At 56.8% G+C, this 135548-nt stretch overlaps 6 protein-coding genes across 9 annotated transcripts; 4 read left to right on the forward strand and 2 right to left on the reverse strand.

The window, feature by feature from the left end:
• The first annotated feature begins 361 nt into the window (after positions 1–361).
• Positions 362–25854, forward strand: RUSC2 (RUN and SH3 domain containing 2). Its single transcript, XM_077346646.1, is given in 14 exon segments — positions 362–514; positions 10314–11781; positions 11783–11995; positions 11997–12276; positions 15462–16223; positions 17691–17891; positions 18926–19069; positions 19629–19705; positions 20320–20494; positions 20994–21099; positions 21764–21810; positions 22905–23784; positions 23880–24050; positions 24658–25854. Coding segments are annotated over 13 exon segments (4599 nt in total). The 5' UTR covers positions 362–514; positions 10314–10419; the 3' UTR covers positions 24839–25854.
• On the reverse strand, positions 25773–35697 carry CIMIP2B (ciliary microtubule inner protein 2B). Of its 2 annotated transcripts, none has more exons than XM_077346650.1 (6): positions 35561–35697; positions 33994–34193; positions 32985–33142; positions 31190–31316; positions 30787–30946; positions 25773–27086 (listed from the first exon to the last, which is right to left on the reverse strand). In XM_077346650.1, the coding sequence occupies exons 1-6, from the start codon at positions 35617–35619 to the stop codon at positions 27041–27043; spliced, it is 750 nt and encodes a 249-aa protein (XP_077202765.1). In that variant the 5' UTR covers positions 35620–35697; the 3' UTR covers positions 25773–27040. The 2 variants fall into 2 exon arrangements, with proteins under 2 accessions (XP_077202765.1, XP_077202764.1); XM_077346649.1 differs by having other exon boundaries at positions 30787–31014.
• Positions 35698–46073: 10376 nt separating this feature from the next.
• On the forward strand, positions 46074–67389 carry TESK1 (testis associated actin remodelling kinase 1). Of its 2 annotated transcripts, none has more exons than XM_077346647.1 (10): positions 46074–47006; positions 56591–56712; positions 58006–58054; positions 58199–58345; positions 58486–58568; positions 60895–60985; positions 61154–61237; positions 64033–64122; positions 64866–65007; positions 65546–67389. In XM_077346647.1, exons 1-10 carry the CDS (start codon positions 46773–46775, stop codon positions 66484–66486), a joined length of 1983 nt encoding a protein of 660 aa, XP_077202762.1. In that variant the 5' UTR covers positions 46074–46772; the 3' UTR covers positions 66487–67389. The 2 variants fall into 2 exon arrangements, with proteins under 2 accessions (XP_077202762.1, XP_077202763.1); XM_077346648.1 differs by having other exon boundaries at positions 46869–47006; positions 56428–56712.
• A 15170-nt stretch (positions 67390–82559) lies between these two features.
• Positions 82560–88811, forward strand: CD72 (CD72 molecule). Its single transcript, XM_077346651.1, has 7 exons — positions 82560–82728; positions 82800–82889; positions 83040–83135; positions 83334–83627; positions 83967–84133; positions 86196–86281; positions 87356–88811. The coding sequence occupies exons 1-7, from the start codon at positions 82638–82640 to the stop codon at positions 87498–87500; spliced, it is 969 nt and encodes a 322-aa protein (XP_077202766.1). The 5' UTR covers positions 82560–82637; the 3' UTR covers positions 87501–88811.
• Positions 88812–93966: 5155 nt separating this feature from the next.
• Positions 93967–105006, forward strand: LRPAP1 (LDL receptor related protein associated protein 1). The gene is made up of 8 exons (XM_077346652.1): positions 93967–94163; positions 94402–94546; positions 98737–98861; positions 99278–99398; positions 100970–101128; positions 102151–102233; positions 102668–102844; positions 104146–105006. The coding sequence occupies exons 1-8, from the start codon at positions 94011–94013 to the stop codon at positions 104209–104211; spliced, it is 1029 nt and encodes a 342-aa protein (XP_077202767.1). The 5' UTR covers positions 93967–94010; the 3' UTR covers positions 104212–105006.
• A 1968-nt stretch (positions 105007–106974) lies between these two features.
• Positions 106975–128660, reverse strand: TMEM8B (transmembrane protein 8B). 2 transcript variants are annotated; one of them, XM_077346654.1, is made up of 13 exons: positions 128292–128660; positions 122395–122584; positions 119358–119565; positions 118511–118644; positions 117655–117926; positions 116933–117120; positions 116618–116714; positions 116304–116427; positions 115848–115990; positions 114979–115157; positions 113339–113485; positions 112919–113035; positions 106975–112292 (listed from the first exon to the last, which is right to left on the reverse strand). In XM_077346654.1, the coding sequence occupies exons 1-13, from the start codon at positions 128515–128517 to the stop codon at positions 111942–111944; spliced, it is 2376 nt and encodes a 791-aa protein (XP_077202769.1). In that variant the 5' UTR covers positions 128518–128660; the 3' UTR covers positions 106975–111941. The 2 variants fall into 2 exon arrangements, with proteins under 2 accessions (XP_077202769.1, XP_077202768.1); XM_077346653.1 differs by having other exon boundaries at positions 116933–117279.
• Between the last annotated feature and the right edge of the window lie 6888 nt (positions 128661–135548).

Consider the following 135548-nt stretch of genomic DNA (forward strand, 5'->3'; position numbering starts at 1 on the left):
GGGCAGGGGCGTCTAAATCGGGCCGGCGCGGCGGGCTATTTCGATGCCGCTCGGCGCGTGTTCCGCATACCGGCCGCGCCCAGCCCGCCGCCGTGTCTAGGGCGCCCAGCTGCCGCCCGCCCGCCCGCCCGCCCGCCTTGCAGAGCAGGCCGCCCCTGCTGGCTTTGTCTGCCGGCGCGCCGCCGCGGCGGGCCCGTGCTGGGCGCGCCCCCGTCGCCAGCCTTCTCCGGCCTCTCGTGGCCGGGCCGCGGCCGGGTCAGAGCGCGCGGGGTTTGCAGGCGGCTCCGCCAGGGCCGGCCACGGGGGTTGGCGCTCGCGCCGCCGCTCCGCCTCCCGCCCCGCCGCCGCCGCCGCCGCTGCCGCGCCTCGACGTCACGGCCACCGCGCTGGCGCTGGCATTGCGCAGCCCCTCCGCAGTGCCCGCGCCGCAGCCGCCCCAACAGCCCGCCCGCCCGCCCGGCGGCCCCAGCCCCAGCCCCAGCCCCAGGAGCAGCCCGGACGGCGCGGCCAGCAGGTGAGCAGCGGCGGCCGGCGCGGGGGTGCAGAGGAGCCGCCCGGCCCGGCCCGGCCCGGCCCGGCCCGACCCCCGCCTGCCCTGGCTGCCTGGCTGGCTGGCTGGCTGCCTGGCTGCCTTTGTGCGCCCTGGGCGTGGCTGCGGCGGGCGGGCGGGCGCTGGCGGGGGAGATGCGCGGCGGGCTGGCCGGGAGGGGGGGGGGAGGAGGAGAAGGCCTCGCTGCCGCTCGCCCGGGCGCCGCCGGTCTGTGGGTCGGGACTGGCGGAGGTGGCGAACAGCGGGCGGGCGCTACGGCGAGCCGCTGCCTGACCTTGCCCGGCCCAGGAGGCTCCGCTGCCCGCCGCGGCCCCCGCCCTGCCTCTCCCGCCGGGCACGGCAGGCAGGCAGGGTCCGGCTTCATAGCCCCGTCGGCTGCCGGGAATCCTCGGGGCGGGGCCTGCCCGTTGCCCTCCTCCTGCCTTGGGTGCCACCTTGAGGGGCCTTTGCAGACCCCCCCCCTCCCCCTCCCCCTCCCCAGGGGCGGCCTCTGGAGGAAGGAGAGAAGCGAGTGGCTGTGCGGGAGGGGCCCCGGGCATGGTTGGGGTGCGCGATTGGATCAGGCGGTGGGTTTCGGTGCTCTCTTGCGCTTGCCCTGGTTGCCGTGGTTGTTGAGAGATATTTTGCACAAGTGACAGATAAATGCAGAGCGGAGCTGGGGTGGAGGGTCTGTGGCAGGCAGCCTCCAGCCCCCAAGAGGAGGTAGCCTCTGGTCCCAAGAAGCCCCCCCCCCACCCTCATGGCACTAAATCCCAGAAACAGACAGGCCGGCATCCCAACAGGGGGAGGGGGAGGGGGAGGGGGAGGGGGAGGGGAGGTTTCCACTGCAGCCCTGTCTCTTCATGAGAAGCCTTGTGCATCTCCAAGGGGATGTTCGATCCCACTGGCCAGATGTGGGGAGCATCATCCGCGCACCCCTCTCCCCCCACCCCCAGCCGCTGTGGGTCTGCTCCGCTGGGCTCCTAGCGGGCCAAGGAGGTTCTTCACAGGGTGCCTCAGTGGAGTGCGGAGGATGCCTGGCTGCTGTGGCCTGTGGTCCAGGGCGGGAGAGGCGCCTGGGCTGCTTGCAGGCTGGCTGGCTGCGGCCTTCTCCTCTCCTGCCACCGCTAGGACAGGTTTGCACCCTTCCCCCTCCCGGCCGCCGTCCTCCGGCCTGCTGGGGCTCCATCGGCTGTGTGTCAGGCGGAGTGGAGGGAGCTCCAGCTTGCCGGGCAGGGATTCTGGCCCCAGCGCCCTCCTCCTTTCCGCTAGTCGGCCGGCTGGGCCGCCAGGAGAGGCCTCCTTATATTTTCATGCAGACAAGCCAGAGGGTGATCCTTCATTTTCTCTCTCTTGCACACAAACACCCTGCTTTGTGCAGCCTGACTGGCAGTTCCGTGGCAGATTTGGAGGCGGTTGGTGGGGCTGCTAAGTGGCGGGACGGGAGCGCAGGCCAAGGCCGAGGCGTGGGAGTTCCCTTGGGGCATTTCCAGCCCCTCCCTCCTCCCCCTTCCCAGCTCTGCCTTGGGAGAGAAGATTCCCGGCTGTGGCCTCTGCTGGCTCGCTGTGCATCAAGCTCAGGAAGGCTTGTGCGCCAAGACGGGGAGGGCGAAGCATGCATGGAGCTGTCCTTCCTTCCCCAGCCCCCAAGGAGCTCCTGAGCCCCTTTGGCCCTTTTGGCTCTGTGAGTTAATGCTGCTCCTTGGGGAGAGGCCGTGGCTCAGTGGCAGAGCCTTGGCTTGGCATTCAGTCCCCGGGGGCTTCTCCAGTGAAAGGCACGAGCAGGAGGGGATGCCCTCGGTGAGACCTGGAGAGCAGCTGCCTGTGTGAGTAGGCAAGATGGACTGCAGGGGGTGGGGGGGGAGTCTGATTCAGTCTAAGGGAGGGTCTTCAGTGGTCCATGTGCAGATGAGTCACCCGCCCTCCACAGGGAGAGGTCTGGGCCCTGTGCTTGGCACACGTGGCATCGTGTGAGGGTTTGGCTGTGAAGGGCTGGGGCCTGCAAGCGGCCCTGTGGTCCCTGTGCCTGCGTCCGGAGGTGTGTAGAGAGAAGGCGTGGTCCGGGGAGAGGCATCTGATTGGAAAGTGTGAGTTCTCTCTACTGCAGTGCTACAGGAAATCAGTAGGATAGCAAAGGTGAAAAGATGAAACAAATTTAGGCAGCAGCTGAGGCTAAAACATCACCTTATTTTCTAAAACAGTATAAAAGCAAACCAACAATAAGAGGTTCATGCAAAGGTACAGGTCCATGTTGAAAACATGCCTCTGCATACGACCTGGTCTTTTGCTTTAGAAGTACTTAAGTAAGTGAACATTTTAAAGCAATAAATATCCAATCCAAAGGAATGAAAATAATTCACAATCCCTGATCAGCAAAATCAGCAATAAAAAGTGCCAATCACCACCTCCAAATCACTGAGATCCCACCAAAATTACAACTTTAAGTCTGAGAAGTGACAACAAAAGTCAAGATGCAGAAGAATAAATTGTATTGAAAATCAATGGCACAACTCCAGAAGGGTAAAAAGGAGGACCTGGGTAACTACTGACCTGTCAGCTTGTCTATAGCTGGCAAAATTTTAGAACAAATCATCAAACAGTCGGTCCCTGGCCAGCTAGAGCGGATGGCTGTAATTTCTAAGAGTCAGCATGGCTTTCTCAAAAACAAGTCATGTCAGACTAACCCTATCTCTTTTTTTGAGAAAGTGACTACCTTGCTAGATCAGGGGAATGCTGTGGACATAATATACCTTGATTTCAGTAAGGCTTTTGATCAGGTTTAGAGACCAAGACGTATGAAGAAAGGTTGGGGGAGCTTGGTCTGTTTAGCCTAGAGAGAAGACGACTGAGAGGGGATCTGATAACCATCTTCAAGTATTTAAAAGGGTGCCATATGGAGGATGGAGCAGAGTTGTTCTCTCTTGCCCCAGAGGGACAGACCAGAACAAATGGGATGAAATTAATTCGAAAGAAATTCCATCTTAAACATCTGGAAGAAGTTCCTGACAGAGCGGTTCCTCAGTGGAATAGGCTTCCTCGGGAGGTGGTGGGTTCTCCATCTTTGGAAATTTTTAAACAGAGGCTGGAGAGCCATCTGACGGAGAGGCTGATTCTGTGAAGGCAAAGGGGTGGCAGGTGACAGTACATGAGTGATTGGGATGTGAGTGTCCTGCATAGTGCAGGGGGTTGGACTAGATGACCCATGAGGTCCCTTCCAACTCTATTATTCTATGATTCTAACCATTCACTACTGCATCCCAGTCATGGGAATCATTCCATGAAGTCTCAGACACACATATGATCAGTACGGGATCAGTACACAGTATATTGCAATTATACAAAAGAAAAAAGATCCACAGTGTAAAGATAACACACATAAACAAGAATTTGTACAATATAGAGTAAAGCTTTGTCCAGTGCTTTGAAAGCACAAAGACATTAAGAAGCTGTCGGCATGCCCCTGGAAAATCTAAATCCAAACAAAGGCCAAGTCCTGCCTTTGCTCGTGAATGCTTCCTCACAGGAACCCAATAAGAACTGTACTGCACCTGTGCCTGGAGGGCTCTAGATAATGTTCATATCCTAATGAGTTTCTTCATCGTTTAATTGCAGGGTAAATCTCTGAGGGGAGGGATTAGCCTCCCCCCAAAAAACTGTATACCCGCTCATTAAGGGGCAATTCAATCTCCCCTCAAGCAGGCCAACTCCTCCCTCCCTCCCTCCTGGGCAGGGGTGGCAACCAGCAGCAGCTCTCCCTTGACTGGACTGAGCCAAAAGTGAGCGGTCCTTGTCCAGCCCACCAGCATTTCCCCACATCTATTCATCTATTGTGTTTATTCACAATATTTATATCCCGCCTTTCTGCTCTTAAAAATGCTACCAAGACAGCTAACAATTTAAGACGTGCAAGATCAAATTACATTATAAAGCCATTATAATAAAAACTTACATAGACATAAATCATTAGAACAATTTAAAAAGGAGTTAAAAAAACAGACTTGCAATGCCTACAAAGCAGTTCAAGCACCCTCAAAGCATAAAGCATTGATTAAGAAGGAGAAAGCATGGGGGGGGGGCATGCCAAATGAAAGAAGCCTGGTCCCTAAGAAGGGGAAAGGTGACTCTCCCTGGAAAGAAAGCTCTAGAGTTTTGGTGCTGTGGTGAGCTGGGGGTTGCCCCTCACACTCCCCCCTTTGGTCCCTCACACTCCCCCCTGTCCTGTTGTTGCACCTCTGGTTGCTGTCTCCAGTAAGACCCTCTTCTTTAGCCAGGAGGAGTCTGACCCATTCCTGGGGAAATAGGAGGGGTGACAACTGTCTGTCTGTCTGTCTATCTATCTTTCTGATGGATAAGTTGAAGGACTGCAATCTGGATTTTCAGATCGTTAGGTGGATAGGGAATTGGTTAGAGAACCGCACTCAAAGAGTTGTTGTCAATGGTGTTTCATCAGACTGGAGAGAGGTGAGTAGCGGGGTACCTCAGGGCTCGGTGCTCGGCCCGGTACTTTTTAACATATTTATTAATGATCTAGATGAGGGGGTGGAGGGAGTACTCATCAAGTTTGCAGCTGACACCAAATTGGGAGGACTGGCAAATACTCCGGAAGATAGAGACAGAGTTCAATGAGATCTGGACACAATGGAAAAATGGGCAAATGAGAGCAAGATGCAATTTAATAAAGATAAGTGTAAAGTTCTGCATCTGGGTCAGAAAAATGCAAAGCATGCCTACTGGATGGGGGATACGCTTCTAGGTAACACTGTGTGTGAACGAAACCTTGGGGTACTTGTGGATTGTAAACTAAACATGAGCAGGCAGTGTGATGCAGCGGTAAAAAAGGCGAATGCCATTTTGGGCTGTATCAACAGGGGCATCACATCAAAATCACAAGATGTCATAGTCCCATTGTATACGGCACTGGTCAGACCACACCTGGAGTACTGTGTGCAGTTCTGGAGGCCTCACTTCAAGAAGGACGTAGATAAAATTGAAAGGGTACAGAGGAGAGCAACGAGGATGATCTGGGGCCAAGGGACCAAGCCCTATGAAGATAGGTTGAGGGACTTGGGAAAGTTCAGCCTGGAGAAAAGGAGGTTGAGAGGGGACATGATAGCCCTCTTTAAGTATTTGAAAGGTTGTCACTTGGAGGAGGGCAGGGTGCTGTTTCTGTTGGCTGCAGAGGAGAGGACACGCAGTAATGGGTTTAAACTTCAAGTATAACGATATAGGCTAAATATCAGGAAAAAAAATTTCACAGTCAGAGTAGTTCAGCATGGAATAGGCTGCCTAAGGAGGTGGTGAGCTCCCCCTCACTGGCAGTCTTCAAGCAAAGGTTGGATGCACACTTTTCTTGGATGCTTTAGGATACTTAGGGCTGATCCTGCGTATGGCAGGGGGTTGGACTAGATGGCCTGTGTGGCCCCTTCCAACTCTATGATACTATGATTCCCCCTCACTGGCGGTCTTCAAGCAGCGGCTGGACAGATCCTTCTCCTGGATGCTGGAGGCTGATCCTGCCCTGAGCAGGGGGTGGGACTAGATGGCCTGCATGGCCCCTTCCAACTCTAGAATCCTAGGAGTCTAGTTCAGCAGTGGAAGGGGCTGTCTAAGGAGGTGAGGAGCTCCCCTTCCCTGGTGGTCTTCAAGCAGCGGCTGGACAGATCCTTCTCCTGGATGCTGGAGGCTGATCCTGCACTGAGCAGGGGGTGGGACTAGATGGCCTGTGTGGCCCCTTCCCACTCTAGGGCCCTATGGGTCTAGTTCAGCAGTGGGATGGGTTGCCTCCAATGGTGGGGAGCTCCCCCTTACTGGTGTTGTTCAAGCAGCGGCTGAACAATCCTTATCCTGGATGCTTCAGGCTGATCCTGCATTGAACTGGGGGTGGGAATAGAGGTCCTGTGAGGCCCCTTCACCTTCTAGAATTCTATGATTCCCTCCTAAGGAGGCCATCTTCCAAGTGGGGCCTGGGGTTCCCTTGGAATTACTACTCATCTCCAGAGATCGGTTCCCCAGTAGAAGATGGAGGCTTTGGAGGAGGGCAGTACAACGCTCTACCCCACTGAGGTCCCTGTCATCTCTGAGCTCCATAGAATCATAGAATCCTAGAGTGGGAAGGGACCTCCTGGGTCATCTAGTCCAACCCCCTGCACTAGGCAGGACACTCTCAACCCTCTCAGTCGTCCACTGTCACCTGCCACCTCCTTGAGCCATCACAGAATCAGCCTCTCCGTCAGATGGCTTTCCAGCCTCTGTTTAAAAATTTCCACAGATGGAGAACCCAGCACCTCCTGAGGAATCCTGCCACGGAGAAACCACTCTAACAGTCAGGAACTTCTTCACCCCCAAGTCTCCAGGACTTCCCCCATTCTGATCTAGCAGCCGTCTTCCCATCCACTTCCCTCTCCATGATGGCCACCCGCTTAGTCTCTGAAGGGTGTAGCACCTGAAAGGGGGCAGGTTCAGAAGATCTGCTTGGGATGATTAGAGAGGACAAAGCAGAGAGGGAGAGCCTCAGATGCAGACTAGAAGTTGGGCTGTTGTGGAAGGGGTGGGGTGGCTTGTATTTTGGAACCCAAGAGCACCTGGAGTTGCTCAGAGGTCTCCTGAATCTGGCTCATGCCATGGAGACCAGGGGCTGTTCCTAAGACAGCCCTCCTTTCCCGAAACACCATGAAGGCATCCATCCATCCATACATCCATCCATCTTTTGATTGCCTTTCTCACCAGGATCCAAAGCAGACTGCACAGTGTAAACCCATAAAGGTTCACGTAAAGAGAGGCCTAGTGAACAGTGGAGGCTTTTGCAGCCAGCAGGAGAGGGTGTGGATGAGCAGGACCCTCCTAGCATGGCCAAATGCCAGGTTAGCGTTGGGTATTAGGCATGATGCGGAGTGTGGCCATAAGGAAGGAAACTGGCATTGCTCCAGTAGAAAACAAGGACAGGACAAGAGAGCAACACATTCAAGGGACGGACGGCTTGCCCTTGATACCGTGGGATGGTCCACAGTCCGTTTCTCTTCCTTGAAGCATCTTTCCAAAGCAGTCCGTAATTAGATAGACCTATTTATGACCGTATGACCAAAGCCCTCTGGACCAAATCCGTTTTACGTAATTTGCAGAACGATGGGGCTCAGGGGGCGTTTCAAACCCCTTTAAGTACGCCTGCTCCCCAAGGTGGGGGCTGCAACAGAGAGAGAAGGTGCCTGTGTGGGCAGTTACTGATCTTGCCTGTTTGCAGGGTGGCTCCCCAGAAGGCCCTGCCGAAATCAATGCACCTGCTGTGGTGAAGCAAGGGGGGTGAAGCGGGTATCCTGCAGATGAGGAGGGTGAGGCCGTGGTGAAGGCCAGTCCTTCGGATGGGGATGGGGCTGCAGGATGGGCCCCCCCAGCCCTCCTGCTCAGCCTTGCTCTGGGTTTGAACAGAGTCGTGGCATCCTTTCCTCATGTGTGGCTTTCTGTGACATTATGCAGTCTGTGACATTATGCAGTCTGTGACATTATGCAGTCCACCTGCGTTGAGCAGGTGGTTGGACTAGATGGCCTGTATGGCCCCTTCCAACTCTATGATTCTATGATTCTATGATAGCCCTCGAACCAGACCGCGTGGGAAGGGAAAGGTCCCATATAGGGACTGCAGGCCTGTGTGTGGCAGAGCACCCCCCCCCCTCCCATGCAGAGGCAGCCTCATTTGACTCCCTCATTGGGGCTCCAGGTGACTGCATTTTCAGTCCATGAAACAATGAAGAGGGAAGAGTTAACCCCCCCCCCCATCATGGCCCTAACCCCCCCCCTCCCCAGCATTGTGTGGTGTCTGGCCCGGGCAGTGAGAGAGGAACAGTCTTCCCTGGCAGGACACAGAGGGCCTTTGTGCTGGGCGGATTCCTGCCTGGATTCCTTGCTCCCGTGAGTGGGGAGAGTTGCAACTCCATGATTGGCTGCGGGGAGGGATCTGGAGCCCTGGTGGCTGCTTTTGCAAGGCGGAGGTGGGGGTGGGGGGTCTGTTGCTCTTGGAGACCAGCAGATCCCCCCCCCCCGCAGATTGCTGGCAGCCACTGGGTGGGTGGGTCTTTGTGAGCAGGAACGATGGCCTTCTGGCAGCTGCTCCAAGTCTCCGGTCACTCCAGGCTGGGGAAGGAAAGGGGGCTGGGCTGCCCAGGGGCCAGAGGAGGGGGCTGGGTGACTCAGCAGCACGAGGGGGATGTGGCCTGGCGTGGACAGGCTGCGAGAAAACGCTGCCAGCCAGGAGAAGGCAGGAGGGGCGGGTGGGGCGAGAGCAGGTTCCCAGGGCTGGCGCTGAAAGTGGTCAGAGATCCTGTTTGGGGCATGGCCTAGACCCCCCTCCCCAGCGAGGACGCCCCCCAGGCCTTCCCTTCTGAGACCACCCGGCAAAATGGGGTCAGGTCCACAGGCTGCCATCCAATACCCTGACTCTGGTCCTCTTAAAGTTATCCGTGATGTGTTGATTTGGGTCTCTATCTAGGCTGCCTGCCCTTCGTTAAGCCCATGTGGGAGGGAATGCGGGAGTTGCCCCCAGGTGGAGTCCCCCAGCATAGGTAGGTCACACTCCCTTCCGTGGCCAAGGAATTCAGCTCCTCTGTCCTCCCACTCCCCTGAGGGTCTGTCCCCTTCCTTTCTTGCCCAGGCAGAGAGAGAGGCTGGCCTTGGGCCTCCCCGCATGCACCTCCCTTACCTCCCCCCCCCCCCCAGGGACAGCCTTCCTGCCAGGGCAGGGATCTCTGCTGCCGGGAACATTTGCATGACCACATCTTGGGAGAACCATCTCCAGCTTGCTCTCCTCCTTGGCCCAAATGTGGGTGTTTTTGTTTGGAACACAGAGAACACATCTGGCAGTACATATATAAGTAAATAAAGCCGGTCTGGGATGGTGGGAGGAGTTGGGACGCTTTGCGTACATGATTGTACCTCTGACTGTCCAACAAACGGCCAGTCAGGGAGGTTGTCCCGCCCCTGATTTGAACTCGTAATTCATTTCTATCTTTGGCCAGTTTTTAGACTCCTCAAGGTTACCCTCTGCGTCTCAGCCTGGTACTGCATATGCAGCTGACAAAGCTAAATTATGTTACACTGCTTGTAAACATTTAAATTAGAGCCTCTTGTGGCGCAGAGTGGTAAGGCAGCCGCCTGAAAGCCCTGCCCATGAGTCTGGGAGTTCGATCCCAGCAGTCGGCTCAAGGTTGACTCAGCCTTCCATCCTTCCGAGGTCGGTAAAATGAGTACCCAGCTTGCTTGCTGGGGGGTAAACGGTGATGACTGGGGACGGCACTGGCAAACCACCCCGTATTGAGTCTGCCATGAAAACGCTAGAGGGCGTCACCCCAAGGGTCAGACATGACTCAGGGGATACCTGTACCTTTAAACATTTAAATTAAATATTTTTTTCTTCAGTTCTTATTATGATTTTATTTGTCTTTATGGCTTTTCCATTTTGATGTTTTGTTGATGTTTGTTTTGCCTGTCTGTGATGCGCTTGAATAACAAAATGAAAGACAATTCTGGATGCAAACAGAACCCAAATCGCATTCGGCCTCCTACAGGTGCACTCAGGGACAACTCACACTGTTTCTCACGCTGTGCTCAGGAATGTCCTTGGGGCACATGCTTAAGAACGAGTCAGGAAACACGGCCACTGCTAAATCCTTCGCCTCCCTCCCTCCCTCCCTTTTGCACCACCCAGACGGGGCAGCTGAGTCGAGACTCTTGACTCAGAGTCCTTTCCCCCTTTCCAAGGGGGTGACTCTTTCTGTTGCTTCTTGTCTCCCTCCAGGTCTCTGAGGGCCCTCCTGGGCTGTGCCTATGGGGCATCTCCTGCCCACGCCGGTCCTTCCATGGGCAGTGGGACACAGCGGCAGGGGTCGTGGTGAGCTCTGCGGATGATGGATAGCCCCCCGAAGCTGAGCGGAGAAACCCTGATTGTTCATCACCTCCCGCTGGTGCACTGCCAGGTCCCTGACCGCCCATGCTGCAGCACCAGCCAGCGGACCACGCCCTTCTGCCCGCCCGAGGTGGGCGTGGGGTGCAGCACCTCCCTCCCGGAGTGGGACCTCTCCCAGACCGACTCCCTGGTCTACAGCAGCTTCCTCCAGGCTTCAGACACACACCTGGCCCAGGGGGAGCACCAAGGAGGGAAGCCCCGAGGGGAGAGTGCGGCCGGGGCAAGCAAGCGGCAGAACCCGTTCCTGCTGGGGGGCGGCGAGGTCCCCCGGGACTGTGACGCGGACGACTCGGGACAGAAGCCCTTCCGCCTCCATGGGGGCAAGGGTGGCTTCCACCTGCACGAGCTGGCCCTGCCGCCCTTCCACCTGCATGATGCCAAGCCCGTGGTGAAGGCCTGGAGTGCCACCAGCCGCCTGAACGTGGTGGAGGGCCAAGAGGACAAGCTGGCCGGCGATGAGGCCTGGAAGAGGAGCCGCCTGGCCTCGGACTGCATGGACCTGGACGAGTACAGCTGTCCCCGGGGAGACCCCGCCAGTTTCTCCCTCGAGCAGGACTGGGCCAGCGACGCTGACGAGCTGCTGCCTAGCCAGGATGCGTCGCGCGGCCGAACGTGCCGCTGCTCCACTTCGGAGCTGCAGCGCTGCCGGTGCCGCAGCCTCTCGAGCCACTCGGAGCCCACCGACCAGCAGATGGGCGAGGTCAGCGACTCGTCCTGCAACAGCTCCGATGGGGTGCTGGTGAACTTCAGCACCCTCTACCAAAAGATGAACGGCCACACCCACGGCAACCTGAACGCAGCAGCCCACCTGTCGTGCGACTCGTCCTCGGACAGCCACTCAGACACGGGGGCTTTCTACCTGGACTTGCACTCCTCGCCCCTGGGGTCCGAGATGTCCTGCCAGGTGCCCCACCCGGAGGGCTCTGGGAAGACCTGCGGGTGCCACCACCCGTCCTCGCCCGTCCTGGATGCCAACTGCAACTCCTACCTGCCCCTGTGCGAGCCTTGTGCCTCGGAGGGCTCGGATCTCACCGCCTGCTTCCAAAGCCAAGCGAGGCTGGTGGTGGCCACCCAGAACTACTACAAGCTGGTCCCCTGCGACTTGTCTTCCCAGTCCTCGCCCAGCCCGGCCGGCTCCTCTGTCACCAGCTGCTCCGAGGAGCACGGCAAAGCCAGCCCCCCCCAGCCCACCGAGTACTACCTCTTCCAGAGGCCTGAGGAGGAGAGCAGCGGCCCGGAGAGCTCGCAGGGGGAGGCGGAGAGGAACGCCATCGAGGGGCAGGTCTACGTCAACGTTTCCCCCCCCCACCCTGGCCGGGGGCAGGCAGCGCTCCCGCAGCTACGACCGCAACCTGGACCGTAGCCCCACCGGCCGGCTGGGCTCGCTGGAACGCATGATGAGCTGCCCGGTCAAGCTGAGCGACAGCCCCGCCCTGACCCTCCAGGGCTCCGCCCCCAAGCGGGTGACCTCCTTTGCCGAGCTAGCCAAGGGCCGCAAGAAGGCGGGCTCCTCTCCCCCCGCTGCGGGCCAGCAGGGACCCTTCCCTGGAGTTCTCCACCCTCTCCGAGCGCCAGAAGGATGGCTCTGCCAGCCTGGAAGGTGGGGAACGGCCCAGCCAGAGTCTCCCCCCCATGCCCCTTCTTCACCCCGAGCAAGGAGGAAGGGGCCCCTCCAGAAGGGACGGGGCACGCAGGGAGGCGCTGGAGCAGCCGTGTCCTTCCGCCTTGGTGGAGGCAGGGGCCGGTCCCGTCGGCAGCAGCCTCGGGCAGAAGGACATTCGAGCCCGGGCAGATGGTAAGGGCTCCCCGGAGGGAGGCATGGGCTTGTTGCAGCGGGGAAGGAAGGAGACAGCCAGGATCGGGTCCCTTTGTTCAAAAGGGGGGGTGTCTGGAGAGGGCCAGAGAAACCAGCGCCGGATGGGGGGCGGGGGGCTGGAGAGGAGAGCTTTGCTTTCCAGACTGGGAAGCGTCTGCCTGCCTGTCCGCGTGGCAGCAGAAGGGTCCACCAAACCGCCCCCCTGCGCTTGCTTCCCCTGCCGCCTGCCCAGTGCTTTGGGAGACTGGGCGGGGGCAAGGAGATCTTTTGCCCCACAAGACCTGTGATTGGCGGTGATCCTCACTGTGTGGGGGAACCGTTCTGTGGCTGTGCCCCCAGGATGCCCCCAGGCTCAAAGTGGTCCTTCAGGAGGTGGGGGTGTGGCTTCTGGGGGTTGGCCAGTCACCCCTCGAGAAGGGAAGCTGCCGTGCCCTGGTGGGAACCGGTTCCGCAGGGACCAGTGTGCCAGCAGCAGCCCAGGGGAACGACCCTGAGGCTGGACAGCACCAAACACTTCCCCGCAGGAAAGGAAGGCGTAGGGCTTAGGGGTTGATGCTGGAGACGGGGGGGGGGGCGTCCTGGCTTTGGGGTCCCAGCAAGGCCCTCTGAGCGTATGGGCTGGACTGTTGCAGTGCCGGCTGGGCTGGGCTGGGCTGGGCTGGGCTGGGCTGGGCTGGGCTGGCCAGCCACTATGGGGGCTTCTGCTGAGGGGGACGGAGGGTGGGCTGGCAGCCCCCTGGGATTTACGGGAGCAGCAGAAGGGAGATCCCCCTAAGCAGGGCCCATGGCCTCTGGGAAGACTTTGTACTGAGGGGGCTTGGAATAAGACCCTTCTCCTAGGAGGGCAGATGTACCCACAGCACACTCCCCCTGCCTAAGCCTGCTGGGACAGAGATTGGGTTGTTGGTGTCTCGGGGGGGGGGGGGGGCTACTGACTTTGCAGTGCTTTCAGCAGCTTGCCTGGGAGGAGTGAGGGACGGGGGGGGGACTTCTCCCCTTCAAGCTCCCTTTCCCTCGTCTGCTGCTTGTTTCCAAAGCTGTTTGACCAGAGTCAGGGAGTGTGGTGCCCGAAAGGAGCATGCTTGCTTAGCTCCCTGGCTGAATGCTGAGTAGGTGCTATTTGGATCAGAGCCCAAATTTGTATCTGGTTTGATATCAGGAAAACATTTTCACAGTCCGAGTAGTTCAGCAGTGGAATAGGCTGCCTAAGGAGGTGGTGAGCTCCCCCACACTGGCAGTCTTCAAGCAAAGGTTGGATACACACTTTTCCTGGATGCCCTTAGGATGCTTTGGGCTGATCCTGCGTTGAGCAGGGGGTTGGACTAGATGGCCTCTATGGCCCCTTCCAACTCTATGATTCTATGATTCTGTGATTCGAGGAGTGCCTGAGTGGCCACAGTCGGGATCAGGGTGCTGGAGTCACTTGGGCACCACTTGGGTCTGATCCTGCAGCAGGCGTCTTGAATTCTGGGTGCCACAGGCCCCCCAGTGATCCGTGTGAACCTGCCTGGCACCGCCCCCCTCTCTGCCACGGAGAGAGCAGGCGCTCCTGTCCGGAGATCCCTTTGTGGCGATTGCAGCACCAGGGTTGTGCCCAGCAGCCTGATCCTGAGCCAGCCTGTTGAGGTCAGTCCTGTCTCCAGGATCCCTCCCCTTTGCCTGGATCCTTTGCACGGGAGAGGAGGGGAGACTGAACCGCGGTCCCTGGGCCAGAGCCCCCCTCAGGCCGGCCCAACAGCATCCGCTGGCATCTCTTTTGCCCACGGGCAGAGAGCCAACTGCAGCAGCTTCTCTGCCCTGCTTTGCAATAGGAAGGCCTTCCTCAGTTGGGCCACTGCCTGCTTGGCATCACTTCCCTGCCAGGGGGGAAGCCCCAGCAAGGAGCCTGACCTGCAGAGGGTGCTGCCCGCAGCCCACCCTGCTGCTGCTGCTGCTGCAGAGCTGAAAGCGAAGAGGGTTGTTTTGCTCCGTGCCCCAGCTGGCAGGGCATGTGATCCCTCCTGCGTAGCTGCCCTCCTCGGTGGCCTGGGACACGTGACAACTCCTCCTTGGTATTCCTGATGCGACCGGCCAGCCAGCCAGCCAGCCAGCGGGATGATCCCTCCCCCCCCCCCCGGACACAGGAGGTGAAAGGCTGGGCGGGGGGGGGGGGTGCTGTGGGTAGGGGGTGTCCCCTTGTGTCATTGGTGTATTGGGAGGTGGGCACTGCAGGCCAGGGGGCGGATGCTGCGCCTTCCCAGGCATGTGGGGCTTGTCCGTGGTCCCATGGGGTCTCTGCTGCCCCTGCGGTTGTCAGGAGGGCCAGTTAGAGATGGGGGAGACACAGCCCCCCCCCGCCCCTCTCTTGGCAGCTCTCCTGTGCTATTGAGCACTGCTTGATGAGCCCCGGGAGCTCCTGTGGCCCCTCCCCTTGGTCTGTGGCTGGCCCTTCGCTGGAGCAGCACGTTCTGCTCCCAGTGCCCCCCCCCCAGGCCAGCCCAGAAGTGCTGGGAGCAGCCCTCCAGAGAACACAGCCTGGCATTAGAGAGTATTTGGGGGATGGCTGGTGCACTTCGCCCATGCTCTCGGCACTGGCCTCGCGAGGACCCTGTAAGGTAGGCCTGTGTGGGGCTGACAGAGCGTGGCTGTTTCTGCACCACCCAGTGAGCGAGTGGTAGATGAAATTTGCACCACTTTAGCTGCAGGACCAACCCCGAGACGCTGGCTCAGAATCAGGCCATGTGGCTCAACCCTGATGCTGTGGATGCAGGCCAGACCCGACCTCCCGTGACTGGTGGGTCTGGCCCCACTTGCTGAAGGAGGGGCTCTGCGCTCCCAGCTGCACTGACACCCCTTGGGTGGTGGCCTTCCTGGGCAGAGCTGAGGCAGGGCTTGGCTCCCCCTGTTGGGACTGCCCAAGGGAGATTTCTCTGCCCTTTCCCCTTCACTTTTGCTGCTTAACGTCTTGAGGGGCCACGCGAGCAGACCGGCTTTCTTTTCTCCCTCCTGGGCCTGGCGCTTTGTGGCCCTTGGAGTCTCTCCTGGGGGAGGGCTGAGATCCGTCAAGCACAGAGGGGGAGGGGCCAGGGGGGAGGGCTGTCTCTGGCTTCCTCCCCCCTGCTCCCTGGGGGCTGCTTGGAGCCCCCCTCCCCTCCCTCACTCCTCCTCTCTGCCTCCCCCTGCAGGTGGGGCCGCAGAGAGCAAGACGGTGGTGCGCTACAGCAAGGACCAGCGGCCGACCACGCTGCCCATCCAGCCCTTCGTGTTCCAGCACCACTTCCCCAAGCAGCCCAAGGGGCGGGCCCTGCATAGCCACTTTGCCACCAGCCTCTCCCAGCTCTACAGCCTCTCGGCCGCCGGCCGCTCAGCCGGACAGCAGCTCTCCTCCACCTCGCAGTCCTCAGCCTCTGCCACTTCGGCTGACCAGCCCATGGGGGTGGGCCCCCGGGGGCCCGGGCAGCGCTTGGCGGATGGGGCCGCTTCCCTCGGCGACAGCTGCTCCAAGAGACCTCCTCTTCCCGAGACCACTCGCCCGTCCCCGCTGGGCAGCTACTCCCCCGTGCACAGCAACGTGCCTTTCTTCCAGCACATGGACTCTTCTTCTCCCTCTTGCTCCCCGACTCCTGAGAGCCACCCTCCCCGGAGCAGGTCTTGCCCCGTCTCCGCCAACCTCCTGCCCACCAGGCCGACCCCGGCCCCCCACGTCAGCACCCACGCCGATCCTGGGCCCACGAAAGAGAGTCCCCAGCCAGTCCCCAAGGCACTGGCCAAGCAAGACGGCCCGCCGGATGAGTGCCAGCTGCACGGTGCCTCCCTCCTTTCTGTGGGGGCTGAGGGGCTGAGCTCGTCCAGGGCCGGGGGAGGCGCTGACCCCACGTGGAAGGCAGGCTGCAGTGAGGCCATCAGCATCGGATCTCTGGGCGGCATCGCCCCCCGACCCCTGAACGGTAGGTGATCTCTTTAGGTGTAAAAACGCCTCCGAGCATTTGGGTCAGCGTTGGCATCCAGGTATGTTGCAGGTTTTGATTCCTGAGTTTGTTTCTTTGCTGGGTGGTCCATTGTTGGAGGTGAGAAGCTGTTCCAGGTTTGGGATTCTCTCTTGCTGCTTCTTGAGGACTCTTCTAGTCAGATGGCAACATTGGCCCTTAGCTACAAGAAAAAAGCGAGAACCCTAACCCAGGGTGGTCTCCTCTTGACTGATCTCAGAAGCTTAGCAGGGTGGGATCTGGTGAGTATTCGGAAGGGGGCCTCCCAAGGAAGTCCAAGCAGGGTCCCTGTGCAGAGGCAGGCCAGGGCGAGCCAGAAAGTCCCCTCACCTCAGCAGCCCAGTCCCGGGATCATCCCATTGGGTGCCCTCGGGGCCCTTCTTCTGTCTCCACTGGACCAATGAGTTGGCCCCTGCCTGCCAGAATCACCAAGCCAGGCGCTCTGCTGCAGCTCTGAAAGCCTGTTCCATCAGTTGGGAAAGCAACGCAGAGGAATCTACAGGGTGAAAGGGCTGTATTAGAGCCCCCCAAACAGCGCCCTGGGGGGCATTAGAACAAGCGCTGAGTCCAGGGCCCCCCTAAGACCAGCAAAGTTCAGTTCTGGGATCAGCTTTTGGGTGCTTCAGCTGTGCACAGAAGGGGCTTCGTTGCTCACTGGAGTCTCTACCTTCTCTGCAGGAGCCACTGTGACAGAAACTGCAGTGGGCACTCTGTGGCATCTTGGGGCGTGCTGTAACTGTTTAGGGATGTCACTTATTTTCTTGATGCATCAGACTGCTTCTCCCTTGGCTGGTTGCTATTTTTCCTACTTAGTGAAGCCTCTGTCCACCTGGACCAGGCGGGGGAGAGGTTGGAAGCTGTGAGTGGTCACGGCACCAGCGGAGTGTCCCAGCCCCCTCCCTCCCTCCCTCCCTCCCAGGCGGAGGGTCTGCTCCCTGGGCCCCCTTTCCTTTCGGCAGCTTCCTTTCCCCTTCAGTCCACCTGGAGGAGGGAGCACAGGAGGTGTGGTGGTTGCCACAGGCTGAGGACAAACCAGCCCCAAGCGTCTGTGGAGGGGGGAGGGGGGCTTGCTCCAGGAGGGCCATCAGGGAGGCCAGGGCGGACCGTGGGGGGAGCGAGGGGGCATTTCTCATGGGCACGGTGCCCCCAGAGGCTGCCAGGGTTGGAGGAAGCCGCTTTGGCTGCAGGCAGGGAAGGACCCCTGGGGAAGACACCTGTGGCTCAAGGGGAGGTGGAGGGGGCGGGGCGGGGTGGTCTCAGATTGTTTCTCCCACATTTGTAGAACTCGCACCTCTCCGCATGCCAAGGGGCAGCTAATGCTTGCAGGATTGCTACTAATCTGGTGTCTTTGTTCTTGTCTGTCTCCTCTCTTGGTTTCTGTAACTCGCTCCGTCTGGTGGGCTTTTGCCTGGGGGGCGGTCTGTGCAGCCCACCACCTCTCTCCACAAGCCCTCAAGTGGCGGGAGTATCGGCGAAGAAACCCCCTGGGGCTGGACCGCGTCTCTGGGCTGGCAGGGCTGGCGGGCAGCCTGGACTGGAGGCGACAGGAAGGTCGGCTGGCCTGGAGGCAGCCCGTCTTTGAGTTCCCAGGGGCCCTGAACGCAGGACGCACCACCTGCAAGCTCAACGGTGCGCCCAGCCCCAGACAGGACGCCTTGGGGCCGTGGCCCCCCCTTCCCTTGGATCCTTGGGGAGGGGGAATGACTCCACTGGGAGGCGGGGGGGGGGGTCTGCTTGTCGAATGACAAAAGGGAGGCCGAGTCTCCTCTCTCTGGGAAGTCAGCCGCAAAAAGGTCCAGCTGAAATCCCTGGCTTCAGGGGGAGGAATGGAGGTCGCCTGGCAGAGCAGCCCGGAAACCCTGCCTGGGAAGGGCATTACTGGCCCCCTGCTTCCCTTGGCCCACACGGAGCACATGCCTGCAGTACCCCCCCCACCCTAGTGCTGGCTGAGAGGACCCTCCTCTGGCAAGCCCCACGGGGGCCCAGTGCAGCCCCCATTGCAGGCTCTGGCTTGTCCTCCCTGAAGCTCAGCTTTCTCTCGCTCTGTGCTCTTCCCCAGAACCGTGGGGCCAGGCTGTGGGAGTGTGGCTGGCCCAAGGACACTCGGCAGGCTTTCAGGGCAGCATGGGGATTCGAACCCGGATCTCCCAGCTCCTAGTCCAGCATCCTGAACTCTTTACCTGTTGGGGCTCTTGACTGGGCACTGATTTCAGAGAGCTGACAAGTTGTGTCCCTTGGGTTGAGAGGGCACCCTCATGCCCCGTCCCGTCCTTTCCTCAGTGGGGACTTACTTCCCACCCTTCCACCCAAATTCGTGCTTTTCCCATTCCTCCTCCCTTATTTTGAGGCAAAGTCCGGTCCTCGGGGTGTGTGGCCACAAGTGGATTTTGCATCTGGGGGAGACGTGTGAACCAGCCCTGGACCAAGAAGGTTTCCTTCCTTCCTTCCTTCCTTCCTTCCTTCCTTCCTTCCTTCCTTCCTTCCTTCCTTCCTTCCTTCCTTCCTTCCTTCCTTCCTTCCTTCCTTCCTTCCTTCCTCCCTCCCTCCCTCCCTCCCTCCCTCCCTCCCTCCCTTCCTTTTCCGTCTCCCTGCTTGGACAGGTGGTCCTGTGTCCACCAGGATCCAGCTCTGAACCCCCCTTTCTCTCTGCCCCCCCCCCACAGGGCATTCTGTGAAGCCTCCGCCCCTCAACTATTCCGACTTCTTCCCGGACTATTTCTCCCTGGCGGAAAAGCCCCCGGCGGAATTCTGCCTGTCGCCAGATGGGAGCACGGACTCGGTCTCCATCGACCTGTTGCAGAAGAAGGGTAAGGCCTCTTGTGCTGCTCAGCGCAGGCCGAGGGGTTGGCTGCAGGCCGGTTGAACAGGTGGAGACCCAGGGGTCACCTCGCTCCGGCCTGGCTCTGGGGGGCTTCTCGCTCTGGGCTCTCAGGCACCAGTGGCTCCTGGCATACCTGCCAGAGACCCTTCTTGCTGGCACAGTTGGGGGTCCTGCATGCCCAGTCTGTGCCCTGGCCCCTGAGTAAGTGAATGGTGAGGAGGAGGAGGGCCGGAGGGGCTGTGGGCTGGGATGGGTCCCACTTGCCCCCTTTGTCCGCTGATGCGCACCTGCCTGGTTGTGGAAACAGGCCAGAAGGGTGCGGGAGAAAGCTTAAAGGGGCAATAAGGCCTCGCCCGCTTTGAGGAGCTCCTGGCCGTGGGGTTGCTGGCGATTCCTAGAAGTGACCTGCTGCTGTGCCTGACTCTTGGTGCCTTGGAGGACAAGCACCCTGCAGATGTGGCCAGCCACTGAAGCAGACCTTTTGGGACGGGGGGGGGGGTTGCCTCCCCACCCCCATCAGTGCTGCTCTGTCTCTTCTCTTCCAGGGCTAGTCAAGGCAATCAACACTGCAGTGGACCTGATAGTGGCCCATTTTGGGACCAGCAGAGACCCTGGAGTGAAGGTGAGTGGGGAGGGAAGAAGTGGGCAGCTGGCAGCCCCCCTGGAGTGCAGAGGGGGAGAGAGAGAGAGAGAGAGAGCAGCCATCCTAACAGTGGAGGTAGAAGGCAAAAGCTAGTTCATTAGTCTGCGGGAGAGGGCTTGCCCTCGAAAGCTCCCGCCTTAAATCAGTCTCGGTTGGTCTTCAAGGTGCTCTTGGACTCTGTTTTTGTTGTGCTCCTTCAGACCAACACGGCGGCCCACTTGTCTCTCCCGTCTTCAGCATGTCTCCCTGTGGGAGGGCCGTGTGCCAGGCAGTGTCCCATGGGCTTGGTGTCCCTCCTGAAGTCCCCCCCCCTGCAGCCTGGGGGTCCGGCCCATCCCCTGCTGCCTGTCCTTGTGACGTCACTTCCTGTCTGCTCTGAGTTCTGTATTTGGGAGGCCCGGAGGTGGGGGAAGGACTCCCAGCCCTGCCTCAACCCCCCTCCTTCTCCCCAGGAAGCCTTTTGGGAGAAAGCACACGGGGGAGGGGGACTACCCTGGAAAACTCTGCCCCCCCAGCGCCCTCCCCAAGAGCTCAAGCCCAGGGCGCCGTGGCCAGCAGTAATGCGTCCCCCCCCCGCCCCGCCCCCTTTCCAGGCTAAGCTGGGGAACAGCTCAGTGAGCCCCAACGTGGGACACCTTGTCCTGAAGTACCTGTGCCCAGCCATCCGCGGCATCCTGAGGGACGGGCTCAAGGCCCACGTGCTGGACGTGATCGTTGGTCAGCGGCGGAACGTCCCCTGGAGCGTGGTGGAGGCCTCCACTCAGCTGGGTAGGAAGTAGAGCAGCGCTTTGCAGGGGTGGGGGGTCCCTTAAAAACTGGCTTTTCGGCTGCAGTGGGCCCGGCCGCCGCATCTGCGGTGTTCATCCGGCACACGAGTGGCTTGCTGATGAGGCTGCCCTCGAGGGGACTCCCCTTGTGCCCCCGCCAGGAGAGGGCGAGGGGGACCCTGGAGGAGGGCCTCCTACTTGTCTTGGGAGGGCCAGCATGGAGATGGATTTGGGTGGAGGTGGTAGGGGGGTGTCTGGTCTTGATGGTCCAAGTGAGGTGGGGCTGGAGGAGACAGAGATCCGGTTCCCCTGGACTCTTCTCTCCCCCTGGGGCACCGAACCCTCACGAGACGTCCCAGGCGAGAACCAGATCTGCAGGTGGCGCCAACCTCCCTGGGGCCTTTCTTGCTGGAGGAGGGAGGAGGGAGGGGGCTTGGAGGGCGAGGGCTGCTCCATGCCTGCTGCACACCTGACCCTCTGCCCCCCCCACTCCTCTGCAGGCCCCTCCACCAAAGTCCTCCACGGCCTGTCCAGCAAGGTCAGCCAGTACGCAGAGCTCACCAGCCACACCATGCGCCTCAACGCCTTCATCCTGGGCCTCCTCAAGTAAGCCTCCGTGGTCCAGGGCAGGGGACGGGGGGGGGGGCTTGAAAGGGAGGGGGAAGGCGCCACTGAGCCCCCTTGCCTGCCCACTGCCTGTGGGAGGGGGCGATGCGCAGGACCCTGGGCCATTGCAGGCTTGAGGAAAGGGGGTGTGCCCTTTCCAGCCGAGGCCCCTTTGGGTCTGAGGCAGATGGGAACGGCTGCTGTGGACAAGGAGCCCCTCGTGCAGGTTTTCCAACCCAAGACTGCCAATCAGAGGGTGGGGGTGGGGGTGGGGGTGGGGGTGGGGAAGTGACTTGCTCCATTGGGGGAGGGCCGTGTGCCGACTCTGGGTGGCGATCCCAGGGCTGCTTCCTTTCTGGGAGAGGAGAGGGGAGCCTGTTGCCAGCCTGTTTCCCCTTGGCAGCTAAGAGCGTGGAGTCAGTCGGTCGAGAATCTGGGAGATGCGGGTTCCAGTCCCAAGTCAGCCTTGGGGGCCATGGGCCAGCCGTTCTCTCACTTCCCTCTGCCTGACTACCTCACAGGGTTGTTGTGGTGACAAAACCTAGGAAAGGGGGCTGGGTGTGCTGGCTTTTGGCCCCTGGGAGGGAGCAGGGCCAGGCTGCCTGTGTGGGGATGTGCCTCCAGGCCCCGCTTCACCGCCTTTGCCTGTTTCCATCCTTGACAGCATCCGGTCCCTGGAGCTCTGGTTTAACCACCTCTACAACCACGAAGGTAAGAGCACCTGGCTAGATTTCGGGGGGGTGGAGGAGGTCTGTGTCTGTGGCTACGGCTGGGTCTGGAAGCGTGGAGATACGGGAGACACTCCCACTCAGCCTCCTGCCTGTATGGGTGCTTCATGGGCTGGGGATGCCAATCTCCAGGTCATGGCTGGAGATCTGGGGTAGACCTGGTTCAGCTGGAGAAGGGAGGCTCCAAGGCATCGTACCCCAACAGAACCTCTCCCCTTGCCAAGCCCCGACCCCCTTTGACTTCACCCCCAAATGTCCAGGTATTTCCCGTCCCTCGAATGGCAGCCCTCTTTGCAGGGCCGGAGGGGGGCTCTCCGGACCGCTGTCCCCAAACAAAAGCACTGGACCCTGGTGAGATCTTAGGAGGCTGGAGATGCCCCCCCCCGGGACCTGTTGGGATGCTCCTAGGCCAGGCACTCTGACCTCCAAAGGGTCTGTGGGGGGAGAGGGAGGGGCAGAAGCTGGAAGCTGCTGGGAGCCTGCTTCGGGCAGAGAAGAGGGGCTGTGCAGACCTCCTCTCCTGGGGTGGGGGGAGTGCCAGAACGTGGGGGCCTCCTGCCTGCTGGATTGGAGGAGAGAAGGAGCCCTCGGGGGGGGGGGGGTCACTAGGAAGCCAGCTGGCTGCATGGCGGAGAGGGAAGGTGTCCCTCTGACCGTCTCTCCAGACTGGCCATCTCTCGGCGGCGGGGGGAGGAGTTCCCCGCGTTGCCAGTCTGGATGAGTGCCTTGCTTCCCCATCGCGGGGAGAAGGGACTGGAGATGTTCACAGGCAGTTTGGCCCGGAGTGAGTCTAGAAATGTGCCCCGAGTTTCAAGACCAACCAGGTGCCCAGGGTGTTCCCGGAGGAGAGGGCGTGGTCTCCCCAAAAGCTGCTGCCGCCCTGGAAATCTTGTGAACCTCGAATCCAGCTCTTCTGTGCCAGACCAGCACAGGCATGAGGGGTGTGCATGGCTCGTCCCCAGAGCCCGGGTGGGGGGGGGTGCTTCTCGGTGCCTCTGTGTGCATGTGTGGGGGGGGGGGAGAGAGAGAGAGAGAGAGAGAGGGGTCAGTGTCTGACGCAGGGCCGTCTCCCCGCAGACCTCGTCCAGGCGCACTACCAGCCGGTGGGCTTCCTGTCGCTGTCGCATGGCGTGTGCCAGGGCCTCTTTGAGGAGGTGCTGCTGCTGCTCCAGCCGCTCTCCCTCCTGCCCTTCAGCCTGGACCTCCTCTTCGAGCACCGCCTGCTGCAGATGGGCCCTGAGCAGCAGCAGCGCAAGGAGCTGCTCCGCACCCAGCAAGGCCTGGTCCTCTCCGCTCACTCCACCCTGCAGCTCATGCGCAGCCGGGGCAGCACTGGCGGCCAGAGCTGGAGGGACGAGGAGGACCAAGCCGAGGGCCCTGCTGGAGGGGGCCGGAGACAGGAGGAGGAGGGGGAGGGGGGCAGGGAGGCCCCGGAGGCAGCCGCAGAGCTGAAGAAAGACAAGCAGGCCAGCTGGTGGTATCAGCTCATGCAGAGCTCCCAGGTCTACATCGAAGGGTCGGCGGCAGAAGGTGCTCGGTTCATCCGCTGCGACCGGAAGAAGAAGGCGGGCACAGGGCTGGCCGTCAAGCAGCAGCAGCAGCAGCAGCAGGCCCCAGCCAGAAAGAGGCCGCCCCCGAGGGAAGGGGTGGTGGAAGGGGCTGAGGCCTGCCCCATCCCCGAGGGGCCCCGTCCAGAGGCCGCCCCAGACGCTGCCCGGAAGCAGGAGCCCTCTGCTGTGGGAGGGGTGAAGGAGAAGAGCCGCCCCTCCTGGATGGGCAGCCCGCCTGGCTCAGTGCTCACCGAGCTGAAGTGCACCCAGGAGAACGAAGGGGAGCCGGCCTCAAGGCAGGGGGGGCCCAGGCAGAGCGGTGCCTGCAGCCCCGAAAGCCACCCACCCAAGTGGGGGCACCTCTTTGGCTCCCGGAAGGCGACTCAGGAGCCCAAGCAGGCCAACAGGTGAGCGGCGGGCCTAGAGGCCAACAGGTGGGGGGGGGGCTCTCAGTGGACTGGGTCTCGGGGCCCAGGGGCTTGACCAGCCACCTTCTTCCCAGGATGCCCTCTGGCTGGCTGAGCCTGGACCGCTCCGTGTTCCGGCTGGTGGCTCAGACCGTGGGGGCCAGCATGTGGAAGGAGACCGCCTCGGAGCCACTGGACTGCCCTGCCTCTGGCCTCCTGCCACAGCTGCCGCCGCCAGAGAAGGCCCTGCCCCCGGAGGTGCCCTGGTGAGTGGGGGCTGTCTGGGGGTGGGCATGTACTGCGAAAGAGCTCCCGTCCCCCTGGCTCAGGGACCAGCTATTGATGGGCCTCCTCCTTGAATCTGTAGTCCCTTCCCAGCCATCTGTGTCCCTGGCCATCACCGCTTCCTCTGGCACATTTTCATCACTCTCTGCGTAAAGCAGTGTTTCCTGAGCCTACTGCCCATTAACCTCATGGCCTGCCCTCGAGTTCTAGTCTTTTGGGAGAGGGAGAAAACATTCTCTGGGCAACTCTGCCCACCCCTTGGGGTGGTCCTTTCTCTCCTGGCAAGTCCCAGGCCCCTCAGCCTGTCCTCGGAGGGGAGGGGCTGCAGCCCCCCATCATCCTCCCTCCCCCCCCCACTTTCCCCCACTGGGCAAGGTCCTGCTGGAGTTCCAAGCCCCAGAATGGCTGCCCCACCCCCGCTCTGTACACGGGCCTTGCAGTGGTGGACCCCCCCCCTCGGCTGGCTGGGCAGGTTTGGCTGGGTGTGGCTCTCCCGCCTCCCTGGCAGCAATGGCCGATACTTACCCCCGTGCCAGACCCACCGGTGGGCTTGGGCCCTGACGCCTCCCTGCTCTTCCTTCTCCCCAGGGAAGTGAAAGCCCTCTGCCACCACATTGCCGCGGAGGCCGGGCAGCTGAGCTTCAAGAAGGGAGACGTCCTGCGTGTCTCGGGCAAGGTGGGCGCCGACTGGCTGCGGTGTGGCCGAGGAGCAGAGAGCGGGCTGGTGCCCATCATGTACGTCACCCACGTGGAGGACGAGGACTATTGATGGGAGGCGGCACAGGCCCTCCTGCCCCAGCGGACCAGACAGGCCTTCTCCCTCCTCGCCCCAGCCACCTCCCGTGCCCTCGCCCCTGCCCTGCTCCAGGCGAGGGGCTGGGCGAGGGGCTGTGGGGCTTGTGCATGTTCCCTCGTGCGCTCTCTGGGGCCTCTTCCTCCCCTCCTCTGGCTCCAGCTCCTGCTGCCGTCCCTCCCTCCCTCCGGGGCAGGATGAGGTTTGCCGGACCACAGTCCCCAGCATGCACTGTTCCTCTCCCATCAGCGGGTGCCTGCGAGGGCCCCTCCCCTGCTGGTGGCTGGAGGCTCTGCTGGAGAACTCTGTGCTGACTTAGATTCACCTGGCGGGTTGGGGGGTTCGTCCCGCCCGTGTCTTTGTGTGTGTCGTGGTTTGGTAGCAGTGGACAGCCGTTCCGTGGTAGAAGTAGTGGGTGGGTTTGTGGGACTTGCCCCCCAGGGTTGGACCAGGGATGTAGGGGGAGGGGCCATGTTGGAATGGGGGAGGGGCCAGTGCTGCCAGCCAGAGTGGGCAGGCTCCCCCTCCCGTTCTGAGCAGAGGGCTCCGGATTTTAAGGTTTTTAAGTGACGGACAAGCACAGCAGCTGGAGGGTCCTGGAGGCCACCAGAAGGGTGGAACTGCCCACCACGTGATTTTGAAGGAAGCTCTTCCAGGGGGTTGGGGGTCATCTACCCATGCCCACTTAGGAGACGAGTGGTGTGCAGAGGGGGGAGGTGCAGCCCTCAGGCACACAACCCCCCTTCCAGTTTCCGTGTAGCCAACGCAACAGTGTTATTGCAAAGCCAGGCAGTGTGCGGTGCATTGGGGGGGCCCTGGCGAGGGCCCCCCTGGCGCTGCAAAGATTGCTCCTCTGTGTACATAGGGCTCTTGCGGCTGTGGCGCCATTATTTAATTTGTACTTCTGGCGTTAGAACAGGGTGTCTCGCCTTTATTTATTTCTTTATTTATGATTATGATGCACATTAATTAAAAAAGGGTGCTGACAACAAGCCGGCCTCTGAAGTCGTGACTGTGCTACTGCCCTGTGTGCCCCACCACACGTCCAGAGCATGAATGCACATGCGGGGGAGCTCCCGAAAGCAATGCTGGGTGCAGAGTGTGTGTGTGTCTGTGGGGGGGGGACCTTGCGGAGGCTGCTCACTGGGCCCTGGGGGGAAGGGACACTTGCAGGCTGCACCGCCCGAAACCCGGCCCTAGGGAGGCCGCCAGGGTCTGAGTTGCTTGTCCTCCCATAGCCCCATTGGGTGCCCTTTTCCCTGATATGCCACAAAAGGGCGTTTTGAGAGCTTTAGGAAAAAACAGTTGTTGCTCTTGTGCCATCTCCTAACCAGCGGTTGCAGCTACTTGCTAGTTGCTTTTAGAGAGAAGACTATTGACCTTTTTATTGCTGAGATACAAGAAGAAAGGCATAGGCGACTTTGAACGGAATGAGGAGTGGGCGCTGCAAGATCTCTGCAGACCCTGTAGCCCAGACTAAACATGAAAGGCCGCCCTGGCCCAGAGGCCGAGGAGAGGAACGCAGGGAACAACCGGGAGAGCTCAGCAGTCAAGCTCCACACCCAGGCCGACATGGTGTTCTTTCTCCTCTCTGCCGTTTGGGTGCTTTCCCTTCCTCCACCTGCCTGACCCCCTCTCCCCGGCCTCCCGCTTGCTGGGCTGCTTGGGCCCAGGGCTGTGGCATGACTCTGGGCCAGAAGTGGGGCAGCTCCTCTGAATGCCAGGCTGCAGTTCTCCTTTGAAGGGCCACAGGGGCCCGGGATCCCTCTGCCTTGCCCTCAGTTGGGCTCCTCCTGTCTGGCCTCAAGGGCTGTGCCTGCCCATGGCCCCACGTGGAGTGCGTTGCATGAGGGCCCTGCTGCCCCCACCAAAGGGAAACTGTTCCTTCCCCCCAGCAGGTCTTCCAGGGCAGCGCTGGTGGGTGCTGAATCCAGCGGCTGAGTATTGCCTGCTCTGGCTGGAGGCTGCTCTTCGGCGTTTCTGGGAATGTCTTGTTGTTTCCTGACACCTCAGCCCCCCCTCCCCCCCACACACCTGATTCCCCTCAGCGCTTCCCAGGAACCGCCTCCTCCTGGTATGAGTTTGGGGGCTGCCTCCCAGCCCAAAGAGAGGGGCTCCGATCCCTTCTAGGGCAGGCGATCCAGTGTCAGCTTCTCCGGCTTGCTCCGGCCCAGGGCATCATAGGTGAGGTGGCCGTAGGTGCGGCCAAACCGGAACTTGTAACCTAGAAGGCAGAAGGCATGGGGGGAGCCTGCTGAGGCCTTGGTGCAGGACCCCCTCCCCCCCCCCAGCTGATCTCTGCCAAAGCCTTGAGGGGGGGGGGGTTGTCCTGTGAAGCTCTCCTGCTTACGATTCAATCTGGGGGTGAGTTCTTGCTGCTTGCTGGGCTTCCCCACAGAGATTTTGCTCCAGTTTAGCAGCCAAGACTAGAACCAGGGGTGGGGAGTTTGAAGAATCAGTACCACAGAGTCATCGAATAACAGAGTTGGAAGGGGTCTCCTGGGTCATCTTGTCCAATCGTCCACATTGCAGGGTACTCACAACCCTCTCAGTCATCCACTGTCACCTGCCACCCCCTTGAGCCTTCACAGAACCAGCCTCTCCGTCAGATGGCTATCCCGCCTCTGTTTAAAAATCTCCAAAGATGGAGAACCCACCACCTGTTCCACTGAGAAACAGCTCTGTCAGGAACTTCTTCCTGATGTTTAGATGGAATTTCTTTTGAATTAATTTCATCCCATTGGTTCTGGTCCATTCCTCCGGGGCAAGAGAGAACGACTCTGCTCCATCCTCTACATGGTACCCTTTTAAATGCTTGAAAATGGTTATCAGATCCCGCCTCAGTCGTCTCCTCTCCAGGCTAAACAGACTAAGCTCCCCCCACCTTCCGCATACCACCTTTTAAGCATTCACTTTTTGTGTTTATCCCTCTCTACATGTGATCATTCTCTTGCTGCAAGGTTGGGGGGGGGGGGATAACCCTCCAAAATTATTAAATAAAAGAAATAGTACAAAAACTACTCATTGAACCAGTGAGTACACGATAGATAAATAACACAAAAAGTTTTTAAAAATTAAGGAAGTGTGAGAAAGAGCTAATGAATAAGTATAACAAATGTTTTGGGATGTATTGTAAACCCCCCCCCCCCCACCCCCAACTTTAAAAATCCTGTGCACGGATCCTCCTGGGTGGATAACTTTCTTTTCAGAGAGAACACAAATCAAAACACTTTTGTACACAACTCGGACAGGCAGTGCGCCTTCTCCTCAGACCTGCTCACATTAGCGCTGTTTTCTTGGCCCCCTTCTTGTTCCTCCCTACATGGAAGCACTTCTGTAAGATTTTTAAAGTCAGTTCTTGTTAGATGGCTACAGGATGATAACGTCAATGATAATCCGCGGTCAAAATCTACTGGCCAGATTTCCAGTTTTCATTGTGGATGTATAAGGGGAAAGGTACAGTACCTGAAATGTAATGGGCCAGAAGAAGCTGGGGATTAGGGATGACGGCCATGCAGCGTTACTTGGCTGCAGCGATCTTGCAGTGGTCCTTTTTTGTGGAAAAGCTAAAGAGCTGCAGAGGGCCGAGGAGAGGATGGCAGCCCCTGCCGGGGCAAGAGGAGGAGCAGTTCACAGAATGATGGCTGCCTGGAATGTTGTGTTCAGCGCTGGTCAAAAAAGGTGATTTCGCCTCGGGGAAGATGCAGAAAAGGGCAACTGGAATGTGGAAGGGGGTGGGACCCCTTCCCAGTGAAGAAAGATGAAAGGAGTCGGGGCTCTTTGAGTTGACTGAGGGGAGACACAGGACAGAGAAGGCAAAGAAAAGTCCTTTTTCCCTCTCCCAGAAGACACAGACGCAAGGCCACGCGATGAAGTTAAAGAGCAGGAGGCTGAGAACTGGTGACAGGAAGTGAGGTAGGAGCAGGTGAGGCTGCCTGCTGCAGGGAATGATGGCAGCTGCGTGCACAGGCAGCTTCAAGGAGGAGCCATGAGTGGCCACTGGCCACAGGGCAGAGGTGGGACACTGCTTGGGGCAGGCATGCTCATTCTCCTCGATGCCTGGGAGCCTTCTGGAGTCCTGGCCCCGCTGGGGGACCTCCTGGGTGGCCTCTGGCCTGGCCCAAGGTGGCTTCCCTCCTTATCCTTTCTGGGACACGGACAAAGCGGCCGTTTTGGGGTCTGGAGTGCCGAGAGCCACAGGCACGAGATTTCCTGCTTGGGAAGCCACTGGCAAAGGCAAGGGAGGCATCTCCGTCAAGAGCCCAGAGGCAGCCTCCGGGTAGCCGTGGTTCAGGCAGGGGCAGGCCCTGAGTAGGGAGCTGGGTTTGGTCCCTAGCCAAGGCCCTTCATTTCAGCCTGCTTTCCCCCCCCCCCACAATCCACCTGACAGCCGGCCCGTGGGAGGTTGAGCCCTCCCCAAAGCGCTGGGCTTTCTCCAGAAGATGATCACCCAAGAGAAGGGCGGTTTGTGCCCAGAGACACTTTGAGGTGGGAGACACAGGTGGGGGTCTTCATACCCCAGGCCTCCTGGAGGCCAAATCAGAACTGAGGCCAAGTTCTGTTCTAGTGGGAAGCCCACTAGGACAGGAAGAGCTGCTTCAGGGATGTGAGGAGCAAACCTAAGGGAAATGAGGCTCACGGTTGGGGGAAGATGGACAGGCGCTGACAGAGGACAGAGAGGAAGCAGAAAGGCTCTGGACCTATTCTGCCTCCGTGATTTCCCAGAAGAACGTGGGCACATCTAGGGGTGGGAGTGGGCAAGAGGTAGTGTCTGGGTGGCAGGTTGACGAGGGCAGAGAGGTTGCCGAGAGCACCTGGCTGCACTGGAGGAGTCTAAGTCCCCTGGGCCGGATGGTGGGGGTGCCCCAAGGGTCTGTCCTGGGGCCTGTGTGGTTCAACATATTTATAAATGATTTGGATGAGGGATTAGAGGGGATACTTATTAAATATGCAGATGATACTAAACTGGGAGGGGTCGCAAACACAACTGAAGACAGCTACAGAACACGGGATGATCTTGATAGGCTCGAGAAGTGGGCTAAACTGAATAAAATGAAGCTCAATAGGGACAAAGGTAAAGTTCTCCATTTAGGTAGGAAAAACCAAATACACCAATAAAAGATGGGGGAGACTTGTCTTGGCAGTAGCATGTGCAAAAAGGATCTAGGAGTCTTAGTGGACCATACATTGAACGTGAGTCAGCAGTGTGACTCAGTGGCTAAAAAGGCAAATGGGATTTTGGGCTGTATCAAACGGAGTATCGTGTCCAGATCATGGGAGGTGATGGTACTGCTTTACTCTGCTCTGGTTCGGCCTCACTTGGAGTCCTGTGTTCAGTTTTGGGCACCCCAGTTGAAGAGGTGTGTTGACAAACTGGAGCGTGTCCAGAGGAGGGCAACAAAGATGGTGAGGGGTTTGGAGACCAAGACATATGAAGAAAGGTTGATGGAGCTTGGTCTGTTTAGCCTGGAGAGGACATGACTGAGAGGGAATCTGGTAACCATCTGGTATTTAAAAGGGTGCTATATGGAGGATGGAGTAGAATTGTTCTCCTGTGCCCCGGAGGGACAGACCAGAACAAATGTGATGAAATTAATTCAAAAGAAATTCCATCTAAACATCCAGAAAAAGTTCCTGACAGTTAGAGCAGTTTCTCAGTGGAACAGGCTTCCTTGGGAGGTGCAGGGTTCTCCATCTTTGGAAATTTTTAAACAGAGGCTAGATACCCATCTGACGGAGAGGCTGATTCTGTGAAGGCTCAAGGGGGTGGCAGGTGACAGTAGATGAGTAATTGCGATGTGAGTGTCCTGCAAATGCAGGGGGTGGGACTAGATGACCCAGGAGGTCCTATGATTCTAGGAGTCTAGTTCGGGAGTGGGATGGGCTGTCTAAGGAGGTGGGGAGCTCCCCGCACTTCAGCTCACCTGGCACATAGCCCTGGTAGTGGGGCAGGAGGCCCTTGTCTGTGGGGTAGGTCTTCGCCAGCGGCGGGAAGGCTTGGCCCTGATGAGTCCTGTGAGCACCGTGCTGCAGAGAGTTCTTCTGCTGTTGTCTCCAATGCATCTGCCGAAACTCCGCCCAGGCCTGGTTGGTAAGTGTGGGGTAGCTTGCCCCAATCAAATAGCGGGCACGAGGAACAAAGCCTGTGAATCCTGCAGGGGCCATGCAAGGGTTACAGCTGGCATGGAAGCCCACCACCCGCTCCCGCTTGGCACCTGGGCAGGCCAGGGTAAGCCATGCTTCTGGGCCCAGTCCTGCCCCTCGCGGTCCCTGCTGGAGAGTGACGTGCTGTAGAGATGGTCTCCCCCTGTGGACCCAGAGCCTCACCTGGGACAAAATATTTCTGGGGAGCACCGTCCTCCACTGCAGCAGGAGCTCCAGGTGACTGAAAATCACAGCTGGGCGCTTGGGGGGGAGAAGCTGCCGGCTGAGGTGTCTCTTTGGCATGGAAGGGCTGTGGGCAGAGATGTGGGCAGGCTATGCATCAGGCCATTCTGGTTTCATAGAATCACAGAATCATAGAATCATAGAGTTGGAAGGGGCCATACAGGCCATCTAGTCCAACCCCCTGCTCAACGCAGGATCAGCCCAAAGCATCCTAAAGCATCCAAGAAAAGTGTGTATCCAGCCTTTGCTTGAAGACTGCCAGTGAGGGGGAGCTCACCACCTCCTTAGGCAGCCTATTCCACTGCTGAACTACTCTGACTGTGAAAAACTTTTTCCTGATATCTAGCCTATATCGTTGTACTTGCAGTTTAAACCCATTACTGCGTGTCCTCTGCAGTTTCCAGTAGGACAGCTAGATGCTGGGCCCAGCAGCACCGCAAAGACCAAGAAGCATTCAAAAGGCTTAGTATCTCATGAGCGGCCCTTAGTATCTGAGGAGCAGCCTCTTCAGAGGGCGGGATTTGACTTTCGGAAGCTTCTACCCTGAAAGACCTGCTGGCCTCTAAGGCCTATAAGATTCCAGTTTGGAGTGAGTCCCAAGATCCTCTGGGGTGCAGGATGGGGCCCATCAGGCCCCTCCCTGCCCCCTTTTCTAAGCCTTTGTGCCTACACAGCAGGAGGGGGAGGGGGTACATGACTAAAATGGCTCCCACTGGGTGGGGGAAGGGGCATGGCTCAGGGGCAGAGCGTCTGACTGGCGAGCAGAAGGTCCTGGGCTCAGTCCTTAGTTTAAAAGCACCCTGGGTGTGTGTGTGTGGGAGGGGGGGACGGAAGAGAGCTGTCCCTTCCTCAGACCTTGGAGAACTGCTGCTGGTCTGAGGAGACCAGGCTGACCTTGACGGATGGAGATCTGCTTCAGAATGAGGTCGCTCCAGGCCTGCGGAAGGGAGAAGGGCTGCCCATGCCTGTCCCCTCCGCTTGGATTACACCACCGCTTACTCCACGCCGAGCTGGGAGGCTTCTGCCCTGCAGACCATTTTGCCTCTAAGGACCGAGGGGGTGTGGATCTGGCTGCTGTGCTGGCCCTGCTGTTGGCAGCGGAGAGTGAGCCCCACTGGCGGAGGGACACCACCGCCCTCCTGCTGTGCAGAGGGGGGCAGCCAAGGGGGCAGGAGCATGACAGCAGATGGCTGTGAGTTTCCCAGGCTGCGTGGCCAAGGTAGTCCGGTGGCTTTGGACCTTGGCTTTTCACCAGTAGCTGCGGCTGGCATCTTCAGAGGTAGGGCAGGGCCAGACGGGGATCTCTACATGCCAAATTCCAGGGCTGAGACAACCAGGCAGTGGCTGCCCAGCTGCGGAAGCCTTTGACCATTCCCTGACACCCTCAAGCTTGTCAGCAGCCATGATCCCTGGGGGCTGAGGGGAGCACTGTCTGCAGGGGCTGGATTTCTAGCCTGATCTGTGGGGATGGGCAGCGGGGGGGGGGGGGATGTTGGCTTCCTGCCAGGACTGTAGGCTGTCCAAGGGCACCAGCCTGGCTGCCCACTGTCTGGATCAGGCTGCTGGACAACAGGGACCCTGGGCGTGGCCTGGCCAGGGCCCACTTCCCTTGATATGCTGTCTCCAGGCCTGGTTCCCAAGGCCCTGGGTTCATGTCAGAGGCCTTCCTTGGCCAAGGTCCTGAGGACCACCCAGCAACCCACCCCACCCCACCCCACCCCAAAGCTTGACTCACTTCAAACACCGGCTGGACGTCCTGTGGAGACAGTGGCCCTTGGCAGGGCAGGCTCCCAGCAGCGGCCCTCCCCTGCAGCCGGGCAAACTCCTGCCCAGCCTCCCTGCAGATCTGGCTGTGGGTCTTGGCAAAGTGGTTCTGTGCCCGGGGGACGAACCCTGCCACAAAACAGGCAAGAGGTTGCTGGGGGGGGGGAGCTGGGGGGGGGAGACGGAGGGGCTTTCCCTCGTGGGTTGACAGCCCCCCCTGCTACTGGCATGAGATGGGAGGGCAGTTAGGATGTCCAGACTCAGGTTAGGAAACCCCTGGAGATCTGCAGTGGAGCGGGTGAGGTGGGGCAGGGACCTCAGTGGGGTCCACTGCTATAGAGCCCACCTCCCAAGCAGCCCTTTTCTCCAGCCAGGGGAACTGATCTCTGAAGTCTGGAGATGAGCTGGAATTCCGGGGGACCCCTAGGCCCCACCTGGAGGCTGCACCCAAAGCTCCAGCCCCACCTACCGGGCACACCATGGCTTCTGGGGGAAGCTGCAGGTTCTACTCTAGAGCAGCCTCTCCTCTGCCTGCTTGCCATTAGTTGACTGGCTGCAACAGCCTTGTCTCCTCCCCACTTCTCCATCCCCGCTTTCCTTCCCACGCACAGTTGCTGCTGGAAATGCTTCGGCAAGGAGGGAGCTGGGCAGGAGCCCCAGGGCCGAGGGAGGAAGCGGCCCGGAAGGCCCCGGCGCTTCAGAAGCAGCAGATCCTCGACTGCAGGCCGGCCGACGGAGGGACGGGAGGGCGCCCTGGGAGGGCACGGGGGCTGCCGCAGAAAAGGCCACGACAGGCGGACACCCCTAGAGCTGCTCCCCTGGAGGAGTGGGGCTCCTCCCATCGCGGCTTCGATCTCCATGGGCTCTTCTGCTGGCCTGGTCAGGTGGCCGCCCTTGGCAGCTGCCCCTTTCCTCCCTCCCTTTCTTTGAGCCCATCCTGACGGGGGTGGGGGCAGACTCGTCACCTGCCCTGCCCTTACCTGTATATCCTGGGATGGTGCAGCAGCTGAACAGGCCCTCGCCGGCCGCCTCCGCCGGGAGGTCGAGGCGGGCAGGGCGGCCCCAGGTGGGCTGCGGCAGACGTCGCTGGCCAGGGCGCGCCCCCTCCAGGCCGGTGAGCACTTGCGACGGGGAGAGCTTCCCGTGGGCGGGCTTGGAGCGGGGGCAGTGCCCGCCGTGGCTGCAAAGACCCGTGGGGTGAGAGCGCCGCCCGCGCTGGGGCCGAGGTCTTTGCGCCGCCTCCTGCGCCCTGCCCGCCCCCTAGGCTGGCCTGGCGCAGAAGCCTCTGTGGAGAGAACCGACGGCTGCCCGGCGGCCCCACAGGAGGAGCTGCTGGACAGCGGCCGCTGCGAGGGGGGGAGGGGGGGCTCCGTGCCGGGGGCCAGAGGGGGGCCGTACCTCGGGGTGGGCGGGTGTGGAAGGAGAGGTCGGGCTCAACCCTCCCCGGGGATCCGCGCCCCATCAGCCTTTCCTTGGTCTCCTGCTAAGACCGCCTTGGGGGAGGAGGCGGACAGAAGCCAGCCACGCCGGCCGGAGGACCTTCGGGGGCAGTGGGGCTCCCGGCCAAAGTCTCCCCAAGAGCTGCAAGGACCCCTCTGGGCGGGCCTCGGGCCGAGCAGGGCCGCCCCCACCCCACCCCCCTGTTCTCTGCCGCCTCGGCCCCCTTCCAGCTCCGCAAGAAGCCGCGAGGGGCCCCCACGGCAGGGAGAGCCAAGCTGGCCGCCCCGCGCGGCGTCCCCGAAGGGACCTGGGAGCCTCTGGGCTCCGACTCGGCAAGCCCTCCCCTTCCTTGGCCAAGGCAGCCAGCTCCATCTTGAGGCATTCCGGGAGAGTTGGCCTCTGCCGAGGTGATGCCAGAGAGTCCCCCTCTCAAAGCAGCCCTTTCCCCCAGGGGATCTCCAGACCTCGCCTGGAGCATGGCAACCCGACATCTACTCCAAACCCACGCAGGGCGAGGGTAACTCAGCCAAACAGCTCCGGGGCGGCTTGGCCCCTCAGGCTCTGCCTGTCCGAGGGGATCTGCGCTTGGGGAGGGGCGGGCAGCGGGCAGCAGGCAGCGGGCAGCGGGCAGCAGGCAGCGGGCAGCGGGCAGCGGGCAGCGGGCAGCGGGCAGCGGGCGGGCTCCTCCCTGGTGCGGCTCTTGGGGCTGGGAGGTGCTTCCTCCGAGGGTCTCTCTCTCCCTGCCATGCCACAGGGCCCCTCTGCGCTGCCTTGCTTCAACCCCCCCCCTTCCCCAGAGGGGAGCTTTGCTTCCCTTTGGGTTGCCATGGAGCTCCCCCCCCCTACACACAAACACACAAACACACACACACACAGAGCGAGCCAGGCCAGAGCTCAGCCCTGGCCACCCCCCTCCGGCGCACTCCTCAGGCCGGGGCCTTGCTGGGGTGCCCATCACTGACCGGAGAGAGCGGCCTCCCGCTCTGGCCTCCCCTGCCGATGAAATGGGGTGGGGTCACTTGGGGCCTCTGGCCAGCAGCCAGCACTCCCCAGGGGCTCACCCGCCTCCTCCCAGCAGGGGGGGGGGGTGGGCTTCTGGGCACTTACCCCAGGAGGTAGTGTGGCTCCAGGGTCTGACTGCCCAGGGGGGCAGAGGCTACGGCCATGGCTGGCTGGCTGGCTGGCCCAGAGCGGAGAAGCACGGACGGGGTGGGTGGGTGAGGGTGTGGGTGTGGGTGTGCCAGTGTTGGGAAGGCTGGGGCAGGGGGGCGGAGCCTGTGTCCAGGGCAACAGACAGCACAACAGAACCTGCGTGGCCTGCTGGGGGCTGGCTGGCCTCAGTGCCCCCTCCTGCTGCCGGAGCCAGGCTTCTCCCTGGGCTTGCCTGGACAGAGTGGCAGCTGGGTGGTCCTCTCCCCCCCCCACTCTGAAAGGGTGCTCTGTGCAGGGGCTTCTAGCAGCACCTCTGAGCTCACCTTCCAAGCGGAAGGTCCGGAGGAGAGCATCAGCTCACCACCTCTGAAGACCATCTGGCAACTTGAGGAGAGCCAGCCTGGGGTCCTGCTGCAGAGCGGCCCAGTCGGATCTGGAACTTCCCACCCCCACTGCTGCTTCCCACCCCCACCCCAGAGAAGCCTGCCCGTTGCACCTGCCTCCCAAGGCACCCGTGGTAGGGAGAGGAAGGGAAGGCCCTTGGAGACCCCTTTGGCCAGAGAAGGAATTTCCTCTCCTTCCCTCTATTCAGCTGTTTCGTGGTGTGCCATGCATGGCCTTGGCTGAGCTGGAGGGCCTGGGGGCAGCGGAGGGCAACCTAGCCCGACATTTCCCCAGGCAATTCACAGGCTGACCAACAAGCAGGAGCCCCCCCTCCATCTGGCTTCCTGGAAGGGATGCCCCCCCCAGGGCTGGGTCCCCCCCCCCAGGGCCCATGGGCTCCTTTTGGACCCAGCAGCGAGAAAGGAGACAGTGCTCCCCCTGCCAGGCTGCCTGTGGTGTGCCCTGGGCCTCTCCTCCTCCCAGGGAGACCCTGCAAGGTCTGAGCCCTGTCTGACTGAGGCAGGGTGTGTTGAAGGTCTCTCTGGCTGGCCCCTCCCCTCACAGGACCTGGCCTGGCAACATCAGAGACCCCCTCCCCATTTGGGTAGTTCAGATCAATCCACCACCTCACCTCTGTGGCTGTGCTCTAAAAACACCCCCAGGAAGGGGTATAGCTGGAGCAACCCTTGTGATGGATGCAACCCCTGCCCTTCCCCTTCCTTCGTAGGTTCAGCCCCCTGTGCGGGACCCCCTCTGTTGGTCTTAAAGGTGCCCCTGAACTCAAGCGACCCTGGAGGCTGAAACCGGCCCTCAGGCAAGCTCAGCAAGGCTCCCCCCTCCCCACCCCCCAGTGTATGGTGTCTATAGGACTTATGTCCACCACTGCACAGAGAGAGAGAGATCAAGACACCAGAGCCCGGGAGCACCTTCGAGGTGGCCGGAGGAGCGCCTGTGAATCGGGGCCCTCTCCGCAGGCCCTGTGAGGCTGCCTCTGAAGGTGGGGGGAAGGCTCCCCAGCCACAAACCTGTTTGTCTTTAAAGAGCTGCTGGACCTTGCTCTTTTCTACTGCTATTCTACATACATATATTATTTTTAAAGTTTCCTATGTTAAAATAATTATTATATTTTGATTTCTAGTCCTCCCCTCTCTAGCAAAAGTCTCGGGGTGACTCATAGCAGTTAAAGGTTCATACATGATAAAAACCATTTGCATTTAAAACAATCTATTTACAACAATATTAAAACAAAAGCCAACACCAAAACCTCCAAAAAATATGCTCCTGGAGACAGATGAATCAGAGTTTCAGTAGGAAATGGGGGGGCGGAGCGGCAAGCCCAGGGGAAGGGCACCAGGCTACAGGCCCTTTGGACCGCTGCATTTCCTCCAGGCCAGCCTGGATTCTGGGGATTTGGGGGGTGGGAGGGGAATCCCTGGGGCCTGGAATTGGGGTCACTGTGGGCGGGCGGGTAGTTGTGAGTGTCCTGCACAGTGCAGGGGGTTGGACTAGATGTCCCTGGAGGGGCCTTCCAACTCTAGGATTCTGTGATTCTTTGAAAAGGGCCCGGATCTCTGCTGCCAGCTCACTCCCCCAGGCTGGAGCCATGGCCAAAATTGCCCTGGTTCTGGTCAAGGTGGACTGCTCTGGCTCCAAGGACCACCAGCAATTTGGTAGTGGGAGAGCAGAGTGCTCTGTGTGTGTGTGTGTGGAGGGGACTTATATAGAGATGCGGTCCCTAAGATGTGCCCGTGCTTGCTGTTTGGCAGCTTGGGGGTCTTATTTGGGGGGGGGCAAGTAGGACAGAAATGTTTCCTATGAATGAAAATAAAAGCTGGCCACTGTGAGACAGGATGCTGGACTCACCTGAAGGACCCTCCCTGCTCTGACCCACGGAGCCAGCAGGTGTCGCTTGGTCCCTGCCAGAGAAAGCATTGCCCAGTGGGAAGGGGTGCCTTTGGCCTAAAGGATGGGGAGGGGTGGGGGAGGCCCTGTCCCTCCACAACAAGGCCAGAGGGCTGCCCTCCTACCTTCCTTTAGGATGGAAGCTTTTGGCCCTGCTCTATAGCAGTGGGAGACAGTCGCAGGAGAGCCTCTTCTCCCTTCCCCAAGGAAAAAGAAAGGGGGAGGGGAGCTGAAGCCTGCACTGTGTGGGGGTGGGGGTGGGGGGAGTGTCTGGTGCACGAGGAATCTTTGCCTCGGTGTGTGCAACAGACCCCTGGACACTCTGGTGGCCTCAGTCCTCTGCTTGTAGAGAAGAGAAGCAGTCTTTGAAAATGCTGAACCCGAAAGATGTTTCCAATACAGAAAAATATGCTGAACCCTTCCCTAGAATCAGGGAACAGGGAAGTTGCCCAAAATACCCAGGCTGAGCAGGAAACAGATTAAGGGGGAAGGAAGTGGTGCACAGATGGGGCCCAAAAACTGGGTGGGTGGGGGGCAGAACAGCAGGTGGGAGGGGGAAAGGGGAAAGAATCTTTCTGTCTCTGCAGTCTCTGAGTGGCCCTTTCCCATGTGAGTCTCTCTCTCCCCCCCCCTTGGGAACGCCAGCAGAGACGCCCAGACCAGCCACACACGCCACGGATGCCGCCGCTTGCCAAGGCTCTCTACCTCTGAACAGTAGACAAGAGCAAGGATCCAGTAGCACCTAAGAGTGGCAACATTTGGGGCAGCTTTCATGAGACACTGCTCCCTCTGCACATGGAGGCTTCCTGCAGTCACAGGGACTAGTCACCACTGACAAATCTCTCCTCCATGAATCCATCTCATCCCCTTTGAAAGCTGCTGCTGTCTGTGGCCCTCACTCTGTCCTCTAGCTCCAAAATCACCCCTTTCAAAGTCAAATCAGCTCTGCCTGTTTCCTTTATCAACTCATTCTTCAGATCATCTGATGCCAAATGTCCACTTTTTTGCCGTTTTGGTAGTTCTTTTCCCACTGTGCATCAGTTAATAACCAATATATCTGTGAACCCAACTTCTACCTGTTTTGTAACAATACATTTTCAAATGTTATCTGTTTCTCAGCCCTTTCTCTTATTTCTGTGGGTGAAAAGGATCTTAATCTGTAAATACCAAAAATGTAGGATCTTGTTACTTCCTAATGAAAGATGGGCATCAAAGGAAGCCATGTTCTCCCCAGGGAATGGCTAGCCCACGATCGCTCCCTGGTACGTCTCCAACTCCCTTTGGTCAGAACCAGGTTGAAGCTCCTACCCCTGAACCACAGGAGGCAATGAGGATGTGGGTGGAGCCAACGGGCATTAATGTGCTCTGCTGCGGATCAGGGAATCAAGAATATGCTTCCACCCATATAGTGCTTTTCCTTGCCCAGACCCAGGCAGCGACAGGGATTCTAACTAAACTCTGTCCACGGCAATCCCCTCTAGGCCAAGCCTCAAGGCTGACCCTACAACGGCCAGACATTTGGACAGCCAGGCTTTGAGGGGGTTACAGCTGCTGGCTTGACTGCTCTGTGCAGAGCCCTCCTGCCTATATTCTGAGCATATCACAATCCACCCGGAAAGCTGCAGATGTGACAAAGCATGAATAAGGGGGAGGGGGCTTTTCGGCTAATGAAAATTGAGTCCAATCAGGCACCTTCAAGACCAACCAAGATTTATTCGAGGCGTGAGCTTTCGTGTGCAGGCACTCTTCCTCCGACAAAATGGAACAAGAATCAGGAGAGTCAAGTTATATAGAAAAGGCAAATCAGTGGCAGATCAGTAAACTATGTCATAGTATCCAAATTATGCCAGCTGAGCTGATGCCATATGATAATTCTTTGGTGAAACAGCTAATCAGCCCTTTTGAGTTCTGTTGTAGTTCACAAAAACATTGGAGAAAAACCCTGTCCATTTGAGTCATCAATGCAGGCACTTTCCCAGTTGTGAAAAGAAACAACTAAAAGAGACTCCTGGTTGCCAGCCCCCTCCGTCTCCCCCCAAGCGTGGGGCATCCCTGCAAGTGAGAAGCTGTGCTGGCCAGTTATCTTGCCCGGAGAGAGACCGGAGAGTTAGATTCTGAGTTACATTACATACTACTTATATCACATTACAGTCACATTGCCCCAAATAAAATAAAATAAAATAAAATAAAATAAAATAAAATAAAATAAAATAAAATAAAATAAGAGGGGATTGTAAGGAATGTGGGTATGAGAGTCGAATAAGATTAGCATGCATAGTGAGATGTCCATTAATGAGTCTGACATCAAAACTCACAGGACTGAGAAACCTGGAGGGCAACACTTCAGCCTTCCAGGACATTCAATAAGGGGCCTCAAAGAAGCCGTTTTATTGCAAAGGAACTTCAAGAACGGACTAGAAAGGGAGACTGCAGAAAGGCAAGTTATTACAACACTCAAAGCAATGGCACAGCCTGGACTCAACAAGGACATAGGTTTTTTATCTTACTGTGCATGCATCGTAGATAGTTGATTTTTATTTATTCATTTTTTAAAAATGATTTGTAACCCACCTTTTCCCAGGAGACCCAGCATCACTTTCTGTTTTGTGCCAGATATTTTCTGCTCATTTTCAAAATGCCCAACTGCTGGCTCTTGCTTGTGCCACCCAGTGATATTTGAGGGATGAAATTGGACAGCATTTGGTTTTTGATGTGTAACAATATTAGGTGCTTCACAGACTGTGTGCCCCTTGAGGCCTTATTTCTGGCAATGCCTGGCACAGAGGTTGGGGTGGGCACGATGGCCAAAGCCCTCCACTGTCTCCCTCTGCTTCCTCCTCCAAAGTCCGGGACATCAGAGGGGAAAGGATCAGGAGACGAACAAGGCTGAGGCTGCTGGGGCAGAGGACATCAGGAAGACTTGCCCGCCTATTCCGGCCCCAGGCTGCTGTGTGGGCTGGCAAGGGTGTGGCAGTGAGGCATCACCGGCTCCACCAGGTGCCCGCCTGTGTGGCTCCTGTTCCCTTTGGGCAAGACTCAGTTTCCTTGTTGTTGTTCACATCCTGCAGCTGGCAGATTGGCCTGTCGAGCTAATTAGGTCACAGGGTTTCAGCAGAGAAGAAGAAGAAGAAGAAGAAGAAGAAGTACAGAGGTGCTGGTCTGGATCAGACCAGGGGAGGGGGATGGCCCATCGAGACCCGCATCCTGCTCCACAGAGCGGCCAGCCAGCTGTCCTGGAAGACCACTGGGACCAGGGCCCCCGGCTGTTGCTGCCTCCCTGCCCAGTCCTGCCTGTGGATTTGGCTGTGCACTTGGGTCCCTCCCCATGGCCTTGGCACAGCAGTGCACTGAAAGCTGTATGGTCCTTGTGGCCAATTTCAGGATATCTTTTAAAAAGCAAACGGAGCCCAGCTTCCCACCTGCCTCGCCAGGGAAAGCCCCAAGGGGTCAGGATTCCCATATCCACACCCCACCCACCCACTGCATCTGAAGTAACTGAAAGGTTGCCACTTGGAGGGGGCAGGGAGCAGCTCTGGTTGGTAGAAGAGGGTAGAACCCGCAGAAATGGGTTCAAACGGCATGAAGAGCGGTACTGGCTAGATATCAGGAATAGTTTCTCACATAGTAGTTCAGCAGTGGAATTGGCTCCGCCTCACTGGCGGTCTTCAAGTAGCGGCTGGACAGATCCTTCTCCTTGCACTGAGCAGGGGGTGGGACTAGATGGCCTTTGTGGCCCCTTCCCACTCTAGGATTCTAGGAGTCTAGTTCAGCAGTGGAAGGGGCTGCCTCAGGAGGTGTGGAGCTCCCCCTCGCTGGCCCGTCTTCAAGTAGTGGCTGGACAGATCCTTCTGGATGATTGAGGCTGATCCTGCATTGAGCAGGGGGTGGGACTAGATGGCCTGCATGGCCCCTTCCCCCTCTAGGATTCTAGGAGTCTAGTTCAGCAGTGGAAGGGGCTGCCTAAGGAGGTGGGGAGCTCCCCCTCACTGGCTGTCTTCAAGCAGTGGCTGGACAGATCCTTCTCCTGGATGCTGGAGGCTGATCCTGCACTGAGCAGGGGGTGGGACTAGATGGCCTGCATGGCCCCTTCCCACTCTAGGATTCTAGGAGTCTAGTTCAGCAGTGGAAGGGGCTGCCTAAGGAGGTGGGGAGCTCCCCCTCACTGGCCGTCTTCAAGCAGTGGCTGGACAGATCCTTCTCCTGGATGCTGGAGGCTGATCCTGCATTGAGCAGGGGGTGGGACTAGATGGCCTGCATGGCCCCTTCCCCCTCTAGGATTCTAGGAGTCTAGTTCAGCAGTGGAAGGGGCTGCCTAAGGAGGTGGGGAGCTCCCCCTCACTGGCCGTCTTCAAGCAGTGGCTGGACAGATCCTTCTCCTGGATGCCTGAGGCTGATCCTGCGTTGAGCAGGGGGTGGGACTAGATGGCCTGCATGGCCCCTTCCCACTCTAGGATTCTAGGAGTCTAGTTCAGCAGTGGAAGGGGCTGCCTAAGGAGGTGGGGAGCTCCCCCTCACTGGCCGTCTTCAAGCAGCGTCTGGACAGGTCCTTCTCCTGGATGCTGGAGGCTGATCCTGCACTGAGCAGGGGGTTGGACTAGATGGCCTGCATGGCCCCTTCCCACTCCAGGATTCTAGGAGTCTAGTTCAGCAGTGGAAGGGGCTGCCTAAGGAGGTGGGGAGCTCCCCCTCACTGGCCGTCTTCAAGCAGCGTCTGGACAGGTCCTTCTCCTGGATGCTGGAGGCTGATCCTGCACTGAGCAGGGGGTGGGACTAGATGGCCTGCATGGCCCCTTCCCACTCTAGGATTCTAGGAGTCTAGTTCAGCAGTGGAAGGGGCTGCCTAAGGAGGTGGGGAGCTCCCCCTCACTGGCCGTCTTCAAGCAGCGTCTGGACAGGTCCTTCTCCTGGATGCTGGAGGCTGATCCTGCACTGAGCAGGGGGTGGGACTAGATGGCCTGCATGGCCCCTTCCCACTCTAGGATTCTAGGATTCTCTGGCAGAGCGTCTGGAAGCCCTGGTGGATTGGCTCACGTGGAGTCAGCTGACAGTGAGACCATCCATGGCAGAGGTCTTCTGGCTGGGTGGGCATGCCAATGGGGTTGCAGCACAACTCCAGGCTCTTGATGGGGGTGCAACTGCCTTTGACTTTGACTTTTGCCAGGAGTCTGGGTGTGATTCTGGATGTCTCCTGATTTATGGAGGTGCAGGTCACAAATATCACCTGCCAGGGGTTCTACCATCTTTGCCATGCAAGACATCTTTGCCTTTTGCCACCCAACTTAGCCACTGTGAACCACACAATGGCTAAACCTCTGTAACCTGCTCTATGCATGGCTGCTCTTGAAGCTGCTCCAGAAATTCCAAGTGATCCTGCAGTGATTCATGGCCTCACCTGGACCCCATGGATAGCACATATTGCACCTATGTTCTCCCTTCTGCGCTGGCTCAAGTTGGAGACTGGATCAGATCTGACTCTCACTTTTAAATCCTTAAATAGTCTGGGATCTCTGTATATATGAACTGCCTCTTCCACTTTACTCCCCAAAGAGTATTCTGATTGAGCAGTCAAAACCTGATCAGGGTCACAGGTCCCAGAGAGAGAAAACTGGCCTTGACCCGGGCAAGGGGCTTCTTTGGAACTGGGCCCATCCTGATGGGACACTCGAGCTGAGGAGATCCGTGCCCTCTGGGTTCTTAAACAATTCTGGAGGGCCTGTAATAGGACCCCTGAACCACCAGGCCAGGAAAGAGCCAGCCTGCTGACAACCCCTATGCCAAAAAAGTAAATCAAAAAACACCTCTAAGTTCTGGCCAAGCCTCAGGAATGCTGCGGGGTCGTTTCTTCTTCTTTTTCTTCTTCTTCTTCTTGTTAGGTGCGAAGTCGTGTCTGACCCTCCAGGCCTTCCTGTCCTCTACCATTCCCCGGAGTCCATTTAAGTTCACACCCACTGCTTCAGTGACTCCATCCATCCACCTCATTCTCTGTCGTCCCCTTCTTCTTTTGCCCTCGATCGCTCCCAGCATTAGGCTCTTGTCCAGGGAGTCCTTCCTTCTCATGAGGTGGCCAAAGTATTTGAGTTTCATCTTCAGGATCTGGCCTTCTAAGGAGCAGTCAGGGCTGATCTCCTCTAGGACTGACCGGTTTGTTCGCCTTGCAGTCCAAGGGACTCGCAAGAGTCTTCTCCAGCACCAGAGTTCAAAAGCCTCAATTCTTTGACGCTCGGCCTTCCTTATGGTCCAACTTTCGCAGCCATACATTGCAACTGGGAACACCATAGCCTTGACTAGATGCACTTTTGTTGGCAGGGTGATGTCTCTGCTTTTTAGGATGCTGTCTAGATTTGCCATAGCTTTCCTCCCCAGGAGCAAGCGTCTTTTAATTTCTTTGCTGCAATCCCCATCTGCAGTGATCTTGGAGCCCAGGAAAATAAAATCTGTCACTACGTCCATTTCTTCCCCATCTATTTGCAAGGACGTGTTCTTGTTGGAATGTTTTAATACCTAAATTGTAGGATTGTTTTTGTCTTTGTTGTCAGCCACTCTGAGCCAACCAGGGAAGGGCGGGGGACAAATAAAGTACTGTTATTATTGTTGTCCTGGAGGTTACAAAAGCAGAGGCCTCGGCCTGGTGAGGCCTGCACCGCAGGGAGCCTGTGAGGCCAAAGGTTCTTTGAGCAGCTCTTCTGGCCTTCTGGGCAAAGGGCACGGCCTGATCCAGCAGCAGCCATCCCCTCCACCCCAAGTCCGACCTGCGGCATGTGTGGAACACAGGCAACGGGAGCTGGGGCTGAGGCGGACCTTGAACCCAGCTCTCGGAAACAACACCTGACCCCTGGCTGCCTCCAAAGCTATAAAAGGCCAAGAGGAAGGACTGGGGGAAGGGATGAGTGGGCCCCTGTGGCCGGAAGTCCTCCCTGGGGTCAGCCCCCCCACCCCCATGGGCTGGAGGAGCTGGGGAGAACCGCAGGGCCCCACTGCAGCCCACTGGGCTTCTGCCTGTTGCTCAGAGGCAGAGGAAGGGTTGCTGCCTCCCCCCCCCACCCCCGAGAGAGGGGCACCAGAGAGGGCTCTTTGGTCACCCCCTTCCCAGGGTTCAGAGCGTCACACGAGGGTCTGCGGGACTGCTGGTTTGAATCCTGACTCTTGCTGGGTCGCCTTTGGTCAGTCACTTTGGTGCAGGGTTGTTGTGCAGGTAAAACGGGGAAGGAGAGAAGGACAGAAGCCGCTTTGGGTCCCCTGTGGCGAGAAAAGGCATCGAGGCATCGAGGAAGGAGGCACGTCAGCCAGTCTACTTGAACCACTCCTTGTAGAGATGTGGGCAAGATCCGTGGGCCCAGAGAGCTCTCACCCAGCAATGATGATCCCTCTGAGGTGCCCCCCATTCCCTGCAGCCTGCAGACTCAGCTGCATCTGGGCAGGAGTGGGGAAAGGCTGCTGCCAAGACCCCCCTGGGCCACCTGAGCTGGCAGTGGAGATGCAGCTGGAAGCAGCTGGGCAACCAGCACAGGGCTTTGCACGTGGGGCAAACAGGGACTGAGCGGAACTCCCTTTTTCTCTGTGTGAGGCTGCGGTCGGCCCAGCAGCCCGAATCAGGGGCCACAAGGGGCCTTGTGCCTGGGCCTCAAAAGCCAGGGCCAGTCCCTCCGGCTGCAGCAGCCTCCCCCCGCCCCACCTGGCACACCTCCACCTGTGCGAGAGAAGAGGTCAGTTGCTTTGTGTCTGTGGCTGGTGCAGGGTATGAGGCAGGGCTTGTCCTTGTCTGGGGCCAGCACTTGGCAGGCCGTGCCTCAGGGACAGGCAGCTTGGGTAAGAAAAACGCCAGCCCTCCTTGGCTGTGCTTTCCTTGCAGCCCCGAGGCCACTTCTTGCTGCGCCCTGCACCCTGCGCCCTGCACCCTGCACCCTACCAGCCCCCTCACATAGGCTAGGTGGCTGCTGTCAAGGGAAAAGGAGGCGAAATGTCCCCAGGGCATTTATTTATTCACAGTTGGTGTTAGACAAGGCTTCGAAGGGCAAACAGGAAACTGCGGAATATTCCATGCATACCCATTTCTGGACATGCTACCGCTCCCAGGGCCACAGGACTACTCCGAAGGGGTCGCACAGACATCGACCCACAAATGCAGCCTTCCTTCCTTCCTTCCTTCCTTCCTTCCTTCCTTCCTTCCTTCCTTCCTTCCTTCCTTCCGACCGAAGAAGAACAAGAAGCGGCTGGCAGGGCTCCTCTCTCGGGCAGGCGTCAAGCGGACGCCTGTGGCCCAGCGAAGAGGAGCAGGCCCGGGGCCCGAGGCGGCAGGAGGCGGCTGGGCTTCAGGAGCCCCTGGGGAAAGCGCCCCCGGCCCGGCCCTGCCCTGCGCTCCTCGGAGGCCCCGGCCCCGGCCTCGGCAAGCACTTGGCGCCGCCTCCTCGGGAGGCCTTTCCAGGGTCCCGGAGAGGCTGCGACGCGGCGTCCCGGTCGAGTCTCGGCCCCGCGAGCCGCGGGCTGGGGCTGGGGCGGGGGGGGGGGACGTCGCCGTCGGCCTTGGCGCGCCCGGGTCCCCGCCGGGGCTGGCTCCGGCGGGCGAGGAAGGAGTTAAGGCCAGACTCGCCCCGCCCCGGCCGGCTCCGCCTCCGCCGGTCCCTCCGCTCCGCTCGGCCGGCCGCAGAGCAGGCGAGAGCCCCCGCGAGCCCCGCCACCGCCACCGGCGCCCGCAGAGGCCCGCGGCGCCCTCGCCGCGAAAGGGGCCCCTGGGGCGCGCCGCCCGGGCCGGCCAGGTCCGGTCCTGCCCAGCCCCTGGCCCCGGCTCCCGCTGGGCGGCCTGCGCGCCCTCCCTTCCCGGCCCGGGGGGCGGGCCGGGGGCGCCATGTGAAGGCAGGGCCGCGGCGGGCGGGCGGCGGGGGCGATGGAGCGGGACAAGGCGGCGGCTTCGGCGTCGGGGGTCCCGCGGCGGGCCGGCCTGTCGCTGCGGCTGGAGGAGGCGGAGGCGGAGGCGGCCGTGGCGGGGGGCTGGCCGGGCGGCGGGCGGCTGCGGCCCTCCTCGTACCGGGCGCTGCGCAGCGCCGTCTCCACCCTGGCGCGCATCGACGACTTCTACTGCGAGAAGATCGGCGCCGGCTTCTTCTCCGAGGTCTTCAAGGTGAGCGCGGCGGCGGCGGCCCTCGCGTCCCCTGCCTTCCCCGGGGCACAGGCGCGCCCTCCTCTCCTCTCCTCTCCCGGCCCCGTCCGTCAGTCCCTGCTGGGCTCCGCGGGGGGCCGTGCGCGGCAGGCTAGCGGGAGCCTGGGCCTGCCTCGGCCTCCCTGGCGGCCTTCCGTGGTGCGCAGCCCGGCTGGAGCCGGTCGCCGTCCTGCCTGCCGCGCGTGTGTCCGGCCTCTGGCCGCCCTGCCTGCCTGCCTGGCTGCCTGGCTGCCTCTGGGGCCCTGGCTCGAGGAGTCGGCCCCGGGACGGGCAGAGGGGAGCCGCCTGGCCTCCCGCGATTCTGCCGCCGGCCGGTGCGCCGGCCTCTGGCCCCTCTTGAGCTCCCCGAGCCGGGGCTGGTCTAGCGGCCCTAATCCCCCTGCAGCCCCTTGGGGGGAGGAGGAGGGAGCCACGGAGCGGGGGGTGGGGTGCTGTAGGCAGGGCAGCATTCCTGAGCCTCCGTGTTGCCCCCCGGACAGCTCACAGGGGGGGCTGAGGGGTGCTTTGAGTGCCTGTGGGGCGGGCTTCTGAGTCTGCGAAGGGAGCCTTGGAAGGTCTGGCGGGGTGTGGGTGTCTGGTGCCCCATGAGGGGGGTGCCCTCCCAGCCTGGCCTGGCATGGGGGGAGGGGCTGGCTGGCTCCTCCTAGGCCCTCCCCCCCCCAGCCTGGACCCCTGACCTGGACCGCGTCCCAGTGGCAGAGCAAGGCATGCTGGGATTGCACCTTGACAGTAGCCGGCTATGGGGCTTTGGGGCTGTTGCCTCTGCGGGGGGGGGGGGGGGTGTGTGTGGCTTGTGCGCCTCCTGAGGGCTCCGGCATAGGGTTGCCAGTTCTCCTGGCCCCCATGGTGGGCGTAGGGTGTCTGTGCTGGAGCGGGATAAGGGACACCTCCCAGGTGACAGTCTGGCTACTGTCCTCTCCCCCCCCCCCCGCCCCAACTGTTTGCCCCTCGAAGGTATTAGGGGCATTGTGGACATCGTGCTGGGTTTGCCCCGTCTTGCTCTGGCAGGTTGGGCAGGGCAGGGTGGGGGGCGGGGCGGGGGCTGAAGGGCCTGCAGGAGCTGTCTTGGGACTTTTCTGCCCCCCCCTCCCCTTGAACGGTGCCTGCCGCTCCCAGGGTCAGTCGGACGGGGCACGGTGTGGGGTGGTGTGCATGGGCTCAGCTCCTGTGCAGGTGTCCGTGGAACTTCTCTCCGTGGCTGGGTGCTTGTCGCCTGGGGCAAAGGAGGAGGGAGCTAGGAGGGCTCCCTTTGTGCCTGGGGGCCAGCGGAGGGTGAGAGAAGAAAAGGAGGGCCAGCACCCTTCTTCCCCCTTGGCAGCTCAGGTGTGGGGAGAAGCTCTTGGGCTGAGCCTCTGCATGGCAGACAGGAGGCCTTGGTTTCATCCCTGGCAGCATCTCCGGTTAGAAGGAGGGGGGGTAGACCTCAGACTAAGGCCCTGGGGAGGGGTCAGTGGCAGAGCCTCAGTTTTGCAGGCAAAAGGGCCCTGGTTCAATCCCAGGCAGCATCTCTGGTTTAAAGGACCAGACAGGAGGGGAGGGGAAAGGCCTTTCCTCTGCCTGAGACCCTGGAGAGCAGCTGCCGGCCTGAGGAGGCAAGACTGCGCTGGATGCCCTGAGGATCTCATTCAGAATGAGGCAGCTTCCTGCATGAAGGTGTGGCAGGTTTGGGAAGCCCCCTCACCCACAGTTCCTGGGTAGTTTCGGCTGTGGGACTGCAGCAGAGGGGCCAGATTGGAGTCCAGGAGCCCCTCTGAGACCCCCAGGAGTTCCTGAGAAGCCACGCTCCCCATCTCAGGCACCAGCAGGAAGGCCCCAACTCCAGTCAGTGCTCTGCCTCCGGAGTCTTCCTCCTCCCTCCCTGCTGGTTTGGGCAGTGCCAAGGCCTTGGGGCACAAGAGGGTGCGTGGGGGGGGATTTCCTAGGATGCTGTAGTGATTGGCCCCCTTCTTCTGACTGGGCTTGGCTATGTGTCACCTGTGACCCCCTTCCCACTTCCTCTGTTAGATATTGCTGAGGGGATTAAGGCTTGGCTTACGTCCTAGTGTGTTTTAACGGGGTTTTATTGAAGTTTTATTATGGACAATTGTACCCTGCCATGAGCTGGTTCCAGGGGCGGCAGGAAATTAACAACAACAACAACAACAATAATAATCTGTAAACTGTGTTCCGCAATATAAATAAAAGGCTGAGGGGTGTAGGGGTGGGCTCAGTCCGGGATGGGGGGCCAACGATCGGCCCCTTGGCCCCGGACGGCACGCCTCCTGACCCGCCCACCCCCCCCCACATACCCCTGCCAGGTAGGCACCCAGCCGGCGGAGCCTTGCATGCGGGCCTCGCAGCTCAGAGGCCCACACGGAAGCTGGGGGAAGTCTGGGGAGGGGGGCGGCCGGGGAAGGTTTTTTCCTCTAAGCACGCTCTGAGACCCCCGGGCAGAGGGCTGGGGGGAAGGCTTCCATGGGGACGGGGGGGGGGGAGGCAGGTGGCCGGATGCCGACGGGAGGCTTTGTCCCACCCAGGGACTCACGGGGGAGTGAGGATGGCAGGGGAGGCTTTGGCATGGCCTTCGCAGTGGGTCTGCCATGGCAGGCCTGCTCCAAGGGCCGTGCTGAAGCCGGGGACTCGCAGGAGAGGGGGGCGGGCTGGGGAGGCTTCAGCGGTGAGGGGCGGGGGGGCCTGCTTTGAAGCCTAGTAGTAGTAGTAGTAGTAATCTAGTGGAGGGGTTGGGCACATAGGGTGGGAGCTGGGCTGAGTGCAGGGGGAGGACTGAGCGGCTGCTCCTGAGCCTGTCCCCTCCCCCCTTACCTGAGCATTGGTGTGGGGGGGAGGGGCAGGTGGCTGCTTTGAACAGGAGTACTTCTGTCCCACGAGGAGGATGGCAGGGGTTCAGAGGGGCTACAGAACCCCCCTGCTCCACCCCACCACCAGCCCTGGCCCTCCAGGAAGCGGTCCTGCCAGGCCCCTCTGTCCTCCCTCAAACTCAGCCGTCACTGTCCTGCTTGGGAATAGGGCAGAAGAAAGGGGTGCGGTGACCCCCAGGTCTTCCTGGGGCGCTGGGACTCTTCCCTACGGCTGCAGACAGACTACTGTGTCCCGTCCCTGTCGCAGCCTGTCCTAAAGTAGTGGTGTGCTCAGACCGGGATTTCGCAGCTTTTCCCACCACTCCCCACTTGTGCAAACCTGCCCCTGCTGGCTCCCCCTTGGCCTTCTTTGGGATTTCCTGGCCTGTGGGGAGGTGTCTGCTGGCCCCTCTTGAACCTGGTCTCTAAAGGAGAAGCCCACCATTGAATTCTATATATTTTCTGTGCAAGGAAATGTGCATATTGTAGCCCATGGCGTGTGATGACCCTCAGAGCTGAGGCTGGTGCGGAAGGATCCGGGAGCAGGGTGGGGTGGGGGGTGGGGGTTAGCCCTCTGATGGGTGGAGGTGGGAGGTGGTGTCACTGGGAGACTTTGGCACTTTGTGGCGGAATTCTTGTGCTCCACGCAACATCGCTGGGGTGGCGCGGGGGGGGGGGGGAGGGAGCTGCAGAGGGAGGGGAGGGGAGGGGAGGCGGAGGCCGTGGCGGCCATAAAAGGCTCTCTTGGCCTTTGGCACTCGGGCGGCATTCTTGGCACGTGGGAGAGCCCAAGGGCAGGGCAGGGCTAGCGGGCGATCTCCCGGTCGCCCAGTTGATGTTTGCCTCCTGGTGTGCTGGCTTCCCCCCTGCCCTGCGGCTGCTTCTGCCCAGCAGGGAGACTGGCCTGCCAGAAGGCGCTGCAGGAGGAGAGGTAATTTGCCTCCCCTCAAGGAGCCATGGGAATTGTAGTTTTTGTGGGAGGCTGTTCTTGGGGGCCAGCTGCGATAGTCAGGCTTGTCTCTTAGGGGGCCTCATTGCGTGTGGGTTTGCTGCTGCGGAACCAGCCGGACTCCAACCTGTGCCCCTCCTGAGTGCCGCTTGCTGGGGCTTTGGGCTCCCGGGGCCAGTGGGCAGTTCCCCGGCAGCTCTTAGCGAGGGAGATCTGCTAGGAGGTGCAGCGGGGGCCCGAGGCCTAGACCAGATGCCAATCCTTTGTGTGCAGACAGTGCCTCCAGGACTGGGCCAAAGTCCCCCTCTGCCTTCAAGCAAGTGAGGGCTGGCCTGGGGTTGGTGACTCACTCTCTTGTTCCTCCGAGCCTCTCTCACAGGGTTGTTTCATGGACAAAAGGGCAGGACAGAGGGCAGGAGGCACGGGGCCAAGTCTTCTCAGGGTCATTACTGGAGGAAGGGCCCGTCTGTCTCTTAGGCGCCCCAGGCGCCCCATGGAATTGAAGAAGGATGCAGAGAAACTGGAGCGGGTCCAGAGGAGGGCTACGAAGATAGTGAGGGGTTTGGAGACCAAGACGTAGGAAGAAAGATTGAGGGGGCTTGGTCTGTTTAGCCTGGAGAGAAGGCGACTGAGAGGGGATCGGATAATCATATTCAAGTACTTGAAGAGCTGGCATAGAGATGATGGAGCAGAGTTGTTTTCTGTTGCCCCAGGGGCTGGACCAGAACCAATGGGTTAAAATTAATTCAAGAGAATGTTTGGTTAAACATCCAGAAGAAGTTCCTGACAGTTCCTCAGTGGAACAGGCTTCCTTGGGAGGCGGTGGGTTCTCCACCTTTGGAAGTTTTTAAGCAGAGGCTGGAGAGCCTTTTGACGGAGGGGCTGATTCTGTGAACTCAGGCAGATTGTGTGGGCAAAATGTCCTGCGCTAAGGAGATCCATTAGGGGCTTTACCTGTCGTGGGTGAACTCACTTTTGGCCTACTCCAAGGCGTCGTCTCTGCACCCCAGGTCCATCACATCACCTGTAGAGTGTGGGCTGCTGTGGCATGCCTCTGGCTGGGGAGTACGTAGGATGTGGGAAGATAAGCGAGAGAAAGATGGCTGGTCAGTAAATATGGTCTCTGATAGGGTCTTAGCACATAAATAGCAGGCCACCTTCTGGAGGGGGTCAGCAGATGCTTTGGACAAGTTCTGTGTTTGGAACGTAGCACTTCATTGTTGACCAGCCGTGCAGAGTGTGTGTCTCCCCCCTCCCCCGTCCCGCGGCAGCTGACCTTGCGGGGGGTGGGGGAGTCCTCTGGAGAAGCCTCTTCTCTGGCACTGATCTCCCACCAGCAGTGCTTGGATGGGCCTCAGTGACTTTTTGCAGGATCTCCTTGCTCTTATCCAGGTGAGAAATCTCAGTGCATTGCTGGGGGCAGGCAGGAGCCATATTTGTGCAATGGAGTGCAGATGTCTTCCACCTACTCACCCCCACTGGAGATATGAAGCCATTAAAAGAGAATCACAGAATCATAGAGTGGGAAGGGGCCATACAGGCCATCTAGTCCAACCCCCTGCTCAACGCAGGATCAGCCCTAAGCATCCTAAAGCATCCAAGAAAAGTGTGTATCCAACCTTTGCTTGAAGACTGCCAATGAGGGGGAGCTCACCACCTCCTTAGGCAGCCTATTCCACTGCTGGACTACTCTGACTGTGGAAAACTTTTTCCTGATATTTAGCCTATATCGTTGTACTTGTAGTTTAAACACATTACTGCGTGTCCTTTCCTCTGCAGCCAATGGGAACAGCATCCTGCCCTCCTCCAAATGACAACTTTTCAAATACTCCTCTGTACCCTTTCAATTTTATCTATGTCCTTCTTGAAGTGAGGCCTCCAGAACTGCACACAGTACTCCAGGTGTGGTCTGACCAGTGCCGTATACAATGGGACTATGACATCTTGTGATTTTGATGTGATGCCCCTGTTGTTACAGCCCAAAATGGCATTTGCCTTTTTTACCGCTGCATCACACTGCCTGCTCATGTTTAGTTTACAATCCACAAGTACCCCAAGGTCTCGTTCACACACAGTGTTACCTAGAAGCGTATCCCCCAGCCAGTAGGCATGCTTTTCATTTTTCTGACCCAGATGCAGAACTTTACACTTATCTTTAGTAAATTGCATCTCATTTGCCCATTTTTCCATTGTGTTCAGATCTCGTTGAACTCTGTCTCTATCTTCCGGAGTATTTGCCAGTCCTCCAAATTTGGTGTCATCTGCAAACTTGATGAGTAGTCCCTCCACCCCCTCATCTAGATCATTAATAAATATGTTAAAAAGTACCGGGCCGAGCACCGAGCCCTGAGGTACCCTGCTACTCACCTCTCTCCAGTCTGATGAAACACCATTGACAACAACTCTTTGAGTGCGGTTCTCTAACCAATTCCCTATCCACCTAACTATCTGAAAATCCAGATTGCAGTCCTTCAATTTATCCATCAGAACATCATGGGGAACCTTGGCAAAAGCTTTACTAAAATCCAAGTAAATGACATCAACAGTATTTCCACGATCCAGCATACCTGTTACTTGGTCAAAAAAGGAAACCAGGTTGGTCTGGCAGGACCTGTTGGAGACAAATCCATGCTGACTTCCTTGGATCACTAAATTGTCCTCCAGATGTTTGCAGATTGCTCCCTTTAATATCTGATCCATTATCTTCCCCACAACAGAGGTCAGACTCACTGGTCTGTAGTTTCCTGGGTCATCCTTCCTCCCTTTTTTGAAGATCAGAATAACGTTTTCTTGTTACAATGGGCTTTTCTTGTTACAGTGGACCTCCCTGGCCAATCTTAGCTCACTCTCAGCTTTGGCCTTTCTGATGCTTGATCTACAGTGCCTAGTAACCTGTAGGTACTCTTCTTTAGAGCTCTGTCCTTCCCTCCATTTCCTGAACATTTCCCTTTTCTTTCTTAGTTCCTCTTGAAGTTCTCTGTTCATCCAATTAGGCTTCTTAAAGCTCCTGCAGTGTTTTCGTCTTTATTTAGAAAGCCTATTTAAAGTTAAATAGAGAGCCTATTTAAAGTTTTCCTTATGGCTCAATGAGGGCTAGAACCTTGTTTGGACTGCTCTCCTTTTCAGTGCTCCTGCGGATGTCATGAGAGCCATTGATGGACCTCTGCTCTGTGAGTCTGCCCCTTAAAGCTATTCCTGTTTGTGACCATCCTTGCCTCCCCTGGCAGTGTATGACCTGTTGAACATCTGCCTGCACTGGATGTGTGGCCAGCCTCATTAATCACCAGCCACCCTGGGCAGCATGGAGGCAGTTGCAGGCGAGCGGCTGGGAGGTGACACGGGCAAAAGGTTCAGGCACGGGATGATGGGAGAGGCTGGGCTGGACTGGCTTCGATGGGGACCTTGGCCTGCCAGAGCTCCTCCCCCAGGCTAGCAAAATTTTAGAACAAGTCATCAAATCTTTGGTCCCTGAGCAGCTAGAGCGGATGGCTGTAATTACGAAGAGTCAGCATAGCTTTCTCAAGAAAAAGTCATAGAATCATAGAATCCTAGAGTGGGAAGGGGCCATACAGGCCATGTAGTCCAACCCCCTGCTCAACGCAGGATCAGCCCTAAGCATCCTAAAGTCATGTCAGACTAAACTTGCAAACACACAGAATCAGAATACAAAATGATCATGACAGGCTGGAAAAGTGGGCTAAAATAAATAAAATGAATTTCTACAGTGAAAAATGTAACGTTCTGCATTTTGGTACAAAAAATCAAATGCGTGAGACTTGTCTTGGGACATGTCAAAAAGATCTGGGTCTTTTAGTAGACTATACTCTGAACAGGCATCAGCAGTGTGTTTTAGGGGCTAAAAAGGCTAATGGGATTTTGGGCTTCTCTCTCCCTCTTTTCCCTCCCTCCCTCCCTCCGATGGGTGATATGGAGCAGCTGGGCTAGCAGAGGGTGCCTGGCGCGCACCCCCAGTGGGTGGGTGGAGTGCCACCTAGCCTGCCTCCCCAGTCCCCTGAGCAAGAGCCAGCCCTGCAGCAGCTCCCCCAGCCCCCCTGGCCACTGGCAGACTCACTCTGGAGCGGGGCAGGGCCTGGACCCTGAGCCCTCCCACAGCCCTGGGGTCTGCTGTCAGAACCAGATCTCAGATTTGGAAGATGTAGCAAAGGACCCCATGGCTTGAGCGCGTGCAGAGTGATCTGCAACTTGGCACCACCCATCTGGGCTTTTTGGGCTGAGGGTGGGGCTCCTGCTGGGCCTTAGCCACCCCTCCTATTCCAGGAGGGGGGCTGAGCTGGGGAACTTCTGCACAGTTCTCACCTGGAGCGCCCTGCCTGAAGCAGGGTCCCCCTCCCAGTGATGCCCACTGAAGGAGCTGGAGTGGGGAGAAGGGTTTCCCATCCCTTTTATTTTTCTCAGCCCCCCCTGCCCCCGCCCCATCCCTGTCTCCCTGGCCAGGGTCAGAGGCCCTGCAGCTGCATTGACTAAAAAGGGAAAGAGCAGAGAGCTGACTGCAGGGCCCAGGAATGCAGAGCCGCCAGGAATGGCTGAGGAGGGGGGCAGAGGCAACAGCAGCTGCTGCTGGGGGGGCGGGGGGCTGGCCAGAGGGCCCGTGTGGCCCAGGCTCCAAGGCCGTGGGCTGCACCCTCCCTCCCCTGCTGGGGTGAACAGCTCCCCCCGAGAGCCAGGAACCTGCCTGTGGAATTTCTTCTGCAGATGCAGACTGAGGCAGCAGAACCAGAGAGGGGCAGGCTCCCTTGTGCGGCCCTCCAACCCTTCCTGAGTGCGCTCCTTGCCCCATGGCCTGTCTGCTTCCAGGAAAGAGGCCCCTGGGTGGGTGGGCTCAGCAGGGCACTGGACTCAACAGAACCGGCCCCAGGTAGTTCACTCTCCAGATGCCTCTCTTGCTCTCTTTGGATCTTGGAAGCTAAGCAGGGTCCGGACTTGGGGGGAGAGGGAGAAAAGAAGGTGAGAGCAGATGGCCTTTGCTGCCCATGGGCCTTGAAAGCCCCTTCCTGCACCTGGAGGACACACAGTGGGGGGGGGGGAAGCCCCAGAATAACCCTGAGCCGTATGGAAGGGCGGTATAAAAATCTAATTAAAATAAAATGAAATAAACAAGATGCTCTGTCTCCAATAAGATACAGTACAAATACAATCCAGTTATTCCAGTGCAAATAGCAAGACGGCAGGCACCACAACCCCCTAACTTGAGCCAGATTCTCAACTTCTCCGTTCCCGGCAGTGCTGCTATAGAGCTGGGTTCCAGATGCCACAAGGGCAGGGAGAGACCCAATCTTATTAGCCGGGTGATCAGCCCAGCCTCAACCAAAGGCCTGGCGGAAGAGCTCTGTCTTGCAGGCCCTGTGGAACCCAGGCAGCTCCCACGGGGCCCGCAGCTCTTCCAGGAGCTCATTCCACCAGGTGGGGGCCAGGACTGAAAAGGCCCCGGCCCTGGTCGAGGCCAGGAGTACCTCCTGGGAACCCAGGATCCCCAAAGGATTCCTACCCGAAGAATGCAAGATCTTCATATCTACCATGGAAGCTCTCGTGCCATCTTTGGGCCTGTCCCAAACTCTCAGTCTTGTTTACCTCACAGGGTTGTGGTGCTGGTGGTGAGAGAATGGAGGAATCCAGCTCTAAAGGTGTTCTGAGCTTCAACTGAGAGGAAGATCTTCTGCCAAGGGAGAAATGCCACACGGGCGCAGGCAGCCCTGGAGGGTGGGGGTGCCCTCCTGACACGCTGCTGTCCTTCCCCGCAGGTGCGGCACCGGCAGTCCGGCCAGATCATGGTGCTGAAGATGAACAAGCTGATGAGCAACAGAGGCAACATGTTGCGGGAGGTGCAGCTCATGAACCGCCTCTCACACCCCAACATCCTCCGGTGAGTGGGGGGGGGGAGGCCTCGGGGCAGCAGGGGCCGGCAGCCTGCCAGGCTGGAGGGAGAGAGAGGCGACCCCAGTAGCTCTGTTTAAAGACAACTTCCCGTCTCCTCCCTGCCAGTCTGATCCCCAATCCCCTAGCAAATTTCATAGAATCATAGAATCATAGAGTTGGAAGGGGCCATACAGGCCATCTAGTCCAACCCCCTGCTCAACGCAGGATTAACCCTAAGCATCCTAAAGCATCCAAGAAAAGTGTGTATCCAGCCTTTGCTTGAAGACTGCCAGTGAGGGGGAGCTCACCACCTCCTTAGGCAGCCTATTCCACTGCTGAACTACTCTGACTGTGAAAAACTTTTTCCTGATATCTAGCCTATATCGTTGTACTTGAAGTTTAAACCCATTACTGCGTGTCCTCTCCTCTGCAGCCAGCAGAAACAGCATCCTGCCCTCCTCCAAGTGACAACCTTTCAAATACTTAAAGAGGCTATTTCATTTCTCCCTTGGGCAGATTCAGAAGAAGAAGAAGAGGAAAGGGAAGGCGACTGTAAGCCGCTTTGAGCCTCCTTTGCGGAGAGAAAAGCAGCCTATAAGAAGAAGGGCTGGTTCTTCTTATAGGCCACTTTTCTCTCCGCGAAGGAGGCTCAAAGCGGCTTACAGTCGCCTTCCCATTCCTCTCCCCACAACAGACACCCTGTGGGGTGGGTGAGGCTGAGAGAGCCCTGATATTCCTGCTTGGTCAGAACAGCTTTATCAGTGCTGTGGCGAGCCCAAGGTCACCTGGCTGGGGGCATGTGAGGGAGGAATGGGGAATCAAACCCGACTCGCGAGATCAGAAGTCAGCGCTCTGGCTCACTTAAACATGAGCAGCTTCCCTTTTGTGTCTTTTTGGGCCTCTCTGTGTTGTAGAATTTCCCAGCATTATTTATGCATCACATCAGCACCATGGTTGCAAGCAAAGTATCCCCAGGGCTGACTCGTCTGCTAACCTACCTAGAGAAAGCAGAGCACCAAACAATGAGGGAAGCTCCAGACTAATGAACCTGGAGCCTTTTGCTCCCTCTTTCTCCGGACTCCCCTGCCTAGCCGTGGTGTGTTCCAGAGGCCCTGCTGAGATCTCAGGCCTTCTTGTCATCCCCCCGCCCTGCCCCGGTCAGGGAAGGGGAGGTCCCTCCGCAGAGGACTGCAGACATGGTCCCTGGGGGTCTGGAGTATGGCGCATTTTGCCACATTGTCTCTTCCTGGGGCAAGTCCTGAGCCTGACCCCCAACCTCTTTGCTCTCCTTCTGCCCCAGGTTCATGGGTGTCTGCGTGCACCAGGGCCAGCTGCATGCCCTGACAGAGGTGAGAGATGCGCCTGGGCACGGGCCATGGGGAGGAAGAGTTGGAGGGGGGAGCGGTGGCTGGGGTTCCTGGGGTTCCTGGGGTGCCTGGGGTGCCTGTGGGTACTGTGCCTAAAGACCCCCTTTGTGGCCTGTCTCCTTCCAGTACATCAATGGTGGGAATTTGGAGCAGCTGCTGGACAGCGCCATCCCTCTGCCCTGGCCTGTGCGAGGCAAGCTGGCTCTGGACATTGCCCGGGGCCTGCGCTACCTCCACAGCAAGGGCATCTTCCACCGTGACCTCACCTCCAAGGTAGGCTGCTTGGGACGCCTTTCCTCCTGTGCTCCTGCCCCTGCCCCAGCCTGCCCGCCACCTGCTACTGCAACTCCTGCAAGGCCGCTCTGTGGCTGGAGAGGCCTCATGATGTGTTTTCTTCTTCCCACTCCTCCCAGAATTGCCTGGTGAAATGTGATGACAACGGCTACACAGCTGTTGTGGGGGACTTTGGCCTGGCTGAGAAGATCCCCACCTACTGGTAAGTCTTGAAGCCCCTGCCTGGACCACAAGCCCTGCCCTGCCCTGCCCTGCCCTCTCAGGACCGTTCAAGCCTCTGGCTAGCAGCATGCTTTCCCCCCAGCTTTCCTGGCCCTCCATGGGTTTTTCTCTCCCTCTTTAGTGATAGTTACACCCTGCGAGGAGCAGGGCTGGCAGTTTCCCTCCTGTGTTTTGCCATTCCAAGGCCTTCCCCCACAGCCCAGGCCTGGCTAACCACATGGACTGTTCACAGCATTTCTGCACCACTGGGAGATCAGCTTGCCGATTTATTTATTTATATTTATAAACCACTTTCTCCACTAGACCAGACTCATTGACTCCCTCCGCCCTTCTCCTGATACCCATTGTAAATATCATGTTTGAATAGTGGAAGTCTATGTGGTGCAGAGAACAACAACCAGCATCAAAAATCATAAAAGCGTTAATTTAAAAAAGCAATTTCCACACACATACACTTAGCACAGGAACAGATTGAACAACAGTTCCCAGATGTCCCTCACTCTATACATGCCCTAGCGGATCTTATTCTGAGTCAGGATTTTTAACTGAGATGTTACTGAGTTTTGAAAGCTGCCCATTACCTTGGAGTCTTTGTCCAGGCCTGCAGCCTCATGGCAATGACTTCCATCAGCAGATGATACTAAATCTGCAGATGACACTAAACTGGGAGGGGTAGAAAACACAGCAGAAGACAGAATCAGGATACAGGATGATCTTGACAGGCTGGAAAACTGGGCTAAAACAACTTCAATAGTGAAAAATGTAAAGATCTGCATTTAGGTAGGAAGAATCAAATGCATCATTATAGCACAGGGGAGACCTGTTGGGGCAGTAGGATCTAGGAGTCTTAGTAGACCATACATTGAACACGAGGCAGCAGTGTGACTCGGCGGCTAAAAAGGCAAATGGGATTTTGAGGTGCATCAAATTAAGTATACTGTCCAGATTGCATGACGTGACGTTTCTCTTTGCTCTGGTATGACCTCATTTGGAGTACTGTGTTGAGTTTTGGGCACCCCAGTTGAAGAAAGATGTAGAGAAACTGGAGCGTGTCCAGAGGAGGGCAACAAAGATGGGGAGGGGCTTGGAGACCAAGACGTAGGAAGAAAGGTTGAGGGAGCTTGATCTGTTTTGTCTGGAGAGAGGTGATATGATCACCATCAAGAATTTGAGGGGCTGCCATATAGCAGATGGAACAGAGTTGTTTTCAGTTGCCCCAGAGGGTTGGACCAGAACCAATGGGTTGAAATTAATTCAAAAGAATTTTCAGCTAAACATCCGGAAGAAGTTCCTGACAGTGAGAACGGTTCCTCAGTTGAACAGGTTTCCACGGGAGGTTCTGGGGTCACCTTCTTTGGAAATTTTTAAGCAGAGGCTGGAGAGCCATCTGACAGAAATGCGGATTGTGTGAACTTGGGCAGATGGTGAGTGGTGGGCAGGAGGGATTGTGTCTGAGCCCTTCCATGTGGCCCTTCCATGCATGCCCAGGGAAATGCTGATCTCCAGTTTGGGGTCAGAAGGCAAATTTCCTTTAGCCTAGACTGGGTTTTTTGGGGGTAATTCTGATTATTGGGGGGGGGCATCATCTGGGCTAAGGTTGTGCGCTTCGGCCACCGAAGCGGCTGTTCCAGCCCAAAGCAGCCAGCACTGTGGTGTGGGGGGCAGCGCCAGCGCATCAGTCAGCACACGGACACAGGTGCAGAGCTCTGTCCCTGCATGCATGCGCCAACTGACGCCCTGCCACCGGCACCACCCCTCCCCCCGCTGGCTGCTTGGTGCTGGAAGGGCCACTTTGGCGGCCGAAGCCCACAACCCTAATCTGGGCATGGAATTGGGGTCACTGTGGGTGGCCAGGTCATGAATTGCCTGCATTCTGCAGGGGGTTGGACTAGACGACCCGGGCGGCCCCTTCCGATTCTGTGACCAGACAGGAGAGTTCTTTCCTCTACGATGGAATCTGTCCTTGGAGCCGTCCCGCTCCTTCCCCAGGGCTTTTGTCCTCCCTCTTGTGGGTCCAAGAAGAGCCTTCCTAGCATTCTAATCCCCCACGGCTGGCTTCCCTGCTGGGGGTCACTGCCAGGGGTGTAAACAGGCCATCTCATGGTCTCTGGTCTGGGAAGCATTTCGGAAGCCTTGGGGCATTCAGAGGGATGTTGTCTTTCAGCGGAAGGTTTGCCGCCCGGGCATCCAGAGTGAAATGCATTTCTGCCCCCACCCCATCCCGATCCCCCAGCCACCTGGCCTTCCCTCTCGTAGCAGCCCCTCCCCCGTGGCAGCCCCTCACGGATGTTTCTGTGTCTCCCCAGTGAGGGTGGTGAGAAGGAGCCCCTGGCTGTGGTGGGTTCCCCCTACTGGATGGCCCCCGAGGTTCTGCGTGGGGAACTGTACAATGAGAAGGTAATAGGGGGCTCTCTGGGGGGGCGGGTGCAAGATTTGGGCCTGGCCAACGGTGAGAGGGTGCGGGGGGGTGGGTGGGTGGGTGGGGGGGGTGTCAAGAGCTGCTCTCTTCTAGCCGGCTCTCCCAGTGGGGGGCGCTCTCACTGCCTTCTCCCTCCACCCGCCCAGGCTGACATCTTTGCCTACGGCATCATCCTCTGTGAGATCCTTGCCCGGGTGCCGGCAGACCCCGACTACCTGCCTCGCACAGAGGTAAGACCCCAGCCCAGGCCACAGACCCCTGCCTCAGCCAGGCAGCCTCCTGTGCAGGGAGCTCGGGCCGGGTCCCGGCATGCTGAGTTGTGCCATGACCCACCCCACGGGACTGTGTGGGACGCACGTGATCCTGGCCCTTGCAGGCCTCCCCGGGCACAGAGCCTGTGATGCTGGGTGAGTCTCAAGGGGAAGAGAGGGGGCCCCGTGGACAGGGGGCCCTGAGGACACCACACAGGTGCAGCTCACCCTTGGCTGTAGCCAAGCTGGCCAAGGAAACTCACAGAGACACCTCTGGCTTCTCTGGGGCTGGGGGGCCAGCTCTGTTGCTCAGCCCCATCCTACCTGGCTGAGCTGCTGTGGATGGCGGGGGGGGGGGGAGGGGCGGGGCTCCTCCCTCTCCCTCCTTCTCTGGCCCCCAGAGATCCCCTCGCAGGGCAGATCGGTCCCCTCCAATCACTCCCCTGGAGAACTGGGCAGACTCTTAATTACATTTGCCAGGAGAGGAAGGAGAGCAACTGTGGCTCAGACCCCCCTCCCCCCCGCCAAGGAGGCCCAAGGGCCACACTTGCCCAGCAGAGAGGATGCTGCTGCTGCTGGCTCCTGAGTCCGCCTGCTTGATTGACACCTGAGCCTGGGAGGCTGGAGAGAGGAGGCCTAGCTGGCTGTCAGGAACAAATCAGAGCAGATTGGTTCTCCTTAGACAGGGACAGTTTAGATGCCCTCTCGAACCCAACAGGCAATGTGTGTGGGGGGAGCCCTCGTCTACCCAGTGGCACTGTGGAGGCACCACGGCCACGTGGAGTGGGCCTTGCACTCATCCAGACAGTGTGCAGGATCTGGCGCAGCTGGAGGATCCAGGCATGGCATGAGCAAATGAGAGAGCAGGGGGAGAGCAGGGGGGAGTCCGTCTGCCCCCTCCTCCCTGTAGCTGGTCCCTCCTGCCTGAACTCTGCTCATGGCTCTGCAGACGTGGCTCATTCTCATGAACACCTACAAAGCGGCTTCCTGCTGAATCCGACCCTGGACCCAACGAGGCCAGTATTGTCTGCTTAGGCAGGCAGCTGCCACTCTCACCCTCAGCACCAACCTGGGGCCTTCTGTAGGCCAAGCAGGGGCTCTCCCACTGGGCCACACTCCCTCCCTAATGTCGGTGCTTCTGATTAATACACCTGAAGGCTGAGAGAGGGGCATGGTGGGCGAATCCTCCCGGAGTCCCTGCCTCCTCCTAGCTGTGTTTGTGTGTGTGTTTGTGTGTGTGTGTGTGTGTCGGCACGCACACACCAAGGGTTCCTGTCTTGTCAGGTGGTACTGCAGCTGCTGCCTACTTGCCTGGCTTGGCAGTGTGCCAGGGCCTCCTTCCTGCAGTCTTCCTTCTTCTTGATAGTAGGTTGGCACCTAGGGCACCATTGAGGCTGGGCAGGGAGTGCTGGTGCTTCCAGAGTGACTGGTGACAGGCCCCGGAGCCTCTCGGGGGTTCTGAGAGCCAGTGTAGTGCGGTGGTTAAAGAGTCAGCCTCTGAGCCGAGGGGCCTGCGTTCAGAGCTCACTCAGCCAGGAAGCTCCCTTGGGTGACTCCCCTCCCAGCCTCATGGACCCTCAGGGTTGTTTTGGTGCCGATGGGATAAGGACGGTGGGGCTGTGTGCGGCCCCTTGAAGGCGGGGTGGGATGGGCTTGCTGCAGATGCCCTCACGCTGTGAGGAGAGGCTTGCCTGACACCAGAGAACCTGGGGAGGCGGGTGAACCTGGGATTCTTCTAGCAACAAGTGTCTTTTAATTACTTCTTTTCACAACTGGGAGAATGGCCTTTCCAGGCCAGCATAAGGTGGATCGTCTGGCCAGCTGGCGGACCAGCAAGGAGATGGCCAATTTAACCTGCTTCTGCTGTGAAGGGACTGCCCCCTTGTGGCCACATTGTGCATTGCAGAGAGGGACAGGTTATGGGAGGAGACATGCCTGGCTCAGGTGTGCCGCCAGCTTTACAGGGCTTGGCTTCATTTGGCTCACCTGCAGAGGACTTGCTCATCTTCTGAGTCCACAAAACTGGCTTCAGGGGACTGATGATGGAAGTCAGCGTGAGGCCGCTTCCTGTGTAGCACTCAAGATGGAGCTTGGTTTCAGGTCCTGCCTTCCAGACCGGCTGCCCTGTGGGCCTGAGGTACCCAGTTCGAGTCCAGCAGGGGCACCTTTAAGACTGACAAAGCTTGCTTAGTTCTGGGAATAAGCCTTCATGTGGTTGTCGTGGTCACTAACGTTTATGCACAAAATTAAATAAACTTTGTTGGTCTTAAACTGGTTCTGCAATCCAAACTCTTATTTCGTTGTTTACTGCACGCAAACACCCATAATTGAGTGACAGACACCACGGAGGCACCACCCCACATGCAGACACCACCCCACATGCAGCCAGCTGGGTGACCTTGGGTTGCCACAGCACTGATAAAGCTGTTCTGACCAAGCAGGAATATCAGGGCTCTCTCAGCCTCACCCACCTCACAGGGTGCCTGTTGGGGGAGCGGAAGGGAAGGCGATTGGAAACTACTTTGAGACTCTTTTGGGTAGAGAAAAGGGGCATCTAAGAACCAACTTCTCCTTCAGTAATCTCAGGGCTCTCTCAGCCTCCCCTTCCTCACAGGGTGACTGTTGTAGTGAGAGGAAGGGAAGGGGATTGGAAGCCCCTTTAAAGACTCCTTCGGGTAGAGAAAAGCATCTAAGAACCAGCTCTTCTTCTTCTCACAGACCCTTTGCACTTCTCCCCTCCCCCCTCAACTTGCTGTTTCTCTTGCCGGCTGCAGGATTTTGGACTGGACGTGGCTGCCTTCTGCACCCTGGTAGGAGTCGACTGCCCGGCGCCCTTTCTGCAGTTGGCTTTCCATTGCTGCAGCGTGAGTCCCTTTTCGCTTTGGGTGCATGGGTGCTTGCTTTGCAACACAGGAGGCCACCTCCCCCCCCCTCCCCGGACCCCTTCCAGCAGGACTTTATGCCTGGGGCTCTTGGGCACCACTGCAGGGCTTAGCTGTGTGAACCGTGGTTCCAGCCAGCTGGGAGAGGGCTGGCAGCAGTGGCCTTCTGGTGCCTTCTGTGTTAAGCGAGCCGGCCCCTCTGAAGCAGCCCGCAGCTGCAGAGGGAGATGGGCCTTCCTGGTGCTCTGGAGGCATAAAGCCCCCCCTGCTTAATTTTGGAGTCTGTCGTGACTCTTCCCATCCAGCTTCTCTGCTGTCTGGGGGTGGGGGTGGGGGTGGGCGCTCCAGAGCAGCGATGCTTGGGGAGGTCCATGGACGAACGCTCAGTGAGAGGGATCCAGAGTGTCCAGAAATCTGCCCCCATTGGCCTCTCTCTGCTGCCCTCTTGAGCCTCGCTCCTTGCTCAGGCCTCTGCACCCTGACCCCCCCCTCCCTGCCTCGGGGGGTGGGGTCCCTTAGTTCTCCCTCTCTGGGTGCAGCTCTCATTCCTTGAAACCTCCTCCTCCTCCTCCCCCCTTGGCCCTGCTCCTTCCGGGAGATAGAGATATGGCCCCAAGCCAAGTGGAGTGGTTGTGGGCTTGGGAGCCCCTTCGCCCCCGGGAACAGACCCGGCTCCTGTGGGCACCGCTAAGGTTGCTCGCTCTTCTCCCCCCCCCCACCCGCAGATGGACCCCGCTGTCCGGCCCTCCTTCCTGGAGATCACGCACCGCCTGGAAGCCATCCTGGAGGAGCAGCGCAGAGCAGGGGACCCCGCCCTCCAGAGCGAAGGGCCCAGCAGCTCCGGGAGCCCTCTGGCCACCCCAAATGGTACCATCTCCTGCTCAGCTTGAGGGGGGCCTCCAGGACAGCACTGCTGGCTTCGACCAGTGGTCCCCTGAGCCCTTTCCCAGTGGGGCCTCTGGGATCAGGGATTCGGAAGTTGACTGCCTCTGACTGTGGAGGTTCCCTTTAGTCACTGTGGCTAGGAGCCGCTGATGGACCTTGGCTCGGCCATTCTGACGCCCTCTGTGCATGCAGCCATTCCTGGGTCCTCTGGCTGGAATCCCTCATCTTAGTCGTGAAAAGAAGGAGCTCCTTTGATCTGTCCCGAATCTACTGCCCGTCACTTCGTTGGGTGCGACATATCAGGGTCCGGTATTTCCGGAGGGGGGGAAAGAGTTGGAATGAGTGGAGGTTCCTCGGGGGCAGGAGCTTTCTGGAGTTCCTTGCTCGTGACCCACCTCCCCTGAATGAGGTGGTATTGCTAGCCACTGGCCCTGACCTCAGCCTCGCGGTCACACAACACCCGTCAGGGTCCGGTTTAACACGAGCCCCTCGCCTCTCTCTCCCTCCCCCCCCCCCACAGGCCAAGCCACCGCTGTCCTGGAGCCTGCGACCCCCCGGCCTCCTTCCAGCTTGCCTGCCCAGCAGCTCCTGCCGCCAGACCAGCGCCTCTCCCGCAGCCAGTCGGACATGTTCCCGCCCGGATCGCCCTGCCTGCCCCGTGCCCAGGACACCCCGCAGCGGGTCAACCCCTTCTCCCACCGCCAGGACCTCCAGGGGGGCCGGATCAAGCTCTTTGACACACCCAGCAAGTCTTTGATATCCTTGACCTTTGACCTCCCGCCGCCCTCGCCTTTCCCGCCGGGCACGCCCGTCACGCCGGAGCCTGCAGTGGAGGCTCAGTGCGACTTCTCGGAGCCCGTTGCCCACGGACGCAAGTGCCGCTCGCTGCCCGCTTCTCCGGAGCTGCCTCGACGGGGACAGGCGCAGCCCCGCAGCAACTGCCTCCTGGCCCTGGACTGCAGCCGCCTTGAATCCACGTCCTCCACGGCCCACGAGCACACGGGCTGCAGCCTGGACAGCCCGGCCGGCCCCACCCCACCCGTGGCCAACGGCAGCTTCATCAGCACGGCCGTGTCTGGCGTCCGGCCGTGGCCCCCCAATGGGCTCCTCCTGAACAACAACAGCAAGGCCCATGCCTGGGGTGGGGGGGCACTCTCTGAGCTGAGTGTGCCCCCCACGGTGGACGGGGTGCAGCCGGAGCACGCGGGGGCAGCGCTGGCCCTGAGCGACCCCTCCGGGGCCTGCGTGGCGGAGCAGGAGGAGGTCTTGGCCTGCCCCGCCTGCTGCCTCGGGCCCTTCAGCTTCAGCTTCGCCTCCGTCTGCCGCCGGCCAGCCGCCAGCACCCCTCGATACCAGAACCTGGGCTGCGAGGCCAAGAGCCTGCTGTGCCCAGACCGGCTCCCACGGCAGCACCTGAAGGGCCCTGGGCCCAGCCGGAAGTTGCCGGAAGCCCAGTCCTGATGGTGGACCGAGGGAGAGGGCCACAGGATTAACCCACAGGGCAGGGGGAGGCGGCCAGCCTCTGCTGGACCCCCATGCAGGCCTCCCTGCCCCCCCCAGGCCTCTTCAGCAGCCTCCAGGAAGCAGCAGTGGGCCCAAGATGGCGGCTCTTGCTGCAGCCAAGCTGGGCCTGTTCTGGGTTTGGAAAACGGGGAGGGGGGTCTGTGCAGGTACCGCTGGGCCTTACTGGGGAGGGGGCTGTGCAACCTCTGGGTACCAGCTTGAATGGTGCTGTCAGATGGGGGGGTGGCATCCCCCAAAATCCTTGCCGGAAGTGCAATAAGAGGGCTGGGAATCTTGCACACGTTTGTGCACACACACACATCCTGTGGCTCCCATGTGGGACGGGGAGACTTTCTGTCGGGCCCCTGGGTTCTGTCCCCACAGCCCAGTGCCTCCCAAAACGATCTTCCTCACCTGGCTGAGCCAGAGATGGCTGGCTGGGGGCCCCTGGACACTGGAGGGGTGGTGGGGACTCCGTCACCATTGCTTGGAGTTGGCCCCATGTTTTTTAAGGGGGACACAGAAGGGGCTTCGGGGTGCTGTGAGCTGTTGCAGGATCCAAGGTCTGGGAGGGGGGAATCCCCGGAAAGTTGCTTCTGCAGAATGGGGGTGGGGGGCAGGGGGCTCTTGGCAGGAAAGTCTGCATGTCCCAGGGGGGGTTACCAACACATGAAGCCCCACGCTCCCCCCTCCCACATGCAATAAGTGTGAACAAAGCAATTCTGGGTGGGGCTCAGCCCCCTCCCCTGATATTCTGTGCACTGGTAGAGAACACAGGTGCATTTTCAAGGATGGGAAAGGCGACTTAATATATACTGCTTATTTAAAGTGTTGAAGAAATAAAACCTGACGTGTCCTCTGGGTGCCGGGCTGGTTATTTTGTGGCTCAGCTGGAATGCCCTTGGCCCCTCTGCCTGAAGTCGGCCTACGAACTGGGGGGAAGGGGGTTGTACAGGAAGAAGAACAAGAGTTGGTTTTTAATATGCCACTTTTCTCAAAATAACTTACAGTTGCCTTCCCTTCCTCTCCCTGCAACAGACACCCTGTAAAGTGGATGAGGCTGAGAGAGCCCAGATATTCCTGCTGGTCAGAAGAGCTTTATCAGTCTTGTGATGAGCCCAAGGTCACCCAGCTGGCTGCATGTGGGAGAGCGGGAATTAAGCCCAGTTAGCCAGATTAGAAGTCCACGCTCCCAACCACAACACCAAGCTGGAAGAAGCCCCCTCCTGGCTTTAGGGATGCCAGGATTCCTGCGGTCCTGGTAACGGCTTATTTCCTAGGTGGGGGTCTGATTCAGCAGAGGGCAGCCTTGGGTGTCTCCGTCTGCCTCCTCCCTCCCCTCAGGGAGATGCCAGCAAAGACTGTGGGAAAGTTTTGGCTCTTAGAGCAGGCTTCAGGGGACCTCCAGCTGACTGATACAGCAAAGGGCTGCTCTTGGTGAGAGCCCCTCCAGCACACCAGGCCTCCCCAGCTAGAATCGAATCCAGTGGCACCCTCTCCAATCGACCTGGCCGGCCCCCCTCTTGTCGGACCTTGGAAGCTGAGCAGGGTCAGAGTTGGAAGGGTCCATACAGGCCATCTAGTCCCACCCCCTGCTCAACGCAGAATTAGCCCTAAGCATCCTAAAGCATCCAAGAAAAGTGTGTATCCAGCCTTTGCTTGAAGACTGCCAGTGAGGGGGAGCTCACCACCTCCTTAGGCAGCCTATTCCACTGCTGAACTACTCTGACTGTGAAAAATTTTTTACTGATATCTAGCCTATATCGTTGTACTTGTAGTTTAAACCCATTACTGCGTGTCCTCTCCTCTGCAGCCAACAGAAACATCCTCCTGCCCTCCTCCAAGTGAGAGCCTTTCAAATACTTAAAGAGGGCTATCATGTCCCCTCTCAACCTCCTTTTCTCCAGGCTGAACATTCCCAAGTCCCTCAACCTATCTTCTTAGGGCTTGGTCCCTTGGCCCCAGATCATCTTCGTCGCTCTCCTCTGTACCCTTTCAATTTTATCTACGTCCTTCTTGAAGTAATAAATTAATATGGCGAAAGATTAACCCAAACTATGAACTCACCCCCCAGAGAGGTCTATGGAGCTTCGGAAAGCAATTAATTCTCTAGGAAAAAACATGATCATTACGTGGTTGGCTCAGTGCCATCTGTGTGAAGCGCAAAGAGACAAACCTTGACACCCACCCAAGGGGAGGGTAGGAAAAGTCCTGCTGATGGTACTCTTGAGCCTTCCTTCCCTGCCCCAGTAGTGGGGGGAACGAGGTTGCAAGGGGGCCGCTACCAGGATGAATCCCAAGGGCTGCCCAGGGAGCTGGGGGGCACAGGGATGTGGTGATGATCCTGTGGGGGGGCGACAATGGACTCCAAGTGGGCAAGCCCTGTGAGGCAGATGGGGAGGACAGATGAGGAAGCGCACAGGACATTCCCAGTCACGGAAGCAAGGGATTGGCCTCTGGGATCAGAGAGGCAGTGAAAGCAAGGGAAGCAGCTGGAGGAGAAGCTACCTGAGGGGTTCTCCTTGTTTGCAATATGGTAATCTCAAGGGATGGGATAAAAGCTGGAACAGCCTGCAACAGGCATTAAACAAAACAGGAGTGACACAAAAACAGCAGGACACATTATAGACACTGGAGAACAATAATTTAGAAATGAAAAAGCAGCACCCTCACAGCTTTTTAAATCCTTTCCAGACTAATATGCCTCTGGGACACCCCGGGTCGGGCTTTAAACAAATGAGAGTACGGCAAAAGTCGCTTTTCTCTACCCAAAGGAGTCTCCGAACGGCTTCCATTGACCTTCCCTTTAGTCTCCCCACAACACACACCCTGTGAGGGAGGGGAGACTGAGAGAGCCCTGATATTACAGTTGGTTGTTATATGCCACTTTTCTCCACCCAAAGGAGTCTCAAAGTGGCTTCCAATCACTTTCCCTTCCTCTCCCCACAACAGACACCCTGTGAGGGAGGGGAGGCTGGGAAAGCCCTGATATTACTTAAGAAGAAGAAGAGTTGGTTTGTTGTTGTTGTTAGGTGCGAAGTCATGTCCGACCCATCGCGACCCCATGGACAATGATCCTCCAGGCCTTCCTGTCCTACCATTCCTCGGAGTCCATTTAAGTTTGCACCGACTGCTTCCGTGACTCCATCCAGCCACTTCATTCTCTGTCGTCCCCTTCTTCTTTTGCCCTCAATTGCTCCCAGCATTAGGCTCTTCTCCAGGGAGTCTTTTCTTCTCATGAGTTTCATCTTCAGGATCTGGCCTTCTAAGGAGCAGTCAGGCTGATCTCCTCTAGGACGGACCGGTTTGTTCGCCTTGCAGTCTAAGGGACTCGCAGGAGTCTTCTAGAGCAGTGGTCCCCAACCTTTTTCCGGCTGGGGACCGGCAGGGCAACTGCCCCGCCCGCGCAGCGCGCATGAGCGGCCAGGCTGCACATGCGCACATGCACGCTGCGCGGCCGAAATCGTGCGTGCGCGGCACTTTCGCAGGTGCGCGCATGTGCGAAAGTGCCGCGCATGCGCTATTTCGGCCGCGCAGCGCACGTGTGTGTGTGCTTTAGGATGCTTAGGGCTGATTCTGCGTTGAGCAGGGGATTGGACTAGATGGCCTGTATGGCCCCTTCCCACTCTATGATTCTGTGATTGTCTTTTAATGGCTTCATATCTCCAGTGGGGGTGAGTAGGTGGAAGACATCTGCACTCCATTGCACAAATATGGCTCCTGCCTGCCCCCAGCAATGCACTGGTAGTCTTCAAGCAAAGGTTGGATACACACTTTTCTTGGATGCTTTAGGATGCTTAGGGCTAATCCTGAGTTGAGCAGGGGGTTGGACTAGATGGCCTGTATGGCCCCTTCCAACTCTATGATTCTATGATTCTACTGACCAGGAGCCAGACATCCTAGAATGTGATGTCAAATGGGTCTTAGGAAGTCTGAGCAACAATAAAGCTAGTGGTGCTGACAGCATTCCAGTTGAACTATTCAAAATCTTAAAAGACAATGCAGTAAAAGTGCTACACTCAATATGCCAGCAAATTTGGAAAACTCAACAATGGCCACAGGATTGGAAAAGGTCAGTTTACATTCCAATCCCAAAGAAGGGCAATGCCAAAGAATGTTCAAACTTCCGCACCATTGCACTCATTTCTCATGCTAGCAAAGTTATGCTCAAAAGATGAATCTATGATTCTATGATTCTATAAGCAAGCATCTTTTAATTTCTTTGCTGCAGTCCCCATCTGCACTGATCTTGGAGCCCAGGAAAATAAAATCTGTCACTATCTCCATTTCTTTCCCATCTATTTGCCAGGAATTGAGAGGGCCGGATGCCATGATCTTTGTTTTCTTGATGTTGAGTTTCAAGCCAACTTTTGCACTCTCCTCCTTCACCCGCATCAACAGGCTCTTTAGTTCCTCTTCACTTTCTGCCATTAGAGTGGTATCATCTGCATATCTGAGGTTGTTGATATTTCTCCCTGCAATCTTGATCCCAATTTGCAACTCCTCTAATCCCGCCTTTCGCATGATGTGCTCCACATACAAGTTAAATAGGCAAGGCAACAGTATACAGCTTTGCCGAACTCCTTTCTCAATTTTGAACCAATCAGTGATTCCATGTTCTGTTCTCACTGTTGCTTCTTGACCTGCATATAAGTTTCTCAAGAAACAAATAAGATGCTCTAGTATTCCCATCTCTTTAAGAACTTGCCACAATTTGTTGTGCTCCACACAATCAAAGGCTTTAGCATAGTCAATGAAGCAGAAGTAGATGTAGAACTCCCTAGCTTTCTCCATGATCCAGCGTATGTTGGCAATTTGATCTCTAGTTCCTCTGCCTCTTCGAAATCCTGCCTGTACTTCTGGAAGTTCTCGGTCCACATATTGCTGGAGCTTAGCTTGTAGGATTTTGAGCATAACTATGCTAGGAAGCGCCCATTTTATCCCGAAATAAAATGGGCTTTTTATCTAGTAGAATCCTAGAGTTGGAAGGGGCAATACAGGCCATCTAGTCCAACCCCCTGCTCAACGCAAGATCAGCCCTAACCATCCTAAAGCATTCAAGAAAAGTGTGCATCCAACCTTTGCTTGAAGACTGCCAGTGAGGGGGAGCTCACCACCTCCTTAGGCAGCCTATTCCACTGCTGAACTGCTCTGACTGTGAAAAATGACACTCATCATGTCTCTGAGTTTATTAAAGCTTGCCCTACGAAAATCCAACATCTGCGTCTGGCTACAAGCTTCCTTGGCTCCCCATCTCAAAAGGAATTCTATGAGGACATGGTCGCTTCCCCCTAGGGTCCCCACCTCCTTCACCTCATCCACCAACTCTTGCCTGTTGGTCAGTATTAAGTCCAGTATGGCTGAACCTCTTGTGGGTTCATCTACCATTTGATAAATGAAATTGTCAGCCAGGCAGGTCAGAAACTTGCATGACTGAGGACGCTTCGCAGAGTTTGTTTCCCAGCACACATCTGGGAAATTGAAGTCACCCATGATGACAAGGTCCTGCCGCTTGGATATTTTCTCAAGCTGCTCACAAAGTGCAGCATCCACATCCTCTCGTTGGTCAGGCGGTTGGTAGCAGACACCAACCACCACACTGTTTGTTTTCCCCTCGCTTATTTTCACCCAGATGCTTTCCACTGTAGATATGCTCTCCTTCACTAGAATTTCCTGACAGGTAAGCCCTTTCCTCACATACAGTGCCACTCCTCCACCTCTTCGATCTATTCTGTTTTTTCTGAACAGTTCATATCCATCCACCATTACATTCCAGTCATGAGAATCATTCCACCAAGTTTCTGTGATGCCTACTAGATCATACCTTTCCATCAGCATGAGAAGTTCTAGCTCTTCCTTTTTATTGCCCATGCTTCGGGCGTTAGTATAAAGACAACTGAATCCTTTTACTTTTGGTTCCCTATGAGCTGGCCTTGCCGGTTGGGCTGCCTCCGATCGTTTTCCTTCCATACATTCCCTATGTTGATCGTCTCCTTCCCCTAGTGGCTTTAGTTTAAAGCTCTCCTGATGAATCTCCCCAGGTTCCTGCAAAACACATTCTTCCCCAGTTTTGATAAGTGCAGTCCATCAGGTTCTAGTAGGCCTTCCTCAAGAAAGCCTATTCCATGGTCCCAGAAACCAAATCTCTCCTGCCGGCACCAACTACGCAGCCAGTGATTCACCTCCATTATCTTCCTCTCCCGACGCATTCCTCTTCCCTTGACAGGCAAGATTGAAGAGAATACCACTTGTGCCCCCATTTGCTTGAGCTTCCTCCCCAGATCTTAACAGTCTTTTTTAATAGGAGCGATGGTATTCAGGGACATGTCATTTGTTCCCACATGGACCATCACAAATGGGTAGCGATCCGTAGATTTGAGGAGTTTGGGCAGCCGTTCTGAAACATCTTTAATTTTCGCCCCTGGCAAGCAACACACCTCTCGGGTTAGGGGGTCGGGCCCAGCCACATGGCGATCCATTCCTCTTAGCAGGGAGTCTCCAATTACCAGTACTCTGCTTTTTTTTTTCTTCTCAACTCCATTTCCTTCTGTCCCCGTGGCCTCTTCCCTTTGTCTTGGACTTTGTTTTGGGACCTCTTCCCTTGTTGACCCTTGCACCTCCTCTGCAAGGGCCTGAAATCTATTCTGGAGCTCCAAAGGCCCCGAGAACTGTAACTACCCCACTGTGGTTATCAGGGATGTTAAGCTCACTCTTGTATAGTTCTTCTGTAGAATTTTGCCACCTTTTAAAAATCTCTTCTGCTTCTGTGAGGTCCAAACCATTTCGGTCCCTTATCATACCCATCTTTGCATGAAACGTTCTCTTCATATCTCCAATTTTCTTGAAAAGATCTCTGGCCCTCCCCATTCTATTGTTTTCTTCTATTTGTTTGCACTGTTCATTTAAGAAGGCATTCTTATCTCTTCTAGCTTTTCTGTGGAATTCTGCATTCAGTTGGGTGTATCTTTCTCTTTCTCCCTTGCCTTTCACTTCCCTTCTCTCCTCAGCTATTTGTAAAGCTTCCTCAGACAGCCATTTTGATTTCTTGCATTTCTTTTTCTTTGGGATGGTTTTAGTTGCTACCTCTTGTACAATGTTGCGAACCATAGTTCTTCAGGCACTCTGTCTATCAGATCTAATTCCTTAAATCTATTTGTCATCTCTACTGTATATTCGTCGGGGATATGATTTAGTTCATACCTGAGTGGCCTAGTGCTTTTCCCTACTTTCTTCAATTTAAGCCTAAATTTTGCAACAAGAAGCTCATGATCTGAACCACAATCGGCTCCTGGTCTTGTTTTTATTGACTGGATAGAACTTCTCCATCGTTGGCTGCAGAGCACATAGTCAATCTGATTTCTGTGTTGACCGTCTGGTGATGTCCATGTGTAGAGTCATCTGTTGGGTTGTTGGAAAACAGTGTTTGCTATGACCATTGCATTCTCTTGACAAAATTCTACCAGCCTGTGCCCTACTTCATTTTGTACTCCAAGGCCAAACTTGCCTGTTATCCCGGTTATTTTTGGCTTCCTACTTTAGCATTCCAATCCCCCATGATGATAAGCACATCATTTTTTGGCGTTGCTTCTAGAAGGTGTTGTAGGGCTTCATAGAACTGGTCAACTTCATCCTCTTCATCAGCAGTGTTTGGGGCATCGACCTGGATTACTGTGATGTTGAATGGTTGCCTTGGATTCGAACCAATATCATTCTGTCATTTTGGGGACTGTATCCCAAGACTGCTTTTCCTACTCTCTTATTATGAAGGCTACTCCATTTCTTCTGCGCGATTCTTGTCCACAGTAGTATAACTGATAGTCATCTGAATTAAATTCACCCATTCCTGTCCATTTCCTAAAATGTCGATGTTCAGTCTTATTTCTTGTTTAACCACGTCCAGCTTGCCTTGATTCATGGATCTGACGTTCCAGGTTCCTATGGAATAAAAATCTTTACAGCATCGGACTGTCTTTTCGCCACCAGTTACTTCCACAACTGAGCGTCCTTTCGGCTTTGGCCCAGTCGCTTCATTCATTCTGGCGCTACTCGTACTAGCCGTCTGCTCATCCCCAGTAGCATATTGGACACCTTCCGACCTGAGAGGCTCATCTTCCAGCGTCATATAGTTTTGCCTTTTGAACCTGTCCATTGGGTTTTCATGGCAAAGATACTGGAGTGGTTTGCCATTTCCTTCTCCAGTGGATCACCTTTTGCCAGAGCTCTCCGCTATGACCTGTCCGTCTTGGGTGGCCCTGCACGGCATAGCTCATAGCTTCACTGAGCTATGCAAGCCCCCTTGCCACGGCAGGGCAGCGATCCTTGAAGGGAGTAGTTGGTTCTTAGATGCTGCTTTTCTATACCCGAAGGAGTCTCAAAGTCACCTTCCCTTTCCTCTCCCCACAACAGACACCCTGTGAGGGAAGCGAAGCTGAGAGAGTCCAGAGATTACTGAAGAAGAAGAAGAAGAAGAAGAGTTGGTTCTTAGATGCTGCTTTTCTCTACCCGAAGGGGGCTCAAAGCAATTTCCAGTCACCAGGGATCACCACCTGATGGAATTCACAGAGTGGGGTCCCTGGATACGCTGGGTCCAGACCACGAAGTCAAAACCCAAACTTTCAACCTGATCTGGAATTCACCAGGCAGCCAATGCAGCTGCCTCAGCAGAGGCTGCAGATGGGCCCTCCAAGGTGTTCCTTGGAGGCCCCTAGGAGCCGCATCCGGCACCAGCTGCAACTTCCAGGACAGGGACAAGGGAAGCCCAGCATAGAGCGAGTTACGGGAGTCCAATTTCCAGCTTCCACTATTAGACTTCCATATCTTAATTTCTAAAATATTGTTCTTGAGTGTCTGTAAAGCATCCCACTGTTTTTTGCAGTATTCTTTTTTTGTTTAATTTCCAGAGGCCTTTTGGCCTGGAAAGGGTTAATGAAGGAGTGAAAGTTCCACTTCTTCATTTCTAAAATATTATGCTCAAATGTCTGCCCATTATTCCACTGTTCTGGTGTGACATCCAAATGGAGAGGAGCCCGTGGGCTGCCATCGCCCCTCCCCTCCCCTCCCCTCTCGTGTAGCTCAGAGGAAAAAACTGCACCCCAGTGGTCCTCTTGAGAAAGCCCAACAAGAGCCGGGTGAGCTCAGTGAGGCTGAGAGCAGCCTGCGAGAGGCAAGAGGTCACACTTTGACCTTCCCTGGCAGTGGGGGGGGGGTGCAAAGCCAGAACCTACCCTGACCCCCCACAGCTCACACGCATAGGCACATCCAGGAAGACGGAGCAGAAGGCCAAAACAGTATCCTCACAGCCGAGCCTTGGTCTCTGGCGGGAGGGCAGGCCGTGGTTGAGACAGGGAGCAGCCCCCTCCCGTGGGGGGATTTCCTCTTCCCTCCCTGAGGTGGGACCAGGTGCTCACCTTTGTGCTCCCTGGAGCTGCCTGGGGCTTCCTCTCCCAGGTGAGGCCCCCATCTCCAGCCCCTAGGGGGGCAGAAGGGATGGGGCATGTGGGGGTTCAGAATTAGAAAGACTGCCCAATGGGTAATTAGGAGCTAGGGGAGGGGTTCTGTCTGTTAACCTTCCTGCAGAGTTGTGTGTGTGTGTGGGGGGTTCTTCAGGGGGGGCAAACTGCAGGTCAGGAGACTGCTTGCTGTTCGGCTGTCCCCACGAGGAGGCTCTGCTCTTGGGCTGGATTTTGGCAGGAAGGAAGTGGCTGCAGCAGACGGTTGTCAGGCGCAGATGGAGCCAGCCAAGCAGGACCCGCGGCCTGAGAACCTTCGCCCACCCGTTGGCTGTGCCCACAAGACAACAGGCCACCCTTCAGCATGAGCTGCCTCTTGCGCCCCAGTCACAGGCCCTCGGGGCCCCTCCCCAGCAAACTGCCAGCCCCCCTGGGGGGGGAGGCGTGCAAGAGAGCTAAGCAACACCCCATCCTGGTCCTGAGTCCCTTCTGCGGTTCAGTTCTATCGCTTGCCTGAGAGCGGGAAGCACCCTCTTAGAGCACCCTCTTTCTCTCCCCCTGTTCTCTGCTCCCCTGAAAGGAGAAGTGAAACGGAAAGCATAGTGCAAGTGTGTCTCCTCTGGGGAAAGTGAACTTGGGGAGAGAGTTCGACATTATAAAACATCGCTCTGCCAACAGTCCCTGCTCTAGGAGGGAGCCAATAAACAGTCCAGGACTAATTGGGCTTTTTGCAGAGAGGGGCGGAGATGGAGGGGCCGAAGGCTGGAAGTCCTAAATCTAGAGATTGGGGCCCTGAAAGGACTGATATTTCTACAAAACAAAAAAAAACTCAAAAAAGCTACTCTGGGCACCCCCAGGTTTGCAAGACAAAAAAACCTTAATTCTTAAAAGAAATACAGCTTCTAAATATTATAAGATAAGAAACCTAGAAATATACAGCCAAAATGGCCTGTACCTAAAAGACACAAGCATATGAAGGCGTGGTTCTCACTTCATTGTTTGCTGGTTATACAGTCTTACAGTCCCCTATTCTTATTTTAAAACCAAATGTAAGAAACCTCATCTAAATAACACTTCAAAAATCATCACTGAATATTTGAAGAACAGTTGATTTTTATACCTCAATTTTCATTGCACGAAGGAGTCTCAATGTGGCTTTATATCACCTTCCTTTCCTCTCCCCACAACAGGCACTCTGTGAGGCAGGTGGGCCTGAGAGAGCTCTAACAGAACTGTTCAGCAAGAACACCCCTGAGAGAATTGGGACTGGCCCAAGGTCATCCACCTGGCTGCAAGTGGAGGGGGAATGGGGAAAGACTCATTAGGAAATGGAAGGAGGACCTTATAACCAAAGAGGAATATAAACAAATAACCAGTACTTGTAGGGAGAGGGTTAGAAAAGCTAAAGCTCAGTAAGGGACCTCCTGGGTCATTTGGTCCAAACCCCTGCACAATGCAGGACACTCATAACCCAGTTACTCACCCACTGTCACCTGCCACCGCCTTGAACCTTCAGCAAATCAGACTCTGTCAGATGGCTCTCCAGCCTCTGTTTAAAAACTTCCAAAGATGGAGAACCCACCACCTCCCGAGGAAGCCTGCTCCACTGAGAAACCGCTCTAACTGTCAGGAACTTCTTCCGGATGTTTAGACGGCATTTCTTTTGAATTAATTTCATCCCATTGGTTCTGGACCAGGGCAAGAGAGAACAACTCTGCTCCATCTTCTACATTAGTGATCCCCAACCTTCAACTAATTGGAGGTGGGCCCCGAAGGACACCTTCTCCCACCCCCCAGCCCTTTACTTCACCCCCCCCCCCCGGCCCTTTACAACACACTTCGGGTGTCATTGTCTCCCATCCCTCCCAGATGGGACTATCTTGTTGCAGAGAAACAAGCTCAGAGTTCCCATTGATTTGTCATTGTCATGAGTTAAAATTTCCATGAAAATAGAATGTTCCTTATGTTCATTGTTGTGGCGTGTCTGTATCTTATTTTGAAGGGATGTTTAAACATTACCATAGTGACCAGAGAGCGTTAGGGCAGTGGTTGAGAGTAGAGGAGCAAACTACCCCTCCCCCACCGGGCCTCAGTAAAAGGCGTTGAGGGGTCCCTGGTGATAAAAAGGTTGGGGACCACTGGTCTACATGGCAGCCTTTTAAATACTTGAAGATGGTTCTCAGATCACCTCTCAGTCATCTCCTCTATAGGCTAAACAGACCAAGCTCCCCCAACCTTTCCTCCTACGTCTTGGTCTCCAAACCCCTCACCATCTTTGTTGCCCTCCTCTGGACATGCTTCAGATTATCTACATCCCTCTTCAACTGGGGTGCCCAAAACTGAACACAGGACTCCAAGTGAGGCCGAACCAGAGCAGAGTAAAGCGGTACCATCACCTCCCGTGATCTGGACACGATACTCAGTTTGATGCAGCCCAAAATCCCATTTGCCTTTTTAGCCACTGCTGACTCATGTTCAATGTATGGTCTACTAAGATTCCTAGATCCGTTTTGTACATACTACTGCCAAGACAAATCGCCCCCATCTTATATTGGTGGGTATGGCTTTTCCTACCTAAATGCAGAACTTTACATTTGTCCCTATTGAACTTCATTTTATTCAGTTTAGCCCACTTCTCGAGCCTATCAAGATCATCCTGTGTTCTGTAGCTGTCTTCAGTTGTGTTTGCTACCCCTCCCAGTTTAGTATCGTCTGCAAATTTAATAAGCACCCCCTCTAATCCCTCTTCCAAATTATTTATAAACTAGCTAGAAAGCACATTGCGACAAGGAATGCAATGGGCGCTAGGTCCAGGGGACACTGGCAGGTGCTGATCTCTTTGTGTGTGTCTCTCTCCCTCCCTCTCTGTTGCAGCAGGAACCAGAGCAGGTAATCAGGGCTGTTTGTTGCAGGGAGTGAGGGTTGGGCAGCTCTCCCTCTCTGTCTCTCCCTCACAGCAGGAGCCATAGCAAGTAATCAGGACTGGTTTGCGGTTTGGCAGGGCTCTCTGTCTCTCTCTCTCAGGCACTGGCTCCTGTAGCGTCTGAGAGCAAAGTGGCTAGCGTCCAGGGAGGGATGGCGGAAGCTGTCGGCTTTACTGGCCACACCCTGATTGGCCATATTCTAACTCAGACACCCTGGACCGTTCCACCCCCCCCCCCCCAGGCTGTTTCACAAATGTTAAGAGGAGGAACAATGGATAAGGATATGTCGAACAACACAGGCCCCAGGGCTGATCCCTGGGGAACTCCACTTGTCACTCTTCTCCAAGAGGATGCTGAACCATTTACAAGCACCCTTTGGGTACGATCTGTCAACAAGTTATCGATCCACCTGACAGAATTAGGATCCATACAGCATTTTATCAAAAGCTTTACTGAAATCCTGATAAACTATGTCCTCAGCATTCCCTAGATCCAGCAAGTTCATCACTTTCTCAGAAAAAGCAGTAAGGCTGGTCTGACAGGACTTGTTCTTGCGAAACCCCTGCTGAGTCTTAGAAATCACAGCTCTCTGTTCCAGCTGCTCAAGGACCGAGTGTTTGATTATTTGTTCCAAAATTTTATCCCCATCTTCAAGGAGTCCCACAAGGGGCGGTCCTCTCTCCTATCTTATTCAACATTTTCATGCGCCCTCTTGCACAACTGGTACAGAAGTTTGGGCTGGGTTGCCATCAATATGCAGATGACACCCAGCTCTTCCTCATGATGGATGGCCACCCTGACTCTCCCCCAGAGGCATTATCCAGCTGCCTGGAAGCAGTGATGAGATGGCTCAAGAAGAGTCGTCTGAAGCTCAGTCCTTCAAAGACGGAGGTCCTGTGGCTGGATAGGAAGGGAGCATGTGAGTAAGCGTGTCTGCCTGCCCTAGATGGTGTGCACCTCTCTACAGCTCACTCCGCCAGGAACCTAGGCGTGATCCTGGATACTTGCCTCGCAATGGAAGCCCAGATCACGAAGGTAGCGCGGCTGGCATTTTACCATCTCCGCCAAGCCAAGCTACTAGCGCCCAACCTGGCCCCAGAACACCTAGCAACAGTGATCCATGCGACGGTCACCTCTAGACTGGACTTCTGCAACTCACTCTACACATGCCAATCATGCCAGACTGACCTTCTCTCTTTTTTTGAAAAAGTTACTACCTTGCTAAATAAGGGGAATGCTGTGGACATAGTTTATCTTGATATTGTGGTCCCTGGGTATGGTCGGATCTGCTGGGCTGCTTTGGCTCTTTGACCAGGAAGCCCTCCCCCCCCCCAACACACACTTATGCTGGTTTCATTCCTCAGAGGGATTCTTGCCTGCCACTTTCCCGCCCCTGAGAGGGTACTAAGCGGGGGGGGGGCAGGCTACATCACATCCAATGACCATCATGACTTCACTAGACCAGACAAACCTTTGCTCCCACGATCCAGGTCTCCGGAGGGACTGGAGGGCGGTGTACTTGTGTGTGTGTGTGTGTGTGTGTGTGTGTGTGTGTGTGGAGGAGTGTCTTTGTTGCGGGTTAGGGCCTGGGACTGCGGCTCTGTTGCTGCCTCGAGGCTTATCGGGTCCCGGATGGAGCCATTGCTGGAAAAGGCCAAAGCTGAGAGTGAGCTAAGATTGGCCAGGGAAGCCCATTGTAACAAGAAAAGATTTTTCAGTTATGTGAGGAGCAAACGTAAAGTCAAGGAGGCAATAGGCCCACTGTTGGGTGCAGATGGACAAACTCTAACGAAAGATGCAGAGAAAGCAGAAAGGCTTAGTGCCTATTTTACATCAGTTTTTTCCCACAGGTCAAAGTGTTTAGGCACATCTAGAGATGGCCGTATCCAAAGGATAGTGTCTGGGTGGCAGGTTAACATGGATAGAGAGGTTGTCGAGAGGCATTTAGCTGCACTGGATGAGTTCAAATCCCCTGGTCCAGATGAAATGCACCCGAGAGTACTCAAAGAACTTTCCAGAGAACTTGCACAGCCCTTGTCCATCATCTTCGGAACCTCTTTAAGGACTGGAGATGTCCCGGAGGACTGGAAAAGAGCAAACGTTATTCCGATCTTCAAAAAAGGGAGGAAGGATGACCCAGGAAACTACAGACCAGTGAGTCTGACCTCTGTTGTGGGGAAGATAATGGAGCAGATATTAAAGGGAGCGATCTGCAAACATCTGGAGGACAATTTGGTGATCCAAGGAAGTCAGCATGGATTTGTCTCCAACAGGTCCTGCCAGACCAACCTAGTTTCCTTTTTTGACCAAGTAACAGGTTTGCTGGATCGGGGAAATTCGGTTGATGTCATTTACTTGGATTTTAGTAAAGCTTTTGATAAGGTTCCCCATGATGTTCTGATGGATAAATTGAAGGACTGCAATCTGGATTTTCAGATAGTTAGGTGGATAGGGAATTGGTTAGAGAACCGCACTCAAAGAGTTGTTGTCAATGGTGTTTCATCAGACTGGAGAGAGGTGAGTAGCGGGGTACCTCAGGGCTCGGTGCTCGGCCCGGTACTTTTTAACATATTTATTAATGATCTAGATGAGGGGGTGGAGGGACTACTCATCAAGTTTGCAGATGACACCAAATTGGGAGGACTGGCAAATACTCCGGAAGATAGAGACAGAGTTCAACGAGATCTGAACACAATGGGAAAATGGGCAAATGAGAACAAGATGCAATTTAATAAAGATAAGTGTAAAGTTCTGCATCTGGGTCAGAAAAATGAAAAGCATGCCTACTGGATGGGGGATACGCTTCTAGGTAACACTGTGTGTGAACGAGACCTTGGGGTACTTGTGGATTGTAAACTAAACATGAGCAGGCAGTGTGATGCAGCGGTAAAAAAGGCAAATGCCATTTTGGGCTGTATCAACAGAGGCATCACATCAAAATCACAAGATGTCATAGTCCCATTGTATACGGCACTGGTCAGACCACGCCTGGAGTACTGTGTGCAGTTCTGGAGGCCTCACTTCAAGAAGGACGTAGATAAAATTGAAAGGGTACAGAGGAGAGCGACGAAGATGATCTGGGGCCAAGGGACCAAGCCGTATGAAGATACGTTGAGGGACTTGGGAATGTTCAGCCTGGAGAAAAGGAGGTTGAGAGGGGACATGATAGCCCTCTTTAAGTATTTGAAAGGTTGTCACTTGGAGGAGGGCAGGATGCTGTTTCTGCTGGCTGCAGAGGAGAGGACACGCAGTAATGGGTTTAAACTTCAAGTATAACGATATAGGCTAGATATCAGGGGGAAAATTTCCCAGTCAGAGTAGTTCAGCAGTGGAATAGGCTGCCTAAGGAGGTGGTGAGCTCCCCCTCACTGGAAGTCTTCAAGCAAAGGTTGGATACACACTTTTCTTGGATGCTTTAGGATGCTTAGGGCTAATCCTGCGTTGAGCAGGGGGTTGGACTAGATGGCCTGTATGGCCCCTTCCAACTCTATGATTCTATGATTCTATGATTCTATGAATCGGAAACCTGAGCGGTGCCTAGGGACCGACGGCACGCTGAGGGGGCGGCATCCTCCAACAGGCCCGGCCGCAGGGCGGCATCCCAAGGGACTTAGACGGGGGCGGGCCCGAGCGAGGCTTTAACTTCGGAGCTCCAACTTCTGCTTTCGTCCGGGCGGGGAAACGCACGTTTCCGGAGCCCCGACGGCTGCCGGGGCTGGGCTGGGCTGGGTGCGGCATGGCCGAGGTGGTGACCTACGCGGACCTGCGCTTCGCCAAGAGCGCCCCCCCGGAGAAGAGCCGGCCGCCTCCCGGCGACGCGTGTGGAGGTAGGCCGTCCCGTCCCGTCCTATCCCGCCCCCTCCCCTTGCCGGCCCGCTGACCCCTCCTCCTCTTGCAGAGGCCGGCGACGACGGCGAGCTCACCTACGAGAACGTCCCGGCCGCCCCGAACCGCCAGCCCCGCAGCCCCGACCCGACGGCGTCCCCCGGTGAGTGAGGGCGGGAGGGAGGGAGGCGGAGGCAGGGCGAAAGAACCAGGTTGGGCTGGGCTAGGCCGGGAAGGCGCGGAGGGGAGGCGTCCGCGCAGGACCCCCGACGACCCCCTCCCCCCGTGGATCTCTCCCTCTCTCCCTTTGCAGGGGACGTCCGGCGGCGACTCTGGCCGGGGGTCCCGCTGGCCCTGCTGGTCGCCTGCCTCTTCCTCCTGGCCACCTGCCTGGGACTCGGCGTCCGCTGTAAGTAGCCCCTGCTCCCCCGGCCCCACCCCGCCTTCTGGGTCCGCCTCCCCTGCCCCCCCCCCCCCCCGTGCAAGGGGACACCCACCATCTGTATTCCGAGGGGTCCTCCCCCCCCAAGCAGGAGTCCTCCCCATCTCAAGGAAGGGCACCCCCGCCCCTGCCTGCCCCTCGCCCACCGGTGCCCTTCCTCGGCAGACTGGCAGGTCTCAGGGCAGCTGCGGCGGGCATCACAGAGGCACACGGCAGAGAGCGGAGCCTTGGCACTGAGGCTGGGCAGCCAGGAGCAGAACCTGACGCACTCCCTGGCAGAGCTGTCCCGGGCCCAAGCAGAGCTCAGCGCCACCAGCCTGGCCCTCCAGCTGAGCTGGCAGGTGGGGAACAGCACGAGGCAGGAGCTGGAGCAGGTCCAGAGGGGTCTGGCCAGTCTGCAGGAGGAGAAGTCCCAGGCAGTCCGGGAGCTGGAGGAGGCCCGATCCTGCCAGCGGACGGGTAAGTCCCTTGGGGTTGGGGCTCAAGCTGGGCTGGGCCAGGTCCCCCATGGAAAGGGATCCTCTGGGATTCTTGCCTGCCCATCTCACCCCCCCCCCTCAGTCATCTGACCCGCCAACAGAAGGGACAGGCACCCTCGTAGCCACGGGGGGGGGGGCGGGGGGGCGTCTTCACAAGCAAGGATGGGGAAGGTCCGCTCTGTGGAGCCTCCCCCCCCCCACGTCCTGCACGGAAGCAGGACGCTTGCCTCCCTGGGCCTGAGGGGCCACCCAAGGTGAAGAGCATGCCTCTAGTCCTGGGGTCAGCTGTGCCCCTGCCTGGCATGAGTCTCCTTCACAGGCTGCTGCCCCCAGGGGTGGACTCCCTTCCGATGGAAGTGCTTGTGGGTGTCAAGCAAGAGGACGACTTGGGAAGGGGCCAGGCGAGATTGCGAGAATCGGCAGGCTCAGCTCCTGGTTCTGAAGCCCTGGGACGCACACACCATCCAGGAGGCCTTAGCCACACCGGTGAGGGGGAATGGGGATGCCGTTCCAAAGGAGAGGGGGGCCCACTCCCACACACCCTCACTGGGCCCCATGCACTGGCCCTGGTGCTCTCCTGACCCCCAGGAATGGAGGTTGGTGGGGCCAGAGAGGGGTCCAGGAAGTCCCTCTCTGCTGAGGGAGCAGGGGATGGCCCCAGGCCCACCTGGGGACTGACAGGGGGGGGAAGGGGGGGTGCTCCCTGCTTCTTCTCCAGCAGCACCATAGGGGAGAGCAGAAATGGTTTTCCCAGTCACATCGTAGAAACCGGGGGGGGGGGGGGGCTGGAATTGAGCTTTCCCCTCCAGCCAATGGGCATCACTGGCCATGAAAGGGGAGCTGAGGACAGGCCAAAGGCTCATCTGCGCTGGAGCCCATACCCCTGGGGGGGCCTTCCTGGGGGAGAGCAGCCTGCATCCTGCCCACCCCACCCCTCACACCATGAAAGGGCATTCTGAGCACCCTGGGCACCTGAGGGAAGCGGCTGCCCGAGAGGGAGGCTGGCCTGGCCACAGCTAGAACATCCTCCACGCCCAGTCACAAGGCAAAGGCAAGCGCTAGGAGGCCCCTGGCCATCTGCTAGGAGCTCTTATGAGATGCCCGGGAGTCATAGATGCATCAAATCTCATGATTGAAAGGGGCTACACAGGCCATCTAGTCCACCCCCTGCTCAATGCAGGATCAGATCCAAAGAAGGGTGGAGGAACCGGGTGACTCCATCCACCCAGAACCTAGAGTGGGAAGGGGCCATGCAGGCCATCTAGTCCCACCCCCTGCTCAGTGCAGGATCAGCCTCAAGCATCCAGGAGAAGGATATGTCCAGCCGCTCCTTGAAGACCGCCAGTGAGGGGGAGTTCCCCACCCCCTGAGGCAGCCCCTTCCACTGCTGAACTAGACTCCTAGAATCCTAAAGTGGGAAGGGGCCATGCAGGCCATCTAGTCCCACCCCCTGCTCAGTGCAGGATCAGCCTCAAGCATCCAGGAGAAGGATCTGTCCAGCCGCTGATTGAAGACCCCCCATTGAGGGGGAGCTCCCCACCTCCTTAGGCAGCCCTTTCCACTACTGAACTAGACTCCTAGAATCCTAGAGTGGGAAGGGGCCATGCAGGCCATCTAGTCCCACCCCCTGCTCAGGGCAGGATCAGCCTCCAGCATCCAGGAGAAGGATCTGTCCTGACGCTGCTTGAAGACAGCCAGTGAGGGGGAGTTCCCCACCTCCTTAGGCAGCCCCTTCCACTGCTGAACTAGACTCCTAGAATCCCTGAGTGGGAAGGGGCCACAAAGGCCATCTAGTCCCACCCCCTGCTCAGGGCAGGATCAGCTTCAAGCACCCAGGAGGAGGATCTGTCCAGCCACTGCTTGAAGACCCCCAGTGAGGGGGAGCCCTCACCTCCTGAGGCAGCCCCTTCCACTGCTGAACTAGACTCCTGGAATCCTAGAGTGGGAAGGGGCCAAGGAGGCCATCTAGTCCCACCCCCTGCTCAATGCAGGATCAGCCTCCAGCATCCAGGAGAAGGATCTGTCCAGGAGAAGGATCTGTGGGAGCTCCCCACCTCCTGAGGCAGCCCCTAGAGTGGGAAGGGGCCATGCAGGCCATCTAGTCCCACCCCCTGCTCAGTGAAGGATCAGCCTCAAGCATCCAGGAGAAGGATCTGTCCAGCCGCTGCTTGAAGACCCCCAGTGAGGGGGAGCTCCCCACCTCCTTAGGCAGCCCCTTCCACTGCTGAACTAGACTCACAGAATCCTAGAGTGGGAAGGGGCCATGCAGGCCATCTAGTCCCACTCCCTGCTCAGGGCAGGATCTGCCTCAAGCACCCAGGAGGAGGATCTGTCCAGCCGCTGCTTGAAGACCCCCAGTGAGGGGGAGCACCCACCTCCTTAGTCAGAGCACCCTCCTTGGTTGCTGCATCCCTCCTGGAAGAAGGCAGGCTGTGCGTCTCCAATGAGTGGCCGGAACCCCCCAGGGGTCAATGCAGGTGACCTGCTTTGTGCCAGGAACCCCCCAGGGTGTGGTTCACCCAGTTCTTTGTTTTCACGTTTGTCCTAGAATCGTCTGCAGTCTGACGAGTTCTGGGTTGGACTGAGAAAGATGGACCGGCAGTGGTGTTGGATTGATGGGTCACGTTTCACTGGGTAAGCCTTGGCGAGCTCAGCCATTTCCTTCCCACCAATGGGATTTGTTCTGGGTGGATGGAGTCACCCGGTTCCTCCACCCTTCTTTGGGGCTAGAGGGGACCCTCTGGCCCTGTCCCATCCCTTGTCATGACATGTTCAAGCCGGTGGCCCAAGCGCAAGGACAGACCACCCCCACCTTTGTCAAGGTGCAGAGAGCGTAGTGATTGCTATGGGGTCCAGATTGCTATGGGGTCCAGATTCCCCATGATGGAGTGGGGCCTGGTCAGTGCCCCCACGATCACCCCATGAAGACTCTGCCAACACATGGTCCCAACCCCATGGAAAGCGGGCAGCAGCTGCCCTCCTGCCGGATGGGTGTTCAATCAAGTTCTCTGTTGCCCAGCAGGTAGCTGCCATGGTCAGTAGCTGTTCTCCTTAGTCCTGGAGTCCTGCCACTCATCCAGATTGAAGACCACCCACACATGGGCTGGGCTCTCAGGCAGGGTAGGGCTCATATTGTGCCAAACAAGAGTGACTGCACCCACACTAATGCTCCCCCCCCAGCTGCCTGCAGGAAGACATCCCCCCCCCATAGCAAAGGAAGGCAGGGTGGGAACCCTAGTGAGGTACCAGATCAAGGCCAAAGCTAACCCCCCCCCCGCCGCCCACCTCAGGCCTTCCCTCCCAAGGTAGTTGTCAGCTTGAGCTGGAGGAGGCCTTGCTGGCTCTTTTGGCCCCCAGTTTGGGGAGAAAAGGGGTGTATCAAGGGAAGAGGAGCTGATGCCGGCAGGCGGAGGTCTCAGAGCCACAGCTGATGGGGGGCGCTGGGGTGGGGGTGTGGCTCTTCTCCAGGGCTGCAGGGAGTGGGAACCCAAGGCTTGAGATCCCTTGGGGAGCTTTGTAGGGTGGCCTGCCCTGTGGGCAGGGCTGACCCACCCCTTGTCTGGTGGGTCATCCACACTGACCCACCCCTTGCCTGGGCATTTACCCAGCAAGCCAAGTGGCAGGAGTTGCAGCTGCTCAGACAGCTGATAGCCTCCTCTCCCCCACCCCAAATGTTTGTGCTTCATGATGTTTTTATTTTCTTTGCAGCACCTTGGAACCTGGTTATTATTATTATCATCATTATTATGCAAAAGTGAGCCAAGGAATCCTGACAAAAGAGAACAGTGATTCAAACCCTTTGCAATATGTTTGTGAGACGGTGGCCAGACCTTTTCCTGAGATGCCCATATAAGTCCTGAAGTTGAAACTGGGACTATTTTTGAGAGATCTGATGACCTGTTATCCCTGCAGTCGCTCCGGCTGCATATAACAGCTCCAGGATGGGAGCACTCATGAAGCTGCCTCAGGTTAAATCAGACCACCCAGGCCAGTCTTGTCTGCTCCAACTGGCTGGGGCTCTCCAGGTCTCTCTCATCCCCTCCTGCCTGGCCCTTTGGACTGGAGATGCTGCTGGGGGTTGAACCGGGGACCTTCTGCCTGCCAAGCAGAGGGTCTTCCAGTGAGTCAGAGCCCCTCTGCAATCTTGGTACATCCAGGCCTGCCTTGTCTGCTCTGACTGGCAGCTGCTCTCCAGAGAAAGGTCTCTCTCATCACCTGCTGCCTGGCCCTTTGGACTGGAGACTCCATCGGCGATTGAACCCGGGACCTTCTGCATACATAGCAGTGCCAACAGCACAGCTCCTCCCTGCAATGGCTGGAGGACAATTGAGGCAGCCATTTGGCTGATGCAATCAGCAGGTCTAAGAGCACGTGAAGACTTCTGTGGACCAGACCAGTGGCCCACCTAGTGCAGTGGCCAAGCAGATGGCCTGAAGGACTACCAAGCAGGACATTCCCCTGCTATTGGCCCAGAAGCACCAATAGTCGGCGTACGGTAGACGGCCTCTGTATGTGGAGGGCGTGTCCCACAGCAGGTGAGATTCTGTGGACTTTAGCTGACATCCTTAAGAGACCTGCATGGAGTATGAGACTTCCGGTTGTGCGCACTTCGAGGACGGTTAGCTGCTTTGTAGCTCTTCAAACTACAATGATGAGAGGAAAAGGGGGTAGGCCTGCAAGGAGGAGCTCTTCCGCCAGGCATTCTGTTGAGACCAGATATATATAACCAACAGCGACCAAAGGGACCCTGCTCCCCACCCCCCCTCAGGACACCACCTATACACTCTGGACCTGTTTGTATGTTGCAACGTTGTATTGTTTATTGGTTATACAATTATAATGAGAGCTCAGACAACTGAGAGCACGTGGAGAGAGCTACTGGGGAGAGTTGCTGCTGACCAGGTGAGGCTATTGTTCTGCCTGGGTGAGGTGATTGCTGGGTAATTGTTGGGAGGATTAAAAAGGGCTACTCCTCACCAGAGGCGCGAGCCGAAGGGCGAGAGACAAAGGGCTCTTGGCCGAGCAATTAGAATCAGTAGATTATATCAGTAGATTATATTTCCCTAGTACTTCCACTGCCTAGACATTACAATGGACCTCCAGGACACTCATCCCATCATCTGCAGTGAGTGTGACATGATTGCCTTCCTCCCAGAAGACAAGATGGACAACAGCTGCCCCAAGTGTAAGCTGGTAAGACTTTTGGAGGAAAAGATTAGGGCACTAGAAAACAGAATTATTACTCTGACCCAAAGTAAGAAAGGGGAGGAGTTCATAGTCCAGAGCTCTGCAACATGGAATAAAGAGAATACAACCAGTCCTGAAGAGGACAAGGAGATTGACCACAATAGGGAGCCTCTGCAGGCAGTTCGGAAAAAGACTGAACAGCGAAGGGCGAGACAGTTCTCGGGGCCTTTGGAGCTCCAGAATAGATTTCAGGCCCTTGCAGAGGAGGTGCAAGGGTCAACAAGGGAAGAGGTCCCAAAACAAACTCTAAGACAAAGGGAAGAGGCCACAGGGACAGAAGGAAATGGAGTTGAGAAGAAAAAAAAAAGGAGAGTACTGGTAATTGGAGACTCCCTGCTAAGAGGAATGGATTGCCATGGTCCCAGAAACCAAATCTCTCCTGCCGGCACCAACTACGCAGCCAGTGATTCACCTCCATTATCTTCCTCTCCCGACGCATTCCTCTTCCCTTGACAGGCAAGATTGAAGAGAATACCACTTGTGCCCCCATTTGCTTGAGCTTCCTCCCCAGATCTTGATAGTCTTTTTTAATAGGAGCGATGGTATTCAGGGACATATCATTCGTTCCCCCATGGACCATCACAAATGGGTAGCGATCCGTAGATTTGAGGAGTTTGGGTAGCCGTTCTGAAACGTCTTTAATTTTCGCCCCTGGCAAGCAACAAACCTCTCGGGATAGGGGGTCGGGCCCAGCCACATGGCGATCCATTCCTCTTAGCAGGGAGTCCCCAATTACCAGTACTCTCCTTTTTTTTTTCTTCTCAACTCCATTTCCTTCTATCCCCGTGGCCTCTTCCCTTTGTCTTAGACTTTGTTTTGGGACCTCTTCCCTTGTTGACCCTTGCACCTCCTCTGCAAGGGCCTGAAATCTATTCTGGAGCTCCAAAGGCCCCGAGAACCGTCGCGGTCTACGCCGTTGAGTCTTTTTCCGAACTGTCTGCAGAGGCTCCGTAGTGAGGTCAATCTCCTTATCCTCTTCAGGACTGGTTGTATCCTCTTTATTCCGAGTTGCACGGCTGTGGTCTATGAACTCCTCCCCTTTCTTACTTTGGGTCAGAGTAATAATGCTGTCTTCTAATCCCCTAATCCTTTCCTCCAAAAGTCTTACCAACTTACACTTGGGGCAGATGTAGTCCATCTTGTCTTCTGGAAGGCAATCATGTCACACTCACTGCAGATGATGGGATGAGTGTCTTGGAGGTCCATTGTAAGTTCTAGGCAGTGCAAGTACTAGGGAAATATAATCTACTGATTCTAATTACTCAGCCAAGAACCCCAGGCTAAGAGCCACAGGCCAAGAGCCCTTCCTGCATACTTCCACACATTACATAATCCGGTGCTCAGGCGCTGCTTTATGCAAGCACAGTTAAACCTTTTGCCAACTGCTTGGACAAGGGGAAGGTTCAACAACATGACTCTGCTCCTGTCAGCTCAATCCAACCACGTACCTGCATCCCAGCTGGAGGGCAGCAAATAATCCAACACTGAACTCCCCAGTCCACATCAGCATTCGTCCCAGGAAGGCGGGGTTAGGCACCTACAGACAGATCCAGGACTCTGGGGAGGAGAGGGGGCCTATCACAGCTCTTCTAACAGCAGAAGCTGGGCATTTGGGGCAACCAGGCAGAAAGGGTGGTGTGGCATCAAAGAGCAGGAGACTAGAGGGGCAAACATGAGTAAGGAAGGGATGTGTGCTGCAGACTTCACCCATATTTCTCTGGGTTTTCCTGGACTGTAATGCAACCCCACTGTGATGGTCACTCTGCCAACATGGTGTGGTGGAACTGTGGCTAAGCTGCTTAACTTTGCTGCTTCAAACTCTGATTCAGGCCTGCAACCCTTGGTAGGCCTCAAACTGATCTTTCTGTAAAATGATGCGCTGTAGATTAAATCTAATTAGCTAATCTAATGAATCTAGCTGTAGATTAAATTGGCTTTGAGGCTTCTGTGCCCCTGCAGCCTTGGAGTCAGTAGCTAGGCCTGCTTGGAGCACTTGAAAATAAGCATTCTTTTCTAGCTGTTTGCCAATTAGTGTGTCGAGACCATGAAGTCATCTTTTTTGATGGCCTGATTGGCCGTTTTACCTGATGCCATCCTAATATCCAGTATATCATTGGCCCCAATATGGATTGTCATAAGAAACCGATTGGTTATAATCTTGAGCCCTAGGTGGGATTTTCTAATAGTCTATTTTGTGTATTGCTTTCTTATCCACCTTATACTTTTGTCTTGACCACTTGTTTTGCTGGAAGGCTGTTCCATTTGGATTCTGTGGGTCTGACCCTTTGAAACTCTGCTTATGCTCTATGGACTGTGCAACTCAACCTTGTAACGTTCGCTTGTGAGTATAAAGAGCTAGACAGACACATTAAATATTTGTTCTGTTTTCATTCGCTGCTAGAATTAACTTTGTTCTTGTGCACATTTACTAAATTTTTTAAAAATACTTGCCTGTTTCTTGGATGTGCCATAAAGGGAGCCTCTTAGAGTCTTCTTTGTCATTTTATTTGTTTTTTATATTTGTATCCCATCCTCCCCTGAGGCTCAGGGCGATTCACATGGAACACATGCAATACATGGATCTTTGTTTCTTCGTAACATTTGAGTGGACTGCAACAATAACAACAGCAACCATAACTGAAGGTAATAGTCTAATCCAGGGGTAGTCAAACTGTGGCCCTCCAGATGTCCATGGACTACAATTCCCAGAAGCCCCTGCCAGCGTTCGATGGCAGGGGCTTCTGGGAATTGTAGTCCATGGGCATCTGGAGGGCCGCAGTTTGACTACCCCTGGTCTAATCCATAACAGTTCGAACAGGTCCATGGCTCAGGTGTACAGGTTCTTGGGGGGGGGGGAGGTTCAGGCGAGCTCAGACAGCTGGGAGCACGTGGAGAGAGATGCTGGGGAGAGCTGCTGCTGCTTTGGGCTGATCCTGCGTTGAGCAGGGGGTTGGACTAGATGGCCTGCATGGCCCCTTCCAACTCTATGATTCTATGACCAGGTGAGGCTATTGTGGTGCTGAGTGAGGTGATTGCTGGGAGGATTGAAAAGGGCTGCTCCTCACCAGAGATCTTGGCCTGTGGCTCTTAGCCTGGGGTTCCTAGCCTAGCAATTAGAATCTGTAGATTATGTTTTCCTAGTAGTTGCACTGCCTAGAAGTTACGATGGACCTCCAGGACACTCATCCCATCATCTGCAGTGAGTGTGACATGACTGCCTTCCTCCCTGAAGACAAGATGGACTACATCTGCCCCAAATGTAAGGTGGTAAGACTTTTGAAGGAAAGGATTAGGGCCTTAGAAGAGAGGATTATTACCCAGACCCAAATTAAGAAAGGGGAGGAGTTCATAGACAGGAGCTGTGCAACTCTGAATAAAGAGGATACAACCAGTCCTGAAGAGGATAAGGGGATTGACCTCATTATGGAGCCTCTGCAGACAGGAAAAAGACTCAAAGGAGTAGAGCGAGACGGTTCTCAGGGCCTTTGGAGCTCTAGAATAGATTTCAGCCCCTTGCCGAGGAGGTGCAAGGGTCAACAAGGGAAGAGGTCCCAAAACAAAGTCTAAGACAAAGGGAAGAGGCCACAAGGATAGAAGGAAATGGTGTTGAGGAAAAAAAAAAAGGGAGAGTTCTGGTAATTGGAGACTCCCTGCTAAGAGGAATGGATCGCCATGTGGCTGGGCCCGACCCCCTAACCCGAGATGTGTGTTGCTTGCCAGGGGCGAAAATTAAAGACATTTCAGAATGCCTGCCCAAACTCCTCAAATCTATGGATCGCTACCCATTTATGGGAACAAATGACATGTCCCTGAATACCATCGCTCCTATTAAAACAGACTATCAATATCTAGGGAGGAAGCTCAAGCAAATGGGGGCACAAGTGGTATTCTCTTCAATCTTGCCTGTCAAGGGAAGAGGAATGCGTCGGGAGAGGAAGATAATGGAGGTGAATCACTGGCTGCGTAGTTGGTGCCGGCAGGAGAGATTTGGTTTCTGGGACCATGGGATAGGCTTTCTTGAGGAAGGCCTACTAGCACCTGATGGACTGCACTTATCGAAACTGGGGAAGAATGTGTTTGGCAGGAACCTGGGGAGATTCATCAGGAGAGCTTTAAACTAAAGCCACTAGGGGAAGGAGATGATCAACATAGGGAGTGTATGGAAGGAAAACTATCGGAGGCAGCCCAACCGGCAAGGCCAGCTCATAGGGAACCAAAAGTAAAAGGATTCATATGTCTTTATACTAACGCCCAAAGCATGGGCAATAAAAAGGAAGAGCTGGAACTTCTCATGCTGATGGAAAGGTATGATCTAGTAGGCATCACAGAAACTTGGTGGAATGATTCTCATGACTGGAATGTAATGGTGGATGGATATGAACTGTTCAGAAAAAACAGAATAGATCGAAGAGGTGGAGGAGTGGCACTGTATGTGAGGAAAGGGCTTACCTGTCAGGAAATTCTAGTGAAGGAGAGCATATCTGCAGTGGAAAGCATCTGTTTGTTTATATCTTGAATATATTTCCGTGCCGCCTCTTCCGAGGCCGCCTATAGAGGAACCACCGTATGGAGACACGGGACATCCACCCGAGCCGCGGAGAGCCAAGGGGAATCCCAAGGCGGCGCCCCTCCTGAGGAGCCGGAGCGAAAGGGCAGATTCCAGCCTGGGTTCCGGGCCAGCCGCAGAAGAGGCCCCCGTGGCCCCCAGGCGCCGCCGCCGCTTTCCAGAGCAGGGGCTGGGGCTGGGGCTGGCGAGGCTGCATGGGGGCGCGGGGGGGGGGGCTGCGTCCTCCGGCGCCCCGCGCTGCCTTGGCGTTTGCCGGCCACTGAGTCCTGCCGCGCCGCGGGGAATCTGCGCCCCAGGAGGCGGGCCCTGCCCTGCCCTGGAGGGGGCCTTCCGCTGGGGGGGGGGGGCGGCGGCGAGGAGGAGGAGGGGGGGGGACGCCTGGGCCCCTCCCCGGGGCTGGGGCTGCCTCGGCGCGGCTGCCTTCGAGGGCCCTCCCGGGCGGCCTGGAGGGCGCGGGTAAGGGAGGGGGGAGCCCCGCCCGGAGGGCACCAGCGCCCTTCCCAGAAGCCTCCGCGGCGGGGGCGGGGCCGTGACGCATTTCCGGGCGCGATGGGGCCGGGGTCGCTCGCCCTCGCCCTCGCCCTCCTCCTCGCCGCCCCGCCCGCCGGGGGCCGCTCCTCGCGCGAGGCCAACGAGGCCCCCCCCGCCGCCGCCGACTTCCGCGTGGCCCGCCTCGAGCAGCTCTGGCGCAAGGCCGGGAGGGTGAGGAGGGGGGGGGGGAGCGCTCCTGTCCCTGCTGACCCTCGGGCCGCGGTCCAGCGGGGGGCAAGAGGCCACTCACTGCCCGGGGGGGGGGAGCCCCTGGGCCGGCATCCCCCCCTCCCCCGCCTGTCTGGCGCCAGTCCCGCGAGGGAGCCTCCCGCAGAGGAGCTCGGGGGGGGGGGAACGGGGGCTGGATGCCACCGGCCTTTCCTCACGCGGCCTTTCCTCTGCCCCGCAGCTCCATCTCTCGGCGGTGAAACTGGCCGAGCTGCACAGCGACCTCAAGATCCACGAGAAGGAGGAGCTGAGCTGGAAGAAGCTGAAGGCGGAAGGGCTGGACCCAGACGGGGAGAGGGAAGCCAGGCTCAGGCGCAACCTGCACGGTAGGGAGCCAGCAATGCCCACTGACGGCCGCGGCTCGGGCTGCTGCCTCGGCCTCAAGAAAGACCCCGCAACCCCGAGGGGCAGAGGAGGAACTTCGGCAGACATCGCAGGAGCCAGTTGTACTCACACACTTAGATCCCCCTTTTTCTCTTGCTGCAAGGTAGCTTGCAGTAATAGTTAAGAAGAAGAGCTGGTTTTTTCATACCCCACTTTTCACTACCCGAAGGGGGCTCAAAGCGGCTTACAGTTGCCTCCATTCCTCTCACCACAACAGACTCCCTGTGAGGTAGTTGAAGCCGTGAGAGCTGTGAGAGAACTGTTGTGTAAACAATACTGTTAGGACTATGACATGCCTAACTTTATTCAGCTGGCTGCACGGGAGGCGGGAGTGGGGTATCCAATGCACCTCTCCAGATTAGAGGCCGCCACCCTTAACCACTACACCAAGCTTGTTCCTCAGCTAAAACCAAAGATAAAACAGCAAGCCCCAAATCTCTTCCCCCACGTCTTCTATTGACCCCCCTTAAAAGCCCTGCAAAACAGGAGGCCAACTGTAAGGACTCCAGGACTCAGCCTGGACCGGGCGTCACCCTCTAGTGCAGCTGGTCCAGGGTTAGAAGAAGAAGAAGAGTTGGTTCTTAGATGCCGCTTTTCCCTACCCGAAGGAGGCTCAAAGCAGCTTGCAGTCGCCTTCCCTTTCCTCTCCCCACAACAGACACCCTGTGAGGGAGGGGAGGCTGAGGGAGCCCTGATATTACTGAAGAAGAAGAAGAGTTGGTTCTTAGATGCCGCTTTTCCCTACCCGAAGGAGGCTCAAAGCAGCTTACAGTCGTCTTCCCATTCCTCTCCCCACAACAGACATCCTGTGAGGGAGGGGAGGCTGAGAGAGCCCTGATATTACTGAAGAAGAAGAATTGTTTCTTATATGCCGCTTTTCTTTACCCGAAGGAGGCTCAGAGCGGCTGACATTCTCCTTCTCTTTCCTCTCCCCACAACAGACACCCTGTGGGGTGGGTGAGGCTGAGAGAGCCCTGATATCACTGCTTGGTCAGAACAGTTTTATCAGTGCCGTGGGGATCCCAAGATCACCCAGCTGGCTGCATGTGGGGGAGGGCAGAATCGAACCCGGCATGCCAGATTAGAAGTCTGCACTCCTAACCACTACACCAAACTGGCTACGGGCTGGGATGTCACCAATATGCAGATGACACCCAGCTCTACCTCATAATGGACAGCCGGACGGACTCCCCCCCCCCCCCCCGATACATTTGCCAGTTGTTTGGAAGCAGTGGCTGGATGGCTCAGGCAGAGTCGTCTGAAACTCAAACCTTCAAGACGGAGGTCCTGTGGCTGGGGAGAAGAGGGCAGGACCAGGAAGCATGCCTCCCATGCCTGGATGGGCTACAATTAACACCTGCACCAATTGCCAGGAATTTGGGGGTGACTTATGATGCTTCCCTTTCAATGGAGGCTCAGGTCACAAAGGTAGCCAGGATGGCTTTTGTCCACCTTCGCCAAGCCCGGCTACTAGCGCCCTACCTGCCTTCAGAACACCTGGCCACTGTGATCCATGCAACGGTCACTTCCAGATTAGACTACTATAACTCGCTCTACGCCAGCCTACCCTTGTCCTTGATCCGGAAGTTATAGCTGGTACAAAATGCGGTTGCGAGGGTCCTCAGGGACATCTTGGAGGGTCCATATCCAGCTGGTGCTTCATCAACTGCACTGGTTACCTGTCTGTTTCCGGGTCAGGTTCAAGGTATTGGTATTAACCTTTAAGGCCATACGCGGCCTGGGTCCTGTCTACCTAGATATCAGGAAAAAGTTTTTCACAGCCAGAGTAGTTCAGCAGTGGAATAGGCTGCCTAAGGAGGTGGTGAGCTCCCCCTCACTGGCAGTCTTCAAACAAAGGTTGGACACACACTTTTCTTGGATGCTTTAGGATGCTTAGGGCTAATCCTGCGTTGAGCAGGGGGTTGGACTAGATGGCCTGTATGGCCCCTTCCAACTCTATGATTCTATGATTCTATGATTCTACCTGCGGGACCGCTTTCATGCTTATGCCCCCCACAGGGCCCTTTGCTCTGCAGGTGCAAACCTACTGGTGGTTCCGGGCCCCTGTGACATACGCCTGGCCTCAACCAGAGCCAGGGCCTTTTCGGTCCTGGCCCCAAACTGGTGGAATGAGCTCCCGGAAGAGCTAAGGGCCCTGCCGGAGTTACCAGCTTTCCGCAGGGCCTGCAAGACGGAGCTCTTCCGCTAGGCATACAGTTGAGGCCGGGGCAGAGTCCCGGGGGAGGGGTTTTCCAATTGGTTCCCAAATTCATCTCGGCTCGGCTCTCATTACATTAGAATAGATTGAGTGCCCCACCCTCAACAAGGAGGGATTACGAGAGATTATGGTCTCCATTCTGATTGTTATTTTAATGGGGATTTTATTGGGGTTTTATTGTTTTAGAATTTTATGTGTAAGCTGGTGCGAGGCCGCCGCGAGGCTACAGCAAGCCTCGTATAGAAATCGAATAATAATAATAATAATGTGCCAATTAATGTGTCATGTTGATGCCAAAGCTCTGTTCCTTATCTTTCTAGCAGCTCCTGGCTCCTAATACCCTCCAATGTGCCGGTTACTAGTGGTCCCATTTCATTGATGGTGCTGACTCACTCTGTGCCTTGAGCCCATATGAGAGAACCTAACTATAAATAATTATAAATAAATAAGGTCTCAGAAGCAGGGCGCAGTATGGCCAGATCAGCAGAACAAAGATTGACTCCAGCAGAACATTTAAGAGAAGCCAAGCTTTATTTCTGGCATGGGCTTTCAAGTGTTGCTCCGAAAGATGTAGTGGACTCAAGCTTTCATAGAAGCGCAATGCAGGATCCACCTAAAGCATCCAGAGAAGGATCTGTCCAGCCACTGCCTGAAGACCACCAGGGAGCTCCCCACCTCCTTAGGCAGCCCCTTCCACTGCTGAACTAGACTCCTAGGATCCTAGAGTGGGAAGGGGCCATGCAGGCCATCTACTCCCACCCCCTGCTCAGTGCAGGATCCGCCTAAAGCATCCAGGAGAAGGATCTGTCCAGACGCTGCTTGAAGACGGCCAGTGAGGGGGAGCTCCCCACCTCCTTAGGCAGCCCCTTCCACTGCTGAACTAGACTCCTAGAATCCTAGAGTGGGAAGGGGCCATGCAGGCCATCCAGTCCCACTCCCTGCTCAGTGCAGGATCAGCCTCAAGCATCCAGGAGAAGGATCTGTCCAGCCACTGCTTGAAGACCGCCAGTGAGGGGGAGCTCCCCATCTCCTCAGGCAGCCCATCCCACTGCTGAACTAGACTCATAGGATACTAGATTGGGAAGGGCCATGCAGGCCATCTCCTCCCACCCCCTGCTCAGTGCAGGATCAGCCTCAAGCACCCAGGAGAACTCTCTGTCCAGCTGCTGCTTGAAGACGGCCAGTGAGGGGAGCTCCCCACCTCCTGAGGCAGCCCATTCCAAGGCTGAACTACTCTGACTGAATCCCCCCCCACCCCCAATCTCTAGCTGGTACCATTTTACACGTAGTTTCAACCCATTACTGTGGGTCCTATTCTCCAGACCCAAGAGAAACCTCTCCCTGTCCTGTTCCAAGTGATAACCTTAGAAATGTTTACAGAGAGCAACTCATGTCCCCTGTTCAACTCCCAAGTCCCTCAGCCTTTTCTCATAGGATTTGGTCCCCAGGCCCCAGATCATCCTCACCGCTCTCCTCTGTTCCATCTCCATTTTGTCCACATCCCTTTTGAAGTGAGGCCTCCAGAACTGCACTCGGGACTTCGGGTGTGGTCTGACCGATGCAGTATTCAGTGAGACTAGGACATCTTGAAATGTTGATACGATGCTTCTCTTGACACAGCCCAAGACTGTGTTCCTCTTTATTGCTGCATCACATTGTCCGCTCTTATTTAGCTAAGATCACGTTCACACACACTGCTACCCAGAAGTGTATATCCCATTTCTGTGACCCACATGGAGAACTCTGCACTTCTCTGTATTGAGTTGCATCTTGTTCTCATTTGCCTGCTTTTCCACCATGTTCAGATCTCATTGAACTCTATATCTTCTGGCATGTTTGCGACTGAGGGAAGTTCTGGAAGCCGAGTTGAGGGCCATGGCACATAGCTTTCTCCTGCTTGTGTTCCCTCTGCAGTAATTATGGCTAAATATGGCCTGGACGGAAAGAAGGATGCTCAGCTTGGGGCCACAAACTACATCACAGGTGGCCTAGAAAATGACGTGCTGGATGACCCCCGACTGGAGAAGCTGTGGAACAAGGTGGGTGGGAGTCCTCGGGGAACCCTCTCTCCATAATGGCTGTCTGCTGTGTTCTCGGTTTGAATTCCCGTCGTCGGCTACATCTGCACACCAACAGCTGTCCTTTGCTTCTGTTCAGCACGGGCTGGGAAGCTGCTTTTGCCTTCATGATACTCCCCAGTGCCATAGGCCAAGGCAGAAACTTCGGCAGAGTGTTCCTGGTGGGTGTCCTGGAAGTCCTGATGTGGGAGGGGGCAATTGGCTGTTCATTATTCAAGTCAGACCTGTGCATCCCATGTTCTGGTTGGTCTCTTCCCAGACACGGACTTCCTTCTGCCCAGCTCTAAGGTGGAGAGTGGAGGGAGGCCGGGGCTGGTTCCCCATTGTTAGTCTTGGGGCAGGGGCTGTTCCCCGTCACCTCTGGGTCTCCTTTCCAGGCCAAGACCTCCAGCAAGTTCTCCAAGGAGGAGCTGGAGAAGCTGTGGAGGGAATTCAAGCACCACAAGGAGAAGGTTCATGAGTACAACCTCTTGCTGGAGACCGTGAGTCGGACAGAAGGTGATGGCGCTGGAGGGCCAGGGAGGCAGGCAGGGGCAACCAAGGCCTCCAGGCAGGGACTACCTCTCTCTGGGTATGCGGGGCAATGTCTTCCTGAGCAGAAAGCTGCCCCATGGCTCAGTGGGAGGGGGAGAGGTGCAGCTGCATGGAGAACCTGCTGTCTTTACTGCCACTGCCTGGCGTCAGTATTGCCGCTGCCTGCTCCAACACAGCTCCTCCCCACCTCGAGGGCTTGTCTTCTGAGAGGAATTTCCTGTGCAACCTTTTTGTGGAACTCAATTTTATTGACTTGTTGAAAGATAATTTGCATTTGCATACTAAATTAGCTAGCAAACCAAGGTCTGTGGCAGCATCTCAGGAGAGGGGCCAGCAGCAGGCTAGAGCCAAGGAGTTGCAGGGTGTAAAACGCACAAGCATCCCATGAAGGGATGAGCTTTCGTGTGCAGGCACACTTCCTCAGATTCAAACTTATAGGTAGAGTCTGAGAATAAATTAACATACAACACAATGAAAATGGTTAACAGGTCCCAGAGATAAATAAGAAAAACCAGCAATTTTGATTTGTTTGTATTCACTTGAGATTGAATTGCAGAGGGACACATAAAAATCAAAATGTAATAAGTAAAATAAAAATGTAAATGTCTCCATTAAGAGCAGGATGGGCCAATAGATCGTTTGTTGATGAGCGCAGTTGGCGGAGATCCTGCCCTTTTGCCTCCTTGTCCGTTATTCTCTTAGTGTAGACACCTGCGGACCCACTGCCACCACTCTGGGTGTGGCTTTCTAACCCGTTCCCGGTCCTGCCAGCCTCCTGGAAATCCAGTCTGCAGTGATGCCCTCATCCCTTTCCTGTGCCAGCCCAGTCCACGTGGGTGGGAGAGGGGCAGGATGCCCCCCCCCACTGGCTGGCTGGGCCGGCAGCTCCTTCTCCCCTCCCCATCTCCCCCTGATGCCAGCTTTCCAGAGACCTGCTTAAATTGGTTAGTGTTTTTTTTTCTTTAAGCAAGTTCATCACACACACACACCAAGCCAGCACAAAAGAAATCTCAGCACCAGTCTTAAAATGGCAGTTGCTTAGGCCATAAAAATGCAGCGGGAGAGGATAAAAGTCCAGTTAAAAGCCTTGGTAGGAAAGATTCAAATGAGTAGCTGTGTTGGTCTGAAGTAACACAATAAAATCAGAGTCCAGTAACACCTTTAAGACCAACAAAGATTTATTCAAGGCGTGAGAGTTCTTAGTCTGACGAAGAGTGCTTGCACTCGAAAGCTCACGCCTTGAATAAATCTTTGTTGGTCTTAAAGGTGCCCCTGCTGGGCTCTGATTTTATTCAGTAAGAAAGAGGATGTCAGGGTGATGCTTGGAGGCCATACCTTAGAGTTTCATCTCCCCCAGCTGTAAGTTAAAATGCAGCATGCCTGTCTGATGGGCATGCCTTTTGGGCTGGAAGGGGTGTTCCCTGTGGCCACAGCGTGCCCTGTGGGGAGAAGCCAGGACCCTGGGTGGCCCCTGGGGCAGTCCCCTCGTGTGAATGCAGCGGGGCTGAGTCACTTGCTAACTTTGGTCGTTGCAGATATCTCTAAGAATGTGATCAGCCCCTTGGAAGAGGAGGCGCTGAAGGAGGGGCTGCTGCATCAGAAGCACCGGGAGCTGAAGGACCAGATGCAGAGCATCAACCAGGGCTTTGAGCGTCTGCGCAGAGTCAGTCACCAGGGCTATGATGCCTCCAGTGGTACGTGTGTGTGGCGCTCCCTTCTTGGCTGCATCCACATTGAGGGGTCCTGGGTCGACCCTTCTGCAGCTGCCCTCTTCACCTTCAGTTTTAGGAGTCTGTGGGCCCCTGTGACCCTGGCCATGGTCACGGGAGCCAAGATGTCCGTATCCCAGAGGCTGTGCCTCGTCTGGTCCCAGCTGGCTTCTAGGGAGTTTTCTGTGGAAATGGGAGGTGTGCAGGATGTGGCCAGCAGGTGGTATGCCAGGGAAGCGGGCGAGTCCTCAGAAAAGACCTGCTTCCACTCTTCCAGCGGTGCTTCTCCTCGCCCACTCCTCAGGGTTGCCAACTCCTGGAGGGGTCTTGTCTCGTTCTCTGTAGGGCTTCGCTGCCACCACTGGCCAGTATCTTGGGCCAGGGAGTTCTCGGCTTCCCTTCTCTGCCACCGAGGCCCAGCCTCCATGCCAGACCCTGTCCCGTCTGCATCCCCGTAGGCAGCTAGGCTCCCTTGTGAAGTTTCTCCCCCTACAGCCCCCAGCACTCTGCCGTGCTGCAACAGGGCCGGTTCACTGCAGGGGAAGCCCCTTGGAGGAACAGCCTCCATCAGCCTCCCTCCCTTTCCTGGGGTTCCCCGTCTGGAGAGTGAATCGGGGTGGGGGGGGGGCACTGCGTGGCTCAGGGAAGTGCTGCCAGCCTTCAGATTTATAAAAGGTTTATGAAAAGGAGAGTCTTACAAACATTCCTTTAGCTCTGATTTAAACAAAATAGTCCCAGAGAAATTGGGCACACCACAGTCCTGTCCCTCTGCTGAACGGTGCCTCAGCCGGTGCTGGGAGTGAGGCAGGCTCCAGTAGCCGAGGAGGTTGCCAAGCCCATGCTGTGGCCTTCCCCTCCAGGCTCTCTGTGGCTCTTCTAGGCGGCCGCTTGGATCAAGATGGTTGCTGAGCTCCCAGGGCCCGGGGACAGGGGCTCCTGCCTGCCTCAGTGGAGGGAAGCGGGGCTTAATGGTGGTTGTGAAGTGCACATTTGCTGTGTCCCTCCAGAATTCGAAGAGCCTCGAGTGATCGACTTGTGGGACATGGCAAAGCTTGGCAATTTTACAGAGCAAGAGCTTGAATCGCTTCGAGTGAGTTGGCCTGTCCCACTGTTGGGCTGGACAATGGGGGGGAGGTGGGTGGAGAAGGGCTCTTCCGGTCTCTCATCTGCCCTCCCTCCCCCCCCCTGCTGCCAAGTGCAGAGAGCCTAGAAGTGGTGCTCCCCTCCCTCCCTCCCTTCTCTGAGGGCCCTGGGTCGGGAAGGCCTCCCCAACAGCCTGCTGCTGCTGCAGACTTGGTGTGGACTGGATCTCTCCCCACCCCCAACCTCCAGGCCTGAGTAGCATCCTCTTTGATGGCCATGCAGCACCCCCCTCTCCCCCCCCCCCACCAAGCCTTTCTAGCTCTGTGGGCTGCTTGGGCCTCCTTGCAGCATGTGGTCAGTGCTGTGTGGCCTCCTGGGGCGCTGAGGATGCAGGCTAGAAAGGAGGACAGCCTCAGTCATGGACCGATCTGCTCTTCACAGGAGGAGCTGAAGCACTTTGAGGCCAAGGTGGAGAAGCACCATCACTACCAGAAGCAACTGGAGGTCTCCCAGGAGAAGCTGAGGCACGTGGAGGGGACCCGTGATAAGGAGCTCCTGAGCAGGAACAAGGAGAAGTACTCTGCGCTTGAAGAAAAGACCAAGGAGATGGGCTACAAGGTCAGCGGGAGGTTTTGTGCTTCCCTCTGCTGAGTGGGCTTCCAGTGGGACAAGAGGGCCTTGGTGGGGCGGTGATCATGCAGGCGAGGAAGGGGGCAAGTGCATGCGTGGGCAGGCCCCCTCATCCCACAGGGGACGAGGATTCCATCATGCAAAGAGCAGCAACTCTGACAAGTGCCGTCCCCGGCCCTCTTCTTGGGGGAATGGGGATCAGACTTGCTAGGCCAAAGTCTCTGGGCCAGCCTCCTGCCTCCTGCGTCCTGGGGGGCAGTGCTTCCTGGGGCAAAGCAAGTGCCCCAGAAGGCCCCTGGTCGGGGGGGGACGGGACCAAGCAGCTCCTAGCCCCAAGGGGGCTTCTCCGCACACTGGACCCCTCTGTTTTGAAAGCCCTCGGAACTGGCGCCTGTCCTTGGGTCCAGTAGCAGGCAGAGTGCTTGTGTTGTGTGAAGAAGTCCAGAATGTTGGTCCTGGGTGTCCTGCCCAGGGTTTTGAGAGAGGGACAAAAAGGCCTCTCTCTGGTTTCTTCAGCTAAGGTTAGGTCGGATTCCCCGGGATGGTCCTTAGGAAGGACCCTGATTGCAAGGCAGCCAGTATGGTGATGTCCCCGAGGCCTTGTCTGGCCACTGTCTCCAAGTGGGTATGGCAGAAAAGTCCAGAGAAGATGGTGAAGGGGTTGAAGCCCTTTCCGCGAGAAGGAGGGCGGGCTGTGGCAGATAGAATGCTGCAGGAGGTGGAGAAAGCTGACCAAGAGAACCTTTTCTCTAGGGCGTGTGCAGTGGAGCTCAGGATGGACAAAAGGGAATAGGACTTTACCCAGAGAGGGGTTCAAAGGTGGAGTAGGCTGCCAGAGGCTGGAGTGATGGTCACAGGCATGGAAAGGCTTACAATGGGATTAGACGGATTCAGGGCGGGCAGGTCTGGCAGGGGCCCCTTGCCAGGGCGACAGAGGGGGACCTCCCCATTCAGAGCCAGCCAGCCAGCCAGCCAGCCAGCCTCTGCTTCCCCTTGCCAGGACACAAGGTTGGACTAGATGGGCCTTCACTGGTTTGGACCAGCAGGGCGCTCCCAGTATTCTGCTGTTCTCCCTACCCAGGTAGTGAGCTCTTGCTAAGCAGCTGTCGCCCTCTGTGGCCCCTGCTGGTGGAGCCCAGCAGTGGAGCCTCTTGTGGTACCTGCCACGCCCCCCCCCTCCTCCTCCCTGCTCCCCCCATGCCTCAGAGCGCTCTGTTCCTGCTGCGTGGGGGTGGGAGTCGGGGAGCTCCCTTTGCTGAGGGTGTCCAGCAGCCCTTTCTCTTCTTCAGGTCAAGAAGCACCTGCAGGACCTGTCAAGCCGAATCTCCCGCGGGCTGCAGCACAACGAACTCTGAAGCTCTGTCTGCCCGAGGCAAGAAGGCCTGGCAGAGTTTGTGCCTTGTGGAACAGCTGCACACTCTGGGTCCACCTGGCTGTGGGGAGGAGGAGCCCCCCCCCGCCCCCCCCCCCCCGCCGCGTGTATTTTGATCACATTCTTGATTCACTTGAAAATGGTCCGCCTTGGATGTTACTCTCATTTTCACCTTGCTGGGTAGTCTAGTGTGTTGCCTCAAGCACCACAAGCCCTTGAGGGGAAGAGTTCCCCCCCCCAAGGAGGGGGGGGGGGCTCAGGAATTAGACACTGGCTGTAATGGTGGGGGGGAGGGCAGGGGGATTTCTGGCTTCCTCCTTCTGCTGGGAAGTGAGCCCCCCCTCCGTTCAGCCCAGAACAAGAGGTGCGGCTGTGCTGCGTCCTTCTATGGCGCTCTTTGGGGGCACCTGCAACTGGAGGGGGTCAGGCGCCTCCCCAGTCCCCAAGAGCAGAGACAGCCCTCGGAAGCTGATCAGGTTTCCCATTGTGGTCCATAAGATCATGGCTGCTTCTCCCTCTGGCCCCTGGGGCTTTTGACCCCCCCCCCCCCCCAGTCTTATAGGAGGAGGAGCTGCTGCTGCTGCTGCTGCTGCTGCTTTGGAGTGTCCTTTGACTCCTAGTGGCCAGGGCTCCAATCTGAGTGCCCCTCACGGGAACCAGGCGAGTGAGCGTTTGTCAAGAAGAGGAAGAGAGGGGGGGTCCTGGAGCAGGCACAGGGTGGCAGGACTAGAGCACTGTTCTTTCTGTTCTGTCTCCTCAAATAAATGACCAATGGATACGCGTGGTCTCCTTTCCAGCCATACAGACCTCTCGTCCAACACAGCCTGGCAAGAGCCCAGCTGATGTTCTGTGGAGGGCTTTTATTATGCTGCTCCTGCCTGCTGGCTTGGGGATTAATGGGGTTTTGGGTGGGGTTTTGGTCTGGTTTTATAATCAGCCAGCTGAAGTAAACTGCTGCAGCGGCAGCAGGGACCTCTTCTAAATTAATCAAATCATTTGGGACTCTACTAAAAACAAAGCTTACACAGCAGTAAAACAAAGCGGCTTCCCGCTGAAGTATCTGTTTGAAGGCTATGGGTTAGAGTGAAACTGAATTCCCCATTGGCAGAACAGGCCTTCCCTGCCTCTCTCCTCACTGCTGCTGCTGGTCTGTGTGGGCTGGGTGCCCTGAAGATGGACAGGTGTGTGTGTGTGTGGGGGGGGGGGGGGAGACTCCAGCAGCACCTTCAAGACTCCCAAACATGGTGGCAGGCAAAGTGGCTGATCCCGTCTGCAGGTACCAGCTAGCAGAGACTGGGGAAAGTTCCTCCCCTGCCACACATCTGGTAACTCTGGAAGCTTGGGGGGAGGGGGAGGGGCAGAGACAGGGACAGGTGTGCCTGTTGAGCAAACCACTGTGCTGGGACAGTCCTCAATGCCCAGCTACAGAGGGGCCAAGCATCCATCTGGGGGGAGTAGGGGCCCTGTTGATTCCATTTGACTGAGCTCTCTTGCTTCTTGCTGATGTGGGGGGATGTTTCGGGTTGCCTGGATGGCTCCCGTGGCCAGTGGCTGGAGGGTAGGATAGCCCTGCTTCTTCCCTGGTGACACACACACACACACACACACACACCCGACATTGCTCCCGGGGCTCATGTTTCTCCAGGGACTGTTTGGCTGCTCAGATTCCTCTTGGGAGGTTTCTGAAGGAACAACATAATTGGGCAGGGGGGTGCTCAGGTTGCTGTCAGGTGCCAAAGGTACCTGGTTTCTAAGGTGACAGGGATGCTGACCAAGAGAGATAAATGGTGGGATAGCTACTTCATCCCCCCCCCCCCCGATTACGGTTTGCTTTCCTCCCTGAGACTTGGGCGGATTACCTCGTGTAAGTCCTGATGCGATCAATACGAGCCCTCTAATAACCAATGCAGTGTAATAGGATTAGGATTCCAGATATACGAGACCACGCATGAAGCATTAGGCATGGCAGGCTAAGCACTGCAGGACACGGCAGTGTGCGGGCGGAAAACAATGCAGGAAAAGCACAAGAACAGGGGCAGCAAACAGACAAAGCCCCTCGTGGGCAGTGCTGCAGCTCACAGTCCTGCAGGGTCCCTTTTTTGAAAAGCGACTTCCCGTATCATTCTGTCATACACCCACTGCTGACTGATTTATTTACAAAATTCATAACCCTCTAACCTTACAAGGCCCCACTAGGGAGCTAATAATTCCCAGATGCCCACTTGGCTGTCACCGATAAAATCCTCATGACCTCTGCCTCTCGGGGGGGGGGGGGGGAGTGGGGCACCTCTTCCCCTTCAGGCTTGCCCTTGACAGCTGTAGGTGCCCGCATGGAAGTGGGGGGCAGAGTCCTTGGTGGCCTTCTCTGCATGCATGCTTCCACCATTGTGGCTTCTGCCTTGTAAACTGGCGGGGGGGGGGGGGGAGCAGGGAAGAATGGATTAGTCCTGGGCTAAATGGTCCTCCAACAGGTCCTGCCATACCAACCTGTTTCCTTCCTCTTGCAGTCAAATTGCTGACCCTTAGCAGTCGTCCCTCGAGCCCACACTGCAGAATGCTGGCTCCACTCAAGAGCAATTGGCACCATACTGGGAAGGCGGCATGGAAATTTAATAAATTTGTATTTATTGTTTCCATTTCTAGGCCACTGCTCCCAGGCCTGCCAGCTAGCAGCAGCTTACAACAAACAACAATAAAACAGTAAAACAAAAAAAAGCCCTAACCCCCCCCCCCCATGCCAGTCCTAGTCAAAAGAACAGCCATAATCATCAGTCTTGAATGCTAGATCCATGTGGGGTCACCTGGATATGCCTCCCCCGGCCGCAGCTTTGAGCCTACAAAGCCGTTCTCCAAGTCCCATTTTTTAATTCCCCCTCACTTAACCATGAACTTCTTGCTTGCCCAGGTGTGAAAATGGGAAACTTTGGCTTGTGGGATTTCTGAAGCACCCTCCTCTGTGAAAACAGCATCCGATGGCCATTGCTAAAAATGCCAGCGGGGGGGGGGGGGGGGCTGGCCTTGAATGGGAACGAGGCAGGCATGTGTGTGCCCATGTGCGTGTGGGAGATTTGCAGAATGGACAGCACTGCGTTTGGAGGGTCCAGGGGGGGGGGGTGCAGGCTCCCTCTCTCTGTCTCTCCGCTTGTGCCTGGGCAAAATCTGCAGGCAGCTGGGTGCAGAGGTGGAATCCTGCAGTGATTTTGCGGATTGCTTCGGAAGAAATCTGAGCTGCTGTCTGGAGTTGGGCAGTTTTCTTGCTGGTTTTCCTGGAGGAGCAGCTACACCGAAAATTGAGCAGCCCCCTGTGACGGACAGCTCCACATTGATGAGGCCAGAAGATGGCCACATTTCCCCGGCCAGGATGGCCCTTCCTGCAAAGTGCTGGAGCTCTCTGGAGTACAGCAGCCTCCTTGAGATCCCCCCCTCCCATCTGGCATGTGCCTCCTCTCACCATTTGTATCCCTGTGCCTTTCCTCCCCCCCCCCCCGCCTTGTCTCCCATGAAGTCCTCGTGTGAACTCAACTGGGGGAGCCGATCCACCCTGACACTGGGTGCTCTGAAAATGTTTGCAGGTTGGCTTCAATGCAGCACAGAGAATGAAACGCAAACAATGATTCTCGTGGAGGGAAGGGGCAAGAAGGAGGCCTGGGGGGGGGGGGAGAGGCAGCTGCCCATGAGAGCGGGAGGCTCTTTCTGTGGTCTACCTGGGATCTGCTCTGGCCGTCCCCCATCCCCACCCTAAGCCTGGGACCAAGAGCATCTTTATCTGGGGGGGGGGAGAAAAAGAAGGGAAGAGCTCTGTTTTACTACCCCACTTTTCAGTACTCAAAGGGGCTTAAAAACTCCTTTCTCTTCCTCTCTCCACAGCAGACACCCTGTGAGGGAAGTGGGGCTGAGAGAGCTCTGAGAGAACTGTGACCAGCCCAAGGTCACCCAGTTGGCTGACTGTGGAGGAGTGGGGAATTGAACTCAGTTCTCCAGACTAGAGGCTGTTGCTTTTAACCACTGCACTGTGTTGGAGCTTCTGCTGCCTGTGTTGGTCAAAGAACCCTTGGAATGCCAAGGGCTCGGACCCTGGCCGTCGCAGCCTCTGGCTAGCCTGACCTGGGGGAGGTGGCCGGCACACCTTCTCAGTGTCCTGCACAATGGGTTGGGACTTGTGGCCTGGTAAAGGGGACATCTCATGTTAAGGGACCATAATTTATATTTCTTGTGGCTGTTTTATCCCACTGGTTTCATTCGAGGATTTTAAAATAAGCACCACCTGGCCTCCCTCCATCAGTCAGAGTTGCTCACACGGGGGTGGCAAATAGCTGAAGACCTGGGAAGCAGAGAGGCCTCCGTGGGGGGCAGCAGCACGGCACCCCTCTCCAAAGCCCCTTTCCCTCTGGCTGGGAAACTGCTGTTTGTTATGGGACTGCCTGCCATGGGAAGGGGGTGGGGCGGAGAGAACTGTCCAGATGGAAAACCCAGAAGTGACATCACACCTCTTTAGAGATCTCCTGGAACTCTATGGTTTCTGGTGACTCCTGGAAGGGACTCTTCTCCTTTCCCCACCCCCAAGAGCCAGGGAGGGTGTCCCACCACAGGGGCCGCTCCCTCAGGGGCAGGTATTGGGTCAGGCCTGCAGATGGTGCTCATGGACATATGAGCCATGGGTCTGTTATGGGGCATCTCCCCGCCCAAGCTGTCCCGTGACTGGTTGGGGGTGGGGTCAGGAGGCTCTGTGTGGCCCCAGGTTGAAGAGGCTGGTCCCCAGGAAGGCGTTGGTGCTCCACAGCCAGTGGAGGCGAGGCGGCCCATTCGCTTGCTGGGTTTTCTGTGGGCCAAGGTGCCTCGGTCTGAGGCTTTCCTTCTGGGTGGTCTTCAGTGGAGCCCTGTTTTTCTTGACAGTGTGCATCACTCAAGGGGTTGCTGAGACCAAGCCCAGGTCCAGCTCGGCCACGTCCCCCTCATGCTCTTGCCTGGGGGAAGAGCGCAGCACTGCCCAAGGCCCCCTGGGGGGACAGAAGGTCCTGGGGAGCGAGCAGTCCCTGGGATGGCCTGGAGCCACCTCCCTCCTGGAGCTGAGATGAAACCTAAGGTAGCCCCCCTCCCCCCCACCACCCCACTCAGCAGTCTCCTCCTTTCCCTCCAATCCAGGATGGGACATGCGTCCAGCTTCCCCTGGGCTCCAGAGGCTGGACTTTGGGGACAATTGGGGGTTACCCCTGGGACCTGTGGTGGATGCAGGGCTCAGCACACAGAATCCCTGGCTGTCTTTTGTGTTGGAGGATGCGGGTTGGAGGATGCAGGAGGATGCAGGAGGATGCGGGTCCCCCGTGGAGGTGACGTCCTGCTGCTTCCCTCACCTTGGGACAGTCCCCAGCAGTGGGTCCTTGCTCCCTGGCCTCCTCCAAGTTGCCTTGGATCCTTGCCACCCCTCCCTCTGTCGCGGCTTGTAACTCCCGTGGAGGAGCTGACGGGGCACTTTGGCCCCCCTGCCCACCTCTTGGAAGAAGCTGAATCCGTCTTCCTTGCAGCCCCTGCCTCTGAGCCTGCCTCCCCCCCCCCAGAGCTCTGGGCTGTTCCGCTGCTCTTGCACCCACCCCCCGCTGCGCCTGCCTGACGGTCCAGAGCCTCTGCCTGGTCTCCCACCGCTCTGCTGGCTCTGCAGCCTCCACGGGGGGGGGGGGGGGCGGAGGGGGGATACCTGATGGATGCTTTGGCTGGTTTGGGGTGGGGCTGCCTGGCAGGGGGCCACTGGTCCTATGGCTACGGCTCTTGGGCCTGAGGGCTTTGTGAAGCCTCAGGGACCCTCCCAAGGGAAGCAGGAGTGGCTTAGGGGTGCAGAAGGGCCCAGGAGGGATCCCCAGCAGCATCTATAGCAGATGCAGGGAACTCACTGGCCGGTGCTTGGGAGGGCTCCTGGCCCTGCTGATGGACCTCCTGAGGTCACCAGGATGGCCTGGATGGCTCACTGGCCTGATCCCACTTGGGTTCTCTTCGAGGGATCAGGTAGCAGTGGATATACACCCCTTTTCCACCAGAGGCCCTGGAGAGCTGCTGATGGTCAGAGGAGACAAGACTGACCGGGTTCGAGGCCTTCAGGGTGTCATGAACCCCTAGTTCCTGACGCGAGTCTTTCGTCGTCTTTAAGGTTGCTTTGTTCCTTTATGCTCCTGGACCTCCAGCTGAGTTGTGGCACCTCCCTGGGTCCTCTCAGCAGTGCCCCTCCCGTCCCTTCCTTGCATTTCAAAGGCTCATCCCGCGTTTACTTTCTCATCATTTTGCCCTAAGGCTGGCCTCATTGGCAGGGCCAAACACCAGATGGCTGCCTGAGCTGCTTCTGCACCTTTGAGATCAGAGAACAGTATTGTTGTTTTCCCGTGTGAATCCAGGTTCCCACCAAAAGCCAGTTCCTTGCTCCCGTCCCCAGGCCCAGGTATCTATTCTATGCAATCCCCCGTCCCGGTGTCTCTGTCAAGATTCCTGCCTAAGAGCTCATGAGATGTGCTGATCCCTCTCCAAATAAAGACGTTGGCTTAAAGCTTCAAGCCGAAGCCCAAGAGTGAGGTCTGCTGTGTGAACCTGCTGGGTCTCAGCCACTTGGTTCCTGACACAGGGAGCCTGTTTGCAGTCCCCCCTCTTCCCCTGGAAGCAGGTCCAGCCTGAGCTACTGCCCCAAACGGGCCATTGTGACCATCTGCTCCATTGGCACGGGTGGTGACATCACCCTTCCTGCCTTCGAGGGAAGATGCCTGCATGGAGGCTCAGGAAGCCCACGGGCTCGTGGGCCGGCCAGGGAGCTTCCGGGAGCCACTGGGCTCTTCCCCCTCCTCCTCCCCCTCCTCCCTTCCTGGCTCCCTTGGGCTTCTGTTCCTCACCTCCCTCCTCAGGCTAAGCCAGTTGAAGTGGGAGAAAGGCAGGCAGGCAGGCCAGCCGGCCCAAGGAGCCAAATGGTTCGGCATGTGCATGGAATCTCGTGCCGCAGGTGGTGGCTCTCTGGCAGCCAGGGGGGAGGCACTCCCAGTCGTCCAAGGCTGGGGGCTGGCCGGATCCTGCAGAGCAGCCGGCAGAGCAGATGAGGCTTCAGGAGAAGGCCCGTGACTGTGCTGCAATCAGGACCAGAGGAGCAGACTCCACCCCCCATGGCTGTGTGCTGCCAAGCCCAGAACCCAATCCCACCCTCCCTTTCCAAGAGAGGCAGGACACACAGAGGGCGGGCTTTTCTGGCCTTGGTTATTTGGCAAAGGGGAGAAATGGCCCACACATCCTGAGCTGGTGGAGAGGTCCCAACTGAGGAGGAAGGCAGGCCAGCCGACCAATCCAGCGAGTGTCCTACGGTGCAGGGCCCCGAATCACAGCTGGAGTGCCACTGCTGGCCCTTCTGCATGCCCTCACAGAGCCCATGGTCTAGCCCCAGCCCACCAGCCAGCAGGGGGCCTCTGTGTCCAAGCCTCCTGCTCAGCCAGCAGGATCCAAATTCCTCGTGGGGCTGCTTGTGCTTCGGAGGGAGGGGCAAGCAACGGAGCAGAGCCTCAGGAGGGTGTGCGTTCCAGGCCTGAGCCACAGGCCAGCACCCAATGGCATGCGGGGCTCCCTCTCCACACTGCGAGAGCACCCGTGGGCAGGCCAGGGCTCCTGGGCCGGGGGGCAGTGGGGGGCAGCGTCCTAGCAGTGGTCTGTCTCTGGCCACGGGGCTCGATGCTGCCGAGTCTGTCCAAGCCGCGATCAGCTGGTGCAGACGCTGGTGACGGAGGTGCCAGCCACGGGGTCCACGAGGCCCAGCTCCTCCTGCTCGTTGATGCAGAGCCGGTAGCCGCAGCCCTTCCGGCGGGGCAGGGGGCTAGCAAAGGCGGCCTCCTCGGTGCCGGCCTTGGCCTGGGGGGGCAGGAGGAAGCCCACGCTGCCAGCAATGAGCATGTGCCAGATGCTGTGCATGTAGAAGTAGTTCTCCTCCGTCTCCACAAAGGCATAGAGGAGCACCGCTGAGGCAGCAATCAGCGCTCCGGGGAGCAAGTGGAAGGCCCAGCGCTGCCAGGAGGGAGGGTAGCAGTGTCTCCGGCGGATGCTCCGGGCAGTCTGCAGGCAGAAGGAGAGCCTGTCAGGAGAGGCCCGGCTTGGGCTCAGACCCCATAAGCTGGCCTGGCACTTTCCCACCAGGGCCACGTTGGCCGCCCTTGGGGTGTATGTGTGTGTGTGTGTGGGGGGGGGGCAGCGGGGGCACCTAGTGCTCAACCACTGGGCCGGGGCTCATCCTACCTTTCCCCCTAGCTGGAGGTGGCCAGGGCTCAGGCCCCTCCCACAAGCCACTCACTGGCCAGAGGAACCTTCGAAGGAAAGCTCTCCTAGTCTTCAGTGGGCCAGCTGGACCTGAGATTCCCCCCATGGCCCACAAGGGGGCCCTGACCCCCAAAGGCCCATCAGGATGGAGCGACCTCGGCATCACGGCTCAGGTGAGCAAGCCACACCGCAACAGATTTATTTGGAGGAAGGAACAGGGGCTCCAGAACACCCTTTGGGCTGCGTGAAGTGCTGGGCAAACACTGCCTGCCCACCGGCTGGGTCAGAGGGAGGTGGGGCAGGGGGGCGAGGGAACTCTGTGTACTGGTGTGCAGGTGAGCTCAGGGCTATGCCTGCCGGGGGGTGGTGGGCCTGGGCTTCTGTGTTGCCTCTGCATTGCCCCAGACCCTCCCCCTCGTCCTTACCCACGCAATGGCCATGATCCCCAAGGCAAAGAGGCTGGGTCCCAGCAGATTCCAGAGGCCGTGTCGATCCAGCTGCAAAGCCATGGAGAGCAGCATGGCACCCAACAGGTACAGCACCTGCCCAGAGGGGGGAGGGACAGGTGAGCCCACTGCATTGGGGGGGGGAGGTCAAGAGGCCAGCCCACATACTTCCCCCACCTACTGCTGTGGCTCCCTGCACGGATGCCCCCTCCATGCTCCCAGCCGCCACTCAGCCTGGTTGTGCCCCCGCTCTTCTAAGGGTCCCACGTGGTCCACCAGAGAGTCCCTTCCCGTGGCAGGAGTCGTCTAGGGGGGCTCCCAGCCCCCTACGTGGTTGTGGCCATTCTCCCATGAAGCCGTCACCTCCCAGAGGCCACCTGCGGGGGAGTCCTCCTTTACCTGCTTGACCACCGGCTGGAGCCGGGCCATGGCGATCACCGTGACCCACACAGACATGAGGGATCCCAGGAAGTCACAGAACTGCAGCACGTCGTAGTCCATGATGCAGAAGACCACGATGCCCGGCTGGTCACAGGCGTGGTAGAACTGGTGGGAGTTCGGGTGTGGGGGAGGGTGGGGGGTTAGTTATTGCAGAGGTCCCCTCGTGCTCCCCACCCCCTGCGGACCTCCATGGGGGCAGCAAGGAGCAGTCACTCTGGGCACATTTGTCCAGGGCGCCTCTCCTGGGCCCAGGGCCTTCCCGGGCAACCCCCCAGTCCTGGGCTGGAACCTGCCCCCCCCCCAAGTTTGTGGCCGGCCTAATGGTGCACCTGGCCTGAGAAAGAAGCTGAATGGACCCCATTCCCATTCCCACCTCCGTCGTTTTTAGTGCCCAGGTGTGGCAGTGGTGCTCCCGAAGGACAGAGCAGGTGGGCAGCCTGCCTTAGGGGAATCTAGGACTGTGGTCCAGAGGCCGTTTTCACAGGCCGACTAATGCTACCGGCCTCTGAGCAAAGATGAAGGAGCTGGAACCCCCTTGGCGGACAGGGAAGCCGTGGGGGAGGTATTGCCCAGTGACCACGGTGGAAAGAAGGAACACTGGGGGCCCAAAGGAGTCTGACTCGGTCCTTGGGATGGGGACTGCCGGTGATTAAGCAGGAAAGAGACCATCACGCGGTCGTGAAGATGGGGCTAACTCCATGCTGGGATCAACAGCCGGCTCCCTCCCGCTCTGGACACGCCCTCTCCCCGCAGGGCCCCAGGAGGACCCGGGCTGTGCAGTGCTGATGCTCTCAGCAAGGGAAGCCCCCAGCTCAGCTCAGCACAGCCCATTGTCTGCTGCCAGCTTCTTCCAGGCGAGGGTGAGCAGGGAGCCTTTCTCGTGGACATTGCTGCTGTGGCCCAGCTCCCTCCTGTGCCCGTTTGCATCCCTTGGTGGTTCTAGAGCTGCCTGAGGAAGTGGGGTTTGTCTCCCCCCCCCACACACACACACCCGTCAGATGGTGGGTTGAGTTCAAAAAAACCTCTACACACGGCCTGTGATCAAAGGCAAATTTGTCGGGGGAAAAATAGTGTGATAGAATTGGAAGGGCCCTCCAGGGTCCTCTAGTCCAACCCCCTGCACAATGCGGGAACTCACAGCTACCCGCCCACTCACAGTGATCCCCCCACCACCAAAAATCTCCATAATCCGGCCTGGCCTGGAGGGAATTCGCCTACTATCCCACAGATGGCTGAGGAGGGAGCCTCACTCAAGCATCTCTGTGCAGGACAGAGCAGAGAGCCCTTCCTCACAGGGAATCTGAGCCCCCCCCCCCCCCCGAGCACAGCAGGCACAAGGCCCAGGGAGTGTCTGGGATGGGCTTCGATATGCTCAGGGAGGAGAGGCCTTGGGAGAGCTGGGCCCTGGGACAGCCAAAGGAAACAGCTCCGGATCTTTGCCCCCGGAGACGAACCGTGGGATTAGACTCCTCAGTGCTATAGCCAGCTGGTCATTCTGGCCCAGACCCCCCTGGCATAAAGGTTTCCAGAGCCAGGGGCTGCCTGCCTGCCTGCCTGCCTCCAGCCCCCCCCCCCCCCCTGCCCCCACAGGCACTCACAGTGGAGAAGAACATGGTGAAGATGTAGACCGCTGCCTCCGGGAGGTAGTGGCTCCGCACAGCAATGGCCACCGGCGGGAGAAACATGAGGTTGCTCAGGCACAGGAGCAGTGTGGAGAGCAGCTGGAACCCGTAGGAGAAGGCTTCCGCATTGTCTGTGCAGCCCCACCCATTCCAGCCTGTGGGGAGCCAGAGGCACGGGGTCAAGGCTGGGGGCCAGGCGGATCCACTCCCAATGGGGCGTTACACAAAGCTCCTCCCCCCCCTCCATGGCTGCAGCCGGCCCAAGGAAAAAGCGGACTTCCCGGAGTGTCTGTCCAGGTGGAGCCAGGGTGCCCCGGGAAGACCATGGTGTGACTGGCACAAGAAGGCCAGGGCACCTCCTGGTCCGTGGTCCTGAGGCTGAAGGCTAGCCCTGCCTGTCTCTGCTTGGAGCTGCCTGTTGCCCTGCGCTGGACGAGGGGCCCCTGGCCATCAGCAGGGAGGGTGGTGGTCTGGCCATGGGGTGTTCTGGCCATTTGGATGGAAACTCCAGCGGGGGGGGGGGGCAGGAGGTTCCATCCCTCCCCTCCCAGGAACTGTGTTGGGCCGACCCCTGCGTGCCAGCCCCCCCTCCGCATGGGGACCAGGTCGAGGGCCCAGGGCAGTGAAAAAGGCACAAGCTCCTCCTCCTGGTAAGCCACGGTCCTGATCCAGATTGGGCCCCAGATTGGGCCCCAGACCAGAGCCACAGGCCCCACGGGCCGCCCAGGCCTCCCATCCTGTTTCCATGGGTGACTCAGCCCTGAAGGTGGGCAGAGGGACCCCAACCAGGCTGCTGGGAGCAGACTGCCGGGCCCCATGGCTCGGCCCCCCCCCCCCCGGCTCACCCGCTTTGCACTCGCAGGCTGCATACAGGTAGTTGTTTGTGCGCAGCAGCTTGCACTGGCCATAGGGGCCGCAGTCGTCGATGCAGGGGGAGAGGTAAGTCCGCAGGTACACCTCAGCAGTCACGTTCCCACAGGGCTCCAGCCTGGGGAGGGGGGAGGGGGGAGTGAGCCAGGGTGCCTTGGGGACCTGCCCCCTGCGCCTTGTGTGGGGCCTCCGTGTGCTCACCACCTGGGAGGAGGCTCAGGAGGGAGGGCAGGGTGGCAGACAGCCGAGGCCTCTGCCCCGGCTGAATAATCATGAGCAGGACCCCGCAAGGACCCCTGCTGCCTCGCAGCCCTCCCCACGCCCCCCACCCCCAGAACAGCTACTCTCTTGCAGCTTTGGGGCTGACAAGTCTATGCCAGTAGACCCCTTCTGTGGGGCAGGCCCTCCCTGCCTTTCCGGGGCTGCCTTACCCGCGGTCAGAGGGGCAGAGTGAGCGCAGACTCAGGTACCAGCTCCCTGTCTGGGGGTAGGGGATCCGCAAGCGGGTGAGGGGGGCCGTGGCGTTGAGGGACAGAAGGAAGCCGGCCAGCAGCTCTGCCAAGGAAACACAGCAGGGGCTCAGAGGCCTGGGCACAGCTGCCCCCTCCCGCACCAACTGCCCCCCCCGTCATGCAGGACCACCAGCCACACTTATAGGGTGAGGCCACGAGGGGGGGGGCTCCACCACCTGCAGTGGCCTGGCAGGGGTGAGAGGATGTGTCTGCCCTCCCCCCCCCCCCCATACCAGTTTCGCAGCTGACAGAGGAATTCTCTTCCAGAGCCAACGGGACCTCGTGGTTCAAGCAAGCAAAGACGGTCGCATTCTCCCCTCGCAGAGAGGACTGAGGAACAGAAGCTCCATTAGGGAGGGACCCCTCAGGAGCAATCACACCCCTGCCCCCACCCCCCACCCCATTTTCTGGACCCTTTCCAGCCAGCCTCGGCCTGGGGGCTTTCCCTCCCACAGCTCCTCTCCTAGAGGAGCCCCTTCCGTCGCCTCCCTCCTGTGGAGCCCCCCTGGCCGCGCCCCCCTCCCCGGTCCCCCCACCTGCGGACGCACCACGTTGAGTCGGAGCTCCAGGTTGAGGGCGCTGCCGCTATCCAGCACAGGTAGGAGTGTGATGGCAAAGGTGGCCGGCCGGTCAGGGGGCACCGAGACGTTGGGTCCAAAGAAGATGTAGAAGTGGACAGAGAAGGTGTCCAGCTCATTGCGGAGGGTGGGCCGGATGGGCCAGCAGTGCTCGCCAGCTGAGGAAGGGGCGGTGGGGGCAGTGGAGCTGTTGAGAGGGGAGGGGGGCAGGCTGTCTGCCACGGCCACCCCCCCTGGGGAGCCAAAGGAACGCGGCATGTTCAGGTTGGAGCCGGGCAGCCGGAAAAGGGCTCGGGTGAGGCCTGTCCGGGAGCAGTCTGCAGGCAGAGGGAGGAGGTCAGAGGCATGGGCAGAGAGCCCCCTACCCAGCCATCCCCACCTGCCTCTCAGATGAGACCCCTCCTCCTCCAGCTGCTGGTTTTGCTGCTGTTTGTTTCCTAAATGGTTCTGGATTGTGCCAAATTTGGGCCAACAGAATCTTCCATAAGCCAGGCTCCTGGCCTTGGGCCCCTTGGCCTGCCTCTCCTCCCCAGCACTCTCTCCTCCTAGAACCACAGAATCATGGAAGGAACCTCCAGGGTCATCCAGTCTCACCCCCTGCCGAATGCAGGAAACTCCTCCTTCTCTTTGCACACAGGAGCTCCAGCCCCTGCTTGTGGAGGCTTCTGCCCCTCCCCGGCTGCCCCACTCACCTTTCAGCTGCACGACCAGCTGGAACCTGAAGCTGCTTTCCAGCCCCAGCTCCTTCTCCACCAGCACGTAGTACCAGGTCTGCCAGAAGGGGAGATCCAAGACCAGGCGGCAGGGGGACTGGGCCCGGCAGCCCACCGCAGTGGAGTTGTGCAGAGGGGGGGCCTTGCCACGGGCCTTCAGCCACAGCGGGCATCCCTCCAGGCTCTGGTTGTCCCCACGGCAGCTCCCCAGCTGCACCAGCACGCGAGAGGTATAGCTGGGGACGAAGACCCTGGCGGGAGAGCAGAAGGCCTCATGGCAGCCAGCCCCTCTTGCCTTGCATGCCCCCCGACCCTGGAGCGGAGGCTGCAGACCACCCCCATCCACAGGCCAGCACGGCTGGGCCTCACGCCCGGGCTGCCGGCAGTTCTCCTGTCCTCCTGCAACAGGCCTGCACAAGCAGGACAGAATCGAAAGGCTTTCTGCTGCAGTGGGGCTTCATGGGCCAAAGAAAAGCCACGGCAGAGCCCAGGGAGGGAGGGAGAGAGAACGAAAGGAAGGAAGGAAGGAAGGGAGGGAGGGAGGGAGGGAGGGAGGGAGGGAGGAAGGAAGGAAGGAAGGAAGGAAGGAAGGAAGGAAGGAAGGAAGGAAGGAAGGAAGGAAGGAAGGAAGGAAGGAAGAGATTCTGCGCTGTAGCAGTCCATACTCTGTGCCAAGAAAACCTGAGGCGTGAAGGACGGCTGTGCAGGAGTCTGGCCTCCCTCAGAAAACCTTTCCCCCCCCCCCCCATGCCATCTTCCTCCTGCGTTGAGAAGGGCTGTGTCTCTCTCCCACCCCATCCCCCAAGAAAGCCGTGCCTGTGCCTCTGGCCCTTACTTGTAGAGCAGGGACCGGTTGTGGGCGGAGAGGGTGTGGTCAGCCGTGCACCCGGGGCTCAGCACCCCAATGCCCACCAGGCGCTGGACAATCAGCTGTGGCTGGAAGAGGTACTGGCAGTCCTCCGCAAGGCCCTGCAAAGGGGGCACAGTCAGAAGGCTCCCTGCGGGCAAGAGGCCCAGCCCCACAGGCCCCCTGAAGAAAGAGCAGGGCTTTCTCCCTTTCCCCCTCTCCCCGTGGAGGCAGCACCCTCCCCGCAGCTTGCCTGCCCAGGGAGTGCCTCCCACTTCCTTCCCTTAGGCCTGGAGACACCTGGCTCTTCTGCACGCTCAATGCCCCCTCCTCCCTCCTCCCTCCCCCCCCCTTTGGCCTCATTTCCTTTCCCCTTGAGACCCCAGGCAGGAGGAGAGGCTTCCACTGGTTTAAGGGGGCTGGTCTCAGAACTGGGGGGGGGGGGCACATAGCATGGGATTTCTACTGGGTGGCTGGGTGGGTATGAGGCCAGGATTTCTTGGCCTCATAAGGGCTTTGACTGCTCCCCTCACAGCCCCCCACTCTGCCTCTCTGCCTGTCAGCAGCTCCCCCCCCCCTCCCAAGAAGCTCCGGTCTTTCCCATATATCTTTCCCTTTGACCAGGAATACAAAGTCTGATCCTGAAAGAGCCAAGCCTGCAAGGAGAAATGAGCCAATTTGGGGGTATGCCATCCAGGACCCCACGGGCTCCCCTCCCCCACTGCTTCTGCCCCCCCCCCCGGAAGGAACTGGCCTCATCCTCTACTCCCTCCTCAGGGTCTGTCCACGCTGCTTTTGCCAGCAGAGAGGGAGTTCCTGGCCCCCACGGTCTCACCTTGACAGATATCCTGCCCTGTTCTCTGGGCAGGTGGGCAGCCAGGAACCAGTCCCCGGGGAGGGGGCTGGTGATGTTGAAGACCCCGGTCGTTCTGTTGGGCAGAGTCCAGGTGAGCGTGAGGGCGAAGGAGCCCGGCACAGCTGTGTCCCTGGGGAAGTGGGTGTGCAGGGGGTTGATAACGGGAGGGGCCCCTGAGCGGAAATACCTGCCAAGGAAAGAAAGGGGGGTGAACCCAAGAGCACCTGTGTGCAGAAGGGACAACAGCATCCATTCCCCTGAGCTGACCCAAGAGAGGGACCTGGAAAGTGCCCTCTTCAGACATGAACCCCCACACACTCCCAGCCTTTTTGACCCCAAATACGCTGGCCTTCAGGATGGCCCCTGCTCAGCCCCTTCTCTATGGGGGTTCAGGCCAGGGCAATGGGGGTCTCATTGAGGGCCTCACTTCCTGCCACTGCCCGCTGCTCTCTCAGGCATGGGACTGGCCTGAGACATATGGTGGGTTGCCTGCCTGGCATCTCTGATGGCTGGCGCTGGCTTCTACAACACTCACTCTCTGGGCAAAAACGGGGCAGGAATGCTCCAAACTGCAGAGGGAAAGGGGGACCCCAGGCCTACTGTGGGCTTGGCCAGATGCGGGTTTGGGTCCTTCCACGCATTTCCTCTTGTGGGGGGAGAGGAGACAGATGGAGCAGGGAGGGCAGCACTCAGCACCTGGATGACATCACATCCTCCACATTCCACAATATCTTCCTGCTTGCTGTGTGCAATTCTCCTGCTTAGAGAATGACAGTTTGCAACTGATATCGATGTGCAGTTCTCTCTCTCTCTGTCTCTCTCTGTCTCTCTCTGTCTCTCTGTCTCTCTTTCTCCAAGGAACCAATGAAGGACTAAGGGGGGGGTCTACCCAAGATGTACATAGTGCAGCAAACATTCTGGTCAACAGAATGTTTGCTACCCCTCCCAGTTTAGTATCATCTGCAAAAGCCCCCTCTCTATTCCTTCATCCAAATCATCTTTAACCGCTCCTGTGAAGCAGATTAAATAAAGCACTAAGGCCTCCTGGGGAGGAGTTAGGGCGGGCCCTGTCTGGGATAATAACTTGGAAGGGCGAATCAGGAGCCGCTTCGCCTCTCCGAGTGCCACTCGGCTGCCAGGGGACTCCCCGCTCAGACAAAGAAGACCTCTGAGCTGGTGAGTCCTCCCGGCGACCTCTCCTCCCCGTTGCTTCAGTGGCTCCATCCAGCCACCTCATTCTCTGTCGTCCCCTTCTTCTTTTGCCCTCAATCACTCCCAGCATTAGGCTCTTCTGCAGGGAGTCCTTCCTTCTCATGAGGTGGCCAAAGTATTTGAGTTTCATCTTCAGGATCTGGCCTTCTAAAGAGCAATCAGGGCTGATCTCCTCTAGGACTGACCGGTTTGTTCGCCTTGCAGTCCAAGGGACTCGCAAGAGTCTTCTCCAGCACCAGAGTTCAAAAGCCTCAATTCTTTGACGCTCGGCCTTCCTTATGGTCCAACTTTCACAGCCATACATTGCAACTGGGAACACCATAGCCTTGACTAGAGGCCCTTTCATCGGCAGGGTGATGTCTCTGCTTTTTAGGATGCTGTCTAGATTTGCCATAGCTTTCCTCCCCAGGAGAAAGATACTAACTTTCTCAAAAAAAGAGATAAGGTTAGTCTGATAAGACTTGTTCTTGAGAAAGCAATGCTGACTCTTAGTAATTACAGCCATCTGCTCTAGCTGCTAATAGACTGACACAGTGATCCAAGAGGGGGGAGGCCCAGATCTGCACAATGACGTAGATGTGGGGTAGACCCAAGGAACAGCAGAGCACCTCTGCTCAACCCTTGCCCTTAAAACTCTTGCAAGGTTTCCATCAATGGTGTTCCCATGCAACGGAAACTAAGAAAGAAAAGGGAAATGTTCAGGAAATAGAGGGAAGGACAGAGCTCTAAAGAAGAGTACCTACAGGTTACTAGGCACTGTAGATCAATCATCAGAAAGGCCAAAGCTGAGAGTGAGGTAAGATTGGCCAGGGAAGCCCACTGTAACAAGAAAAGATTTTTCAGTTATATGAGGAGCAAACATAAAGTAAAGGAGGCAATAGGCCCACTGTTGGGTGCAGATGGACAAACTCTAAAGGAGTTAGAGAAAGCAGAGAAAGCAGAAAGTCTCAGCGCCTATTTTACATCTGCTTTTTCCCACAGGTCAAAGGGTTTAGGCACATCTAGAGATGGCAGTAGCCAAGAGATAGTCTCTGGGTTGACATATAGAGAGGCATTTATCTGCACTGGATGAGTTCAAATCCCCTGGGCCAGATGAAATGTACCCGAGAGTGCTCAAAGAACTTTCCAGAGAACTTGCACAACCCTTGTCCATCATCTTCGGGACCTCTTTAAGGACTGGAGATGTCCCGGAGGACTGGAAGAGAGCAAACGTTATTCCGATCTTCAAAAAAGGGAGGAAGGATGACCCGGTAAACTACAGACGAGTGAGTCTGACCTCTGTTGTGGGGAAGATAATGGAGCAGATAATAAAGGGAGCGATCTGCAAACATCTGGAGGACAATTTGGTGATCCAAGGAAGTCAGCATGGATTTGTCTCCAACAGGTCCTGTCAGACCAACCTGGTTTCCTTTTTTGACCAAATAACAGGTTTGCTGGATCGGGGAAATTCGGTTGATGTCGTTTACTTAGATTTTAGTAAGGCTTTTGATAAGGTTCCCCATGATGTTCTGATGGATAAATTGAAGGACTGCAATCTGGATTTTCAGATAGTCAGGTGGATAGGGAATTGGTTAGAGAATTGCACTCAAAGAGTTGTTGTCAATGGTGTTTCATCAGACTGGAGGGAGGTGAGTAGCACACAGTCCTTCCCTCAGAGCCTGGCCTCTTGGAAGCTTCGACTCTGAAAGTCGTGTTGGCCCCTTTTGTGCTCCTGGACTTGGAGCTGGATTTGGGGTTCCAAGCCCTGAAGCCCAGCCTCGCTGACCGACACCCCCCTGCCGCTGCCCCCCCCCCGCTCACTCACACAGTGATGCTTCGGTCCGGGCACTGGTCCCCAAAGGTGCCACCCTGCTCTTTGAAGGTGATGAGATTCCAGACGGCCACAGCCGTGTCCTCAGGGATGCGGAAGTGGAAGAGTTCGATGCTGGTGAAGGAGCGGAAGGCATTAAGCTTGCGGGGCGTCCGGGTGAAATAGTTGGTGACAAAGAGCCCATCTGAAAGGAAAGCGGGGGGGGGGGTTGATGGGGGAGTCAGGGTTGCAGGAAGGAGGGTGAGCTTCAGGAGGCCTCCCTCCTGGCCCCACCCCCCAGAGAGAGGTCTCCACAGAAGCACTGGGCCTTTTGCTGCGCCATAATTGCCCTGCTCTCCCTAGGGCCCAGATGGCACCCACCGCAAGAGAAGGGGCTGCATTGCTGGCCACCACCCCACACCTGCCTGCCTTCCATCCTGGTCTGAACACCTTCCCCGTTTACTGCCTGGCTCACCTGGTGATACCTCAGCCACCCTCCCCACCACTGCCCCTCTTTCCCATTCACCTTTACCACCACAGGAGCCCCTCCTGCTTTTTCACCTGGCAACAGCTGCCCTCAACTGGCTTTGCCTATTTATGGAGTTACTAAGCAACTGTCAAAATACCAGCTGAGATCTCTCAATGCATCTTTACAAGATCTGTTCTTCTCTCTGATGCCCCTATAAAATCATAGAATCATGATTCCCCTCACAGGAGAAGACTGAGGAGAAGTAGGAATTGAGCATGTTCAGCCCTCTGTCTAAAAAGCTTTAAATATTCCTTTCAAGTCCTTTAACATTTTTTTTTATTTTTTGTGCAAATCTGGATGTTGCCCCAGGTTTGTACAAGCATCCCCTAGTCTGCACCTGGCCCGAGCATATGGCTGTTTTGATCCACCCTTAGTGGGCCTTGTTCAGAATTAGATGCAGGAATACATAACTTTGTGGGAGTAATATTTGTTTCATTCTCACTACAGGATAACACTGAATTATCTTTTTATTGAAGAAGAAGAGTAGGTTCTTATATGCTGTTTTTCTCTACCCAAAGGAGACTCAAAGCGGCTTACAGTTGCCTTCCCTTTCCTCTCCCCACAACAGACACCCTGTGAGGGGGGGAGGCTGAGAGAGTCCTGAGAGAACTGCTCGGTCAGAACAGTTCTATTAGCACCGTGGCGAGCCCAAGGTCACCCAGCTGGCTGCATGTGGGGGAGTGCAGAATCGAACCTGGTATGCCAGAGTAGAAGTCTGAACTCCTAACCATTACACCAAACATTTATTAGCTGCCTTTCTCCCTAAATTGGGTGGGGTAGCAAATACCCCAGAGGAAAGGATGACTCTCCAAGGAGATCTGGAGAGATTAGAAAGGTGGGACATTGCCAAGAAAATGAATTTTTAATAGGGTATTTGGGTTATACAAAGATGATGCTAAATATTTTAAAAATTATTTTTCTATTTGTATGCCACCCTTTCCCGTGGGGCTCAGGGCAGCTCACAACCATGATAAATGACACACACAATTATATGAAATCAATAAAACCATATGAATCATCAGATTACTGGCATTAAAATCAAGTCTTGCAATTTCAGACACACAGATGCTTTCTCTTTAGAAAGAAAGAAAGAAAGAAAGAAAGAAAGAAAGAAAGAAAGAAAGAAAGAAAGAAAGAAAGAAAGAAAGAAAGAAAGAAAGAAAGAGGCCCATTAAAGTGCATCCTTTCATCTTTGGTGGTATTATTTGGGTGCTTTAAGTAGGCCGGTGAGACTTTTGATGTTCTGTCCAGGCCTCAGCCATAGACCTGGCGGAACAACTCTGTCTTGCAGGGTCTGTGGAGCTGTTTTAGATCACACTGGGCCCTGATCTTCTCTGGCCCTGGCTGAGGCCAGCTTCACCTCTTTGAGGCCAGGGAACTTGAGGCCAGTTTTGATCACTGGAGCTTGAATGTCTTGGGGGAATGTAATGGGGGAGGGAGACTCGCAGATACGAGGGCCTCAGACTGTTTAGGTTTTAAAGCTGAGAACCAACCCCTCGAACCTGATTCAGTTCTCAATCTGGAACCAGTGCAACTGGGAGAGCACAGCTCCAAGCGTGCTCTCCACTGGGTCCCTGCAAGGACTCCTGCAGCTACACTCGGCACCCGTCAAAGTGTCCAGATCAGGCTCAAAGCAAGCCCTGTGCAGCGAGACTCTAGGCTAGGGGTGACCATTGCATAGATCCCAGTGGCCAGGTCAGACACCTGGGCAGTCGGGCACCCTGCATTCACATCTCTTTGGGCACGGTGATATCTTGGCAAGAATGTGAGATCCTGGTAAGGGGATTGGAGTTAGTGGGGCAGGTGGGAGAAGATTTTTTTTGCTGTTTTATATATGATGGTTATCTGCTATTTTGTATTTTATTGTTTATCTTGTTGTGAGCTGCTGCGGGCCAGCAGTGCTGGGAGTGGCAGCATACAAATCTAACAGATAAATTAATTAATTAAAAATCAATGTTGACAGGTACGGTGCCAGATGCTGCACCCCAGAGAGGTAGTAAAAGGCCTGGGGGGGGGGCAACATTTGTGACCTTTTTCACAATTAAAATTCATTTTAGTCCAATTTTTCAGCTTGTCAACACCATCCTGTATCCTGATTCTTTCTTCTGGTGTGTTTGCTACCCCTCACAGTTTAGTGTCATCTGCAGATTTAATAAGCACCCTCTCTATTCCTTCATCCAAACATTTATAAATAAGTAGAACAACACAGGGCCCAGGAGAGATCCCTGGGGCACTCCACTTGTCACTCCTCTCCAAGATGACCAGCCATGTACAGGCACCCTTTGGGTGTGATCTGTCAATCTGTTCTTGATCCACCTAACAGTAATAGGATCCATACCACATTTTACCAACTTGTCAATAAGAATTTCCTGTGGAACCTTATCAAAAGCCTTACTGAAATCAAGGTAAACTATGAAATCAAAGTAAACTAATTTCATGATCCACAGTTCAAATTATGACGGCAGGTGGGGAGGTGGGGAGGAGAGCAGGCGGGGAGACTCCAGTGTTACAGGACTGTGTTGGCCTCTGCCTGGTGGGAGAGGACCATTTCACAGGCCCTTCAGAACTCTGGTAGCTCTGGTGGGGCCTGGATTGCCGCTGGCAGCTGATTCCAGGTGGAACCTTTTTAGCCCTGGCTCCAGTTGTACGTCTTTGGAACACAAGCATGATGGAATTTGCAGCATATAGTGCGAAGAAGAAGAAGAAGAAGAAGAAGAAGAAGAAGAAGAAGAAGAAGAAGAAGAAGAAGAAGAAGAAGAAGAAGAAGAAGAAGAAGAAGAAGAAGAAGAAGAAGAAGACAAGGACGACGACGTGGAGGACGAGGACCTGGTTCTTATATGCCGCTTTTCTCTCCCCAAAGGAGTCTCAAAGCGCCTTATAGTCACCTTCTCTTTCCTCTCCCCGCAACAGATGCAATGTGAGGAAGGTGAGGCTGAGAGAGCCCTGATATTACTGAAGAAGAGGAAGAAGAAGAGTTAGTTTTCAGATGCAGATTTTCTCTTCCTGAAGGAGTCTCAAGATGGCTTCCAATCACCTTCCCTTTCCTTTCCCCACAACAGACACCCTGTGAGGGAGGAGAGGATGAGAGAGCCCTAAGATTACTGAAGAAGAGTTGGTTCTTATATGCTGCTTTTCTCTCCCTAAAGGAGTCTCAAAGCAGATTATATTTGCCTTCCCTTTCCTCTCCCCACAACAGACACCCTGTGAGGGAGGGGAGGCTGAGAGAGCCCTGAGATTACAGAAGAAGAAGAAGAGTTGGTTCTTATATGCTGCTTTTCTCTCCCTAAAGGATTCTCAAAGTGGCTTACGTTCACCTTCCCTTTCCTCACCCTACAATAGATGCTCTGCAAGGCGGGTGAGGCTGAGAGAGCCCTGAGATTCCTGCTTGGTCAAAACAGCTCTAGCAGGGCTGGAACAAATCCAAGGTCATCCATTTGGCTTCATGTGGAGGAGCAGGGAATCAAACCCAGCTCACCAGGTTGGAAGTTGGCACTTCTAACCACTAGCCACTAGTTCTCAGGGGACATGCTGGGAGAAGTGGTCCTTCAGATCCCCAGGGCCTGGACCATGTAAGCCCTTGAACAGACAAAGCGTGGCCAGGAATCACGGCATGGCTAGGCTTGGGAAGGGATTCTTGCAAGGATGCTCCAGACCTCCCCCTTTAACTGGCAGGACTGGCCTCCCACTTCTATCCCTGCATGAGGCAAAATCCTCCTAACTCTTGCTATTGGTCTCCAGGGAAGAAGAGTCAGCTTTCTCTGCCCTAGGGAGCCTCGAAGCAGTTTCCCTCCTTCTCCGCAGCACAGGAGAGGAGCGGGACTGGCCCAGGGTCGCCCAGCGGACTTCGGGTGGGGGGGGAGAAAGAGTGGGGCAGCAGGCTTGGGGCCCCAGACCAGATTCTGGGGTCTTTAGCCAAGGCTAGGCTTGTCTCCTGTGACTGGCAGGTGTGCAGATTGCCCCTGGGACATTCTGCATGCCACACCGGGGCTCTACCCCTGAGCCATGGCCCCTCTACCTCCTGCAAGGGACCTGCACTCATCCTGCTCGCCACTCAGTCAGCAGTGAGAAGGGGGGGGCTGCTTACCGGTGTCTGTCCCTCCCAGAGCTACAGAGGGGACACAGAGGAGGAATCTTTTACCACAGTGTCTTGGTGTGTAACATCCCCCCCCCAAGCCTGACAGTTCCAGCAGGAGCCCTGGCCAGTCCCCCACACAAACACACACACTGGAGGGATCGATGCAGGCTGAAGGGGGGGCGGGGTGTGGGGGGATATGTCCTGGGGCAGGAAACTTCCCTGAGTCCCCAGGGTGTGTGGGGGGGGGGAGGTGGGGAAGGCCCTGCAGGCAACAGAAGCTACGGTGAGACAGGCCGGGCAGGAGCGAGAGGTCTGGGGGAGGGGGGCTTCCCAAAGGCTGCAGCAGAACTGCTGGCCTGTAAATCCAGGGAAGAGCTGTCATTTGGCCATGAAAGACATTCCTGTGAGTTCAAGGGAGCACAGCCATTTCCCTCCTCAAGAACAGGAGCTCATTATCCTCACTGAAAGCCATCAATTAGGAAGTGATTACATGACCAGGATGCGGGTGGCAGGGCTGCTCAGTCTAGTCCCACTGTGACAGTGACGCAGGTGGCAGGCACCCCCACCCCGCTGCCAGAGAAGCCCTGGCGAGAATCTGGGTGAGGGGGGGGATGTGGAGAGGTTGCCCCCCATGGGGCTGGTGGGAGAGCCTCAAAAGCCAACGGAAGAGAGATGGGATGAGGGTGCCCAGGGGAATCCCCAGAGGGGAATTTAATGGCCCCTGATGATTCCCTGGTGCGAGAAGGGGCAGGGTGACAGCCAAGCGGGCTCCTGGGGGCCCTGGAGGAGGAAGGCCTTTGCCATAACCCGCCCCCTCCATGTGCCGTTTGGCCTGGCCTCTCCTTGCACAGCAGGTCCCTTGAGGCAGCAGCCTGGGAGCCCCTTCCCATGTGCATGGGCAGAGCAGGGGATCACCGAGGGAAGGGGTGGGGGCGAGGGGGGGCTTCGAGCCTCCTCCCCCCCCCCCCGAAAGCAGGCTGGCCGTCCAGGGTGGGGGGCTCTGGGACTCCTGCTCCCTGGCTGGGGAAGGGCCCAGGAGGCTACGCTCCCCCCCCCAGCCTTCCCCCCCTCCCCGGGGGCCAGGCAGCCCTTTAGCACCGCCAGTCAGGACAGCTCCGGCGCGCCCCGAAGCGGCCCGCCGCCCCCCGCCCGGCCAGGAGGGCCCTTCAGCACCCGGCTCGGCGGACAGCTCCCCAGCGCCAGCCTCGCCTCGCGGGGCCGGGGGCTGCAGACCGCTTGGCGGGAGGGGCAGCCCCCCTCCCCCTCCCTCCCTCCAGCCCCCCTCCCCACCCGGGCCCCGCCACTCACCGGCCGGGCCTCCCGGTCGGAGCCAGACGAGCAGCTGGAGCAGCAGCTGGAGACGCCCCACGTCGGCCCGGCCCATGCTGCGCCCAAAGCCGCGCCCGCCCGCCGCTCCCTTGCAGGGCTCCGGCTCGGGCTCGGGCTCCGGCAGCGCCAGCGACAGCAGAGGCGGCTGCCCAGCTGCCATGACGTCAGGGCCGGCTGCCGCCCGGAGCCCCCGCGCCTTCCCCATTGGCCCAGCGCGCCCAGCCGCCTGGGGAAGCCGCGCATCATTGGTCAAGCCGGCTGCCGGTCCCGCGCCGCTCGCCAGCTGCCCCCGCCCCCAGGGAAGACCGGCCGGCCGGACAGCCAGCCAGCCCCGGCAGCCCCGGCAGCCCGAAGGGGCGCACGAGGAGGAGCCCGGCGACCCCCGGAGCCCCCCGGCGCCCCCACCCCCCCCCAGTCCCCCGCGCAACTCCCGGAAGGTCCGGCCAGCTCCGCCAAGCCTCGCGCCCGAGGCCCCCCCTCCCCACTCCGAATTCTGGCCCCATTCAGCCCCGGGGAGGGGGAGGGGGTGCTAGCAGGGCTCGGGGTTGGGGGGCCCGACCGGGTCCCCAGGGACTGTTGGGCGGGAGAGAGGCGAAGGGTGGCGCCTAGGAGGCCTTCCTAAAAGCCCATTACTTTGTCCCGCAGGAGAGAGTCCCCCACCCGGCCGCCTGGTGCTTCCCACGCGTGTCCCTGCCTGAGCTTAGCAACAGCGGCCCACGAGGTAGCCGCGGGGGGGGGGGGTGTGGAGCCGCGACAATGTGCGCCCTCCACGTCTGGAGGGGGGGCAGCGGATGAGAAGGGGTGGGGCCCTTCATCTCCCTTCCCGGCTCCTCTCCCGGGGATAGAATCATAGAATCATAGAGTGGGAAGGGGCCATAGAGGCCATCTAGTCCAACCCCCTGCTCAACGCAGGATCAGCCCAGAGCATCCTAAAGCATCCAAGAAAAGTGTGTATCCAGCCTTTGCTTGAAGACTGCCAGTGAGGGGGAGCTCCCCACCTCCTTAGGCAGCCTATTCCACTGCTGAACTACTCTGACTGTGAAAAAGTCAGCCGCGTCGAGCCCCGCCCTCAGCCTCGAAGGGACCAGCATGAAGTTGGGAGTCCCACCAGGTCCCGGGTGACTGCCTCAGCACGCACGCCCAGGAAAGCTCCTCCTCAGAACGCAACTTGGCCTTGCCAGTCCCACCAGGGTGCCCCTGCGGACTCCAGCCCTGCTCTGCTGCCGGACCCCCTCCCCCCTCTCCTGGCTCTGCCACGAAGGTGACTGTCCCTGGGAAAGGAGCCAGGTGCCACCGGCCCCTTCGGCTGAAGAGGTCTCCCTGGCCCAGCCTGCAGAGCAGCTGCTCTTGTGGAGCCCGCACAGAATGGCATGGAAGCGCAAGTCGGCAGGCCCAAGGCAAGCACAGAGGGGGATGACTCCGCTCTTCTTGTGACCGGGGTGATCCTGCCCAGCTTCCTGGGCTGTCCAGAGCTATGCAGGTCAGGGCCTCCAGCACAGAGAAGGGGCTTGTCCCGGCCTGCCTCTGGGCGGCATCGCTGGGCCTGGCCTGGGCCCCCCACAACTGGCCTTGCTTAGCTTCAAGTGCTGAGAAATCGGGCTTGACTGGCCCACCCCGGCCAGGGCAGCGCTTTGCCACTACCTGCCGTGGACTCCCTCAGCCATCTCCCTTCCGGGTACTTGCCAGGCCAACTCTGCATAGCTTCAGGAAGGAGCACTCCATAAAGCAGGGATGACATTTGTTGGAGCAGCAGCTTCCCTGTGGCTGCAGCCTCTTCAAGGGGGGCAAAGGGATGTCCTTTCATCCGGCCGCTTCAGGACCACCCCGCTCCTGCTTCTCCAGAGACAGAATACAGAACTGACCATCAAATGTGAAATGAGATAAGCGGATGCAATAAGACGTGCAGCTGAAGGGGTGACCATCTGGAAGGGGAGCGAGATGCAAACTGTTGGTGCCTCTCGTGAACAAGAAAGGTGGGATCCCTGTGAAGGCCCAGCTGAGGGAGATGCGTGTTTTGAAGAATGTTAATGAAGAATGGGGGTGTGAACGAGATCTTGGGATGCCTGTGGACTGCAAGCTACATATGAACAGACAGGGTGATCAAACCATAAAGAAGGCAAATGTAGACTTGGGCTGTATCAACAGCAGCATCACATCATAATATCCTAGAATAACAGATTTGGAAGGGACCTCCTGGGTCATCTAGTCCAACTCCCTGAACTTTGCAGGACACTCCCAACCCTCTTGCTCATCCACTGTCACCTGTCACCCTCTTGAGCCTTCACAGAATCAGCCTCTCCGTCAGATGGCTATCCAGCCTCTGTTTTAAAATCTGCAAAGATAGAGAACCCACCACCTCCCGAGGAATCATGAGATTACAGTCCCAATGTATACTGCATGGATCAGACCCCACCAGGAGTCCTGGGTGCAGTTCTGGAGGCCTCATTCCAAAAAGGACGTGGACAAAATTGAGAGGGTTCAGAGGAGAGGGAGGAGGATGATCCGCGGCCTGGGCACCAAGCCCTCTGAGGAAAGGCTGGAGAGACGTGAGTAGCGGGGTACCTCAGGGCTCGGTGCTCGGCTCGGTACTTTTTAACGTATTTATATTGGATTTTCGTAGGGCAAACTTTAATAAACTCAGAGACATGATGAGTGTCATACCATGGACGAGAATGCTGGAAGGGAAGGGAGCATGTGAAGGGTGGGCGCTACTCAAACAAGAGCTATTGCATGCTCAATCAATGACTATTCCAGAAAAACGAAAACACTGCAGGAGCTCTAAGAAGCCTATTTGGATGAACAGAGAACTTCAAGAGGAACTAAGAAAGAAAAGGAAAATGTTCAGGAAATGGAAGGAAGGACAGAGCTCTAAAGAAGAGTACCTATAGGTTACTAGGCACTGTAGATCAATCATCAGAAAGGCCAAAGCTGAGAGTGAGCTAAGATTGGCCAGGGAAGCCCATTGTAACAAGAAAAGATTTTTCAGTTATGTGAGGAGCAAACGTAAAGTCAAGGAGGCAATAGGCCCACTGTTGGGTGCAGATGGACAAACTCTAACGAAAGATGCAGAGAAAGCAGGAAGGCTTAGTGCTTATTTTACATCAGTTTTTTTCCCAAAGGTCAAAGTGTTTAGGCACATCTAGAGATGGCTGTAGCCAAAGGATAGTGTCTGGGTGGCAGGTGAACATGGATAGAGAGGTTGTCGAGAGGCATTTAGCTGCACTGGATGAGTTCAAATCCCCTGGTCCAGATGAAATGCACCCGAGAGTACTCAAAGAACTTTCCAGAGAACTTGCACAGCCCTTGTCCATCATCTTTTGAACCTCTTTAAGGACTGGAGATGTCCCGGAGGACTGGAAAAGAGCAAACGTTATTCCGATCTACAAAAAAGGGAGGAAGGATGACCCAGGAAACTACAGACCAGTGAGTCTGACCTCTGTTGTGGGGAAGATAATGGAGCAGATATTAAAGGGAGCGATCTGCAAACATCTGGAGGACAATTTGGTGATCCAAGGAAGTCAGCATGGATTTGTCTCCAACAGGTCCTGCCAGACCAACCTAGTTTCTTTTTTTGACCAAGTAACAGGTTTGCTGGATCGGGGAAATTCGGTTGATGTCATTTACTTGGATTTTAGTAAAGCTTTTGACAAGGTTCCCCATGATGTTCTAATGGATAAGTTGAAGGACTGCAATCTGGATTTTCAGATAGTTAGGTGGATAGGGAATTGGTTAGAGAACCGCACTCAAAGAGTTGTTGTCAATGGTGTTTCATCAGACTGGAGAGAGGTGAGTAGCGGGGTACCTCAGGGCTCGGTGCTCGGCCCGGTACTTTTTAACATATTTATTAATGATCTAGATGAGGGGGTGGAGGGACTACTCATCAAGTTTGCAGATGACACCAAATTGGGAGGACTGGCAAATACTCCGGAAGATAGAGACAGAGTTCAACGAGATCTGAACACAATGGAAAAATGGGCAAATGAGAACAAGATGCAATTCAATAAAGATAAGTGTAAAGTTCTGCATCTGGGTCAGAAAAATGAAAAGCATGCCTACTGGATGGGGGATATGCTTCTAGGTAGCACTGTGTGTGAACGAGACCTTGGGGTACTTGTGGATTGTAAACTAAACATGAGCAGGCAGTGTGATGCAGCGGTAAAAAAGGCAAATGCCATTTTGGGCTGTATCAACAGAGGCATCACATCAAAATCACAAGATGTCATAGTCCCATTGTATACAGCACTGGTCAGACCACACCTGGAGTACTGTGTGCAGTTCTGGAGGCCTCACTTCAAGAAGGACGTAGATAAAATTGAAAGGGTACAGAGGAGAGCGACAAAGATGATCTGAGGCCAAGGGACCAAGCCCTATGAAGAGAGGTTGAGGGACTTGGGAATGTTCAGCCTGGAGAAAAGGAGGTTGAGAGGGAATATGATAGCCCTCTTTAAGTATTTGAAAGGTTGTCACTTGGAGGAGGGCAGGATGCTGTTTCTGCTGGCTGCAGAGGAGAGGACACGCAGTAATGGGTTTAAACTTCAAGTACAACGATATAGGCTAGATATCAGGAAAAAGTTTTTCACAGTCAGAGTAGTTCAGCAGTGGAATAGGCTGTCTAAGGAGGTGGTGAGCTCCCCCTCACTGGCAGTGTTCAAGCAAAGGTTGGATACACACTTTTCTTGGATGCTTTAGGATGCTTAGGGCTGATCCTGCGTTGAGCAGGGGGTTGGACTAGATGGCCTGTGTGGCCCCTTCCAACTCTATGATTCTATGATTCTAAGCACATGTCTCGGAGGACCGGGATCACCAGCTGGTTCAGATTGGTATAGGAGTGCTTTTCAGGGGGTTCTGTTGCCCTGGAGGGTTGGACCAGAACCTATGGGTTGAAATTAATTCAAAAGAATTTTTGGATAAACATCCAGAAGAAGTTCTTGACAGAGTGGTTCCTCAGTCAAACAGGCTTCCTTGGGAGGTGGTGAGTTTTCCTTCTTTGGAAGTCTTTAAGCAAAGGGTGGGCAGGAAGGGATGGGCCACTGTTTGTCTCTTGTGGCCCTTCCTGGCATACCCAGGGAATTGCTAATTGCTGCTGTGGGATGGGAGGTGAACTTCCTCCAGACCAGGCTGAATTCCGGAGATTTTTGGTGTGTGTTGTGGGAGATCATAATGCCATGGAACTGGGGTCACTGTGGGGAGGCAGGAAGTTGTGAGTTCCTGCATTGTGCAGCGGGTTGGACTAGATGACCCTGGAGGTCCCTTCCAACTCTATGAATCTATTATTCAGATACTTGGGGCCCAGGCTGCAGAAGGTCTGCAGGTCTTGAAAGTTATAACCAAAACCAAGAACCTGATATGGAATTCAATCAGAAGCCAATGCATTTGCCTGAGAACAGGCTTAATATGGGTTCTCCATGGTGTCCTTGTGAGAACCTGAGACCCTGCATTTTGGACCACACAAATTTATTTTGTATTTTCTTATTGTATACTAAACCCTCAAATTTTGCCAACCACTAATTCATCTGGTTTGCCAACCGCTTTCCTTCATAAAGCTAGGTAAAGCGAAAAACTTTTTGCTGCTTTGTGTTTTGGTCTTATTTCTGTATATTCCCATGAATGGCTCTTTCTAATAGCTAAGTACAGTTTGAGCCCAGGCTGAGCATGGCTGCAAAAGTCTGAAGCACCCAATAAATATAAAAAACCAAAACAAAACCAAAACATAGCCATTCGTATTGAACCCCCAGGGCTTAGAACTGTCCTAAAAGATGTCCCTCTGCCAATGGCAGGCACAGTCACTGGTGTGCTAAGCCTGACAGGGAGAGCCAGCATGGTTGTCATGGTTGGCAGTGGCTTCTCATCTGGTGTGCCGGGTTTGGTAACACAGCTCTCCAGTTTATTCGGCACCAGCCATCCTATTGCGAATTTTCATCACCGCTGCACAGAACCTGGTATCACTATAAGTTGTGTCATTATTTTAATAGCTTCAAAACCTGTTTCTAAGAACGGGCCTTGAAAGGGGCCCCTTGCCTGGGCCTTGGCCAGGCAGCTTAAGGTGACTTTGGGCAGCAGCTCACAGCCAAATCAAGAGGGGCGGGCAGGGGCTGGGCATCTCGTTAGCAGGGCTTTAGCAGGCAGTCAGCAGGCTGGGAGGCCCTAGCAGGCCAAGAGGCCCTCGTTAGCAAGCCCTCCAGCACGACCCTTTGCCCCTGTTGTGGGGAGAGGAAAGGGAGGGCAACTGTGAGCTGCGTGGAGACTCCTTCGGGTAGAGAAAAGCAGCCTCTAAGAAGAAGATGGCTGGTCAGGGAAGAGGGTATCATTTTTCACGCTTCCCGCCTCACTCCATTAGGGGAATTCTCGACTCGTGATTGGACCAGGAGCATGGCTGGCCATGAAGAATGGCCTGATGGGATCACAAGTCAGCCTCAGTTCTTGCCGGCAATGTTTCCTTTGTGCGCTGAGAACACCATTTATTTTGTAGGTGTGTAAATGAACACGTGTTTAAACACATTTTGAACAGAAAAAAAATTTGTGTGTGAGCCAACTCTAAACGGTTAAGTGGCTATGGTATGGTGATGATTAACAATGAAACCAGCTTATGTTACATGATATGCCCATTTGGTAACATTGAATCAGTCACAGTTTGGGAAAACAAGACATTTTAAAGGGTTTTTTTTCTGGGGTATGCAAAAACATGTTTCTTTCGTAATGCTGTGAGAAGTTTAAAACATTAATTGCTTTGTAAAATAAAAAAACATTGTGACCCATCAATGAATAAGATTTGCTTATGTGTGTCACTAGCCTCTCCTACATGCGTATACGCATATTCGTTGCTCCAGGCACATCACAATTTTTAAAAAGAAAAAAAATTCCCATTCAAGGGAAGAAGGGAGAGGGAGGTGGGTGTGAGGGCGGGACATAGCAGAGCTGACTATAGCACTTTTGAGCCTCCATACGGGCCTTCAGCTAGTTGCCAAGTAGCTGTTTGCCAGTGAATCGTGCTTTTTAGGTTGGTGAATCCACTTTTTGTGATTCCTGAAGTGGCACTTTAAAATGGAGGGTGTAGCAAGCTGGTTGCTGCCCAGATGCTGGATATTGGTGATGTCATGTGGAGGGACTGGAATGTAGCGACTTCTTTGGATAATATGATGTTACCTTTATCATGTGCAGAAATAGCCTTAAAGACAGCAATCCTCGTCGCTCTCCTGTGTATCCAACCTTTGCTTGAAAACTGCCAGTCATCATTCC

The sequence above is a fragment of the Paroedura picta genome, chromosome 7 (genome assembly GCF_049243985.1).
Source record: "Paroedura picta isolate Pp20150507F chromosome 7, Ppicta_v3.0, whole genome shotgun sequence".
Classification (NCBI taxonomy): Eukaryota; Metazoa; Chordata; class Lepidosauria; order Squamata; family Gekkonidae; genus Paroedura; species Paroedura picta.

What these genes read in the sequence shown, in the direction of transcription:
- CIMIP2B (XM_077346649.1), bottom strand. Translation starts at nt 35,619, where the DNA reads ATGGCCGTAGCCTCTGCCCCCCTGGGCAGTCAGACCCTGGAGCCACAC. An exon ending in GAGCCACACTACCTCCTGGG is followed by an intron (nt 34,194 to 35,560) that starts GTAAGTGCCCAG and finishes GGGTCTTTGCAG; the next exon opens with CCACGGCGGGCACTGCCCCC. An exon ending in ACGTCCAGCCGGTGTTTGAA is followed by an intron (nt 31,317 to 32,984) that starts GTGAGTCAAGCT and finishes CTCTGCCCACAG; the next exon opens with CCCTTCCATGCCAAAGAGAC.
- TESK1 (XM_077346647.1), top strand. Translation starts at nt 46,773, where the DNA reads ATGGAGCGGGACAAGGCGGCGGCTTCGGCGTCGGGGGTCCCGCGGCGG. An exon ending in GGGAACTGTACAATGAGAAG is followed by an intron (nt 60,986 to 61,153) that starts GTAATAGGGGGC and finishes CCACCCGCCCAG; the next exon opens with GCTGACATCTTTGCCTACGG. An exon ending in CCCTCTGGCCACCCCAAATG is followed by an intron (nt 65,008 to 65,545) that starts GTACCATCTCCT and finishes CCCCCCCCACAG; the next exon opens with GCCAAGCCACCGCTGTCCTG.
- CD72 (XM_077346651.1), top strand. Translation starts at nt 82,638, where the DNA reads ATGGCCGAGGTGGTGACCTACGCGGACCTGCGCTTCGCCAAGAGCGCC. An exon ending in CGACCCGACGGCGTCCCCCG is followed by an intron (nt 82,890 to 83,039) that starts GTGAGTGAGGGC and finishes CTCCCTTTGCAG; the next exon opens with GGGACGTCCGGCGGCGACTC. An exon ending in GATGGGTCACGTTTCACTGG is followed by an intron (nt 86,282 to 87,355) that starts GTAAGCCTTGGC and finishes TTTTCTTTGCAG; the next exon opens with CACCTTGGAACCTGGTTATT.
- LRPAP1 (XM_077346652.1), top strand. Translation starts at nt 94,011, where the DNA reads ATGGGGCCGGGGTCGCTCGCCCTCGCCCTCGCCCTCCTCCTCGCCGCC. An exon ending in AAGAGCTTGAATCGCTTCGA is followed by an intron (nt 102,234 to 102,667) that starts GTGAGTTGGCCT and finishes TGCTCTTCACAG; the next exon opens with GAGGAGCTGAAGCACTTTGA. An exon ending in CCAAGGAGATGGGCTACAAG is followed by an intron (nt 102,845 to 104,145) that starts GTCAGCGGGAGG and finishes TCTCTTCTTCAG; the next exon opens with GTCAAGAAGCACCTGCAGGA.
- TMEM8B (XM_077346653.1), bottom strand. Translation starts at nt 128,517, where the DNA reads ATGGGGAAGGCGCGGGGGCTCCGGGCGGCAGCCGGCCCTGACGTCATG. An exon ending in TGGAGCTCCGACTCAACGTG is followed by an intron (nt 116,715 to 116,932) that starts GTGCGTCCGCAG and finishes TCTGTTCCTCAG; the next exon opens with TCCTCTCTGCGAGGGGAGAA. An exon ending in GGATCATGGCCATTGCGTGG is followed by an intron (nt 112,293 to 112,918) that starts GTAAGGACGAGG and finishes TTCTGCCTGCAG; the next exon opens with ACTGCCCGGAGCATCCGCCG.